Here is a 121,896-nt window from a genome sequence, read left to right on the forward strand (position 1 = left end):
GACCTCTCTGTCTCAATCTCTGGTGATAGACTGTCCACCAATATCCATTACAAACCCACCGACACCCACAGCTATCTCGACTACAGCTCCTCACACCCCACTTCCTGTAAGGACTCCATCCCATTCTCTCAGTTCCTTCGCCTCCGTCGCATCTGTTCCGATGATGCTACATTCAAAAACAGTTCCTCTGACATGTCCTCCTTCTTCCTTAACCGAGGTTTTCCACCCACGGTCGTTGACAGGGCCCTCAACCGTGTCCGGCCCATCTCCCGCGCATCCGCCCTCACTCCTTCTCCTCCCTCCCAGAAACATGATAGGGTCCCCCTTGTCCTCACTTATCACCCCACCAGCCTCCGCATTCAAAGGATCATCCTCCGCCATTTCCGCCAACTCCAGCATGATGCCACTACCAAACACATCTTCCCTTCACCCCCCTTATCGGCATTCCGTAGGGATCGCTCCCTCCGGGACACCCTGGTCCACTCCTCCATCACCCCCTACTCCTCAACCCCCTCCTATGGCACAACCCCTTGCCCACGCAAAAGATGCAACACCTGCCCCTTCACTTCCTCTCTCCTCACCGTCCAAGGACCCAAACACTCCTTTCAAGTGAAGCAGCATTTCACTTGCATTTCCCCCAACTTAGTCTACTGCATTCGTTGCTCCCAATGTGGTCTCCTCTACATTGGAGAGACCAAACGTAAACTGGGCGACCGCTTTGCAGAACACCTGCGGTCTGTCCGCAAGAATGACCCAAACCTCCCTGTCGCTTGCCATTTTAACACTCCACCCTGCTCTCTTGCCCACATGTCTGTCCTTGGCTTGCTGCATTGTTCCAGTGAAGCCCAACGCAAACTGGAGGAACAACACCTCATCTTCCGACTAGGGACTTTACAGCCTTCCGGACTGAATATTGAATTCAACAACTTTAGGTCGTGAGTCCCCTCCCCCATCCCCACCCCCTTTCTGTTTCCCCCTTCTCTTTTTTTTTTTCCCAATAAATTATAAAGATTTTCCTTTTCCCACCTATTTCCATTATATAAAATAAAAAAAAAAACCCACTAGAGCTATACCTTGAGTGCCCTACCATCCATTCTTAATTAGCACATTCGTTTAGATAATATCACCAACTTTAACTTTAACACCTATGTGTTCTATTGTACTATTGTTGTTGACATCTTTTGATGATCTGCTTCTATCACTGCTTGTTTGTCGCTACAACCACACCAACCCCCTCCACCTCTCTGTCTCTCTATCTCTCCGCCCCCCACACACACACCTTAAACCAGCTTATATTTCAGCTCTTTCCTGGACTCGAACTCAAGTTCTGTCGAAGGGTCATGAGGACTCGAAACGTCAACTCTTTTCTTCTCCGCCGATGCTGCCAGACCTGCTGAGTTTTTCCAGGTAATTCTGTTTTTGTTTTGGATTTCCAGCATCCGCAGTTTTTTTGTTTTTATCATTTTTTAGGCTAAAACTTGAGGTCGGTTTAGCAGCTGTGATGGCTTCTGCTGTCAACCAGTCAGTGCTTGCCTTTTTCAGGTTGACTCAGCAAGTCAGCAGGCTTTTGAGAGAGAGAGAGAGAGAGGTTTCCTATTCCTCACTAATTCTGCGGTTACAGCACTTGTAGATTGCCTGGACTCTTTTGGCGGCAGAACTGCAGTTGATTTATTAATACCTTCCTCTTTGTCTTCCCTTGGCCATGAATCCCCGCTGAAGTTGTTTTTCAACATTGTTCCTGGAGTTCTGCACACAAAATGGCTGTTCTCAGCCTGTCTTTATCACTACCATTACAAAATGGCTGCTTTGTTAATTCCAATGAATCATTGTTCCACTGAAGACAGTAATTATGTTGTGGTCCTTTGAGGTCTCTTCCTGTCTTCTGTTCCTTCAGAAGTAAAAGAGTTTCCCACATGTTTTAAAATTCAATGGATATCCCTGGAGGGGCCTCTGCATTTTGCATGACTATTCATAGCCAGCTCTAGGGATATGAGCCTGACAAGATTTGAATAAACACTGAGGGTGCCCTGTGGTCTGTCCATACTTACATTTTGAAAAAGGCTTTTAAACTGAAAGTAAAGGTTTGAAAACAGAAATGTACCTTTAAAACAGTTGTTCTTAAAATCTGTCATATCACAATTCATGCGCATGACACGAGTGTTGGAGACTTCAGCAAAGGGGGGAGTGTGGGGGTAGCATAACTGTTTGAGTAGCAACTGCTAAAAATACTCCCAGCAGCATATTAAGAAATTTTAATCTACCAATGCTACAAACCCAATTAGGAATATTCTTAGAATTCTATGAAAAGCTTACCATCACCTATCGGTCTTTTCTTACTTTACCTTGACTCTTTAGTCTCTTCAACCTTGCCGATGTCCTGCTTTTTAGACCTTGACCTTTCATCTTACCACTTCAGTACAAAAGAAGTCGGACGTGTGTCAAAGCACTGCAAATACTGGAAAGCCACAACATTCTGGCTCAGAAGAATAATTCAGTTAGCTGTGATCCAAATGGAGAATAAATTTTAATTAGTATAGTTCTTTCTTTCCCAACACAATAATTTAATTAAGATAAAAGCAATTTCCAGGGGATGCTGGAAATCTGAAATAAAAACAGAAAAAGCTGGAAAAACTCAGCAGGTCTGACAGCATCTGTGGAGAGATAAACTGTGTTAACGTTTTGAGTCCGTATGACCCTTCATCAGGGCTCTGAAGCTGGTTGGCAAGGATCTGGACCTTTCCTGTGCTAACAGTGAGGTCAGCAGTGCTCTACCAAGGAAGGATCCAGTGGTACATCCATCAGACAACCATGCCATGCGTGATATGTCCTGTTTCACAGGCACTGCCATGCACTAATTATCTCCCCTTGCTTTCTCAGGCACATCCGCCAAACAGCCAACAGAGTCCATGACCCAGGGCCTCCAATCAAGCCCCAAAGAAACCTCTGAAGAGGAATCTGAAGGCACCCTCCCTGAAGTCCTGTCACAGCGCTCACCCACACCCTCCACCAGCACAGAGACACACATCCCGGTGGGACCTAGCTTTAGAGTAGTCTCGGGATCACTGGTGAGCACATTGCACCGTCCGATCCACAGCAGGCGGAGGCAGGGACTTCCCTCATATCCGGCACTCGGAGGATTGCTGGAGGCCAGAATGTTGCTGAGTCTGAGTCAGTTGACGAGCCTCTGGACTCAGTCATGTCACAGTTGCTGCAGCTGCAAAGGCAAGCTCGGGAACATCAGGAAGGGATGTCTGCTGCACTCCTCAGATTGCAAGGCAAGATGGAGGAGTCCGTCTGCCTTCAGTCCGAGGTGATACTGCCGGCATGCCAACGTATCTGTTCTGCTGAAGGGTCATGAGAACTCGAAACATCAACCCTTTTCTTCTCCGCCGATGCTGCTAGACCTGCTGAGTTTTTCCAGGTAATTCTGTTTTTGATTAGGGACATCTAGGTCTCAGCCCTCCAGAGGATGTCAGTCAAGGCCATCACAGACAGGACATAGCAGTCAGCGGGCTGCCTCTACCTCCGCTGTGGATATCCGGGGAGCATCAAGGTGTAGCGGCAGAGTTAGGAAGGTTAAGAAGATGTAATTGCACAGCATGGGAACTGGTGCTAATCATTTGTACATAATGTTCACTATTGTCAATAAACTCCCAGGGATGTCTCCTTGCGTATGGCTCCTTGTTCTGATGAGCAGTGCTCATGTCACTCAGATGTGAAACCTTTCTGCACAAATGCAGATGTCTCAGTCCAGAACCTCTTCCCTGTACTCTGTGCAGCCTTCAGACCAAAGTGATAGTCCGGCCTCACACTCCCTGGACACATTAGTGACTCTGCAACTTGATGATGCTTGTCATTACTGCCAAAATGTCGTGGGCAGGCATCACAGAGTTCCAACATTCTCTCTGTGTGCTCTCAGCACCTTTAAGGCTCAATATGGCAAGACGGCCAAAAAATGTTTTCACATTGTCGTGAAACCAGTTTGCAATCATCCGCTCCAACCATTAATGGTAGGCTGCATTTCCCACCACTGCATGTCAGGAACCGAATTTCACTACTTTAGCATCTCATTATAAGCCCTGCTTGAATCATCCCCCATCTGCACTTTGCTCGGGGCTTTTAGGTTTGTTTGCCTACCTTTTTTCTGGCAGCACTTGTGGTCATCAGCGCCAAGCTTTACAGACAGCACCACATCATTTTTAGAGGGGGGCTCACGGGCAGGTCTCTACCTGCCAGACCAACTGTAAGGCGCAAGGTCTTGCTTGGGGAAGGAGGAGAAGTGGCCTCAGGCAAGGGAAGAGGTTGTAGGGCGAGGGCTGTAGTGGGGAAGTGGGGTATCCCAGCACGTGTGTGGGGGCACATGTTGATCTGTGCTAGTGGCCTCAAGATGTGAGGGCTGAGGAGGCAGTCTCCAGAGGAGGTATGGCCAGATGGAGATGTGAGGGTGAGTGTAAGTGAATAAGTGGTGATGGCCCTTGAGCTGGCAGTGAATGAGATGCCAGTGAATGTATGGTAGCCTTGTGAGTGTGTTTATTTAGAGTGATAAGATAGTTGTCTTACCCTAACGGCATGGATGAGATCATTCATCATTTTCTGCACTGGATGGCTGACCTCTTGTGTGCAGCGGTGGCACTGGCCACCATTGCCACTGCCTCCCAAGCTGGAGCGGTGAGACTGATGGGCCTCCTGTGACCAGAGCGAGGGTAGAGGGCATCATGGCGGGCCTCCATGGTGTCCAAAAGGCATTCCAGGGATGGATCACTGATTCGGGGCACTGCACTTTTCTTGGTCTCCTCAACCCTCACCAACTTAAGGTTACTAATGTATGTCAAAAAGTGCAGTGGTACACCACTGTCTGACTACATGTTATCACCCACATGACACGTGACACAGCCACTTACCAAGCATTGCAAGAGTAAGCACCATCAACTGTTTTCGAGTCTTCTTGTGGATTTGGATCACACTCTGCCTCAGCACACACATTCTTAGTTCCACACACTCCTTCAGGAGTATGATGGCATCTCACAGGTTACAATGGCAAGGCCAGACCCTTTAAGGCTGATATCAGCATGGGACTTGTCCAGCCTCCGCATTGCAAAGTTCACCTTCCCCAGTATATCAGAGATAAACTTGTTGATTTGCAGTAAAAATTTGATGACTTGAAGGCATTGGGATCTTTGCCTGGCCTGAATATGTGGTTTTCACTGTGGAGTACCTTAAACCATCATTTCTTTTGAAGAAGGCAAATGAGGGTTATCGACTTACCACACCATTCACTGATGTTGGGCACTGCAATAAGCCACAACCTTTCACAAGATTGCCCAGTGGAAGCATACCATTGCAACAGGTGTGACCAATGTCTTTACTCAGATTCCAACAGCATGATTACTGTGGAGTGGTCACATCCTGCAAAGGTGTTCGTGCTTACATTCACTAAGGGCATTCCTGGATCTGAAACTGCCCTTGAGGAATTGACATGCTGTGTCCTAGGTGATCTTCTAGAGGAGGGCATAACTTTCAAGGTGATAGGTAACAGTCCCGATGAAATTCTTCATCACTGGCAACATATAATACATGCTCTGTCACAAAGTGATCTGTGCCAATCTGCCCCTAACATTGTCATCTGCCATAAGACTACAACTATTCTGGGGTGGATTTGGTTTTAGGGCACTTTACAAGCTGGCCCACACCACGTGGTCACCTCCTCTACTTGTACTCCACCGGAGAATGTTTTTGGCGTGAGGTCTTTCATTGGAGCCCACAGGATGCTTTTTGGGGGTCATTCCTCAGTGTGCCTGATAAACACTCCCTCTTGGATGTTGTTACCAAGTGAACAGATGAACTCCATATAAGTTTTCAAATGGCATCATCTGCTCTTCCATCTGCAAAAACCATTACCCTTCCCCATCCAGATGATCAACATTAGGTTGTCAATGATGCTGTGCTGTTAAGAAGCATGGCACTACATCCACTCTGTGTATAACCCTTGGCAACAGATTTGCCAGTTTTTTCAGTGTCAAACTCACAAATCACCTGGTTGCCTTGTGAAATTAAAACTCTGTTCTTCGCTACTTCTATCAAGCACTTCATCTCATGTATTGTTCAGTCCAAACACCGTCCTTGTGTAGTCACAGACAGCAAGCTGCTGGCCTCTGAGAAACTGTGCAGGGGAAAGTTTTCTGTTATCCAGGAGGCATGGAACACAGCTAGTGGTACATGTAGACGGCTGGGTACAGGTGCTAAAAGCTGATGCTATAGGATCAGGGGCCTGGGCTGGGCACTGCTAGACTGGGTCAGATGGCTGCATCAGATCAGGGGCCTGAGCTGGGAACCACAACACAGGACTAGGCAATAAAGACCATGGACCTTGGCATCTCTGCATCAGGGGCAGTGCAGAGATCTGTCCTGAAGTCAGTGATTGGGACAAGACCAGGGATCCCATCGTAGGCTGTGAAGTTTGCATATTTGATCCCACAGTTGACAGCACTGGAGCATACTCAGTTGGTGTGTAAGGGTTTGCAGAAATGGGCTGGGTAGGTGGGGAGTGTTCACTACCTTCCATTCCATGGTCAGTCTCTAGACTGCCTCTGTCAGACACCTAGCTGGATCGGTGAATATCCCATCGGATTTAATAAGCTGCAATGTGCCTGATTGTGTGGACCATGTGCTAAATCTGTCCCTTCATACACCAGGCCTCACATTCAGCTGTTTATTGAGTATCCATTAATGACATTGTGTCAGGTTCAACAAAACTCCCTTTCAGTAGGCAGCATAGCTGGCTATCCAGTCTGAATGTCCTCTGTTGCAAGGCACCTACCCTTCAAAGTAGCTTACCAACATTTGTAATGTCAAACGCTACCTCTGGGTTGCTGCCATTGCATGGAATAGTCTACTCCTCATTTGGTGCAATGAGCCCCTTGCCCCCTCCAGAGAATGCATTATTGTTCCACATAATATCCTGGAAAGCCTTATCACTGCTGTCTGCCTAAGTCTTTTTCATCCATCATCATCATCAACTCAAATCGGTCAGCCATTTCTATGTGCTTAACAGGGATAACTCCATTGAATGGGTGACAGCTAGCTGCCATACTTGCGCAGCCCACCAAACCATCCTGCACAATGTCGCCCCCCCAGTCTTCGGGTGTCCCTCCAAAGTCATCTCATTTGCTGCTGACTTAATCAAGTGTCAGTGACAACTCATTTTGGTTGTACGAGACTATGTCACTTCCTACACAGTTGCTTCTATCATTGCCAATGGATGCCATGACACCTTAAGGCTTGCTGTCCTCCAGTTATACATTGGGCTTCACCCATTAGATAGTTCCCAAGTTATCATACAGATTGGGTTTTCTATCCTGTTAAGGGACAAGCTGCTTCAGGATGACCACATTGCTATTGAGCTCGGTAGATCAAAGAGCCTCAACAAGAACCAAGCAGCAGAGAAGGCAATAGGGAAACTTGAGAGTGAATTTCTACATCAAAAACCACATGGAAGCCTGATCACACCTTTGGCCCTGTCTATTGCCACTGTGCGACTCAACACCCGCCTTCATTCTAAAAACCTTTCCGTGATAGAATTATGGACAGAGCGAGAACAGTTTACCAACATGCATATCCTCTGTCCAACCAACGACAGGGTTATTGAGACTCAACATTGGATTCACCAGATCAATCACTCGTATGGTCAGGAAACCAAGGCCCCCTAGAAATGCAATCAACACTCACCTCAGTTGATCTTGATGATCTAGTCTACCTTCATCCTGATCACAAGTCACAGCCCTGCCAACATTACTTGGCTACCTCAGGCGGTGACAGTTGGTGCAATATTTGCAAGGTCATCAGTGCCCAGCTGCATAGCACAAACTATTGAGTCAAGAGAGCAGAATGTTGCAAGACCCCTTCCTTCTATGCCGGCTCTGCGATTTGTTGGATTCCTGGCTGTAGTTTTACCAGTCATTGTGAATACTGTCCATCCAGCCTGTTTCTGCAAATCCTTCAGGATTGTCTCAGGTTTGCACTGTGTGGTAGTGGGAGGGAAAAAGTACATTTTACCCTCTGGCCTCAATGGCGGATTTTCATGCCATATCGTTCCAATCCCGCCTCATTAATCATGCATTCCTGGAAAACATGCCATTTCAATGGCGGGCGGGCTCTCATTTGCTCGCCATCACCTCGCCGCTTCATCACACTAGGCGCCATATTTATAGTGCAGCTATGCGCACATCTCTCAGTGCTTTCAGCCCAGGACTGCTGCACAGAAGACATGGCCCCGACAGGCAAAAAGACTGCAGCTACTCTGTTTGATGATGTGACCCTCGAGTGCCTTTTGGATGCTGTGGAGGCCGGCTGTGATGTCCTCTACCCCTGCTCTGGCCGCAAGAGGGGCAGCAACATTACCACTCTGCCTTGGTAGGTGACGATCAGTGCCAATGCTGCACAGAAGCAATTGGCTATCCAATGCAGATAGAGAATAAATGATCTTATCCAGGCAGCCATCTCATCACTCTAAACTCACACACTCAAGCCCACCGCACATTCACTAGCATCTTACTCACTGCCAGCTCAAGAGACATCACCACCCATTCTCATACACACTCTCACATCTCCATCTGGCCTCATCTCCTCTGGAGACTGCCTCCTCGACCCTCCCCATCTTGAGGCCACTTGCACAGACCAACCTGTGCCCCCACACACACCCTGAAACAGCCCCCTTTCCCAGTATAGCCCCCGCCCTGCAGCCTCTTCCCTTGTCTGAGGGCACTTCTCATCCTTCCCCAAGCAAGCCCAGCCATTGAAAAGCCACGCCTTATGGCTGGCCTGGGTGAGACCTGCCCTTGAGCCCCCCTAAAAGTGATGTGGCCCTGCCTACGAAGCCTGGCGCAGATGGCTGTGAGTGCTGCTTGAAGCAAGGTGGGCAAACAAACCTTGAAGCCCCGAGCGAAGTGCAGCCTGCCAGGTGCATGTCACTTATGTTCAGTTGTGATCCACGTCGACATGCCTGGATAATTCAGCTTTGGGGGGTGATTCCAGCGAGCTGGGCTTATAATGATATGTAGATATATTACAATAAAGTTCCTGACATCCAACGGCGGGAAATACGGCCATTGACGGGCAGAGCGGACGATTGCAAACTGGTTTCATGACATCCTAAAACCGATTTTTGGTCTGCTCGTCATATTGTCCGTTCACGCTGAAAACACACCCGCCACCAATGGGCATGGAAAATTCTGCCTTTACGTACCAGCTGAGCTGTTTACACCTTCCACAGTTCCAGTGCTGTCAACAATCGGGTCAAATCAAAATCTTTACAGCCTATGATGGGATCCCTGGTGCAGTCCCAATCACTGACTTCAGGACAGACTCCTGAGCTGCCCCTGATGCAGAGATGCTGATGCCTGATATAGACCCATGGTCTTTATTGCCTGTCCCGTTTTGTGGTTCCCACTGCAGGCCCCTGATCTGATGCAGCCATCTGATCCAGTCTATCAGCACCCAGCCCAGGCCCCTGATCCTACTGCATCAGCTTTTAGCACCTGTACCCAGCCATCTACATGCACCACTAGCAATGTTCCCTCAGTGCCTACTTGGAAACATTAAATTCAGCAGATTTTATACTTCAGGATTAATGCTAATATTTGGGGGCAGAATAAATGTCAGGAGATGGAGGGTTGTTTTTATAATGTGTATGTTCTGTTCAACTATGTGAATTTCTAAGCACTTGCAGTTTTCCCTTTGAGATGCTGCATTACACAGATTAATACTCTGTGAAATTTGTTTCTCTGCTCAAAAGTTATGCCTAGTATGCATACCATTTGTTGTGATTCCTATGCATATATATAGATTGCCTTTTGTGAAGACATTTTTATTTCTTACATTTCTGATGTTACATTCTTTGAACACCTCTGTTCGCTTGAGATTTCATTTTCATGTGAAGAAGCTGTTTGCATATTCTCAGCTTGGTTAGTTTTTATGCTATTTTGCCATTGTTAATTAATGCAAAAATTAAATTTGATGTTAAGAGGAAGAGAAAAAGAAAGAGGTCATGCCCCCTCCTGGTTAGGAGCCCATTCTCATGTGGACATGGCCATTTTGTAATGCTTATAGCTCAATTTAGTGTTTGCATTAAAATGCAATGCTTCCACTTAATCGCTTTTGATATTGTGATTCTGTTTATGTGTCAACTTAAAGGCAAACATAGCCGATAGGCACAATATTCTTCTATCCATTCTGAAAACCTACAGTTTACCATTACTTCCTTCTTTCTGTCCCTTTGCTAATTTTTGTTGCTGCTATTGCCTTAACATTGCTAATAAGTTCTACTATATGATACTTTGTATTATGACCACAGCCGATGTTAATTGCTGCACAAACCAAATCCTGGGAAAAAACTTGTCTTACGGGCCATACCCCTTTGAAGGGGAGATGTTACACTCTCCGATCCTGCAACGACCACAGAGACTCAGGCTTCCTTTAGCCGGTTTTATTCAAGCATATGCAAGGGAGCCACAATCATTCCTAAGAATGAAGACCCAGCTCCCAGATTGATTACATTTCACTACTTTTGTACTTTTTCTTATCATAACACATTTGAGTACATTTGAATACATCCAATCTGTAACCAACAGACCAGTTCCATGCTAACTCTATCCTATTGAGTACATAAACATGTGATTTTGCTAACTAATTATTCTCAAGGATATATTCATAATTATATTATCCAATCAAAATTAAAACACGTAGACAAAGACCTTGGTCCATCCAACTCAAGACTGTTTGTGTTTCATCAAAGCCCTCTCTTTTTCCATTGTTCATCTTCCCATATCTAAGCTAAAACCATCTGCCCCTTCCCTATCTGAGAGAGGAGTACACTTAATCTAATTTACGTCATACTTTTGTCCCCAGTCTGACTCTCAAGGCTGTGCAATGTTCATCTGGTAATCTTCAACTCTTTTAGTATGTTTAGCCACGATGATTGCCTGGAGATTTTGAGGGTTTTTCAGTAAATTCTAACTGTATTCCCTTTTAGCATTTTTACTTTCCCCCTAACAGTCCCCCCTTTTGGCCCTTGGCAAACCTCAAGCTAACCACACCTTAAATTGAGAATTCCTCTTCTGGACCTTCCGGGTGGCCAGTCGTCCAGACCGCCAGAGGAATCCTAAACTACCTGGTTGTATAACCTAACCTTCCCTTCTCCTGTCTTCTCTCTTGGAGTATGCATAGGTCGAGGAACTGATGCACACCTTTTGGTTTGTTGCTGTCTGTGCCTGAAGAGTCCCTTTCCAGGTTTTAAGTTGGTAGCAGCAGAGTCCGATAGCCCATAAGAGCATGATTCCTGTGACAATCGTCATACTCATTCTAACAATCTCCCACCCATTCATCAATCTTCCGGCCATAGCATAGGAAGTAGCTGATTGGTGTAACCTCTAGGCCGATTGGGTGGCTAAATCCACATGCACACGCCCCCTCACAATTTGCTCTCTAGAAGCTTCTATGTATAACTGAGCCATCCTTGTTGCCTCTTGCATGGCTGGGCATGCTATATTGCCAGGAGTTTGGTTGGTGAACAATGTGTCATCCCACCAAGGGCTAAATAAGTAGCCTGTGGTTCTGCCTGGCAAATGGAAGTCCCCTATGATTAAAGAATCGGTCACCTGTAGGCAGAAACTTGAGTTGGTAGCACAAATTAAATCCCCATAAAGGAAATCAACTTCACTGGTCATGAAGCACCATTGAGTTAAAGACACCTGAATTGCTTTAAATGCTTCCTGAATTGGTAATGTGGTGAACGTGACTCTACTAGTATTTGTAAATATCTCCAGCATTTGACATGAGCACACAAATGTAATTTCTTGCTTCTGTACAACAATCTCTAGTACTCATCAGTACCATGTCTTTTACATGGGATATATATCCATGTAGCCCCACGCGGAATACCATCCCCCCTTTATCTACTCCTAGGGACTCAAACTTATAGCTGTTCAGGAAAGCCCCGTTTGGATGATGTCCTTGGGGAATGACCATGATGAATTTTATGACTCCATCTTCTCCTCCACCTTGAGGTTGTGTAATCACCAATTCCTGCCTATCCTTGCATAAATTTAATTGGTATACTGACTTGAACATGTGTTCGGGAATTGTTCCGAACCTGATATCTTCAATGTCGGATTTTACCCCATCAATTTGATTTTGTGCTAGCATATCGCATACCCTCCCTGTGGCTTGTGATTCGGCTTTGTCTATAATCCTGTCCGCAGTCTGCCTAAGAATCCATAGCAGACTTTCTCCTTGTAGCTCCACGGCTGTCAGGGCATATCCTGTCCCATGCGCATTGAAATGCAAGCCTCGGGCAGTCTCGGAGGCCACCCAGGAGGCATAATCATTTTAGTCATAGATCTGACCTAAATTAAGAATGGAATTGGCACTCCCAAATAACCCTCTGACATCACCTAGTATACTTTTTAAACTATCCTGTGCTTATGCTCTAATTCCCAGAACAATTCGAAACTTATCATCTTTGACTATCCTCTTCCGTTGGCTTCTAGCCCATTTTATAGAATTCTGGTGGCTGTGACAAGTTGTATGCAATACTGACAGTAGTCCTGAGATATTATATGTCACTTCCAGGGAGACCATAGTTACATCATATAGTAACGGTTTCGACTTTCCTATTCTGACTATCCGATCTTGTGGGGGGGGACTTACTACATCTGGACATTGAGTAGTCAAAGTAAAACATTGTGTATCATAACAACCCTGCCTATTACATATTTACATGTTTCTTGACAATGTTGTCCCTCAAGTCCCGGTTCCCAAACAAAGGGAGGTAAGTCTGTCCATCCAGCGGTCACATTAATCTCTTGATATGCCCAAATGTCTGTTGGCGAAAAGCTGGTAAGGGGCGCATGCATTTCACATCCCCCATACCACCAACCCAGTCCAGTCATATTGTTATAAATCCGTTATTGTTACTCCGCCATTCGTGTCTTTGCTTATGCTTAGCGAGATATTATTGGGCGAGGGTATGAGTGTATCCCATTGGGCCATGTTCCCAAGAGTGCATCTGCTCTTTTATCCTTGTCCTTGCCCCTGGGTAGGTACCACCACCCCGTGAAGTTCCCTTTCCCGCACTTAAGTGGTGTTAGTCGAATTGGCTGTCCTGGCGCTGTTAAATGTAAAGTACCCTTACAACCCTTTGTGTGATCACATGTGGGATCCTGCTTCCAATTGCTCGTTTAATGTGTACATATAGTGACTTGATCCCTAATCCAGATATTGGGCTTCCTTATCCATTCCCCAATTCCTCCTCAGGGGAGTAGTACGTATTGTCCAGGGTGAAGGCAAGTGTCGTTGTTGATTTTGACCATGGGTGCTGCTAATGCCGGTGCTGATGCTCTCATAGTCAGGATCACAAACCTGCGAAAACATTAACATTGGTTCCCGTTACCCGGGTTACCATTACTTCCTTCATATGTTTTAATTGAGAATAATGTTTCCATTTGCTTCCCATTTTTGTATCCATAAGTGTGCACGTATCACCTGTCATAATTACTTCATATGGTCTGTGCCATCTGGGTGCGAACTCAGTTCGTTCTGGGTTCATCTTGACCATCACCCTGGTCCCCACCTGAGGGGTTCGCTGCTGCTCTTCATACTTATCTGCCTCTATGTCCCTAATCATCTGTCTGTCTCTAACTTCCTCTCTCAACTCATGTAATTGCTTACTTAATTCCCTTACATAGTCCCGTATTCTTCCTTTCAGTAGCCCTACACTTCCTCCTCCTTCTATAATGCCTTCAGATAATTGCATGGCCCTGCCTGTCATCAATTCAACTGGGGTGAACACGGTGATCCTATTCGGTGTAGCCCTAAGTCGCATCAGAATGCTGGGCAGCACTGTAGCCCAGCTGTTCCCTGTCTTCTGAATTGCTTTGGCTATAGATGTTTTTAAAGTTCGGTTCATCCTTTCCACCATCCCTGAACTCTGGGGTGCTAAGGAATATGAAATTTCTATTTAATCTCCATAAGTTTACACATTTCTTTAATAACCCTCCCTGTGAAATTAGTTCCCTGATCTGAATCCATCTGGGTAGGCACCCCCACTCCTTTCAGTTAACTATCTCCTGCTGCTGTCTCATGTTGGACCTCAATTCCTTAAATTGTCCACACAGCTCTACAATGCACCTTCTTATCCTTCAATGGCTCACTATCTTCACTTCCATTGGCAGTTCTCTCTGGGAGCCGCTTAACTCTGCCTGTCATCAGGGTGTTAATCCTGTGGTTTTACCTTTTGTAGCTTGCAGCACACTAATATAATCAGTATTATATTTATTTAGCCTTTTTCCAGCTTTCCCTTTACCTGTATCCATTTGTAGTAATTTGTTGTTGAGTATTATTTCTCCTTACCCTTCAATTGATTCTGAATAGTTTTACCTCTTAGGTTTTTTTTCTCTTGACCATGATCATCCTAAGATTCTCTTGAGGCCAGTTTCTCTATTGTCTTGATTGTTTAAAATGTTTCCTTACTCTTTAGGCCATATTAACTATTCCATGTCAACGGGGATCTCTGTCTCTAGATCTTTGCTTATCTCCCCCTGTGTGGTTCCAATGTGTCAGTTGATGGCCAGATTACCAAAAACAAAAACAGAAACAGAAATACCTGGAAAAACTCAGCAGGTCTGACAGCATCATCAGAGAAGATTACAGTTGACGTTTCGAGTCCTTATGACCCTACAACAGAACTAAGTAAAATTAGGAAAGGGGTGAAATATAAGCTGGTTTAAGGGGGGCTGGGGGGAGGTGGTTTTGTTGGGACAAGCAGCCAGTGATAGGTGGAGATAACCAAAAGCTGTCACAGACAAAAGAACAAAGAGGTGTTGAAGGTGGTGATATTATCTAAAGGAATGTGCTAATTAAGAGTATAAGACAGGACAGATAAGATTCACGTAGCTCTAGTGAGGGTGGGGGAATACTAAAAGGTAGAAATAAACAATGGTGGAAATACATTTAAAAATAATGGAAATAGGTAGGAAAAGAAAAAACCCTTTTGAGAACTTTATCAAGAACCAAACCTTAATTTTTTAAACTTTGTAAGGACTGTAATTTATGCTATCAAAATTATAACAACCCCTTTTTCATGTGTAATGATTTGTATCCAGATTAGAAGTCCCATATGTTTATCGACACATTCTTTATCTTTAAATAGCATCCTCGTTATTCAAAAGTAACCTGTTAAATTACACTGCACTTTACATCTCAAGATTGTCCCAAATTCAAATTACAGTGCTGTTGGGATGCAGATTCCTTTAATATTTAATTCACCTCTTCAAAAGAAACCCCTTTTTATCCATTGGAACTATCTAGACCGTGTGTTTATGCCTTTTGGTTTCCCTAGAATCCTTCTGAATTTCAGGTAATTTTTTTTTTCCCTCAGAATTATAAAATACCAACTCATATGTATCAATCCCAATCAGCTTGGAAGCTGGTGATAAGGGTTATTCCCTACTAGTCTGCAAGGGGGTGGTACAAAGGTTGGTTCATCTCAAACAAAGGCAAGCCCTGTTTTATCTTTACAATACCTTTGAATTTGATTTTTGCCAGAAATCTCAACTCAAACCTTATACTCAAAACTTTGGAGTGTTTGAGTATACTTTTCCTTTAATCTAATATGAAGCTTTCGACTCTAAAGTGCTGAATTACAGAAACAAATGACAATTTAGGGAAGAAAACATATTAAAGCTCACACACAAATGCTTCCTTGCGCACAAACAAACACATATATAAAGGTATGTATTTATATTCCTATAATCTTGAACTTAACTCGAAACAAAACTTCAAGTAGCGGTGGGGGAGGGGGGATGGTGGGGGAATAAACGGGCCTTGGAAGCTCCACCTATAGGGACAATCAAACTGGCTGAAGTTCACATTTCCTCTGCTCCTGCCTGTCACTGCTCACTAACTTCCCTAGGGGTACCCCCTTTCTCTCTCTCTCTTTAGCACAAGCAGTTTTTGAAACTTAGATCAATTAATTTCTTTTAAGTTACAAAAGTTCAGTAGGGGACTTTTCAGGTCCCCATTATCCTTCCACATATTCCCAATATCTGTTGGTAGGCTGAGGGAGAAATCAATCTGCCGCTGAGACGGGCGCAACTTGACCGAAATATTTCTGTATTAGTTTAGTTTGTTGCAGGTACAGACTCAAAATGAGCACTTCAGCTTTGTCAGTTTCGTCGTTAATCTGAGCTTTCTACCATTCCTTTGAGTGCAATGGCGGATTGCCCAGCTGCCAACCTTGTTGTTTCGTTCAGCTTTTTATGCTTCCTGGCGAGGTGAAGGGACATGGTTCCTTCACCTCCCCATTCTGCAATGAACTCAAATTCGATTTTCTCAGTCATACTCACATTCACACATTAAACAGGGACCACAGTTCCCCCGAGATGTGAGTATCCTGAGGCTCAATTGCCCCAACTGTCCACCTGAGTCTCCCTGGCCGAAACATTCGGATTCGCCCTATTAGACCTCCGTTCTAATCTGATGCAAACAACTGGAGAGTATCTTTCAAATGAAAATACTCACCAGATCATTGTTCCACCTTCTCAGAGGTCCGGGCGAATCCTGCTGACTACACCACTGAAGAGACTGGAGATGTTACACTCTCCAATCCCACAACAATCACAGATACTCAGGCGTCCTTTTAACTGGTTTTATTCAAGCATATGCAAGGGAGCCTCAATCATTCCTAAAAAGGAAGACCCAGCTCCCTGACTGATTATATTTCACTACTTTTATACTTTTTCTTATTATAACACATTTGAGTACATTTGAATACATCTAATCGGTAACCGACACACCGGTTCCATACTAACTCTATCCTATTGAGGACATGAACATATGATTTTTCTAACCAATTATTCTAAAAAATGTATACATAATTATATTACCCAATCAAAATTAAAACAAGTACATAAAGACCTAACTTCTTACAACTCAAGACTGTTTGTATTTCATCAAAGCCCCCTCTTTGTCCATTGTTCATTTTCCCATATCTAAGTTAAAACCATCTGCCCCTTCCCTATCTGAGAGAGGAGTACACTTAATCTAATTTACTTTTGTCTCCAGTCTGACTCTCAAGGCTGTGCAATGTTCATCTGGTAATCTTCAACTCTTAATATGTTTAGCAGCCATGTTCGCCTGGAGATTTTAGGGGTTTTTCAGTAAATTCTAACTGTATTCTCTTTTAGCATTTTTAATTTCCCCCGAACACCTTTTTATTATATTCTGAAAATGAGAAGGAGTCCCACTGATTTCAACTGCAAGAAGTCCAGTAACACTTCTGTGATTTTAAAAATTCAAAGTAAAGATTTTATTAACAAGAATAAAAGAAAACTTAAGCACACAAGATTACAGTTGCACAGTTAAACAAAGGGTGGAATGGTCCCAGATTTGCACTGGAAAAATGACCTTATACCCTCCAGCCACAATGGCGGCTTTTCCCCCATATCACCCCAAACCTACTGCATTACTGATGCATTACTGGGAGACACACTGTTTCGATGCCGGGTGGGCTCTGATTCGCCTGCCATGCCATCACCTGGCTGCTTCATCACGCCAGACATTACATTTACAGCCACGCTCAGTGCTTCCAGCCCAGGAAAGAAGACACAGCCCCGAAAGGCAAGAAGACTGCAGCCCTCAAGTGCCTTTTGGACACTGTGGAGGCCTGCTGTGTTGTCCTCTACCCCCCCGCTCTGGCCGCAGGAGGGGCAGCAACATTACCACTCCAGCTTGGGAGGCGGTGGCAGTGGTGATCAGTGCCAACCAAGAGGTTGGCCAGCCAATACAGACAAAGAATGAATGATCTCATCCGTGCAGCCAGGGTATGGCAACCATCTCACCACTCTAAGCTCACACACCCAAGCGCATCACACATTCACTGGCATCTCACCCACTGTCAGCTCAAGGGGCATCATCACCTATTCTCACACACATATCCTCACATCCCTAACTGTCCTCATCTCCTCTGGAGACTGCCTCCTCAGCCTTCACCATCTTGAGGCCACTTGCATAAATCAACTCACACAAACCCTGGGTTGCTCCCCTTCCCGAGTAGAATCCTCACCCTCCAGCTTCTTCCCTTGCCTAAGGCCATTTCTCCCACTTCCCCAACAAGCACTAGCCCTGCAGCTGTTGAAAATGCACCACTGCCTTATGGCTTGTCTGGTAGGTAGAGACCTGCCCATGAGCCTCCCTAAAAGTGATTTGGTGCTGTCTGTGAAGCCTGGCACTGATGACTGTGAGTTAAATTTGATGTAAAGAGGAAGAGAAAAAGAAAGAGGTCATAACCAAAGCAAGGTAGGCAAACAAACCTTGAAGTCCCAAGAGAAGTGAAGCCCACCAATGCAAGCATCATATATGCTGCTAGTGAAACACGTTGGCATGTTTTTCCGCCAACATGAGTGGAAGATCCAGTGGCTGGGGGTGGGGATGAAGCTGGCAGGCTGGCCTTATAATGGAATGCTGAGGTATTACAACCAGGTTCCCGACATCCAATGGCGGGGAATGTGGCCCACCACTGACAGGCCGAGCAGATGATTGCAAACTGTTTTCATGATGTCATGAAACCGATTTTTGGCCTTCTCTCCATATTGTCCACTCATGCCACCAAACACATTCAATGCCAGATGGCACGGAAAATCCCGGCCTTAGCCTCACAACACATTCCTCCAAAAAGACTCTCTATTTGGTCAGACCCACAGGTAAACACCTTCCAGGCAACACTCCATTATAGATGTTTAACTATAAAAATCCAGTAATGTTACCCAAGGCACACTGCTGTAGCTTTAATAAAGGCTTACCACATGACTTGTAACTCTCTTCCCCTCTGCTGTGGAAAGCACAAGACTTTTCTGCCTTGACTGGATGACTGATTCAAACCTGCATCTTCTTCCAGCCCAGAGGTACAGTTCCCAATTCAGCTCCAGCTCACCCACTATAGCTCACAACTATAGTAACTCTAAAATACCTTTTTTTTACCCTTTCATTTCAGACTCTATTGTTCTCACACCTCTTTGAAACTCAAATCCTTCCAAATATAAAATCTTTCATGTCACTATTTTGTCTTTGCTTTTGGAACGCCTGCAAATCAAACACGTTTCTTATTTATGGGGTATGTGGAACATTCCTTGTTGCAGTCCTACTCCGGCCCCCTTCCACAACTCTTTCTCCGGTACATCGATGATTATTTCGGTGCCGCTTCATGCTCTCGTCAGGACTTGGAAAAATTTATTAATTTTGCTTCCAATCTCCACCCCTCCATCATTTTCACGTGGTCCATCTCTGACACTTCCCTTCCCTTCCTTGACCTCTCTGTCTCAATCTCTGGTGATAGACTGTCCACCAATACCCATTACAAACCCACCGACTCCCACAGCTATCTCGACTACAGCTCCTCACACCCCACTTCCTGTAAGGACTCCATCCCATTCTCTCAGTTCCTTCGCCTCCGTCACATCTGTTCCGATGATGCTACATTCAAAAACAGTTCCTCTGACATGTCCTCCTTCTTCCTTAACCGAGGTTTTCCACCCACGGTCGTTGACAGGGCCCTCAACCGTGTCCGGCCCATCTCCCGCGCATCCGCCCTCACTCCTTCTCCTCCCTCCCAGAAACATGATAGGGTCCCCCTTGTCCTCACTTATCACCCCACCAGCCTCCGCATTCAAAGGATCATCCTCCGCCATTTCCGCCAACTCCAGCATGATGCCACCACCAAACACATCTTCCCTTCACCCCCCTTATCGGCATTCCGTAGGGATCGCTCCCTCCGGGACACCCTGGTCCACTCCTCCATCACCCCCTACTCCTCAACCCCCTCCTATGGCACAACCCCATGCCCACGCAAAAGATGCAACACCTGCCCCTTCACTTCCTCTCTCCTCACCGTCCAAGGACCCAAACACTCCTTTCAAGTGAAGCAGCATTTCACTTGCATTTCCCCCAACTTAGTCTACTGCATTCGTTGCTCCCAATGTGGTCTCCTCTACATTGGAGAGACCAAACGTAAGCTGGGCGACCGCTTTGCAGAACACCTGCGGTCTGTCCGCAAGAATGACCCAAACCTCCCTGTCGCTTGCCATTTTAACACTCCACCCTGCTCTCTTGCCCATATGTCTGTCCTTGGCTTGCTGCATTGTTCCAGTGAAGCCCAACGCAAACTGGAGGAACAACACCTCATCTTCCGACTAGGGACTTTACAGCCTTCCGGACTGAATATTGAATTCAACAACTTTAGGTCGTGAGCTCCCTCCCCCATCCCCACCCCCTTTCTGTTTCCCCCTTCTTTTTTTTTCCAATAAATTATCAAGATTTTCCTTTTCCCACCTATTTCCATTATTAAAAAAAAAACCCACTAGAGCTATACCTTGAGTGCCCTACCATCCATTCTTAATTAGCACATTCGTTTAGATAATATCACCAACTTTAACTTTAACACCTATGTGTTCTATTGTACTATTGTCGTTGACATCTTTTGATGATCTGCTTCTATCACTGCTTGTTTGTCGCTACAACCACACCAACCCCCTCCACCTCTCTGTCTCTCTATCTCTCCGCCCCCCACACACACACCTTAAACCAGCTTATATTTCAGCTCTTTCCTGGACTCGAACTCAAGTTCTGTCGAAGGGTCATGAGGACTCGAAACGTCAACTCTTTTCTTCTCCGCCGATGCTGCCAGACCTGCTGAGTTTTTCCAGGTAATTCTGTTTTTGTTTTACGTTTCTTATTACCCCTGGCTTCCCTTTGATGTTCAAACAAACTCTCCACTTATCTAAAAATGCAAATAATAGATCTAACCTGCTCACTTTTACCTAAAACCTAACACCTCTATCCTTTTCATGTTTTAAAGTCCCCAGACAACCTGCCTCCTATTAATCTCTGCCAAGCTCAATTAAATTATACACATACACACATACACACACACACACACACACACAGAGACACACACAGCCTTCTTCACAGAATAACACAATATTCCCCAAAAATATTTTTTTAAAACACCCATTTCTCACACTTTGTCAATTGTTTCACTTACAGTGAAGGGTTCTCAAAATTCCCACATTTTTCATATCATCAGCAAGGATATGACTTTGGACTTTTATGGCAGAGGACCCAACTGCTGGGTTAAGTGTAGAAACCTGCAGACAGGAGGCTAGGCCCATGAAGGACTGGGAATAGACATGCCTGGGCTTGTTGAGTGCAGTGTGGATTGTTGCCTGAAACCAGACAATGAGAGGAAACAGAATACGCATTCTTCCCTTTAAAATAATCAACCCAGAGAAAGACTTCATCTTACACGAAACTAAAGCCCATCAAAATTTTGCATAAATAATCGCTACTAACTACTAAGGCAGGAAGGCAGCAATCAATGCAATTATGTGAACCTATCAATACTCCACATATACAATGGTTTTCAGTTCAAGACTAGTTATGGGGGCAGGAAGACAACGATAAACATCATGCGAGCCCATTAAAAACAACAAGACAACGATCACATGAAGAAGCCCAAATCAGACAAAGAGCTAACCTTGATTTGGATTCGGATAAGAAATTCGAAAAACAGTATAACTGGGCTACCAGTTACGAAGGGTAGGAGGGTGAGCAGTTTTGGAGCAGTTGAAATAGAGTTTAAGCAGGGAGAGGTAGCTGAGCTAAGCAGAGGGAGGAGATCTGGAGGTTTGCAGGCCTGCAGGCAACATCACGGCAAGGGGCACGGGGTGGCAGGCTCAGCTGAAGACAACAAGGCCGCAACCACAGCCCTCAACAAAGATCGACCACCCACAACCATGCCCTCCACCCACTTGAAGAACCTTCACTGATTCCACAGACCAGGACCACGTGGGGACGGCAGGCCCCAGAGGACACAAAGAGTGTATCCCAAAACTGCAACCGGCTTACCTAGCTGGATTTCGAACTGTCAAGGAACATGGTGAGCATGATCCCTGACCTCTCCTAGATCAATTTAGTTAGGTTTTGGGGGTGGGACAAGGGTAAGGGGATTAGTAGTGTGATTTTCCTTCGTTATGCCGTGTGTTCCCATTCTTAACTAAATGCACTTTGTAGGTCTGTATAATCTCAGTGTAATCTTAATGTTATAAGTTCATTTGTGACTTCAGTAAACCCAGTTTTTTTTTCTTGCACCAAAACCAGTTGTCTGCTGCACATTGTCACAACCCCCAATAAATCCAAGGTCTAGAACCTAGGGATGGGAGCGTTTAAGACTGCTCAGAAGTCAGAGGTGAAGCTGACACACACCACCTACACAGTGGATTGTCTTTAAGTCACTACATAAATGCAAGTTGGTTTCACATGTTCTGCAGGTAATGACGCAAGGTGTACATCAGTACGTTATTATCCATTTTCAAATATTGTGCAGGCCATGTGGTTAAGTGATAATAAGCTATTTTAGTTCCTAATATTTAATTTAAACAATTACATTGAACACATCAAGTAGCTTGCCTGGCAGCACAATTAGATATACATTATTCATAGGACAAATTTCCCTGGAGACATTAAACTCAAGCAAATTTGTATCAGATTGGCATAAATAGCTTGCCATGAGTCTTTTCTTTCCTTGTATGAAGAACACATTAAGAGGAGCATCTCCACTAGAAAGGGCTTGCCGTAACTTAGTAGCTGTGTGTGCAATTATGAAATGTACAGACGGTATTAGTATCACAAAAACATCAAAACATGACTTGGTTGTGACAATGTGATAGAAACAACTTCCACACTTTAAATAGATGATGATGATGCTTTCTAAATTTCTCTCTGAATCAATTACTTGATTTGTAGCTGGAGAATGAATTGATTTTCAATCTTAGAAAACCACATGTGCTACACAGGCACATCACAAGGAATGCCTTTTTACTTAGTATTTCCTTATTAGTGTTATCAGTATATGCTCATTATGTGAGTCAAATAGTAGATTAATGGTTCCATCAACTCCAAGACTAGTTGATTGAATCAGAAAAAATTAAAAGTGGAGGTTTGCCATTAAAGCATTCATCAATCAGGAACAAAATGTTAAAATATCAGATAAGGAATCTTGAATAATATTTCTTCACAATCTTATTGTTCGAGGATCATAATATGACATTGTTACCAATCAGAAGCAATAACATCTTGGCTCCCAAATACATCAGTTGTGACCTTCAAATCCGTGTGGCTAGCATAAACTGTGGGATTTTGGCTGTGCGTTTATAGATTTGGAATATTGCTTGTATGACCTGGTCCACCACCAGGATCATCCAGTCTTGCGGAAAATCAATGGACTTATGGCTGAGCCGCCAAATCTCCCGGACGGGGCCGGGAAACACCAGCCCGTGAGTTTAGGAAATTAGTTTATAGTATGGTTACAATTTGTCATAAAAACATTAATCATCGTATTTCCATGTGCTAAACATTTCATGGAATACAGCATATTTTCAGTGAAAATTCCAAAATCTCCAACAACCAGCCAAAAATTCAAAATCATTGCCCACCCTTTTTCACTAGTTCTAATAAGAGGTCATTGAACTGAAATATTAGGCTGCATTTTAACCTTCAGACCAGCTCAAAGTAGGCATAAGGCTGGCAGTGCATTGGGAACCTGAAAGTTGTAGCAATGTGCTTGTCTGTAGCATTGTAACCCAGCCACTGTCCTTACTATAGAGTCGTAGAGTCATAGAATTATACAGAACAGAAACAGGCCCTTTGGCCCATCGTATCCATGCGAGCCATCAAGCACCTATCTATTCTAATCCTATTTTCCAGCACTTGGCCCATAGCCCTGTATGCTAAGGCATTTCAAGTGCTCATCTAAATCCTTCTTAAATGTTGTGAGGGTTCCTGCTACCATCCCCTCAGGCAGTTCCAGATTCCAACCACCCGCTGGGTGAAAACATTTTTCCTCAAATCCCCTCTAAACTTCCTACCTTTTACATTAAATCTATTCCCCCCTCGTTATTGACACCTCCCTAAGGGGAAAAGTTTCTTCCTATCAACCCTATTTATGACCCTATAACATTGTATACCTCTATCAGGTCTCCCCTCCGCCTCCTCTGCTCTAAGAAAAATAATGCTAGCCTATCCAGTCTCTCTTCATAGCTGAAAAGCTCCAGTCCAGGCAACATCCTGGTGAATCTCCTCAGCACCTTCTCCAGTGTAATCACATCCTTCCTGTAGTATGGCAACCAGAACTGCACACAGTACTCTAGCTGTGGCCTAACTAACATTTTATACAACTCCAACATAACCTCCCTGCTCTTATATTCAATGCCTAGCCTAATAAAGACTAATATTCCATATGCCTTCTTAACCACCACCTGTGCTGCTGCCTTCAGGGATCTATGGACATGTACACCAAGGTCCTTCTGATCTTCTGTACTTCCTAGGGTCCTACTATTCATTGTGTATTCCCTTGCCATGTCAGTCCTCCCAAAATACATCACCTCACACTTCTCAGGATGAAATTCCATTTGTCACTGCTCTGCCCATCTTACCAGCCCATCTATATTGTCCCGTAATCACAGAACCACAGAATTGTTATGGTGTTGAAAGGTCCGAGGAATCCTCTGGTACAAATTTTAAACACTCGGAGTCCAGACGCAATATTCAAGTGGTCCCTTTATTATGCATGTGGGGAGCAAACGCTGGGCAATCCAGGCGCTTCTCCACCGAGGTTCAAATGAGCAGAGTTTATATATCATTTACTATCAGTTGCAACTTAATGGTATTAGTTAGACAAAGGCCACAGCACAATGAGCCCCCCCACCCCACGGTGGGCTGATAATTGTGTTCCTGGACAGTAATTGCAGTGCAGAGACTGGGCATTGTCTTTCCTCCCTTTCTATTAATTGGTTGGTGGTTTTGGCATGGGTCTCTATAATGTGTATGCTTTCCAGTAGAGGTGCCACACTCTTGCCCCCTAGGGCTGTTGCCGTTTCTCCACCCCTCGCTGCTGTAATGAGATCCTTTAAGATTCGTAACCTCGGAGTTGATTCCTTGAATGTTGACAGAGTTTACCAGGGAAGTCCCTGTGTTCACCCCTGTCAGTGCATTGTTAACTAACTCCCTCTTCTGGCGGTGGAAAGCAGCAAGTTCCCTGAATCTAGTGATGCCCCTGGCGTCGGCCGCCTGATTAATGTCAGTAATTTGTATAGTTTTCGTAGGGGCGCTTGGTTACTGCAATACTCAGGCAGTTGTATACCTGCCAGGTTCACAATTAGAGGTACAATTTCATGTTTAACGTTATCATACAATAGTTCCCCATTCGTATACAGTACCAGTCCATTCTGTGGCCCAGGGGTCATGTCTTGGGAAGATAGTCTCTATGGTGTCGTTATGTCCTGTGATAGCGGGGTGGTGTCAGTCCAGGGGTCTGCCGTTGTAGTCAACTCTGCATGTTTGGTCCTCAAGATCCAATACCAGGTATCTGCCATTCCCAAGTCCTCCTCCCCGGGCCAGTGACCCCCGTTGTTGTTGTTTTCCCGGGGTGTGAAGATAAATTGCAAAAAATCTCTCAAACATTGTATCTGGACCTGTGCCCCCTTCGCATGTGTCCAGGGTCCGTCCGAACCATCGCTGATCTGGAAGCATGCTGGGCCCTCATTTTTCCATCAGAGTTCCATTCTCATATGCGAGCTCTGCCCTAGGCACTCTCCATTGTTCATTCCAAAAGATAGTTGCATAAGTCAGGTGCCACACTTGAACAGCATCGACCTTTCTGTTGTGACATTCACACCTCCTTTCAGGCAATATCCATTGCTGACATTCTTGTAGTGTAAGCCCATACCGGCCGCTGCTTCACGGTTTACATTCTGTATGCCAGTGGCTGTGATAGCCAAGGCCCTGGTAATGATTATCGACACCCAACTTTCTTCCATCTTGGCGTGGATGTTACCTGATTATTGTTATTTTTGTAATGAAGCATACTGCTGGTGATCAGCAAGGGTTAGGTCATATATAAGAGGCAGCTTTCTCTTTTTCACCCCTCCTTGTGCACAGCCCATGGTGACCCTCCCCATAGTTGAGGATTCCCCCTTTGTCTTTCAGATGGCTAGTCCTCCAGATTGGGAATGAAGCCTAAACCATTTGGCTAACAAAATATGGACTGCTCGTTTTCCCCCCACTGCCCGGTAATTCAGTCTTTCTTACTTACGTCATACCTTTTCAGTTGTGACCAGTGTTTCCACCTACCTTTTCCCTTCATATTGACGCAGGCACATGAATCGCTGGTCAAAATAATTTCGTATGGTCCAGTCCATTTAGGGGCAAAATCTGGCTGGCTAGGGGTGATTTGAACAAACACCATGTCTCCAACCTCAGCCAGTGGTGATGGGGGCCCCCCTTTTTGTCCTCTCTGCTAAATCCCTGATAGCCTGTTGGTCCTTCATTTCCTGTTGTAATTTCTTTAGCTGTCCATCCAATTGCTTAATATAGTTTTTAATTTTATCTCTGATGGGTCCCATATCCTTGACTCTGGTGGCTATGCCCTCTTGGTCATTAACTAATAAAAGGGTTAACCCAGTTGTCCTGTTGGGGGTGGCCCTCAGTCGCATCAATATGCAGGGGAGCACATCCACCCATCCCCTACCAGTTGCTGTGATTGCCTTTCCAATAGCGTTTTATAATGTGTGGTTCATACATTCTACCATTCCTGAGCTTTGTGGATGGTAAGGTACGTGAAATTTCTGCTTTACCCCAAGCAGCTCACACGTCCTTTTCATAACACTGCCGTAAAATGTGTTCCTTGATCTGAATTCATCTGTAAAGGGATTCCTCACCTTGGTACTATTTCAAAAGTGAGGATCTTTGCAATCGTGGTGGCGCTGCAGTCCCTGGTGGGGAAAGCCTCCACCCAACTAGTGAACTGGTCAATTATGACCAGGCAGTATTTCTTTCCCCTGCTAACGGAAGGGGTCCTGTAAAATCTATCTGTAGGTTTTCCCATGAGCCCTTGGGGCGCAGCTGGTGTGATAGCCTTACCTTGATCGGTGCAAATGATGCATCTCTGACAATACTTGGCTATATCCCTGCCAATGCCAGTCCACCACCAGTTCTGAAGCAGTCTACTGAGCATACTGCCCCTTCTGCAGTGGTCTGATTCGCGACACAGTTTCAACACCGTGTATTGTATACAATTCGGGGCCATTTTCCTGTCCTGTAGAAGTTTGTTTCCCTGACTGATCTCGTGTCCTAAGTACCTAACCAGTGTTTGCCCTACTTGCGCCTTTTTGGAGCTTATCATAAATCCAGCATTTTTTAGTGTCCTTAAGACTACCAAGAGAGCTCTGATGTGGCCCCTTTCTGATTCTGATGCTATTAGGATATCACCTACGTATTATAAAATTGTACTGTTGTAAGACTCTATGTTGTACTGACTCAGCTTCTCACTTGTGACTGGATAGAAGATGTTCGGTATGTTGTGGGTGCCTCTCCCAGGTATACTGTCTCCCTCCCACTGTGAAAGCAAACTTATCTTGGGTTTCCTGGTCCAGTGGTATTGGCCAAGATCCATTGGCTACATCTAAAACAGTAAATATTTTATGTTCGGGTTTTTACAATTAAAGCACACCTCGGGTTTAGGGACGGCTGTCGCGGTGGCCACCGTTTCAGTGGGGTCTGTAACCTCCACTGCCAACACCCGTAACTTAGTTTTCCCTATGTGGTTATCTACCCTGGTGGCCCATCTTCCTAGCTCATCATATGTGTTCTTGTCTACTAGCCTGGTGTTTAGGATTGCCTGGTAGGCCAGGCTAAGGCAATTGTTCAATTGCATAAATTGTACATCATCTTGGTTCGGCGCAGCACCTACATTCCCATAGTTATAATTTGCCTCAAACTTCCAATTGCCATATTCATGGGCTCCCTTGCCCTTTTTTTGTTTTCTCCAGTCACTATATTCCAATTAACTGGGGCTTGCTCTAAGACTTGTGCTACTTCTGCTCTAAAGGCTCGGAAATCGGCTTGCTGCTGTGCCTGGTCTGCCTGGTTGTCTGGGCACCAGGGGCATATACTCTAACTTAATTGGGGCCACGGTTATGGGGGTGCTGATTCCCAACCCACTTCACGTTGTTCCTCATATCCTGCTGTCTGCTCCGCCAGCCCATTCCAATCTACATAAGCTGGCAAACCTGACATGAGATTTTTTGCGTGTACTAATTCTTCATTTTGGGATTTGTTGGCCAACATTCTGTTTACTTTCTTACTTAATTCTACATGTTGTCTTAACATTAGGATTCATGCTTTATCATCTTTGTCTTCTTTTTAGATTATCCCACCATTTTCTCTGATCAGTGGATGAGTCAAATGAGTTCCGATTGTTCTTTATCATTTTGCCTAACAATTTCTTATTTTGTCAGCTGAATGCTGTGTCAGGGATCCCTCTGGTCCCTGCTCGAGTTTGTCACTACTGGCCATATCTGGGTAAGATGGTCAGGGTATAGTTGCCGCCATCAGTACGGTTCTTACCTGGGTCCTTTCTGACCGAACTCGTTACTTGTGACTAATACCGGAGGTAATTATAACAATCTATAATACAAGCATTTCTACCCCATCCTTACCACCCCTTGAACTATTGCCTGGAGCCTGGGTTTCGGATACATGGGGCGCCTGACACTTCCTGGGTTGGGTGGAGTCAGATTTAGTATGAATAAAAATGTACTCAAGCTGTGACTCGTCCCGGTTCCCATTTGGTGTACTGCGTCCTTTGTACCCTGCTCACAGCGCCAATTGAAAGGTCCGAGGAATACTCTGGTACAAAATTTCAGCACTCAGAGTTCAATGCAATATTCAAGTGGTTCCTTTATTACGCTTGCGGGGAGCAAACTCTGGGCAATCCAGGCGCTTCTCCACTGAGGTGAGCGGACTATATATCTTTTACTATCAGTTGCAACTTAATGGTATAAGTTAGACAAGGCCACAGCACAATGATGCCTCCCCACCCCCCCTCCGCCCGCCCTCCCCACCAGGGGGGCTGATAATTGTGTTCCTGGACAGTAATTGCAGTGCAGAGACTGGGCATTGTCTTTTTTGAAGATAGCTATCAGACGGTGTGAAATGGCCTTCCCCATTTCTTGATCGAGTTATCCCATGCCCCCGCCCGTGTGTCTCCCATTTCCTTATTGCAAATTTAAGCTAAGCCCTTTGTACAAGTTTTTAGCTTTCATGTAAAGCTGTGATTCTCTGTGTATGCTTTGGTGCCTTAGCTGCTGGTCCTGGCTGGCACTTTAAAAAAAATCCAAATTTTCTGCATCTTCAGTGTAGAAGGAGGCCATTCGGCCCATCGTGTCAGCACCAGCTCTCTGGGCATTTTAACTTAGCGTCAATCCCCTGCCTTTTCCCTGAAACCCTGCACATTGTTTCTATTTAGATAATCATCCAATGCCCTCTTGAATACTTCAGTTGAACCGGACTCCACCACACTTCCAGGCTCTGCATTCCAAACCCTAACTACTCGGTGTGTGAAAAAGATTTTTCTCACCTTGCATTTGCTTCTTTTGCAAAACACTTTAAAACTGTGCCCTCCAGTTCTCAATCCATTTACGAGCGGAAACAATTTCTCCCTATCCACTCTGTCCAGACCCCTCATGGTTTTGAAAACTTCTAATAATTCTCCTCTCTGTCTTCTCCTCTCCAAGGAAAACAGCCCAAACCTCTCCAATCTTTCCTCATAACTGAAGTGTCTCATCCCTCATAAACCTCTTCTAGTATTCTCTCTAATGCATTCACATCCTTCCTATAGTGCGGCACCCAGAACTGTGCATAATACACCAGCTGAGGTCTAACCAGGATCTTATAAAACTTCATCATAACTTCCCTGCTCTTGTACTCTATGCTCCTATTAATGAAGCCTAGAATATGTACGCTTTAGAAATAGGTCTCTCTACCTGTCCTGCCACCTTTAATGACTTATGTACATATATACCCAGGTCTCTCTGCTTCTGCACACCCTTTAGAATAGTATCCTTTATTTTATACTGTCTCTCTATGTTCTTTATACCAAAGTGTATCACCTCACACTTCTCCGCATTGAACTTCATCTGCCACCTATCTGTCCACTCCACCAATGTGTCAATGTCGTTTTGAAATTTTACACTGTCCTCCTCACAGTTTACAATTCTCCCAAGTTTTGTGTCATCCGCAAATTTTGAAATTGACCCCTTCACTCAAGATCTAGATCAATTAGATATATCAGGAGGAGCAAGGGTCCCAATACCTACCCCTGAGGAGCTCCGCTACAAACCTTCTTCCAGCCTAGAAAATCTAAGGCTTTCCTTCTCACCATTTACAACATCATCAATTTTCATGTCATCTTTGCATTTATGTCATTTTCATGACATCCCACTGACTAAGTTGTTTTCCCTGATTGGGGAGCCTAGAACCAGGGGACACAATTTCAAAATAAGGGGGAAGCCACTTAAGAACGAAATGAGGAGAATTTTTTTTACTCCGAGTGTTGTTAATTTTTGGAATTCTCTACCCCAGAGGGCTGCCGAAGCTCAGTCAGTGAGTATGTTTAAAGCAGAGATTGACAGATTTCTAAATGCCAATGACGTAAAGGGCTATGGGCACAGTGTGGGAAAGAGGCATTGAAGTGAATGATCAGCCATGATCATATTGAATGATTGAGCAGGCTGAATGGGCTGAATGGCCTACTCCTGCTCCTGTGTTCCTTCGTTCCAGGTTTCCCAACCACCCAGAGTGGGCTGGTGTGATGACTCCCCATCTCGGCCTATTACAGCCCCAATGCTTAAATGGACCCCACAAGGGTCAGAATTGTTGTAGAAGCATCATGACAGAGCCAGGAACTTCACAGATAGAGGTGCACCATGGAAAGGTAGCACCAGACTGTTCTGATGTGTTCTTGAACATCATACTGCAAGCTAAGTATTGGCAGGGCAGGAGGAAGAAGGCAGCCCCAGAACAAGCAGGGTTGGCTGTAGAAGGTTTTGGGGGTGGTGCCTTGCTGCTGGATACAGGTTCAATGACTTGATCAAGGCAGGGAAGATGAATGGTGTGGGACATTCAAGTGCAAACCACCTCACTCTGCCTTTCATCACTCCTCAGACCAGCAAACCTGCAGGTGCACTCATTCCTCTCTCTAAAGGCACCTCTTAATCCCCACATGCCCAGCTACCACTGATACTCAGTCTCATTTTATTGCAATGTCACACCCTTTCCCCACAATCTCCCACCACAAAAGCTGTCCTTCTGTCCTCTTAAAACATTCAACAGTTCACTCTTATAGGTCTCTTCCTTCTCTCCCTGCAGGAGAAGAGAGCACAGATCACAATGGAGAACCTGATGATGGAATTGAATAAAATGTAGCCACATGGCCCTCATAAATGTAGACTTGATGTCTGCAGACACTGAAAGATGAGCTGCTCAATGATGACTTAGAAACCTCTCCCCCTGTCAGTTCCAATTCATGTCTTTCATCTCTCATAGGTCCCACAAGTGTCCTTCAGATGGTGGTGCTGGAGGAGGAGGAATGTTCCTCAAGGGAGGTCACTCACTATGAGGAAAAACAATCACATGACCCATGCGCAGCCCCCACATACTTCTCGGTGTGGCCACCAAGGCAGTTAGATTTGTCGTCAAATAGTGAAGCAGGTATGACATGTGAGCAGGAGAATTATGGTGGAGACAGGGCCATCAGTGCAGAATCCCCATCAGAAGGTGCAAGACACTTCAAACTCTGCTCAGCTTGACATAGATGCCTGGAGTCATTAATGAAGAGGACTATTCCAGAGCAGCGGCAGAAAATGTATGTGATCCTGTCATAGGAATATAAGAATTGGGCAGGAGCAGCCATTCATCCTTTCATGCCTGCTCCACCATTCAAATAGACCATGGCTGGTCTTCTACCTTAATATCATTTTCCTGCACTATCCTCATATCCCTTGATATGTAAAATATCTAGAAGTCTATCAATCTGCTTTGAACATATTCAATGGCTGAACCTCCATAGCCCTCTGGGGTAGAGAATGCCGAAAATTCACACCTTCTGAGTGAAGATATTCCTCTTCATTTCAGTCCTAAATGGCCTTCCCCTTATTCTGAGACTGCCCCCCCCCACTAACCCCCACCAGTTCTAGAACCCTCAGCCAGCGGAAACATCCTTTCTCCATCTACCCTGTAGAGCTCTGTAAGAATTTTGTATGCTTCAATGAGATCACCTCACATTCTTCTAAACTCTAGAGAATATAGGCCTAGTATCTTCAGTCTCTCCTCATAAGACAATCTTACTATTCTAGTGATCAGTCCGGCGAACATCCGTTGCACTCCCTCTATGGCAAGTATATCCTTCCTTAGGTAAAGAAACCAAAACTGTACACAATATTCCAGCTGCAGTCTCACCAAGGCTCCATACAATTACAGCAGATTTCTTTACACCTGTACTCAACTCCCCTTGCAATAAAGACCAGCACACCATTAGCCTTCCTAACTGCTTGCTGCACCTGCATGTTAGCTTTAAGTGACTTATGAACCAGGACACCCGGTCCCTTTGGACTTCAACACTTCCAAACTCTCACCATTTAAGAAATACTCTGTGTTTCTGTTTTTCCTACGGAAGTGGATAACCTCACATTTTTTCACATTATATTCCACCTGCCAATATTCTTGCCAATCCTTGAAGCCTCTTTGCATCCTCCTCACAACTCACATTCTCACCTAGTTTTATGTCATCGGCAATCTTGGCAGTATTACATTTCATCCCCACATCCAAATTATTTACATAAATTGTGAATAGCTAGGGTCTAAGCATTGATCCTTGTGGTACCCACTAGTCAGTCTGCCAACCTGAGAATGGCTTCTGCAGACCTATTTAAGTATCTGAAGCACATCTTCAGCATTCCAAAGGCTTGCTCTTTGACATACCAAGAGGTCATGTGGCTTCCACTGTAGCACTCCTGCGCCCTATTTGTGGGGTTCCTCAGAGGTATCATGAGTGAACTTTGAAGTGTGAAGGGAATATCCCCCATTTCCTTCAAGCCTGTCTTTAATGCTGTTTCCTCGTAGAAAGAGGTTTGGAATGTTGTAATGCTGTTGGAATGCTATAATATAGCATCATGACCGCCTCCAGGAATCTGCCATACACTTCCATAAACCTCTTTTTCTGGTTGCACACGAGCTGTGTATTGATGAAATAATATCCATTGTGATTTATCAATCTTCCTGGTTAATTTGAAAATACTCAGATTGCCCTACGTATGTAATTAATGGCACCCTGTATCTGTAGGAATCCAGCAAGAGTGGTGAATGTGAAATCCCTTTCTTTCTTGCTATTGCCATCATGAGCTTAAGTTTATATAATTCCTAGGATTGACAAACAATCCATCCATCAACTGCCTTATTCATTTATGTGCAGCAGAGAACAAGACCCTTGATATATTTTTCGTAATATCTTGGAAGGAACATGAGCAAGGAAATTGATGGCAGTGATGATCTTCACAACCACTGATAATGCCTGACTTCCAAGTCCTTCAAGGGACAGGTCTTCTTCTAAGAGGCTGCAGATGTGCGTGGTCACCTGATATGACAATCTCAGTCTGCAGAACCACTGCTCTTCAGATCGGTCAAGGGTGCTGAGCCTCTGTCAGTAAAGCCTGTGATGTGTACCTCCTGTGACCTCTACCCCTCTGTTGGTGTCTTCTCTCCTGGGCATCTCTCCGCCTCTCACTCTTGACAATGTCCATTCCCCCAGCATAGTAAAAAGTACCTATAGGCACCAGTGCAAAATAAACAAAAACAGACCATCTTTCCCAAACATCTGCCTTGGTGTTTCTTGTCACATGAGCCAATAAATGTAATCCCATTTTCCTCTTTTCTCCTCAAACCTTTTAAGACTTCATGTCTTGATCAGTGCTCTTACCTGTTGGACACCACTTGGAAGAAGCACTGAGGGTAGCAAGGGCACAGAACGTACTCTGGCTTCAATACTCATCACCAAGCGAGGCTTGGTAGAGTCAAGATTAACCAAGCAGGTGGAGTCCTGCAATTATGATTATTCTTTCATGGGTTGTGGGCTTCATTAGTTAGGCCAGCATTTGTTGCCCATCTCTAATTGCCCTTGAGAAGGTAGTGGTGAGCTGCCTCTTTCAACTGCTGCATGTGGTGTAGATATACCCACAGTGTTGTTAGAGAGGGAAAATCATGGATGGGCAACAAATGTTAATCTAGCCAGCAAGGCTCACATCCCATGAAAGAATTAATAAAAAAATTATCATTTGAGTGCCACCTCTCCTGAAAGTTTAGATACCCTTGTGCTCAAAACTTTTTTCAATAATTGCTACCATGCTTTTATGAGCGATATGTCTGCCCACCTTGACTTCACATGTCTCGACACTCATGATTTTAGTTGCTTGAAACGGTCTAGTTGATTACAATTTGGAAACAATTACAGAACATATTGCACAGCACTGATGACTCACACCAGGTTTCCCAAGATACATCTACAAATCAGTAGTATAGGCTGGTAATAGCTATTTTAAGGGAATTGATGTTAAGATTGGGCCAAATTAACTGTCATGCCCGAAGAAAAACCTGCAAACAGTGTTGAAAGTATAAATTCTTCTAGTTTTTAAAAAAAATAAACCTACTATATGGTAAGCCAACAAAACCAGGCCTTGTTATCAGAAAGTAGCAAAGACACCATTGTTTAATGAGATACTTGCAGTTGAAGTTGGCCTTGCAGGTTCTGTAAAGTAAGATAACATGGGATTTAATGGTCTGTTGATTGCTTCTAATGAATAGCCTTACCTGGAAGTTTGCCAACTCAACAGTTAAAACTTGCATATGTAATCCAATCAATTCACAAACACAATCTTAACTTTTACCGTGATCTTCACAAGATGGAATTTTATTGAAAGGGGCCTGAGGAGGATCAGCAGTGTTGCAGTGAGCTTTGATTCTTTGCTTGAGACAACCAACTCAGTATGTTACTGGACATTATGTCTTAAGGGAAATGTAGATTAGAAAGTGGGTTCCTGTTATCTCAATAACCCAGGCCCACCTCTAAAGAGGGATATAACAGATTAGAAACATAGAGACCAGTGCTGCAGTTGTGAAGAAGGGAGCCTGACAAATTGTCGGGAGGATATCTAAAATCAACAGAAGCTGGCCACTTCAGGGTGATTGTCTGACCAAATCAAGGCATTCTAATGTTGTTTTGAGCCTTGTATTTTTCTTGCACCATACATCAAACATTTTGTTAGTGCTAAGTAGTTCATAGTATAATAGAAGTTGCTGAATAGCATGCTTGATATCTGGGTCAACTTAATAAAATGTAAGTCTAACTCAGTACTTTTGAGTGTTCTTGATTAGTTTTGTAAATCTCATGTCCAAGCCAGAATAAGAGGACAAAATGTCTTATAGTAGATACGTCAACTTGTAAGTTTCCAAGCTATGTCTAGTGATTCTCACAAAATCAATTAATTCCTCCTCAAGTGGACTGAGATCAATATCTACTTCAAAAGAAAAGACCTTCATCATTCCTGATTCCAGAGTGCATATATTACTTGAAAATCTTTAACAACCTTGTCCATATGCAATTCATGCACTGAACTGAGTTCAAATTACAGGCTAATTACAAAAGCCAAATTTCCATTTTGAATTAATTTGTCACAGCACTTGCAATTCTCATTTGTTTTGTTGGAGAGTATGTTTGATTACACAAATCAATATTGCCTAATCATAGGTCATAGGGTGGACATGTCAACAGGTCAGCGGGTGAACATGTTGCTGTGAGTAACTCCACTTCCAACTCCCCAAAGCCTGTCCACCATCTTCAATGCACCCAATAACACCCAGGGTAACGCATCCCACTTGATTGGCTTCCTATTCTCCACCTTAAATATTCACTCCCTCCACCACTGGAACATAGTGGCAGAATGTACCATCTACAAAGTCCACTCCAGGAACTCAACAAACCTCCTTCAAATGCTCCTTCCAAACCTGGGACCTCTACCATCTAGAAGGCAAGGCCATCAGATACATGGGGACACCATCACCTGCATGTTCCCATTCAAGTCACACACCAAACTGACTTGGAAATATACTGTTGTTCCTTCACTGTCACTGGCTCAAAAACAGGGAACTCCCTTCCTAACAATGGCAGTATACCTATACCAAGTGAACCTTAGCAGTTCAAGAAGGCAGCTTATCACCCACCTACTCAAGGACAACTAGGTAACAAATACCTGCCTTGCCCATGACCCTCACATCTCATGAATGAATATAAAATAAAAGTTGACCTCCCTGGCCACCTCTTCTCTTTGCTTGTGATCCTTCAGTGCCTCTTAGCTCTCTCAGCAAACGTGACATCTCCCCCTATGTTCACCTTCCTGATTAAGGCCTCCAGTACCTCAACTACAAACCATGGTGATACATCTCTGCCCTGGTGATACATTTCCTTTCTTTCCAGTTGCATTAATTGCAGCCTTCTTTTAAGAGGGATGGACTGCCTTTAAGAGCTGGAGGCTAGCTGAAACATGGGCCAATCTTGCCTGCTGTTAGGTCCCCAGATGAGTCTGTTAAAGTTTATATAAGGTGACTAGAAAATGTTGATTCCCTCTGAGTAGGGAGTCTCAAATGAATGGTCATCAAATTAAAATAGTCACTGAGAATGAATAAAGAGATGAAATGAAATTTCTTTGTGCAGAGTTGTTAGAGCATGCACTGTTATGATACAGCATAGATAAGAATGAATTTTATCTTTTATAGATAAATGAGATAGACACATGAGGCAGAGTGTGACACAGGACAATAAGAAAAGTGCAAGGTCATGGGATTAGCTGGAACAGGAATGATGGAGTGAATAGGCTCCTTCTATTGTGCTGTAAAACTCTATGCTTCTATGAATTGAAATGCTGGTTGCATGTTATGACCAAACGGCTGGTATTACAAGCAGGAAATTATTGACTTACAGCAAGGATTTCAGAGTTTCAATGAATTATTAATTTATTTATTAGACTACTAATTTATTAGAATTAATTGGATATTTGTGTTATTGTAACTTTGTTTTTATATATTTTGTTTAGATATATAAAATAAAAAAATTGAAATCCAGCCAAACATTGCATTGACTACTCTGTAGGGTCTTTTAAGCCATACATAACTTCATATAAAATTTGTAAATTGTAAGGAATTTTCACGTCAACTTACAAGGATATCAAAGATTAGCTGAAAATATTTGGTTCAAGCCAACCTTGACTCAGTCAGCATGGCTTAGTGCTTTTGGCATCAGCACTGCTTATTGTCTTTTCAGTTGCTCCAGGGCGATATTATATTTGTTTTGTACTTGTTTTAAGTTTGGGACAAATCATATGCATCAGGATAATCTGACTCAGCATTCCTTCCAATATTTCAGATTCTGACATCTAAATATTAGATTTTCATAGCTTTGGGATGATGTATCAAACTGCTTCCACAAGGGTTTTCAGGAATGATGAAAGAAATGAGTTAATGATGAGTTTTCAGATGAAGGAAATGATGACCTTTAGTCAGAAAGCCCTCCCGAGGGAGGCGTTGGGTGTGATTTTGATTGCATCATTGAAATGTTTTCTTGGATCTGTAATACTGAATTGTGGAAATGTCTGCTTTTGATGCCAGTGCTTTTCAGGATGAGAGAGCACTTAGGATGAGAATTTCACTTGAAAGACAGAAATCAGAAATTTTAAAAGGAGTGGCCAAACACCTAGAGGTGGAAATTGAGGACACTGAAATTGATTAATTAACGGCAAAGAAATTAAGATTGGAACAGTGGAAGTTAGAAGTAGAATTTCAGGAAAGGGAAAAACAGGCAGGAAAGAGAACAGAGAGAAGAGAGACAATTCCAGGAAAGGGACAGGGAGTTTAAACTTAAACAGCTCATACTGGGAAGAGGAATCCCTTGAAGACAACATTAGCTCAGGCATAAGGCCTGAGGCAATCAAGTTTTCCCATTTAATCTCTAAGTTTAATGAAGCAGAGCTGGACACCTTCTTTATCTTCATCAAATGGTTAACACAGCAGTTAAAGTGACCAGTCCAACTCTGGTCACATTTGTTGCAGAGTAAGCTGATAGGAAAAGCTCACAAGGTTTACTCCCTGTTGCTTGAGGAAAGTGCCACAAGCTATGAGGCAACAAAAAAGGCTATTTTAAGTGCATTCCAGTTAATGCTGGAAGGCATACCATCAGAAATTTTGTGTCCTCAGGAAATGGCTTGACCAGGTGTGCCTGGAATTTGAAAGCCTTAAGCAGCTTGCTTTTGACCAGTGGGCATGGGCACTTAAAATGGAAGCCGCTTACGAAAACATTTGTGAAATAATTCCCCATGAGGAGTTTAAAAACTCAATACCCTTCCCAATAAGAACACACATAGAGGAACAGAGTGTAAAAGTGGCCAGACAGGAGCAACACTGGCTAATGATTATGAGCTGATTCGCAAACGCTCATCCCAAAGGAAACCCTTCCCTAGTCGCCCTCAACCAACTGAAAAGGATAGGAAGTGGAAGAGTGATAGGAAACTGAGCGCCCATGGGAGAGAAGAGCCCTCCTCAGGCCAGAAAGGATGGTGCTGAGAAGCAATAAGAGGCCAGGAAGCCTGTGTAGGACACTTTGTGCTGACTGTTGAATGTCATGGGAAAAACCCATGGGATTTATTGAGGCACATAAACCCCATGCAGAGAATGGGAGTCAGTCAGAGAACATAGCAGACCAGGCCTTGGCTCTGATTGAGGCACTAAATCTCCATAGATGCACTACTGAGAATGCAGATGAGTTTAAACAAATCCCCGAGAGTTACAAGAATTTTGTACCAGAAGAAAGAGTGGCCACATTTCTCCAGGGTGAGGTGAGTAAACCTATAAGTGATACTGAGGGATTCAGGGACCAACCAAACACTACTGCTGGGAAAAGGGATGACCTTTCCACCAGAGAGTGCAGTAAATGTCAAGATGTTGGTAACGGGGATTGAAGTATGGTACATGGCCATCCCTTCATACCAGGTGCACCTGGAGTGCAACCTTGCATTAGGACCGGTGACCATGTGAGTCGTCACCAATTTGCCCGTGGATGGGATCGACCTGCTCCTCGGCAATGACCTGGTGGGATCAAAAGTGATAGCATCCCCAGTATTCCCAGAAAAGCCAACCAAGGCCAGGGAGACAGAGCAGCTGCAGGAGAAAGTGCCTGGCATTTTCCCTGACTGTGTGGTAACGCAGCTTATGGCCAGACAAACTCTGTCAGAGGAGGCTGAAGTGGTACTGCAGACAGACAACCCTACTGTCTCGTTACTTGAGACCTTTTTCAGGAGTTTAGAGGACCTTAAGGAGATAATAAATAGATTTTCCTCGGTTGCAGCTCAGCAAATTAGCTCAGACTGTCCTAACTGAAGCTGAGGCAGCGGCAATCCTTGAATGATCCACCAGGTGCCACCGAAGTATTATGGGGAAATATTACAGCTAGCACACAAAATCTGATGGCTGGGCATGTCGGTATATGAGAAACCCAAGTGCACATCAACCAGCATTTTTATAGACCATACCACCATGGGGATGTAATAAGGTTTTGCAGAAACTGCCACACCTGCCAGATTTCAGGGAAACCTCCACCCTCAGTAAAACTTGCATTTATGATTCCTGTGCCAACTTTTAGGGACCCATTCAGCAAGGTGCTAGTGGACTGTGTGGGACCCCTGCCCAAAATAAAAAGGGGCTACCAATATATGCGTACTATCATGAGCGTGGCCACCTGCTTCCCAGAGGCTGTTCCCCTGAAAACCATAACTGCCAAAATAGTGGCGAGGGAACTAACCCAATTCTTTACCAGATATCAACTGTCCACTGAGTTCCAGTTAGATCACGGTTCAAATTTTGTGTCCAAAATATTTCAGGAGGTCATGGTTAACCTGTGTGTGACGCACAACAAAAGGGAGAGATCACAGACCTGTGGAGGAATACCCGATATCAAGGTCCTCATGGACTTTGAAAATAGAATCATCCAGTTGGCCAGCAAGGGTCTGGACTGGTCCTGTGCTGATGGTGAGGTCAGCGCTGCTGTACCAAGTCCAGCAGTGCAAAACCCATCAGACGACCATGCTGCGAGTGATGTGTCCTGTTTCACAGGCCACTGCCATGCACTAATTATCTCTCCTTGCTTTCACAGGCACATCTGGGAAACAGGTGAGGGTGTCCGCAGCCCAGGTCCTCGACAAGCCCCGAAGACACCTCAGAAGAGGAATTTGCTGAAACCGTCATTGAAGTCCCATCACAGTGCTCACCCACACCTCTACCACTGCAGAAACACACACCTTGGTGAGATCCAGCTTTAGAGTAGCCTTGGGGTCACATTCTAATGAGCACATTGCACTGCTTGATCTACAGCTGGTGGCTGCACTGACTTCCCCGTTTTCTGGCACTGGAGACCAGAAATCTGCTGAGTCTGAGTCAGATGACGAGCCTCTGGACTCAGTTGCTGGAACCGTAAATGTAAGCTCGAGATCATCAGGAAGGGATATCCACTGCACTCCTCAGATTGCAAAGCGCATTGGAGGAGTCCATTCGCCTTCAGTCTGAGGTGACAACATTGCATGCCAATGCACTGAGGTCAACACTGGTAGGATGGTGGCCACTATGGAGACTTTGGTCCAGGACATCAGTCCTGCACTGCTGAGCGGGCTCAACCCCATCGTTGATGCCATGGATTGCCTCCAACAGTGTAAACGTGAGAAGGGTGCAGGGCAGTTAGATCTCACTCCAGCTTCCCCTTCTCCTCAAGCAGTCAGCCAGGGGCCCTTGGACACCCATAGGGAGGAGGATCAGCAGATGCACACCCTGGGGCCACCCATCCATGTGGCTCCGGGAATGTCCGTCCCATCCGAATCCCATTTTCCTGTGACCCCAGCATTTCCAGCTCCACAGGCTAAGGAGGGTGCCACTGCCACACAGCAGGACCCCAAATGCAGGGCGGAACTCTCCAGGTCTCAGACCCCCAGGGGACGCCTGTTGAGGTCATCACAGACAGAGCGTAACAGTCAGCAGGCTGCCTTCGCCTCCGCTGTGAATGTTGGGGGAGCTCCAAGACATAGCGGCAGGGTTAAGAAGGCTAAAAAGAAGTGGTTGTACAGCCTATGCATGGGTGTTAATTCCTTGTATGTAATTTGCACTTTGTTAATAATCTCTCAAGAATGTCCCCTTGCCTATGGCTCCTTGTTCTGAAAAGCAATGTTCGTGTCACTCAGATGTGAAATCTTGATCTCTGCACAAGCTAATGGCAGGTGTCTCAGTCCAGGTCCTCTCCCCTGTGCTTTGTGCAATCTTCCCAGCATACTGATGGTGTGCCTTCACTGTGGCTGGTCACATAAGTCATGCCTGCACCTCAATGGGGCTTATCATTGCTGCCAGAATGTCCTGGGCGGGCAGCACAGAGTTCCATCATTCTCTCTGTGTGCTCTCAGCACCACTGAGGTGGGGCTGTCCCCCCTCCATCTCATCAGCATCTGTATCCAGTGACAGTGTGGTCCTAAAGGGTTCAGCTCATGAAGGATACCATAGTGTTAGGGGAAAATTAAAAATGCTAAAAGAGAACACTGTAAGAATTTACTAAAGAACACTTCAAATCTCCAAGCAGCCATGGATGTTAAACATATTGACAGCTGAGGGTAAGCGGATGGACATTGCGCACAAAGGAGTTTTGAGTTTGTGTGATTTACACATTTTCAAGAGATGAGCTAATGTCCAGTCAAAGGCAGAACCATTCAAGTGGTGCAACGATGCATTGAAGCCTTGAGAGCTGGATTGGAGATAAAACATAACATAATGTTAGTTTAGATACACTCCTCTCTCAGATAGGGACAGGGCAAGTGGTTTAGCTTAGATATGGAAGGACATACAGAGACAAAAGAGGTCTTTGATGAAGCACAAGCAGTCTTGAGTTGAGAACCAAGGTCTTTGCATATGTGTTTTAATTTTGATTGGATAATATAATTATGTATACACCCTTTAGAGTAAGTGGTTAGCAAAATCACATGATTATGTACTCAATAGGATAGTTTTAACATGGTACCTATGTGTTGGTTACTGACTGGATATATTCAAATGAACTCAAATGTATTATAATAAGAAAAAGTACATAAGTAATGAAATGTAAACAATCTGGGAGCTGGGCCTTCATTCTTAGGAATGATTATAGCTCCCTTGCATATGCTTGAATAAAACTGGTAAAGGAAGCCTGAGACTCTGTGGTCACTATGTGGTCGGAGATTGTAGTTTCTCCTCTTCAACAGGCCTATGTGGTAGTTGCAGGATGGGAGGGAATAGCCTCTTCAAATAGCGTAGTCGGCAGGATCCGCCTGGACCTCTGTGAAGACAGAACAATGATCTGGTGAATATTTTCCTTTTGAAAGATACTCTCCAGTTGTTCACGTCAGACTAGAACGGAGATCTATTAGGGTGGATCTGAATGTTTAGGCCAGAGAGACTCAGGTGGACAGTTGGGCACGCGGGGGGACTGTGGGTCCCTGTTGTTGGAGACGGTGTGTCTCGGGGGAACTGTGGATCCCTGTTGTTGGAGATGGTGTGTCTTGGGGGAACTGTGGGTCCCTATTTTGGAGGCGGTGTGTCTCGGGGGAACTGTGGGTCCCTGTTTTTGGAGACAGTGTGTCTCGGAGGAACTGTGGGTCCCTGTTGTTAGAGACGGTGTGTCTCGGGGGAACTGTGGGTCCCTGGTGTTGGATACGGTGTGTCTGGGGAGAACTGTGGGTTCCTGTTTTTTGTGTGAATGTGAGTATGACTGAGAAGGGTGAACTCAAGTTCATTGCAGAATGGGGAGGTGAAGGAACCATGCGACAACTGGGGAGATGCCAGCTGTGGAGTTGGCAGCTCCCTCCCAGGTGGGTCCATCACAGGCTCGATGGGCCAGAGGACGTCCACCAAGGTCATCGAGGCCAACAGGACATCAGAGAGAGCAGGCTGTCTCAGATGCCACTGTCAGTGACAGGGCACCACAAAGATGTAGCACCCACAAACGGAAGATGAAGGCAGCTTACGCCCACCCCGGGTTCATCACTGGTGGTTTTTTGTTGCCCCCTCGCCAAGAGTTATTTGGAACTTTGTGTGAAGTCCAGCACAATTTTATTTCTGTTAAGTGAAGAGATTTGGGATACAATATTAAATTTATGTCGTCTCAAATGGCTGTGGGTGCCTCTTTATTTGGAATGGTGCATGGATTCCTGAGATTTGATGACTGATTTGTGTGTGTTTTAGATTTATTCACTGCGCCCATCACCAATCCTCCTATCCAGATGAGGTCTCCAGGATGGAGAATACATGCCAGGCTTGTGTTGCAGGTCTATATGTGCTGTGCTAGCTAAAGGTTCCTTGGATTAGAGCGTCCTGGGTGTCCCTGCCTCCCTGTGGAGCATGCCTGGGTCAGCCTGTGCCCCCTCATCATTTCCCTGTGTGTGCTTATCCTCGGACTCACTGCTGGACTCATTGTGCTCAGCCACAGCCATTCAGTCACATCTTCTTCCTCCACAGCATCCCCCCTTTGCAGAGCTAGATTGCGCAGAGCGCAGCATGTAACCACTATAAGCAACACTCGATCTAGGGGGTACTGGAGTGCGCCCCTGGAATGGTTCAGGCATCTGAAGTGCATTTTGAGAAGACCGATGGTTCTCTCCACCACAGCCCTTGTGGAGGCGTGGCTCCTATTGTACTGCTGCTCAGCTTCTGCTCTTGGATGGCGGAGAGGCGTCATGAGCCAACTTCTGAGGCAATAGCCCTTGTCACCCAGCAGCCATCCATCCAGCCGAGCTGGAGCACTGAGGAGCCCTGGCACCTGGGAGTGTCTGAGGACGTAGGCATCGTGGGAGCTGCCTGGGTACCCTGCACAGACTTGTAAAATCAGCATCCTGTGATCACACATTATCTGCACGTTCATGGAGTGGAAGCCCTTCCTGTTGATGAAGGCACTGGGCTCACCTGCTGGCGCCTTGATGGCCACATGCGTGCAGTCTATTGCACCCTGGACGCGGGGGAAGCCAGCAATGGCCGTGAAGCTTCTGGCTCACTCTGTCTGGCTGGCCTTGTCCCAGCGGTAATAGATGAAGGTCAATGCACACCTGCTTGACACAAGTATGTTCAGCTGATTGGGAGACACCACAAAGATCACCCACAGATCCCTGGAAAGAGCCAGAGGCATAGAAGTTGAGGGCAGCTGTGACCTTTAGAGAGACAGGCATGGGGTGTCCACCCACATAGTTAGCTGATATCTCTGGACCAATCACCTAACAGATAGTGTTGACTGTCTCCCTTGGCGGATGGAGCCTCCATCAGCACTGCACCTCAGACATATTGAGGTAGCTGCTTCATGCTCTGTATATCCTGGCAGCAGGATAGTGGCGTCTTCTGCGGCTCCTTCCACCTTGGACTACCCCTTGGCCCTGTGCCCCTTGTGCCTGCACCTGTCCTCCCAAAGGTGGCTCCCCTGGAGGCTGAATGTGCATTCTGGGCCTCCTTCCCCTTCTAGCTCTCCCTTCCTCCTCGGATGAGGTGCCTCCAGTGGAGAGATCACCTCCCAGGGACGTTTGCTGAAACCGACAGGCCCCAAAACAAATCCTCACTGAAAAGCGTTGACCTGAAGGTTATGAGTGCAGTCCAAGCAGCTGCTATGTGTTTGAGACTTCCCCACCTCACATACGCAACTTTCAAGCCGTGAGCCTGAACGCCTTAAAATCCACAATAATTGGAGTCTTAACTACCTTAATTGGTCAGGTAATGACTAGTGGCCACGCAACAGATATCGTCGCGTGCCTGCTCAGCGAAATATCGCGATGGTGCACAGTGACGTCAGGACGCGTGCCCGACATCACCACGCATCACTTTACGCATCAGCATGCGGGTCCTGACCCCCGCATGCCGACGGAAAAATTCTGCCCCATGTCTGGCAGTGTGAGGCTGAGTGGAGTGGAAAACTAGAAAATGGCAGCACTGGTGTCAAATCAGCAATTTTTTTGCAAAAATGTACTTTATTCATAAAATATTTAAAAGAACATTACAAAACATTTCAAAATGGCTATCAAAGAAAGCGCAATGATATTCAAATTTTCCACATAGATCAGGTTGCACTCTCAGGTGCTTCAATACAATTGCGATACATGTAATATTTACCGTATACATTCAATGTGAGTCACACCGCCCAAAGGGTTCTACACCATTTCTCGCTGAAAGGGCTTACACATCGACCTTTCCCCATTGTGCTTCTGTGGCGGCTGCCCCAAGCTTCAGTGCGTCCCTCAGCACGTAGTCCTGGACCTTGGAATGTGCCAGTCTGCAACACTCAATCGAGGATAACTCTTTGCACTGGAAGACTAACAAGTTTTGGGCAGACCAAAGTGCGTCTTTCACCGAGCTGATGATCCTCCAACTGCAGTTGATGTTTGTCTCGGTGTGTGTCCCTGGGAACAACCTAAGGAGCACAGAGTCCTGCATCACAGCACTGCTAGGAATGAACCTCGAAAAAATCCACTGCATCTCTCTCCACGCCTTTTTTACAAAGGCACATTTCACAAAGAGTTGGACAACGGTCTCTTCCCCACCATAGCCACCTCAAGGGCAATGAGTGGAAGAGGTAAGACTCTTGGCATGTAGGAAGGATCTGAAGGGGAGGACTTTTCTCACCACCAGCCAAGATACATCTTGGTGTTTGTTTGAAAGTTCTGGCAGTGAGGCACTCTGCCAACTGACTTTGACAGTTTGCTCAGGGAACCAATCGACAGGATCCACCATCTCCTTTTCCCACAGGGCCTCTAGGAATTTATGTGCCGACCACTACCTGATGGACTTGTGGTCGCAGGTATTTCTCTGCATCAATGTTTCCACGAGGGACAGGTGATATGGCATGATTCAACTACTTGGAGTGTTCTATGACAGTGTGGCCAGACCCATCCTTCATAACACTGGGGACAGGTAGGACATCAGCACAAAGTGATGCTTGGTGCTTGCATACTGAGGGTGTAAGCATAGTTTGATGCAGCCACACACAAAGGTGCCCGTCAGGATGAGGGCAATGATGGGCATGTTTTCTCCCCCTTTATCTAGAGGCTTGTACGTGGTGTTCACACGAACACAGTCCATCTTTGACCTCAGATAAAGCGGAAGATGACTTGACTGATCGCCACAGCACAGGAGTGAGGAATATGTCAGACCTTGTACAGCAACGGCAAGAGTGCCTCATACTTAATGACCAGGTTCCCACCGCCAATAGTGAGGGAGAGTTGCCCCCACATGCCCAGTTTTTCTTTTCTCCATAGCTACTCACTCCTCCCGGTTTCTAATGCATGCCCTGGTCCCTCCAAACCATATCCCCAGCACCTTCAGGCAGTCTGACTGGACAGCGAAAGGGACAAATAATTAGTTATCACAGTTCCCAAAAAACGTGGCCTCACTCTTGCCACAATTTACCTGGGCTCTCAAGGCCAGTTCAAATGGTCGCAGATGTTGATTGGTCTACACACTGACAGTGGATCCACTCAGAAGACAGTGGCATCATCCATTTACTTTGGCTTTGACCTGAATGCCTCCACTGCCTGGGATTATCACTCATCCTATGCCTGAATCCTTCCCGATGGACTCAGCAAAGGGTTCTATGCAACACATGGACAGGGCAGGGGAGAGAGGGTAACCCTCCTGACTCCAGATTTAATTAGAAATCTTTCTGATTCCCACCCATTGATTGAAACTGTCTTACTGATGCTTGTGTAGAGCAGTTGGATCTGGTTGTGGATTCCACCCCCCAAGCTCCATTTTGGAGAGTAGATCCAGGCTGATGAGGCAGGTGTCCACACCCCTGTACCATACATAAGCAATCGTACCCCTGAGTAGCGCAAGGCTATCAGAGATCTTCCTGTCGGCTACAGCACAGGTGTCAAATCAACATAATACACTGGTTGACATGACAGCATAATCTGCCTGCTCTGCATGTTGCCACAGTCTTTCAGTGCATGCACACAAGCCCCTCTACCAAGATGGCATTTGGTGCATTTCCAATCGAAAGTGTGCATGCACATCTCAGGCCCCATTTTTGAGCATTAGGTGGCCGTAGAGCCAAAAAAAAGGCACAGGATGGGGTGAAGGTGGGGGGAATCCAATCAGAGTTTAATTAGCCACAACCATGTTTAAAGCAGATGACCAAGGTATCTGTAGAAGAAATGAAAGCATTGAAGACAGATGCTTTCATTTATCTATGGTCTGTTCAATTAAGGATTCCACTGCCAAAGTTCAATGGCAGACTCACTGCTGAGAACCATTCACCCACGACTGCACAGATCCATACTATTTATCACAACTCACTATATTTTGCACAAACTCAAGTGACTTGTAGGTGTTGCTACTTTGGAAGCAGACCCATTGAGTTCTGAAACCCCAGGAACTTCAGCAGGGACAGAAATTGTGAAACAAAAACAAAAATTGCTGGAAAAACTCAGCAGGTCTGACAGCATCTTTGGAAAGACAGAGTTAACGTTTCGAGTCGGCATGACTTCTTCAGAGCAATTTTTGTTTTTGTTTTAGGTTTCCAGCATCCACAGTATTTTGCTTTTATCTTGGGGCAGGAATTGCTTTGGGCTTGCAGTCGGCAGGTAACACAACGTGCTCCTTCTCCTGAACTGTGTGCTGTGACTCACCCTGTGTTATTGCTTAAGCTTGCTACCCACAACCAGCAGATTGCCTGTAGCTGTTGGGCTGCATAGCAGCAACTCTGACGGCAATGCAGGATGTGGTGAACTTCATCTTAGGGCAATCTGCTCTACCAGTCCTAAGTGGAAAAAAGTCAACACACTTCCTCAAAAAAGGCAAAACAAAACACATTTCTGATCGAATGATGCCGTCAATGCAACAGCGCCTGTGCAACAAGTTAAGTCAACACAAACTGACAGTAACAATTAGCCACCACAGAACAACGTACCTCTGGTTCAACTTACTGCTTGCACTCATTCAACGCTTCCCTAACCTACACCTCTCAAGGTGGTCAACTCAAAGAATCTTAGTGAGAAATTAACTATCCTGGGTAGCTGCCACAACAGCACTCAGTATAGTTGCAGTAGATAATCTAATTAACACCAGGCGCTTCAGACGATTTTCAAACCATCTTTGCGCGAGGCACGCTGCAGTAAATCCTGCTTCGGGGCTGGACTAGGAGTGATGTCAATGGAAATGTAGGCGTTTTATACCACGGGAACTTGCCCAGCAGAGTTCCAAGGTTAGTGGTACGGAGATTTAACAGTTGGCGGCAAGAGCGCCTGAGACAAGGTATTAGCGAAGTGCAAAGTCCTTTGCCAGTCTGTGAGCGGGTGGTGCAGCGGCACAGAGTGTAAGCGATGCCTGGAGATCTCTTTATCAACTGCTGCGCTGTGTTTAACATAACTGCTACTGGCTCCCCTGCCGCTCCCTGTCAGGGATCTTGATTAATGTAAGCTTGCTAACCCTCCAGGATTGTCTGGGAGTCTCTAGCGAACTGATGTGAGCAAGTCAGGAGACAATCAAAGGAGCATTCAAAATTACTTGTTTTTTTAAAAAAAAAAATCTTTGAGTACTTTGGGCGATTCGATATAGATGTTTTGGAGACGGGAAAGTGGTATTTGACCGGGCCAGTCAGGAAACGGAAGGTCATCTGATAAAAGTTCTAGGGATACATCCAACTAGAATTGGCAACCGTATGTCTTCGTTACAATGTGCCTTGTCTTTTGGGTGAACGGGAAACAGCCCGAAACCGGAATCTTTTACAAAGTTCTGCTGCTACCCCGAACTAAAAAAGACTTTGCGACTTATGTCTTCTAACATCTTTCCCCTTAGGGAAACGCTTCATCCTTAGTTCGTGGCTATAAAACAAACGGCGCTGGAGACTGAAAAAGGGACAAAATAACACGCGGTGCCGAGACTGCTGCAGCCGCTCACACTATCTCAGTTGATAGCACTCAGCCCCACTTCACCCAAAGTTCAGGCTGATACTTCAGTGCAGTGCTGAGCCTGAGGTGCCATGGCAAATAGGTCCTTCAGGGCTCGGTCAGTAGAGGTGCTACCGAGCCAATCTTGGTGATGGACATTGAAGTCCCATAACCAGAGTACATTATGTGCCTTTGCTACCATCAGTACTTCTTCCAAGTGGTGCCCAATGTGGAAGAGTGTTGATTCAAAAGCTGAGGGAAAGCAGTAGGTGGGAGTAAGCAGCAAGTTTCTTTGCCCACGTTTGACCTGATGCCATGAGATTTCATGGGGCCTGGAGTCAATGTTGGGGATTCCCAGGACTACTTCCTCCGGACTGTATATCATTGTGCCTCCACCTCTGCTGAGTCTGTCCTACCAATGGGACACGACATACTGAGAGAAGGAGATGGTGGTGTCTGGGATATTGTGTGTAAGGTCTGGTTCTGTGAGTATGACTATGTCAGGTTATTGCTTATCTGGTCCATGGGACAGCTCTCCCAATTTTGGCAAAGGCCCCAGTTGTTAGGAGGAATTTACATGGTTTGCTGAGCTGGTTTGCCGTTGTCGTTTCCGGTGCCTAGGCTGATGGCAGGTAGTCTGTCTTGTTTCATTCCTTTATAAATTTTCTGTAGTAGTTTGATACAATTGTGTGGCTTGCTCAGCCATTTCAGAGGGCATTTAAGAGTCAACCACATCACTGTGGTTCTGGAGTCACTTTGCAGGCTAGACCAGGTAAGGATGGCTGACTTTCTTATCTGAAGATCATTAGTGAACAAGAAGGGGTTTTGCAACAATCTGATAGTTTCATGGTCACCATTACTGAGACTTTTTTTTTCATTCCAGATTTATTAATTAATTGAATTTCCAAACTCCATTCATATCCCTCAAGCATTCACCTGGATTACTAGTCCAGTACTGTTCTCACAATGCCTCTGGAGTCTTGCCCAATATTTATCCCTCAAAGAACATTGCTAAAAATATGGATGACCTGGTTGATTGCTGTTTGTGGGATGTGGCTGTGTGTAATTTGGCTGCCGCATTTCTTAAATTACAACAGTGACTATTACATAAGACTTTATTGGCTGTAAAGTCATTTGGATAATGAAGGATGCTATAAAAATGCAAGTTGTTCTCTCACATTCTCTCTCTAAAGTGCGCTTAGACTTCATTAAGATGGATCCCTGAGGTAGTATCAGGCAGGAGTATCTTGCTTGCAGTCATCTACTGCTCAGCTGTGTTTTGTCCGACCCTCCTCCTCAACCCCACCATGAAAGTAAAGTGAAAATATTTCCAACAGTTCCAATGCAGCATCTGTCTCAGAAGGAATGGGTTGTGGCACTTTTTTAATTCCACATTTTGTTTTAATATTTTTCCTAACAGCTCCCTGTGTCAGATTGTCATACAGAATGTTATTTATCTCACCTCTACAATTCTGAGATACAAGCATCACCCTACAAGATGGATTTCTGGGCATCACTTCACCCAATTTTATTTCTACTCTTACTACTGTCTACTCCGCTGGTGTCCCCAAGAGATGCGAAAGTAAATGAAATAATGAAATCTGCACCATTAATCGATGGGTATGTTTTCCATTATCACCTTATTTCCTTGTTCAGCATTCACTATTTAGAAGACTGTTAATTTACAGGACCGTAAAGCATTCAAAATGAAAAGCAAATTGAAATCAGACAACAGAAAATGTTGAACTAATTAAACAAAGCAGTGGAGACAAGAGAAGAGAACACAGGCTCAAACCAGTAAACTGAGGCAGAATTAGGTTCTCTTGCTGATGGAGCGTATTTAGGGTCGGAAGCTCAGCTCAGAGTCAAATAGGGCATCAAGACTGTGAATGGCCTGGTTCAGCCTCAGACAGTGACCAATGAAAGGGAAGAAATCAGTGGATAGGGATTGGAGTTCATGGTGAGCATCAAAGACAATGACCTTGGTCTTCCCAATATTTAGTTGTAGGAAATTTTTGCTCATCCACACAGTGCCAGATAAGAGTGTGATGGATCAGAGGAAGTGGAGGGGTTGACAGAAAGGGTGATGACGTCGAGCAGAGTAAATGTGGAAACTGACATTGTTGCAATATGTAGATGAGAAATAGGAGGGAGACAAGGATAGATCCTTGGGGGACATCAGAGGTCATGGCACGGGCGTGGGAAGAGACCCCATTGCAAGTGATTTTCTGACTACAAGTGGAATCGAACTAGGTAAGAACGACAAGGAATGATCAACACATGAAGTACACTTGTGGGTAGAATAGTGAAGACAAAACAACATTTAAGGAACAATTGGATTCAATAATGGGAGACTGTAAATTGGAGGGACATTAATTGGTCAAATGGTGTCAACCAGAATTAAAACAATTTAACTTACACAGGGAGCATTTAGAATAAACTGATAATCATTTGTTATTGTTCCCAGCCACAATGATTTAGCACTACAGCTGAGAAGATACTTTAACAACAACCTGACTGCAGTTGACTTGAAAACTTTGAACAAGACATATACAAATATTAACAAACTAAAAGAAGGAAATGTGGGAGCCCAGGTATATTTTCTCAATTTTTTTTCATTCTCCTTTTATTGCTCTTTATTCTTCTCTCTTGCCACCTCATGTCATCCTGGTACATTCTGCATGGCACAAATTATTGAGAAGATGAAGTGGCTGGTAGATACATTGAACTTTCATAATAAACAGTAATTTTATCATTTAAAATTAAAGGGTGCTTTAGTTGGATGTTGTAGCTTGGGGCCATGACTTGGTCAAAGCCATCACACACTTGGTCTGGTGTATTAACATGCAATCATTTCATTCCATGCTGGGATATTTTTATTATAATTCATCTATAGGATATGGGTGTCACTGTCTAATTGTCCATGAGAAGGTCTTGGTGAATTGCCTTCTGGAATACAACTGAGTGGCTTGCTAGGCCATTTCTGAGGGCAGTTAAGGAATTGCAAGGTGAGTATCTTAAACTGTAGGCTGCTGAGCGGCTGGTAACTACAACCTTTGAAAACACATATCAACCCAAAAACATGGACAATCACAGCCAATTTCACCATGATTAAAAGAACATTCATGCCAGGTAACTAGAAATGGAAAATCTCCAAACCATTTCTTCATGTGTTCATTATATTCATCATATCTGTTCACTTTACTTCAAAAAATAAATAAATATGGGCCTTAATGCTATATCAGTCTGACATTTTCCCCAGTCTAGCCAAGCATGTGACCTTTCTGAGTGAGACTCTCCACTTTACTTCTAAATCATTGGCAATGGATTTGTACATACTTGGACGTGATTAGCCAGTGTTGTACATTTTAGACAAATTTTGCAGACAAGCCAAAAAGGCGACAGAAAGATATTTTAGTTCAGCAGTTCACAAAAATGTATTAAACATTAACATATAGCAAAACTTAACAAACCATGCAGTGGCTTACAGATTGCTCCAGGCTTTACTTTCTGTTCTATCTGTGGACAGTGGAGCATGCCAGGACTTATCACGTGGTCTGCTCATGCTGGAGTTTCACACCACTGAGAGACTGGCCTTTGCAATGGTCTCCTTCTCTGCTGTGACGAGGGTTTTTGGCTCACTCCGTTTCTAAAGGTTCTAGTGCCTGGGTCTCCTTGGTGTGACATGATTTGTACTTGATGTGATTAAGTTAGTCCTGGCTCCTTCCAGAGTGATGTAATTTATCCATACTATTAGTGAAGGATCACTTCTAACCAGTTGAATTGGTCTTTGCAGTTATATGAATCATTCTTTTAAGCCAATGTGAGCTATTTCAGGTAAGTACACAGGTTACAGCCAAAAAAATTATTCAGAACTTAAAATCAACATTTAAAATCAAATATTTACATGATTTTCCCACAGAACTAAGGTACCGTGGAAATCACCCCATATTATTTCCCTATGTGGTCACTTGATTAATTAAAATTATTCTCCTGGGTCAGTAGTCCTGGGTATCCTAAGATCCCACTTCAAACAAAGTCCACGTAGCTTCTTGAGCACACAGTATTTACTCTCAGTATTTACAAAATGGAACATTAACATGACTATAATTAAGTAAACACTGACTATAATTAAACACAATCCCTTTAAATGTTAACATAATTAGTACAATTAAAGGCCAAGCATAATTCCCTTACATTGCGTAAAGTCACTTTAATTAGGACTTTATGCTTAGCAGAAAGAGAAAGAAGATTTAGCTGATATGCTGTGATTGCAGCATGTGGCAGCTTCTAGAAGCCACTGTGGCCCAAGGCAAATACATGTGCAGTGGAGTGTCTGCGACTGCAGGAATTTCAGCTCAGAGTTTATGAGCTGGAGGCCGAGCTGCGAACACTGCTTGACATCAAGGATAGGGAAAGTTACCTGGATGCTTTGTACCAGGGAGTTGTCACACCCCTTAGGGCAGGGCCTTCTGATTTGGTTAGTGGTCAGGGTCAAGGAGAGGGTGACCATGAGTAAGGAAGTTACGGGGACCCAGAGGTCAGGAGTATGGGAGCCTCAGCCGCTGCAATTGTCCAACAGGTTTGAGGTTCTTTTTGCTTGTTTGGTTGAGGGTGAGGGCTGCAGGGTGGATGAGCTAACTGATCATGGTACCGTGGTAGAGGAAGCCATTCAAGTGGGGGGAGCTAAAAGGACTGTAGTGGTGGTAGGGGATAGTATAGTAAGGGAGATAGACACTGTCCTGTGCAGCCAAGAGCGTGAGTCCAGAAGATTATGTTGCCTGCCGGGTGCGAGGGTTCAGGATATCTGCTCAGGGTTGGACAGGAACTTGGAGTAAGAGAGGGTGGATCCAGTTGTAATGGTCCATGTAAGTACCAATAACATAGGTAGGACTAGGAAAGAGGTTCTGCTTAGACAATTTAAAGAGCTAGGCACCAAATTGAAGAGCAGAACCTCGAGGGTAATAATGTCTGGATTATTACCTGAGCCACATGCTAATTGGCAGAGGGGACATAAGGTTTGTGAAATGAACGTGTGGCCCAATGACTGGTGCGGGGGAATTGGTTCCAGTTCGTGGGGCACTGGCACCAGCACTGGGGAAAGTGGGGGCTAACCCGTTGGGACGGTTTACCCTTGAACTGTGCTAGGACCAGTGATCTAGAAAACTGCATAACTAGGGTAGTAGAGCAGGCTTTGAACTAAGCACGGGGTGGGGGAGTGGGGGGGTGGGGTGGGTGGGGTGGGGTGGTGGGAGGAATCAAGCTTTGGAAGAAGTAGCAAATCAACGGATAGGGTCAAGGCAGGAGATCAAAATAATAACATGGGAAATTAGGTCAAAGATGGCAGGAAGGGACAGAGAGAAAAAAAACCTAGGAATACACCAACAGTCAAGGCTAGATGTTACAATGATAACAAAAAGACAAACTAAAGGCTCTGTATCTGAATGCACATAGAATTCATAATGAAGCAAATTAATTGATAACGCACATTGAAGTAGATAAATATGATCTGATAGCCATTATGGAGACATAGCTGCAGGATGACAAGGATTGGTTTCGGAATATTGAAGGGTAAATGACATTCAAGAAGAATAGGAAGCTAGGTAAAGGTGGAGGGGTAGCACTGTTGATAAAGGATGGCCTTTGTGCAATGTTAGAGATGACCTTGGTTTAGGAGATCAGGACATAGAATTGGTTTGGGTGGAGATGAGGAAAAGTAGGGCAAAGAAGGTGCTTTGGGAATGGTCAACAGACCTCCTAACAGTAACCATAAGGTAGGATGAAATATATTATAAGAAATATTGGGTGCTTGTGATAAATGGACGGCAATAATCATGGGTGATTTTAATCCACATAGAAACTGGGAAAATCATTGGCAATAGTAGCCTGGATGAAGAGTTCATAGAATGCTTCCGAGATAGTTTCTTAGAGCAGCACCTTCTGGAACCAACCAGATTTTAGGGGGAGAATTTTCTCCCATTGGGGGTGTGCTGATTGGGAGCGGGCACGGGCGGATGCACAGCTGATTGCCACCATTTTACGTGGGCAGGCCTTAATTGGCCTGCTCAGCATGATGCGCACCCAGAAGGGTTGAGTGGGGGGGAAGAGGCTGAGTCGGGACCTGCATGTGCGAGAAAGAGCGCAAAAATCTCCCTGAGGTATGGAGCTGCATGGAAGCAAGGAGCTGCCTCAGGGAGTTTAAATTCATTATGATAAATTTAAATAAAGAAAAAAATATTTTTCAGGCATGTCTCCTCATATGTCGGTGTCACATGAGCTGGGACATGCCAATGAATTTTAATTAAAAACTTTATTTGATTTATAAGTCCTTCATGAAACCTCATCCCGACCATGGATGAGGTTTCATGATAAATGCAAAGGCCGTCTGGTCTCTTCTCCTGCCCCCCAATGTTAAAGTTGGAAGGGCAGCTCTGTTAGTTTGTAAATGGCCTTAATAGGCCTTTGATTCTGGTGTGTGCCCACCAAACTGAAGATTGGAATGATGTGCGGTGACGTCGAGACACACACCTGACGTCACCTTGCATCGTTTTATGCATCAGTGAGCGGGGCATACACCCACTCGCCAACCCGAAGATTCAGGCGTAGGTTATATTAGGCTTGATATTGTGTAATGTGACAGGATTAATTAATGACCTCAGGGTAAAGGCTAGGAATCAGTGACCACAATATGATTGAATTTTGCATCCAGTTTGAAAGGGAGAAGAGTGAGTCTAAGACTAGTATTTTAAACGTAAATAAGGGCAACTAAGTGGGCATGAACTAGCTGAAACGAACTGGGATACTATGCTAGGGGATAGTTCAATAGAGAAGCAGTGATAATCACTCAGAATACTCAGAATAAATATATTACTACTATAAGAAAAATGATAAAAGGAGGACCCATTCCCTGTGGTTAACTAAATGAGTTCAGGAAAACATCAAACTAAAGGAAAAAACATACAACTGTGCGAAGATCAGTGACAGGTCAGATGACTGGTCAGAATACAAAGAACAACGGAGAATGACATAAAGATTAATCAGGAGAAAGAAATTAGAGTATGAGAGGAAGCTAGCTAGAAATGTAAAAACAGATAGCAAGAGGTTCTACAGGTATTGTTATGATCCCAGCTGATGTTATTACTGGACAAGTCAGATCCCAGGGTGGAACCTGGTTTGATAGATACTAACTTTTATTTTTTGCTTAGAAACATGGAAGGCGGCTACTGAACAGAGTCACAGAAGTCAGACGATGAACTTTTAACAAAAGAATAAAAGATTTATTGAACAGGAAAATATGAACTATATTGCAACACTCCTTTACCCACAACTATACCTTTACAGATATATACAGATTCGTAAGGATAACTCAAGTTACAAAAGCTATCTTATACTCCATTGTTCACAATAAGTACACAGTCCATGTAAACCAATAGGCGACCTGTGGTCAGACACACCACACTCTGAAACCAGTGACAGATGCCATCCCAAACAGATACAATGAATTTCTCAGCAACCCCACCCCCCCAGATACTTGCCACACTGTGAGCCAACCGTCTCACTGAGCTCTGCCTTTCACACGAGGGTTTCCAATCTCCATTCTCGAAGAACTTGCTTTGGAATCTTCTCCCAAGTCGATGGTTTCTCTCAGACACCTTCCACAAGGGTGCGCCTCCAAGGTTTTGAACCCTCTTTCCGATGTTCCTCCCCACAGGATCGCATTCAAGCTTTCTTCCACACACATTCTCTCAGGCTCAACTGTGCCAACAGAACACCACTGCTTCACATGCCAATAATAAACAGTTACAGACCTTCAGCTGTTTCTTGGATCTTCTGGTTTCTCACAAGCCTATTTTGCTTTAAGTTTGCATCCTGCAGCTTTCTCCCTTTAAACTTGGAGTCTTCCTCTCGGCTCCTTGCTTTCACTTCCACTGAACAGAATCTTTCCAAGATTCCTGTTCTTCCTTTGACTAGAAGGTCTTCTTGGGATCTATCTCTTTTCCTTTTAGGACCTGCTCCCTGCAGTTCCTCTCCAAGTAGACTGCTGACAACTTGGTATCTCCCTTAAGATCCAGAACTCACCTGACATTTACTGTTACTTTAACTTTAGAGCAACTCAGTTAAGATTTTAGACTTATTTCCCTCAGCAATCTGCTAGTATGGCAGCTAGAGAGGGACTTAAACTGCTGTCTCCACCTTAGAGCATAATCACCAACTGAACTCAAACTGCTTTTGGTTTCTCTGTGTCTGTAAGAAGCCTTTCTCTCTGGACCCCTGTTGGTAGGCAACAGCGCGGTTTTTTCTACCTTATTTGTTTGTTTTAACTCTCCTCCAAGAGTTGTAAACCTCATTAAAGTGCACGCATCTTTTAAAGTGAAGCTAAAACTCAAGTTCTCCCTTTCTTAACACACAGGTACAGAAATACAAATCAAACTTAAACATTAAAACTAAAACTCATCCCAAACACCCACAAATACAAACACAACTTACTTAAACTATCTCTAGTTCCTAACAGTATATAAAAGGAAAAGAGTAAGTAAAGTGAGTGGAAGTCCTGTCGGAGAGAAGAGCATTACTTCTTCAAGGTAGGCATTCCTGGAAGAGAAGTGGCAGTGAATTAAACACTAAGATAAAGGCAAAATACTACAGATGCTGGAAATCTGAAACAAAAACAAAAAATGCTGGACAAACTCAGCAGGTCTGACAGTATCTGTGGAGAGAAAGACAGAGTTAACGTTTCACCTTATGTTTATGATATCTTTCGCAATTTCTCCTTTGCCTCCACCTATCGCTGGCCTTCTATCCAGCATCACTTATTCCACCCCCTTAAACAGTATATATTTCACCACATTTCTACTTCCTTTCAGCTCTGAAGAAGAGTCATATGGACTCAAAATGTTAACTCTGTCTTTCTCTCCACAGATGCTGTAAGACCTGCTGAGTTTTTCCAGCATTTTTTATTTTTGTTTCAGGTTTCCAGCATCCGCAGTATTTTGCCTTTATCAAAGTAAAGTGAGTGTTGGTCCTCTAGAGAGTGAGAATGGGGAGTTAATAGTAGATAATAAGGAAATGGTGGATGAAATGAACAAATATTTTGCTTCTGTCTTTACTATATAAGATATAGAAAACATTCCAGTAATAGCTGTAAATCAGGAGGTGGAAGGGAAAGAGGAACTTGGTGAAATTACAATCACTAGGGAAGCAGTACCAAGCAAACTGCTGGAGCTGTGGGCTGATAAGTCTCCGGGTCCAGATGGATTTCATCGTAGGGTCTTAAAAGAGATAGCTAATGAGGTAGTAAATGCATTGGTGTTAATTTTCCAAAATTCACTAGATTCTGGAAAAGTTCCATCAGACTGGAAATTAGGAAAAATAACCCCTCTATTCAAGAAGGGAGGGAGGCAAAAAATGGGAAACTATAGGCCAGTTAGCTTGACATCTGTCAGGGAAGGTGTTAGAGTCAATCATTAAGGAGGTTATAGTTGGGGACTTAGAGAAACTCAAGGTAATCAGGAAGCATCAGCATGGTTTTGTGAAATGGAATTCATGTTTAACCAATTTACTGGAGTTCTCTAAAGGAGCGACATGTACTGTGGATAAACGGGCGGCTGTACTTGGATTTCCTGAAGGCTTTTGACAAGGTGCCAAATGAAACGTTATTGCACAAAGTAGGAGCTCATGGTGAAGGAGGTAACATTCGCATGGATAGAAGATTGGCTGGCTGACAGAAAAAAAAGACAATATGCATAAATGCGTCTTTTCCTGAGTGGCAGGATGTGACAAGTGGAGTCCCACAGGACCCTGTGCTGGGGCCTCAGCCTTTTACAATTTATATCAATGACTTAAATAAGGGTAGCAAAAGCATGGTAGCTAAATCTGCAGATGACACAAAGATGGGTAGGAAAGTTTGTTGTGAAGAGGACATAAATAGGTTGCAAATGGATATAGATAGGTTGAGTGAGTGAGCAAAAATTTGGATGTAGTAGAATGCAAGAAAATGTCAAGTTGTTCACTTTGGCAGGAAGAATAAGAATGCATAATATTTATTAAATGGAGAACGGCTGCAGAATTCTGAAATACAGAATGTCAAGTGCATGAGTCACAAAAAGTTAGTATAAAAGTACAGCATGTAATCATTAAGGCTAATGGAATTCTATCCTTTATTATGAGAGGAATTAAACATTAAAGTAAGGATGTTATGCTTCAGTTGTACAGGACATTGGCGAGACTGCATCTCGAATACTCTGTATAGTTTTGGTCTCCTTATTTAAGGAAGGATGTAAATGTGCAGGAGGCAGTTCAGATTAGGTTTACTAGATTGATACCTGGATTGAACAGGTTGTCTTACAAGGAAAGGTTGGACAGACTGGGCTCGTTTCCACCGGAGTTTAGAAGAGTGAGGGATGACTTGATTGAAGTATACAAGATCCTGAATGGTCTTGACAAGGTGGACATGGAAAGGATGTTTCCTCTTCTGTGTGAGTCCAGAACTAGGGGTCACTGTTTTAAAATTAGGAGTCGCCCTTTTAGGACAGAGATGAGGAGAATTTTTTTTCTCTCAGAGGGTTGTGCAGCTTTGGAATTCTCTGCCTCAGGAGGTGGTGGAGGTGGGGTCATTGAATATTTTTATGGAGGAGGTAGATAGATTCTTGTTAGGCAAGGGAATCAAAGGTTATTGGGGTAGATGGGAAATGTGGAATTCAAAACACAAACAGAGCAGCAATGATATTATTAAATGGCGGAGCAGGCTCGGTGACCTGAATGGCCTACTTCTGCTCCTAATTCGTTCGTTCATATGCCTGTATCCAGGCTCTTCCATCTAGCCTGAATTCAAACTGTAGCCTCAGAAATGAAAGGATAGCATGCAGACCGACTGCATCATCCTTGTCCCCCTAAATTGAAATTCCCAGAACGATATATTTTATTATGCCGTAAGCCCAAATTACAGAATCCTATGCAACATCTTTTAATTTTAATGTCTGTTGAAATACCATAAATTAAAAGTAATAAAGAACATTTTACATTCTCAAATGAATTTCCGTTACAATTATACAGGAAAGTACCTCACTGTGAAATGATTCTAAGTAAATGCAGTGTTGGGGTAATCAGGTTTTTCATGTAACACACATTTAATTTTTGACCAATTTGAAAAGAAATATTGGCCTGGATCTTCCGGGCAGTGGCAACGATCATCAGATTGTCACTGCGATCGAAAATTCCCCCGATTCGACACTGCTGTACATTTCGCCTGGTGGCTTCCAAGTCCGGCTTCCACAGAAATGCGGAACGCAGCGTCAATTGGAGAACTCCGTCATACCAGAGTAGAGTCGGGGAAAGACAGCGCCCCATCTCCCCCACACCTTTTTACAGCATTAGCTGCCATATGGTAAGTTCAAAAGTCCAATTTGAATGTTAGTGAATGGATAGGTGAGTGGATCAGTGGATGAATGTGTCATTGAGTGAATGGGTAGTTAGGTGAGGTGGGTAAGTGGGTGGAGGGTAGGTGATTGAGGTGGGTAATGGTAGGGGGTAGATGGGTGATCAATGAGGTGGGCAGGTGGGTGAGGTGGGTAGCTGGGTGTATGAGTAGGCCTGGGCAGTAGGTTTTAGTTTGACCATTTTTAGGAAATGTTCACATTATATTCACTGTTCTAAGCTAACGCCATTTTGTACTGAGCCAAAGAAGCCATTTTACATTCTGTACTTAATGATCTTCCACATGCAGCCAGAATCAGAAGACTGAATAAGTAGTGTACCTCAATTATGTTATGATTGAAGAATAAGCAATTAATCAAGTAGTCATTAAGGCTGGGAATATACTAATGTCTGCAAGTTTAAAAGTATTAATTTGCTGCTATAAGCTTTGTCTGTGGGAAACAGAGCAATCGGGTACCACTCAGCATGATCTACATTCTGACCTTGGCTGTGTGGAGCAGATGCCAGGTAATAAATAGATTGTACAAATTTGGATAAGGGAAATATCATCAACAGTCTCATTGTTCCATTTCTTGGGACAATGTGCGCAAATGACTAAATCCAATAAAATTAACCCAGTAACAACAATTGACCAACTGGCTAATTACACCAGGCTCAATTTGAAATGAGGTAATGCTAATTCAAAGATTAAAAATTGAGGTTTTGAGAACCAACTTTGCCAATTAGTCATGAAAGTTTTATGTCATGGGTAAATAAGTTCGTTGGCCAACTGAACTCTGACTGCATGCCCTCCTATGTTCTCATCAATGGCTGCTTGCAATTAATAATGGGGAGAGACTGATGTAAGAATAATTGAGACATAGGGCAGAGCACCAGATCATACTGGTTCAATCAGAAACCTCCAGAACTTGATTTACATTTCCTAGCTGCCCATGCTGTACAGTGATTCATCAGTGCTGTCACATGATCAGTATACTTGCATTCTCTTAAAGGGTCAGGGTACCTCACTTTACCACAGAAAGAGAGAGAGAGCCTATAATTGTAAGAGGTACTGATTGCTCCCTGGGGCAAGATTTCAGTGAAATCACTAACAATGAGGGAACCTGATGTCGATTTACATTTCTACCTGGATTGATCACCCAATTGAAGTTGTAAAATATTTGATAAGTATACATATTTTTCTTATAAAAATAAACTTCTTTTAAAATTTCTATCCATTCTGCTTTTAGCTTAATTGGTTAAAATATTGTCAGAACCAAAGTGAATCTACTAAGTTACAGAGGATAAGGTCAGATAACATAAATCTTTTGTAAAAGTTTACAGTGAGGTGAGTAGGTGGGTGAGGTGGGTAAGTGGGTGATGTGGGTAAATAGGTAGGGGCCAGGTTGGTGAGGTGGGTAAAGTGGCTAGGCGGGTGAGTGGGTGAAGTGGGTGAGTGGGTAGTTAGGTCGGGGGATAGTCAGATGGCTGGGTGGTAATTGGGTCTGGGTGGATGGTAGTTAAGTGGTCGGGGGTTGGTCGGGTCTGGTTGGACGGGTAGTCAAGCCAGGGGTGTAGTTGGGGTTGGGGGGTAGTCAGGGGTGACGGTCAGGAGGTAGATTGTGGGGAGGCGGAGGTCAGCTACCCAGGTATTAGGCTAGGTTTTAATCTGTCTAACATTTCCTGGGTAATTATACAGTGGCAGTGTCCAAAGTCTCTGATTCCAACTCAGTCAGAGGCATTCATGTAGGGCCCCAGACAGAGGGGGAATTGTTTGTCTGAAGTATAAACTTCCCAGATAATTCCCATGGAGTTCCACACAACAGGGCTTCCACAGGATCCGGATGCACATCTTCAGTTGAATGATGATTCAGAGGCCAGACGATTTGGCCCACTGAGTTTGGACTGGATGGCGATTTATGGTAAAGGACTGAACAAGAATTTAATGTTGATATTTTCTGAATGAATCTAGATTTTTGAGTAAAGGAGAGAATGGGAATTATAACAGGGCCCAAATGTTACTTCAGTTAAAAATGTCCTTCTTATCAATCCTCATTAGGAGGATAAAGAGTAGAAGGAATAGGCCATTCAGCTCTTTGACCCTGTTCCCCATTTAATAAGATCATGACTGATCTTCTACCTCAGCTCCACATTTCCGCACTATCCTCATACCCCCTTAATATCCTTAGAATCAAAAAATCTATTGATCTCTGTTTTGAACATACTCAAAGACTGAGCATCCACAGCTCTCTGGGATGCAGAATTCCAAAGCTTCGCAACTCTTTGAATGAAGAAAATGCTTCCCATCATATTCTGAAATGGCTCGCCCCTTGTTCTGAGATTGTGACCCCTAAGCCTAGAATCCCCATCTAAGGGAACATTCTCCCCAGCACTTACTCTGTCAAGCCTCTTAAGAATTTCATAAGCTTCATTGAGATCACTTCTCATTTTCTTAAACGATTATTAATAATGATTAGCGATCCTTCACTAAAAGTATATTGGAATTCACCAGTCTGGCTTTTCTCAGGCAATAATATGTAGTAACAGAAATATAAAAATAAGATAAATAATCAAGATGTTTCATTTGAAAGCCGTTCTTCATTTTTGCTAATTCTTGAAAAATAACTGACTGAACCTTTGCTTCTATGTCGTCCCATTTTTCCATAACGTCAGCCATTGCTCAGTAAGTTTATTCAATTAGTAGCTATGCTATACAGACCAGGAAGTCCCAGGTTTGAGCTAAATTAGCTACGGCAGTAGGTGTGCTCCAATCTGCCTCAGTACCTCTGGGTTTGACAGGAGAAAATTAACCAAGGTCCTGACTCCTGCTTGCTACCTTGAACCTGTGCTGAAATCCATTTATGTAGTTATTGGAACAGAAAAGGATTGGGCTCAACTGCAGTGCTTACCCTGGAAACCCAGTCTGCCACCTGCAATTATCTGGACTCATGCAAGAAGAATGGGTACTTGGGTAAAACAGAGGGGGTAGGCCATAGTCTGTGGAACTACACTACAACAAAGAATCAACACCTTCAGGATAAGGGGTGCTGGGTGGTTATTAAAGGGAGAAAATGGCAGGAGAGGAAAGGAAAAAAAAACATTTGTTATAACTTTTAAATAAGAAAACATGGAATGAGAAATGGCAGCTCAGTCCATCAAGCTACCCAGACGTGCAAAGTCTCACATTTAATCTTCTGAGGGAAAGTTCAATTTATAAATTTCCCGATTCCCAAAAATAATCAAAGCACCTACATGTTTATCTGACTCACATCTCCACAGTTTAATCTCGACATCCCTCTTCGGTCTGACAACACAAACATTTATTGTTCCACATGGAATATTTGATCATCTCAGCTACGTTTATCATCAGCGATCCACTGAGATATTTATCCAAAATAAATAACAGAAAGGAAAACGATGGCTAGAAAAGTATGATATACCATTGCATAATAAATACAGGATACCTGTAATAAACTCTCACCCATGGCACCATCTGCGATTCTGCTTGTAGGAGAGGGTTCACAAGGTGCAGACAAACAACTAGAGGTTGGGAATGGTTGGCAAGGGTTGTGTCGGCTCAGGTCACAGACTTCCCGTGTTAAAGATTGGGTGGGGTTGGCGAAGTTTATGTCGACTCACATCAGAGACTTCCCACAATAAAGGTTGGGTATAGTCAGTGAGGTTGGTGTCAGCTTGGGTCACAGACTTCCTGCACTAAAGGTCAGGTATGGTCAGCAAGGTTTGCATCAGCTCAGGTAGTGTCGGCTCAGGTCACAGGCTTCCCGCACCAAAGGTTAGGTGCGGTCAGTGAGGTTTGCATTGGCTCGGATCGTGTTGGCTCGGAGCACAGACTTCTCTTACTGAAGACTGGCTGCGGTCAGCGAGACTTGTGTCAACTTGGGTGGTGTCGGCTCGGGTCACAGGCTTCCCACACTAAAGATTGGCTGCGGTCAGCGAGGTTTGTGTTGGTTCGGGTAATGTCGATTTGGGTATGAGACTTCCGCACTAAAGGTTGGGTGTGCAGTCAGTGTTGGCTTGGGCTGTGTTGGTTCAGATCATGTTGGCTTGGGTCACAGACTTTCCGTGCTAAAGGTCAATGAGGTACAAAAAAGTGCAATTTTTGAATGTGCTTTTGGATTTACGGATAAAGGGTATTCAAACCTCCACTTAGCTATGCGCTTGAAATGCTGTAGTTAGAGGGCTACAGACCACGAGCTGGAAAATGGGATTTGGCCTTATAGATCTTTTTGGTTGGCATAAATATGATGGGCTAAATGGCCTTCCATGCCATTAATCTGTAGAGGTGACCAAAGACAATGGCTTTGGATTTTCCAATATTTAATACAGCAACTTTTTCAGTGTGTCTGCTCTGCACATGCATCGCTCTAGGGCAATGTTCCTTCTTACCTTTCACTGAGGCTTATTATTTTTAAAATGCACAATGCATGCAATAAATACAACTTAGTTTTATTACTCATTACAGTTGTGGTCTGCTTATGTACTGTGCTCAGCCCAATACAAAGATGCTGTTCGCCTGACCCTGGAACAAATCGATGTTATCAAACGGATGTGTAGGAAGTATCCAGAATTTAAGTTGGTTACATCTTCAAAAGGTACCAGTTGTGAATATCTCAATAAAGCTCATCTGCGAATTGAACATTTCTGAATTTATGCATATGATAAAGAATATTAATGTCAATTTGTTGATTTCTTTAAATCTAGACATTGAAAATACTGAAAAAATATCTTGTCTAATCAGCATTGAAGGAGGACACTCAATCGATAGCAGTTTGGCAGCCTTAAGGATGTTTTATGAACTTGGAGTACGCTCTATGTCTTTGACGCACAATTGTCACACACCATGGTAATAAGCTTTGTTAAATATCCTTTGTGCTGAGAAAGAGGAATAATTCTTTTGTGCTCAGATTGGAGAGTTTCATCTGTATGATTTGGAGGTTTTCAATCTTGGAACCCTCTGTCAGTATTGAGTACTCCCTGGTCACGTGGGATGTAAGAGAGATTCAGATTATGTTCCTTCTATAGAGGTAACAACATAGCTTAACTTCAAACTCATAAAATCACCTAGACTGAATTTATTTCCATTTTTCTAACTTTGAAGGCAAATTTTCCCAAATCAAGGGCACATTTATGCTTTGGGCTTGCACAGATTATTTTCCACAGGATTCTTACAGTTCTCAGATAGGAGATATTTTTATTCAAATAGCAGTACAGAATTTGAGTATTGCTGAAAAAAGAGATTTTTCCTTGAAGCTTTTTGTCTTGCACTCATGAGGATAATTTGCAAGAAAATACCAATGTCATGGGAAACAACATATTTGTATAAAAAGAGTGCTGATTGGTTGGCAAGTGGAGTCTGACTGGTAGAAGCATCACCATGGTGAATGCACCAGTTGAAGGTGATTGGCATTTAACTGTCAAGCATTGTTTGAAATTTAAACCGGCAGCTTGACTCTGATTGGTCAAGACATTGCTTTGGGGAATGTACTGTATACATGTACAATGAGTTTTCACATTCTGGAAGCTACATATGTTAGTACACAGGGCCCAGTTCTTTGCAGACAGAAAGAACATGTACGTACATTGCGTCTGTTTCAGCTAAACAGAATAAATGAAAGACATTCGCTGGTTCATTCCTTCCTGACCAATCCCAATGGATTTTATTACAGGTGATGCACATAATGATACAAAGGCTGCAGGAGGCCCATATTACAGTTGCTGAGTTCAGTCACAGCCTGATTAGCCCTTCAGATCTTCACTAGCTTCCTGGCAATGTTCCCACTTTTTAAGATCATCTTAAAGACCATGGCAATATGGCCTTCCTGATCTTCATTCTTGGGTTTACACTAACTTCCATCAATTAGCATTCTAGAAAATGTGTCATTTTACAAAAGTTGCTATTTCAAGTGCAGAAAATGTCAACATATTATTACCAACAGATAAGTATGTCTATTAGAAGTTTAAAGCTACCCAAGGCTATGTTGCATGACAAATTCAGCAGTCTTGGAGCAGGGACAGGCATGGGCACATTTTCAATGGCAAGCCCAGTCATGGTTGCCATCTGTCTGCTTTTGAGAACTGTATTTCAGAGCCATTTCCCACCTCCTGGCCGTGCTTCACACCATTAGTTGGGTGCCAAGCTTGCCTCTGGCCTGAGTAAGGGTTCTGCATTTAAAAATAGCATTGCATTAGTGATGCAGACACAGGGCAGGGTTGGGACCTGCAAATTATATGGGTATTGGGTTCCTGACCCTGGATTCACAGACCCAGAGTTAGGCTGGATAACTTAAATTTTAATGACAAATCCTTTTTAAAGACCCAAACGAAGGATTATCTAGTGTATGAACCTTTATATTTGTTCATAAAATATTATTTTTTATGTTTAATAACATACAATGTCACAGTTTGTTTCAAGTTAGCAGTTTGTGGGACAAACAGAGATGATCTCCCATTACTATATTGTTCATCCTTCAAAGTGAAGATGACCACCTTCATCATCTGGCGCGTTTAGTAGGGTTCTGGTGGGTACGTAGGTGACTGATAAGGCCAATCTGAAACTATTGCAAAGAGGACAGCATATTGCAGACAACTGAAATTTGAATGAATTGCTGGCTCAGGATTTCCTCTCCTTGCATTTTCTCTCTGCCTCTAATATGTGCTTGCTTTCGACGGAGGCTGCACCAGCTGTTTTTTATTTGATTGTGCCAGGTGCAGCTCACCAGGACGAGCTTCCTCCAGGACTTGAAGTCAATATCAAAACTCCTAAGTAAAGCCTGCAGAGTATTCTTGTGGCGCTTCCTTTGACTGCCATGAGAGCGTACCCCAGACTCAAGCTCTCCATTAAAAATTTGCTTTGGCAAGTGCGTGGCAGGCATTCTGGTTGCGGAACCAGCCCAACTTAGTTGTGACTGTCTCAATATGATATGGATACTTGGCATGCATTACTATAGAAAATATAAAGAACTTGCATCATGTAGCACAGTTCTCAGAAATCTTTTAAGGCACTTCACATAATTAATTACCTAGAATTATAGTTACTGGTGCTTTGTAGTTAAGTGTGCTCAGTAAAGTTCCACAAGCTGCTGTGGCATGCTTATCTGTTTCAGTTATTAATGGTTGGCAATGGAATGTTGGGCAGGTCACCACTTTCTTCTGTGTGATTGTGTTGTCCAATGGCACAAGAGAAGCCAATAGCATTCTCAGTAAAAAGATGTGTCCACTTCTGTTCTCAAATTTTACAACAATTACACCGAGAAAAAAAAAGAATGAAATTTAAGGTATAAATTCAGAAAAGAAAAATATCCTGAAATATAAAATTAAGAAAGTCACAATTGTTAAATCATGTTTTTGTATGACAATTTTCACCACAGAAAAAATTTGTTTTATTTCTGGTCTAAAAAGTATTCATTTAATTTCTAGTGCAGTACCAGAAGGGATGAGTTCATTGAAATGTTAATATCAATGTGTTTTTTTTTTAAAACTGGAGAAATTACATCACTGATAGCTCAAGCATACATAGGGTGGAATTTGTGTAAAATGGAGTCCTACCCACCAACGAAAATGGCGGGTTTTCATGCCGTATCATCCTGAGCCAGCCTCGTTATTTATTCACTCCTGTGAAACGTGTCGTTTCCATGGCGGGTGGGCTCTCATTCGTCCGTCCGCAATCAACCTGCTGTTGCATCATGCCAGCCACCATCTTTAAAAGGCAGCCACCAGCAAAGCGCTGATTGCCACCAGCTCACCACCGCTGCCTGGGAGACGTAGCAGCAAAAGAAAAATGACCCCAGCCCCCCCCCCTCCGTTTCAATGGTGGGTCCCCTGAGCGACTGCTGGATGTAGTGGAGGCCCACCGGGATGTGTTCTACCCCCGCTCTGGCAGCAGGATGGGCAGCAAAGTCATCATCACAGCTTGGGAGGTGGTGGCAGCAGTGGTCAGTGTAAGTGCCCTGCAGAGACGGACAGCCACCCAGTGCCACAAAAGGATGAATGATCTCCTCCGTTCTGCCAGGGTAAATTACTCTTTTCATTATTCCCAGCTCACACACTCACAAACCCATCACACAGGACCCTCACACTGCCAGTGCAAGGGGCATCACCATTCACTCTTTCACACACACAATCATTGTCCTCATCCCGTCCATGGGACCACTCACCACCCACACTGGCCTGCCATACTTATCAAGTGGCCCAGCAGGCATCCTGATACACTCTCCCCATCTTTATCCATGCAGGACAAACTGGCTGACAACAGGAGGGAAAGGTCACAGGCAGGTGGAGGGATGCCGGAGATTAAAGTTCTGACAGAATTCAAAAACAGAGCCATCCAGCTGGCCAGCGATGACTGGGACCGGTCCTGTGCTGACAGTGAGGTCGGTGCTGCTTTACCAAGTGAGGATCCAGCAGTAAAACATCCGTCAGGCAACCATGCTGTGAGTGATGTGTCCTGTTTCACAGGCACTGCCATGCACTAATTATCTCTCCTTGCTTTCTCAGGCATATCTGCCAAACAGCTGACAGAGTCCATGACCCAGAGCCTCCAATCAAACCCTGAAGAAACCTCTGAAGAGGAACCTGAAGGCACCTTCCCTCAAGTCCCGAAACAGTGCTCACCCACACCCTCCACCAGCACAGAGACATAAACCTCAGATGGACCTAGCTTTAGAATAGCCTTGGGATCACAATATGGTGAGCACATAGCACTTTCTGATCCACAGCAGGCGGAGGCAGCGACTTCCCAGGTCCCCGGCACCCAGACGACTGCTGGAAGCCAGAAATTTGCTGAGTCCGAATCAGGTGATGAGCCTCTGGACTGTGTCATGTTGCTGGAGCCTCAAAGGCAAGCTAGGGGATGATCAGGAAGGGATGTCTGCTGCACTCCTCAGATTGCAAGGCATGATGGAGGTGTCTGTCTGTCTTCAGGCTGAGGTGATAGCGCCGGCATTGCAATGCACCAAGGTCAACACTGGCAGGATGGCGGCCACCATGGAGACCTTGGTCTGGCATGTGACTCCACTGCTGAGCAGACTGAACTCCATCGCTGATGTCATAGTTGGCCTCCAACGGTGTGTATGCGAGAAGGATGCCGGGCACCTCGATCTCACTCCACCTACCCCTTCCGCTCACGGAGTCAGCCAGGGGTCCTTGGGCACCCTTAGGGAGGAGGATCAGCAGGTGCACACTGCGGGGCCATTTGAGAGTGACCGGCCCATCCGAATCCCCTCTTCCTGTGACCTCTGCAGCTCCAACGTCACAGGCCCAGGAGGGTGCCACTGCAACACAACAGGACATTGAAAACAGGCCTGGGCCCTCCAAGTCTCAGCCCCCCAGAGGATGCCCATCAAAGTCATCACAGACAGGGCATCACAGTCAGCAGGCTGCCTCCACCTCTTCTGTGGATGTCTGGGGAGCACCAAAACACAGCAGCAGGGTTAGGAAAGTTAGGTAAAAGTAGTTGCACAGCCTGTTCACTATTGTCAATAAACTCCTGAGAATGTCTCCCTGCCTGTGGCTTGTTCTGATGAGCAGTGTTCTTGTCACTCAGATGTGAAACCTTTCGGCACAAGATAAAAGGCAGGTGTCTCAGTCCAGGGCCTCTTCCCTGTGCTCTGTGCAGCCTTCAGACCACAGCGATGGTCCAGCCTCACACTCCCTGGAAACATTACTGATGCCTGCACCTCGGCAGTGCTTGTGATAGTTGCCAGAATGTAGCGGGCAGGGCCATAGAGATCTCTCATACCCTCTGTGAGCTCTCAGACATTTAAGGGGGGCTGGCCCCCATTACACCAGCATCTGAGACCAGTGATGCTGTGCACCAGCTTCTGAAGGGCTGAGGTGCTGAAGGTGGACACAGCATCAGATGCGTTTAAATTTTCATGGCTGCGTCTCTGAGATGGCCCTGATCATGGAAATCAAGCGAGCAGCTCTTGGCCAGACAGGAGTCAGACATTCACAGAGGCTATGTGAAGATCTATGGAGTTGACATCATCCTCCTGCAATTGAGCGACTGTTAAGGCCTCCACTGCATCTCCATGACAGGAGCATTCTCATAGATAGTATTGGAGCTGCCATAAGCCAAACTTGAGTCAAACTGTGATGTGACGATCTATGGGGACATCTCACTACATGTCATCATCATCCTCCACAAATCTGGCAGCTATGAGGGCCTCCTGAGCATGCCTGCCTTGTCTAGCCTGTGCAAGAGCCTCATTCCAATCATCGTCACCACCGAGGACCCCCTCACCCTCATACCCGTCGGCATCCTCCTCATCCAAGGAGAACTCCAGCTCCTGCATCTCCTCCTCAGTAAACTTCTCTCCCCATTGCAGTGCCAGGTTGTAAAGGGTGCTGCAGATGATGCGTGACGCCCTCTGCGGACAGTATTGCAGGGCTCCACCAGACCAGTCCAGGCATCGGATCCGCATTTTCAGCATCCCGATGGTCTGCTCCACCAAGTTACGAGTTGTAACATGAGCCTCGTTATACCCTCACTCTGCTGCAGTCTGAGGCCGCCACATGGGTGTCATCAGCCATGGCCTCTGTGGGTAGTCCTTGTCCCCAAGGAGCCAACCCTGGAGCCTCTATGGACCCTGGAAGACTGCAGGGATCTGTGAGCGACTCAGGATGTAGGCATCTTGCACACTCCCTGGAAACTATGCGCATACTTGCAGGATGCATTTCTGGTGGTCACATACCAGCTGCACGTTCAGTGAGTGGAAGCCCTTGCAGTAGTCCACCGAGTGTAGCGATGGAGACCTGAGAGCCACGTGGGTGCAATCAATCGCACCCTGCACCTGTGGGAATCCCGAGATCAGGGCAAATCCAATGGCCCTTGCATCCTGACTGTCCCGGTCCTGGGCTAAATGCACAAAGCTGTGTGCCATGGAGAAGATGGCATCCATGACCTCATTGATGCATTTGTGGGTGGCAGATTGTGAAATCCCACAGAGGTCACCTGTGGAGCCCTGAAAGGAGCCACTGGCATAGAAATTGAGCGCCGTGATCACTTTCACAGCCACTGGCAGTGAGTGCCCTCCATGACCCCTTGCACCAAGTCCTGCAGTAAATGGCAGATGTGAGCCACCAAGTCCCTAGACATGCGCAGTTGTCGGTGTCACTGGTTCTCAGTCATCTACAGGAATGGCAGGCAGCATCTATAGATCCTGGGTGTCACTAGAGGCTGACCAGCCCTGGTTCGCTGTCGCTCCTGGGTAGTGTGTGTGGGAGCAAAAACAAAAATACCTGGAAAAACTCAGCAGGTCTGACAGCATCTGCGGAGAGGAACACAGTTAATGTTTCGGGTCCACATGACTCTTCAACAGAACAAAGGAACAATAGAAAAGAGGTGAAATATAAGATGGTTTAAGGGGGGATGGGACAAGTAGAGCTGGATAGAGGGCCAGTGATAGGTGAAGATAACCAAAAGATGTCACAGACAAAAGGACAAAGAGGTGTTGAAGGTGGTGATATTATCTAAGGAATGTGATAATAAAGGGTAGAAAGCAGGATGAGCAAGGTACAGATAACCCTAGTGGGGAGTGGGGTGGGGGGGTCGGATGAGACGAAGAATAAAATGAAACTGGGGGCACGGGCAGCATAGAAACAGGGTGCGGCGGTGCTGCTGGAGGGAAAGGTCAAGTGTATTCATATGGTGTGTTTATATCCCTCTATCCAGCTCTACCTGTCCCACCCCCCCTTGAACCAGTTTATACTTCACCTCTTTTCTATTTTTCCTTAGTTCTGTTGAAGAGTCAAACGGATTCGAAACATTAACTGTGTTCCTCTCCGCAGATGCTGTTAGACCTGCTGAGTTTTTCCAGGTATTTTTGTTTTTGTTTTGGATTTCCAGCATCCGCAATATTTTGCTTTTATCTTAGTGTGTGCGGGAGCCACTGCTGCCCCTTCTTCATGAGGTTGCTGCTCCTGCCTTTGCGCATCCAGGAGCCTCAGTCACTCTATCCTCCGTCTTCGACAGTCTCTGTAGGCCATCAGACATATAGCTAGGTCACCAGGATCCATGATCCTGACATGGTCCTCCTGCAGCATGAAAGAGAGAGAGACGTGGTTATCATGGTTGTACTTAGCACCTTTCCTGGCCCTATGTGACAGCCCCTTAACGCTTCCTGGAGAGTGATGATCACGCCTCGGATGGCCAGAGATGAGTGCGCTGCATGGCTGCCCTGTCAACCTGTGACATGGGGGACACTGGTCCAAACCAGGATGCTGAGATTGCAAGGGGCTGTGAGCCCTTCCAGCAGTGACTGCTACATGGCCAACATTGGCGAGGAGATTGTACAACGTGTGCAGCCCAACTGCTCTGTGTCCAATAAAGTGATGGTGGACTCGAAGTCTGTGACGGGGGGTAGTGGGGGTGCAAGGATTAGGTATGGAGCCCCTGATGACCCTTTGATGCCTCCGCGGTGCTTGCATGGGCGGGCAGGCTTGGAGCCTGACACCAAACAAATCACTGTGGCTGTGTCTGATCTGTCTCAGTTGCAGAGGCATGGTCAGTTTATACAGGTGTCACTTCCCTTGCTTACCCTGACCCATACCTCGATTGCCTGTGCGCGGGATGCAGCACCAGGGCAGCACTTGACCGCCCCACTCACACCCCACCGACAATGGTTCCCTCCGAGGCTGGCCAGCATTTCCCCCCACCCCCGGCACCCCTGGGGCCTGTCAGTGCCTGCTCTTCATGACCGCTCCCGGGCCTACCCGTCGTGCGGACCGACAAGGGCAAAATTCTGCCCCTAGGTGTTGCATTCTGGTAAAACCTAGTTATACTTTATTTCTGTTTCTACATAATATTTGTATTGTTTGATGTCTACATATCCATTAATATTTTTATATACAAAGCAAAAACAGAATTACCTGGAAAAACTCAGCAGGTCTGGCAGCATTGGAGGTGAAGAAAAGAGTTGACGTTTCGAGTCCTCATGACCCTTCAAGGGAACTGAGTGAATCTTAGGAAAAGGGTGAAATATAAGCTGGTTTAAGGTGGGGTTGGGGGGGAGGGAGGGGACGGGAGAGAAGTGGGGGGGGGGTGGCGTTGGTGTGGTTGTAGGGACAAGCAAGCAGTGATAGGAGCAGATAATCAAAAGATGTCACAGACAAAAGAACACATAGGTGTTGAAGGTGGTGTTATTATCTAAATGAATGTGCTAATTAAGAATGGATGGTAGAGCACTCAAGGTACAGCTCTAGTGGGGGTGGGGTGGAAAGACTAGCAGGGCATAAAAGATTTGAAAATAATGGAAATAGGTGGGAAAAGAAAAATCTATATAAATTATTGGAAAAAACAAAAGGAAGGGGGAAGAAACAGAAAGGGGGTGGGGATGGAGGAGGGAGTTCAAGATCTAAAGTTGTTGAATTCAATATTCAGTCCGGAAGGCTGTAAAGTGCCTAGTCGGAAGATGAGGTGCTGTTCCTCCATTTTGCGTTGGGCTTCACTGGAACAATGCAGCAAGCCAAGGACAGACATGTGGGCAAGAGAGCAGGGTGGAGTGTTAAAATGACAAGCGACAAGGAGGTTTGGGTCACTCTTGCAGACAGACCGTAGGTGTTCTGCAAAGCGGTCACCCAGTTTACTTTTCGTCTCTCCAATGTAGAGGAGACCGCATTGGGAGCAACGAATGCAGTAGACTAAGTTGGGGGAAATGCAAGTGAAAGGCTGCTTCACTTGAAAGGAGTGTTTGGGCCCTTGGATGGTGAGGAGAGAGGAAGTGAAGGGGCAGGTGTTGCATCTTTTGCGTGGGCATGGGGAGGTGCCATAGGTGGGGGTTGAGGAGTAGGGGGTGATGGAGGAGTGGACCAGGGTGTCCCGGAGGGAACGATCCCTACGGAATGCCACCGGGGTGGGGGGTGAAGGGAAGATGTGTTTGGTGGTGGCATCATCATGCTGGAGTTAGCGGAAATGGCGGAGGATGATCCTTTGAATGCGAAGGCTGGTGGGATGATAAGTGAGGACAAGGGGGACCCTATCATGTTTCTGGGAGGGAGGAGAAAACGTGAGGGCGGATGCGTGGGAGATGGGCTGGACACGCTTGAGGGCCCTGTCAACGACTGTGGGTGGAAAACCTCGGTTAAGGAAGAAGGAGGACATGTCAGAGGAACTGTTTTTGAAGGTAGCATCATCAGAACAGATGCGACGGAGGCGAAGGAGCTGAGAGAATGGAATGGAGTCCTTACAGGAAGTGGGGTGTGAGGAGCTGTAGTTGAGGTAGCTGTGGGAGTCGGTAGGCTTGTAATGGATATTGGTGGACAGTCTATCACCAGAGATTGAGACAGAGAGATCAAGGAAGGGAAGGGAAGTGTCAGAGATGGACCATGTGAAAATGATGGAGGGGTGCAGATTGGAAGCAAAATTAATAAATTTTTCCAAGTCCCGATGAGAGCATGAAGCAGCACCAAAGTAATCATCGATGTACCGGAGAAAAGTTGTGGAAGGGGACCTGAGTAGGACTAGAACAAGGAATGTTCCACATACCCCATAAAGAGACAGGCATAGCTGGGGCCCATGCAGGTACCCATAGCCACACCTTTTATTTGGAGGAAATGAGACGAGTTGAAGGAGAAATTGTTCAGTGTGAGAACAAGTTCAGCCAGACGGAGGAGAGTAGTGATGGATGGGGATTGTTTGGGCAATTTGAGTGTTTTGTTTTTTCCAATAATTTATACAGATTTTTCTTTTCCCACCTATTTCCATTATTTTTAAATATTTTATGCCCTGCTAGCCTTTCCACCCTACCCCCACTAGAGCTGTACCTTGAGTGCCCTACCATCCATTCTTAATTAGCGCGGTCACTTAGATAATATCATCACCATCAATGCCTCTGTGTTCTTTTGTCTGTGACATCTTTTGATTATCTGCTCCTATCACTGCTTGCTTGTCCCTACAACCACACCAACGCACCCCCCCAACTTCTCTCCCCCCCACCCCCCCACCCCACCTTAAACCAGCCTATATTTCACCCCTTTCCTAAGATTCACTCAGTTCTGTTGAAGGGTCATGAGGACTCGAAACGTCAACTCTTTTCTTCTCCGCCGATGCTGCCAGACCTGCTGAGTTTTTCCAGGTAATTCTGTTTTTGTTTTGGATTTCCAGCATCCGCAGTTTTTTGTTTTTATCTGTAATATTTTTACATATTCTGCCATCACAATGTTACACCAGTGTCTATGTTCTGACATACAGTTAAGGGGTAAGTCACAGTCTAGATGTTAACGTTACTTTGGGCTGATTAATGTCAGTTCACACATAAATGTCAATGTTTTATCCCAGCAAATCATTTCATTAGTTATGGGGCTAGTGTAGCTGAGTGAAATAGCATTGAAAATTCTGCATCTTGAACTCATGAGCAATACTAAAAGATATGTTACTTTCCAAAATAGTACAAGCCCCTCGTACTAGAGTTAGTGCTTAAAAGGTGATTTCCATATATGTTTGCAGCCACTGCGCTGATGTTGCTAAATTGAAATCATAGAATCTGAGAATGGTTACAGCAGAAAAGGAGGCCATTCAGCCAGTCAGATCCATGCTGGCTCTCTGCAAGAGTAATTTATCCAGTCCCAGTCCCTGATAGAAAACATTGAACTGCTTTTCATGAAGCCTGTTGTTTGTGGTGTGTGTTTTTGGACTCCCACGGCCTGAATTTTTCCCACGTCGGGCGTGCTCGGTGGGAGCGAGCTGACCGCCACCCACGATCAGCTCGGCACCGTGATTTCACGCGGGCAGGCCAATTAAGGCCCGCCCAGCATGGATCGCAAGCGGTGCTACCTGTGCGGGCAGGAGGAGGAGGGAGAGTCGGGTCCAGTGCTCTTTTGTGCATGTGCGCAGAAGAGTGTTTCAATCTCCCTGAGGCACAGAGATGCCTAAGGGAGACTGAAGTGCTTTTTGAAGAAATAATTAAAAATTTAATGATACATGTCCCCTCATGTGACTGTGTCACATGAGATGTGACATGTTTTTATTTTTCAAAAAAAGTTTTTAATCAATTTGTAAAAGCTTTAGGAAACCTCATCCTGCTCGTGGATGAGGTTTCCTAAAAAATGTAAAGGCCTTTTCGCCTGCCCATCAACCGTTAGGTTGGACCGGGAGTGTAAATTTCAAGTTAATGGGGTTGCTAAAGGCCTTAACAGGCCTTTCAATTATCAGCGGGTGCACAGCCAACTCTGGTGCATGCCGGCCAAACAAAACATCGTCAGACTGTGCGATGATGTCGGGATGCACGCCCAACGTCATCGCGTGTCATTTTACATTCCGGGGTGTCAGACCTGCCTCCGTACACCGCATATAAAATCCTGGCTGAGGTGATCATTACAATGCAAATAAGAAAACTCAATGGATGAAAAATATACAGGCCAGGATTTTCCATGCCAGCTAGCATGTTCGGTGGTGTGATTGGACAATATGGTGCAATCAGCTGCACAACGGCATGAAACCAATTCGTGATCGTCTGCTTAGCCCATCGATGGCGGGCCACGTTCTCTGCCATCAGATGTCGCGAGCCTCACTGTAATACATCAGCATATCATTATTAGGCCTGCCTGCTGAAATCGCTCCCCCTACACAGCTGCATCATCCACCCACGTTGGTGGGAAAACATGACGGTGTAGAACACATCTAGACAGCTGTGCTGTGCAGAAGTTGGGACTTACCACCAGGGCCTTGCTCACATCGCGGACATCCGACGAGCAGAAGATGCTGGAGCCTGACATCAGCGGCACACTGGAGGAACGTCCATGCCATGCTAGGTGGATTCTCATGGCTCTGCTGCGAAGCATTGCACAAAAGTTGCATAGTCACCTTTGATGTTCACAACATGTGATGGCGGAGGGGGTGGGAGATGAAGGGCTGGGATTGGCTGGGAGAGGAAGAGGTGTCAGGGTTTTTCCTTCAAAGATCTGCCAGAACAAGAACTACTTTAGAAAAAAACAAGAACAAATTAAAGCTACCAATCAGACGTACGCATCCCTAGATACTTGTGCCTAATTGTGTGGCTTTGTCCCTTTGTTTGGGGAGAAAATTAAGCTATCCCACCAGAATGAAAAGAGTGAAAAGAATCTAACTAATGGCCATTAGTCTTCTAAGCGTGTCCATGGACAGTCTATACATGGCCCATCCAGAACTGGACACGTTTTTACGCCTTGTTGTTGAATTCGGCAAGATCTGCAACAGTGCAGGGTTCCTCTAGCGATAGACATTGCAGGAGATGTTGCATAGTCTGTGGCTCAGTTCCACATTCATAAGTTGTCGGGCAGGTTGTGTATCCCCATTTGCTTAGTGACACCTTTGAACGACCTACACCAGTCCTAAGTCTGTTAAGGCACTTCCAGGCTGCCCAGTTGCAATTAGTTCCTGGGAGAAGGCTTTCATCTGGTAGAATTTCCATCGCTGGGGGTTGTTCGAGACTGGCGAGCCGGTCTTTCCACAAGGCGATGCAGGCTTCAGGCGGGGTTGATTGTAATGGTACAACACTGTTCATGAAGCTCTTCCTTGACTCTAGGCGGCTGGGTGTAGGTGTATGACCATGTAGAGGGTGCCTCTCATCTGATGTTTGACGGAGTCGCTCTTTCTTGCTGGCTACCGTTCTTCTTATATCGGGGGAGCGATACCCACCAGGGTATATAGGCTGTTGGTGTTTGTTGGCCATTAGTAACCATACCTTATAAACGATGGTACAGGCACAGAGTTCCATATCTCTACTAATGGTTTGCATTTATGTGGTGCCTTTCATGTAGAAAAATGTCCCAAGCTGCTTCACAGCATCACAAGGCAAAAAGCCTGTCAAGCCAAAGAAAATACTGGAAGGAGTGATCAAAATGTAGTTTAATTCCAGAACATGGGGTCTTGATGATTGAAAGCACAGCTGGTAAATGGTGAGCAAATGGAGGACAGAGACGGAGGGGGGCAGGAAGGTGTAATACTGGAGAAGAATACAAAGATAGAATGGGATGAAGCCGTGTAGGGATTTACACACAAGGATAAGAATTTTTAGCTTAACACATTGTAGAACAAGGAGTCAATTTGGATAACTGAGAACAAGGGGAATGGGTGAGTGTACTATGAACACGTACATAAGAATATAAGAAATAGGAACAAGATTAGACTATTCGGCCCCTTGAGCCTGCTCCACCATTCAGTAAGATCATGGCTTGTGTTTCGATTTCCACATTCCCATCTAACCCTGATAACCTTAGATTCCCTTGCCTGACAAGACTCTATCTATCTCTGTCTTAATAATATTCAATGACCCTGCCTCCACCACCTTCTGAGACAGAGAACACCAAAGTCGCACAATCCTCTGAGAGAAAAAAATTCTCCTAATCTCTGTCCTAAAAGGGCAACTCCTAATTTTAAAACAGCCCCCCCTAATTCTGGACTCACCCATAAGAAGAAACATCCTTTCGACCTCCGCCTTATCAAGGCCGTTCAGGATCTTGTATATTTCAGTCAAGCCACCCCTCACTCTTCTAAACTCCAGTGGAAACAAGCCCAGTCTGTCCAACCTTTTCTCATAAGACAACCCACTCATTCCAGGTGTCAATCTAATAAACCTCCTTTGAACCGCCTCCAAAATGTATGTTTCCTTATCATTTACATTAGAATTTCATCTGCCTATATTTATAGTAGTAATAAAAAAATTTTCTTCAAGGGAACTTTAACTATAACCCTGTATTTACCCACAAACGTATGAATTAGGAGCAGGAGTAGGCCATTTGGCCCCTCGAGTCTGCTCTACTATTTGATAAGATCATGTCTGATCTGACTGTGGCCACATCTCCACTTCCCTGTCTAGCCCCCGTACCCTTTGACTCCCTTGTCAACCAAGAATCTATCTAACTCAGCCTTAAAAATATTCAGTGGCCCTGCCTCCAATGCTCTCTGGGGAAGAGAATTATAGTGAAACAAGTAAAGAGAATAAAATAATGTCCCACGGACTTTGTTTTTACCACACAATGCACCTAATCCCCGTGAACTATCAGGGGATTAACCTGAAGCAAAATTGAAAGCCTCGCCACATAATCGTTTTCTGGTGGCTTTTAATCTGTTGCTTAATGTCTATATGGGTCCTGCATATTATAATTGATGATCAGACAGATTACTGTTCCAACCTGAAGTGCATTTAGAAATGTGTAAACTTCTTGCAATATGTTGGTAATCTTGTAGATTTGAGCTCTGGTTAAAATCGGAAAATACAATAATTGGTATTTACTTTTCCAGGGCAAGGAGTGCAATACCGCATGCTAGCAGTGTGCCTCCCAAAACCAGTTTAACTGATTTTGGTCAGGTAAGATTCATGTTTTAAATGTATCTTTATGTTTTACCTTTCCTGGACAGCGATGATGGTGCTATCACTGACTATCGCACATCCCCATTGATTAACCTGTGTAAAACCATCTGAAAACCAGCAGTGTCCAAAAACCAGACATTTTTTAAAGCGGGCCATGCAAGAATTTTATATGAGTGAAAAAACTTACTGACTTGTTCGGGGAGTGGCGTGCCAAGTAATTATCCGCTTTGCCCGCCTGACGTTTTGAGTGGCTCTGCGATCCTTGACCCCACCCGACCCAGCTCGGAAAAGTTCAGTGAGTTGCTGCATTTGCACGGCTTCACGCGCCTGTCATTTCCCATGCTCCAAGTGGTTGAAGATGTGGCAGAAACGGTTGAACTCACCCAGGAAGAACCAAATACCCTTGCAGAATCCTATGTATTGTACTTGGGATCAGGACCTATGCCTATTCTTGCTACAGTACTGAGTTCTGTTGCCATTAAGACCACCCAAATAGAAGCCCACAGGCTTAAATTCAAACATTGTACTTGATTCCCAAAAGCCTTTAATTTCCACGGGCACTGGTTACATTCTTGCAGCTGGCCCAAGCCAGTTCAAACCCAGTTATTAAAGAGTACTGTGCAGTCTTGCCTGATTAAAAAAATAACAGTTTTCAGTTACAACTGTTTTTAACGCCATTTCAGTTTGATTGAACTTTTCTCATTTTATTCAGGTTGAGCTGATGTAAGGAAGTGGGGGAGACATGAACGTGTTATTAAATCCAATATTTGGGAAGTGAATTAATATCAGCAGAAACATGGCGATTAACCTATGGTGCTTTGCAATCGTACTTGGTGTTCGTGTGTCCCCTAATCACTGAAGTAAGGGGTTCCAATTTTTTTTTTTGGAAAACCAGCACAGACTTAGCCACAAAGTTGCTGGTTTTGAGACACTCTGCCCATACATTCATTTTGTACTTGTACCATAATATTTCTTGCAATGTACACCAACAGTAAGGAACGCTCACCAGAGGGATACAACATGAGTCTAAAGTACTGATGCAGAAGTCCCACCCCCATTTCCAACAGATCCCATTTTTGCCAGCATGGGGTAGGGGCACGGCATGATTGACACAAGAGGGAAACCCAAACTCAGCAGGACCATTTAGGATTAGTGCCAAGTTCAAACAGATGCCACTTTCACTGTTTCAAGGGCCTTAACCCAAAGCATGGTAGTCACAAATGTATGGAGGAAGCAGGAATGCTTGTAAAGTACAAATAGGGATTTTTAGTGTTATGGTCCGAAGTGAATTAAATCTCCAGCCCTTTAAAAAAAAAACAGGCTGTAGATGTCAGTTAGACTAAAACACAAACAGCTGCTGCTGAAGTGCATTGATTGACAGGCCGTCAGGTAAGAAAGAAAACAGTTTTCCCTGTTGAGGTGGCCTTATGTTATGCCTAACAATTCCATAAGAATTCTATACTTATTTTGGAAAGTGTCTTGTATTTAAGTGTCATGTATCAATGTACTTCAGCAGCAGCCATCTGTGTTTTAGTCTAACTGACATCTGCAGCCTGTTTTTGTTTATTTTTAAAGGGCTGGAGATTTAATTCACTTCAGACCAAAACACTAAAAAAAACCTTATCTGCCCCTCACAAGCATTTCTTACACCACCCTCTTCTGGGTGAACAAACTCCCCCTTGAATCCCCTCAAAACCTTCCAATTTTTTTTTTGGAAAACCAGCACAGACTTAGCCACAAAGTTGCAGGTTTTGAGACACTCTGCCCGTACATTCATTTTGTACTTGTACCATAATATTTCTTGCAATGTACACCAACAGTAAGGAACGCTCACCAGAGGGATACTCTTACCCCAAATCTATACCTCCAGGGATGAGACCTCTCAATCAAGAGGAATAGGGCCTTCCTATCCATTCTATCTAGACCCCTCAAACCTTTATACACTTCTATTAGGTCTCCCCTCCACCTCCTCTGTTAAGGCAACTTCCTTGTACATCTTCCCTGTACTCTCTCTAGTGCAATCACATCTTTCCTATAGTGCTTTGGCTAGAACTGTCCGTATTATTCCATCTCTGGCCTCACTAGTGTTTCATATAGTTCCATCATAAGCTCCATGCTCTTATATTCTTGTACTCCTTTGTCTTCTTGACCACCTTATTACCTGTCTGGCCACCTTCAGGGATATGTGGACATGTATCAAGATTCCCTCGTTCCTCTATACTTCTCAGTATCCTACCTTTTATTGCGTATTCCCTTGCCTTGCTAGCCTTCCCCAAATGCATTACTTCTCCAGATTAAACTCTATTTGCCACCATTTGACCTCCCGACTAGTCCATTGATAATTTCCTGCAGTCTACAGGTTTCTTCTTTCTTATCAACCACACAGTCAATTTTTGTACCATCTGCAACTTCGTAATTGTGCCCTCGTCCAGAGCACCCTGAGAAGCCCATAGAGACTGCAAACAGCTTGTCTGTTAGTGTGAGTGCGTTTGCACCTCCCTGCTCATCATTAATGGACGGGGACCTAGTAGGGAGATTAGGCGCCTCATCCATCTCTCACACTGTCAGTGACCTCTTGAGGGTTTGCAGGTCCAGTGAAACCCCAGGAACCCCTGAGTCTGCTCCTGAAGCTGCCTCTCCATGAGAGTCGCCACTCTCTCAATGGAGGAGACTGTGCGCTTGGTGCTCAGGGTCAACGCAGAACTCATGCTCCGCATGGACTCCTCCATGATGGAGACCATGGCACACAGACCCTCTTGGATCTCTGCTGGTTCTCCCTGCACATCCCACTGGACATCCAGCATCTGCCACCTGATGGGCGACTCCAGAGGCTCGTCATTGGCCTTCGACATAGCATGGTCCTGGTCTCCAGCTGTGCTTCCGCCATCGGCTCCCTGGGACCTCCCTGCTTCTGCCAGCTCCTCATGCGAGTGTGATGCGCCCTCACCACTGTGCATTACCCGCAGTGCCAAATACCTAATGTCTACCGACGTGTGAGTATCTGCACTGGTGCTTGGTTCAGAGGGAGAATGTGACGCTGGTACAGGTGTGATGCCTTCCTCGGAGCTCAATGGGGGGTCCTCAGGGTCATCGGTGACTTCTGCAGATGATGCATCTGCGGGAGGAAGGCAAAGGATCATTCAATCATCATAGCCACTATACATGCTAGGCGGGCTGAGGAGACAGTGGAGACCTGCTGCATGGTGCCATCTGTACTGGAGCTTCAATGGGCTCTCTGGCTATAACAGTTCAGTTTCTGATGAGAGGACAGCTCCCTCAGCCTCCCAGGCAACTCTGGGCAGCCTTCAGGGAGCTGCCTCTTCCATTTTTTGAACACCCCGCTGGGTCCCCTTTGGACCCAGTGCCTGACACTTTCCTACCCCTGTACATGGAAAACACATCAGGCAGTCCTGTTTCACGCTGGGTGGGCTTTAATTGGCCACCCAGTCTAAGAGTGCATTCACAGCATGAACTCAGCCGGGAGCAGGTTTTACATCTTTGGGCACATCCTGGGGGTAAAATTCAGGCCTATGTCCTGGAAGAGATAGTAAATATGTTTTCTCTTATTTATTATGCTCACCATTAGTCAATAAGTGCCATTCTGTCTCATTTGGAGAAAGAAACAGTTTTTTTATTCAGCCAGTCTGTTATTATATAGAAATATAAAAAATAAAATAAAAATAAAATAAAAACAGGAAGTGCTGGAGAAATCATCATGACAGGCAGAACTGGGCTATCCTTGATTTAACTGGGCTCCTGGGTGCAATCTAGCTGGAGAGGAGTGAGTTTGTTCAAGTGCACGTTAACTTCTTAAAAGAATGCCACATATAAGAAAAGTATTTGGTTAAATAAACTTGAATTGGAAAGGAGGGGGAGGAGGCAGGAGGTCCAGGTGTAATTTTTGTCATGGTGATATTCCACCCGTGACTGAATGATGTGTTTCAGTGACATTTAACTAATTGTCAAAGAACAAAGAACAAAGAAAAGTACAGCGCAGGAACAGGCCTTTCTGCCCTCCAAGCCTGTGCCGATCATATTGCCCGTCAACTAAAACATTTTGCACTTCCGGGATCCGTATCCTTCTATTCCCATCCTATTCATGTATTTGTCAAGCTGCCTCTTAAACTCCACTATCGTACCTGCTTCCACCACCTCCTCTGGCAGCGAATTTCAGACACTCACGACCCTCTGCGTAAAAAACTTGCCCCACACATCTCCTCTATAGTTTTCTCCTCTCAGCTTAAATCTATATCCCCTTGTAATTGACTCTTCCACCCTGGGAAAAAGCTTCTGACTATCTACTCTGTCCATGCCACTCATAGTTTTGTAAACTTCTATCAAGTCGCCCCTCAATCTCCATTGCTGTAGTGAGAACAATCCGAGTTTCTCCAACCTCTCCTCATAGCTAATAACCTCCAGACCAGGCAGCATCCTGGCAAACCTCCTCTGCACCTTCTCCAACGCCTCCATATCCTTCTGGTAATGTGGTGACCAGAATTGCATGCAATATTCCAAGTGTGGCCTAACCAAGGTTCTATACAGCTGCAGCATGACATCCCAGCTTTTATTCTCAATACCCCTGCCAATGAAGGCAAGCATGCCATATGCCTTCCTGACTACCTTATCCACCTGTGTTGCCACTTTCAGTGACCTGTGAACCTGTACACCCAGATCCCGCTGCCCGTCGATGCATTTAAGGGTTCTGCCATTTACTGTATAATTCCTGCCTGTATTAGACCTTCCAAAATGCATTACCTCACATTTGTCCGGATTAAACTCCATCTGCCATTTCTCTGCCCAAGTCTCCAACCGATCTATATCCCGTTGTATCCTTTGACAATCCTCTTCACTATCTGCAACTCCTCCAACCTTAGTGTCGTCTGCAAACTTACTAATTAGCCCAGTTACATTTTCCTCCAAATCATTTATGTATACTACAAACAGTAAAGGTCCCAGCACTGATCCCTGTGGAACTCCACTAGTCACAGCTCTCCATTCAGAAAAGTACCCTTCCACTGCTACGCTCTGTCTTCTGTGACCAAGCCAATTCTGTATCCATCTTGCCAGCTCACCTCTGATCCCGTTCGACTTTACCTTCTGCACCAGTCTGCCATGAGGGACCTTGTCAAAGGCCTTACTGAAATGCATGTATATACCATCCACAGCCCTTCATCAATGATCATCTTTGTCACTTCCTCGAAAAACTCGATCAAGTTAGTGAGACACGACCTCCCCTTCACAAAACCATGCTGCCTCTCACTAATATGCCCATTTGCTTCCAAATGGTAGTAAATCCTGTCACAAAGAATCTTCTCCAATAATTTCTCTACCACTGACGTAAGGCTCACCGGCCTGTAATTTCCTGAATTATCCTTGCTACCTTTCTTAAACAATGGAACAACATTGGCCATTCTCCAGTCCTCTGGGACCTCACCCATAGCCAGTGAGGGTACAAAGATTTCTGCCAAGGCCCTAGCAATCTCTTCCCTTGCCTCCCTCAGTACTCTGGGGTAGATCCCATCTGGCCCTGGGGACTTATCCACCTTAATATTCTTCAAGACGCCTAACACCTCCTCTTTTTTGATCTCAACATGATCCAGGCTATCTACACACTCTTCCCTAGACAAATCGACTGCTAAGTCCTTCTCTTTGGTGAATACTGATGAGAAGTATTTATTTAGTATCTCTCCCATTTCTTCTGGCTCCACACACAGATTCCCACCTCTGTCCCTGAGTGGGCCTACCCTTTCCCTGGCTACCCTTTTGCTTTTTACATATGTATAAAAGGTCTTGGGATTTTCCTTAATCCTGGTTGCCAGTGACTTTTCATGACCCCTTTTAGCCCTTCTGACTCCTTGTTTAAGTTTCCTCCTTCTTTCTTTATTTTCTCCAAGGGCTTCATCTGTTCCCAGCCTTCTAGCCCTTACGAATGCTTCCCTTTTCTTTTTGACTAATCTCACAATATCCTTCATTATCCAAGGTTCCTGAAACTTGCCATGCTTATCCTTTATCCTAGCAGGAACCTGCCGGCCCTGAATTCTTATCAACTGACATTTGAAAGCCCCCCCCATATGTCAGTTGTTGATTTGCCCTTAAACATCCACCTCCAGTCTAGATTCCTCAGTTCCTGCTTAATATTGTTATAATTAGCCTTTCCCCAATTAAGCACCTTAACCCGAGGACTCCTGTTATCCTTATCCACCAGTACCTTGAAACTTACTTAATTATGGTCACTTTTCCCGAAATGCTCCCCTACTGAAACTTCGACCACCCGGTCCATCAGGGAATCATTGGAAATGGTGAATTAATAGAGCAAAGATGCCGAGAAAATGAAGGAATTGGACAGGGTAAACTGTAATGTTGTGCGCTGGGACTTGCTCCTTCTGTGATCTTCAATAAGTTATTATTTAACTTCAATAAGTTATTGAAAATTTACTGCTCATCCCATTCACAGTTATGAGCTGACGTGGCAGAAGAACTTCAAATAAGAATGCAGATCACTCTGGTATATCAATACCATTTACAGACCTTGATACTGTTTAAGGGATGATCAGAGTTTTGTTCATACTTAAATAACTAAAAGGTAACTGAAATAGTAGCATCGCAGTCACTGATCCTGTGTAATGTTAGGTAAATAGAACACCACTGTAATAGGTCAGGATGTGGTAAACATATTTTCATAGTCTTGAGTAATATTGTCACTGTTCATTTCTGTCTTTCTTACAAAAGTAGCAGTATAAGTCTACCTTGGCTGCTTCAGGAAATACCTTAAGAGGAGAAAATAAATTGTAAATGGAAGAGGAAAGAGAGGAAATGCTGTGACACAAGTTATCGGAAATCTATTCCGACAATAAAATTATTATAACAGGAGCAATAACACTACAGACTACAAAACACTACAAAACAGCAACAGTCATGAACTGCAACCTCACTGCTTTATCGGAACCTAAGTAAGCAGTGTCATTGAACGTTGCACTCACAGCAATACCACTAAATGGCCAAGTCATGTTTCTACATTACAAAATTTCCACACTTCATTTTTAGCTTTCACTCAGTATCTACCAATAGCAATCCACACATTGTGCAAACTTCCTGTCCATTTAGTAGTTTTGTTGTAAAGGGAATGTTTAGTAGCTTAGTTGTGTCCCATAGGTTGCTTCTTGCTTTACTGCTGAGCTGAAACTTTGTATGTGTAATATTCAGCACCCAAATTAAGGCAAAGAAGAGCTAGATATGTTTTCAGCAATGTGTACCTCAAGCTCAAAGGAATAATACAGGAAAATTGAGTGGCAATCCCTTGGGGGAAAAAGAGAGGCGGTATGAATTTATTCAAGTAAACAGTTCTAGTCTTTGTAACTGATACTTATAAAAAGCCTACAATTTCCGGTGAGCAAATGCTGGATTACGATAAAAGGGTTTTAACATTTTCCACATCTAAACACCACCATGCTGAATCAAATTAATAGTGCAGCTTTAATTTTTGGATAAAAAAACGTTCTATCAGAAAAGAGTCATCTCAGAGTACTTTTGTTTGAGGGTACAACCTACCCCATGTCCAAGTCAATTTTCCCCTTTTATCTCAAACTTACTATGATTGGGAGGATGGATGTGCTCTGCAAAACAAAATGCAAGGACTTGCATACTAGTGATTACTCATGTGTTGGATAGCTAGGGAATTGCCTGGTTTCCTCCCAGTTCTAATCAGGAATTTAGTGATTAGAGAATGCCACATTTTAGATGCTAGATTTTTTTTCCGGCATTCATGATCACCACTAAAGGTGGGCCACATGACCTCTACAACTGGAGTGCATATCCAGGTAAAGGAAAGTGATTTAATGCAATGGCTCTGGCCAGGTAAACAGTTAACTGCTTGGACACACTATTGTGCTTTCTTTGAAAACTATAGTGAAAGTCTCTTCAGCTAACCCGTGGTTTCTCTGTTGAGAAATACACTGTGGGGTTTTAATCCTTTGTCCACTGACTCTGTCTTAAAATCAAAATCAGAAATCTAACTTTTGTTACGATGTGGCAGATGATGTGTGCCAGGTGGACCAAATCCACAAGAGAAACTTGGTCACGCTTTCACAATGATTTTGCAATTTGTATTTATTATGGGAAGATGTCTGTACAGAATTCAGATGTAATAAGTCCACTAAGACCTTTAGACATTTTAAAAATCAAATTAAAATATTTATTAACAAAATAAAATATTTCAAGCACATACATAAGACTACAATTATTTAATACTATAACAACTTCTAAAATTCCTAATTAACCTGACTCCCTGTTAGATACCGTCTTTAAGGCAATAGTCCAAAATAAATTTTAGATTAAGAAAAAAAGCAAGTTAACACTGTACCCACTTGACAGTAGAATTCCAAATGGCTTTCTCCAACTTCTGCACAAATGGCTGGAGGCTTCTTCAAGGCTGTTACACACACTTGCATTAAATTTTACATGATCTCCAACATTGCCTTTCATTCTCCTTTATATATGTTTCTCCTTCTTTAATATGTAAATTATATTGTTCCATTTACCTTTGGAACTGTACCTTTCCCATAATATAAAAACTTTCATATTTCCAATATTGTCAGTAACCTTTGGGAAAAATAAACACACTCCTTAGCCTTGCTTATCTGGCTAATTATAACCAAGTTAACATCCCTTTGAAATCCAAACAATCCCTTCACTTATCTAAAAATGCAAATTCCCTTCACACCTTACATGCTAAAACAGCATCCATGTTTACTTATTTGCATTTCAAGTACATTTCTACACCCAGCTTCCTTGATAATTTCCAACTTGCTGTCTACCTGACTCCAAATGTAATTAACTCACACAGACAGAACCATCTACATACACACCCATAAACCTACTTTACAACACCTGAAAAATATAATGAAGATTATTATACTTATGTAACACTTTACACAAAGTACATTTTGTAACAGGCACAAAGCCATATCCCATTAACTCGCAGGACTGCTTATTGCTGCTCTCAACAACAAATTTCCTCACAGCAATTACGGTTCCAGACCCTTGGTGGGACATGACATCTCTCCTGCTTGTTATTTGTATCCCTGACCCTAACATGCTTTTGTGGCCCAGAATCTTAATGTGTTTCATAATTGTGTCTTCTTTGGGAGTTCTCTAAGTCAGAACGTTGTGGCCTCACGTCCCACTCCAGGACGTGTGCACAAAAATCTGGGCTGAGACTCTAGTGCATTACTGAGGGGATTCTATACTGTTGGAGGTGTCATCTTTCTGGTGTGATGTTACACGAGACCTCTTATTACATCTCAGGTGGGTGCAAAATACACTATGGCACAATTTTAACAAGCAGGGAGTTATCCCCAGTGTCTTGGCAAATATTATTCTCTCAATTTTATTGTTGGAACTTGCTGTGTGCAAATTGGCAAATTTTCTACATTACAACAGTAATGACATTTCAAAAAATCATTGAATGTGAAATGCTTTGGGATGTTCTGAGGTTGTGAACAGTGCCATATAAATGTAAGGCTTTTTCAGACAAGCATCCTTGCTATTTTCAGTGTAACTGGGGCATCAGGTCAGAAGATGGAAGCTCAATGTGGAGCTGTATTGCAGCAGAGGTGGTTGGGTGTATTAAACAAGGAGGATGCAGGAATGGAACGGTGGAATAGGGAGTTAAGAAAGAGAGGAAAGGAGGACTAGGAAGAGGAAATTGGGGAGAAGAGGAAAGGAAGAAGGGAAGAAGGGTGGAGAAGAGTCGACGAAGGGAAGGAAGATTTAAAAATTCAAGTTTGTCATCTTTATAATTTTGTTACAATCAGAAAATGTAAGATGAAATCATGATCTCAGCTTCAATTTCCTCAGCTCTCACAATGCCAACCCTCCCACTGAACCCCATATAGTTCAGATGTGATCCATTTCCTATCTCTGTCATTTAATGCTGTGAACTGATATGGGGAGATGTCAGCAGCTTAACAACAGTCTAGTTATATTTGCTTCAAAAGAAAACTCTCACCATCAACTTAATGCTTCATGCCAGTAAAACAACTGTAGGCGCAAAACCATGGAGCATAATGATTTTGCTGCCCCATAAATCAAGTGGTTAAGTTAATGGTGCTGTTAATGGCCTATTGACCGTCATATTTGTTCAAATTACCATGACCCTGGGGTCAGGGATTCAGGAATTAAGACATGAAAGTTTCGCTGCACTGAAGATCTGTCATCGCTGCTGCACTGGGGGAAAAAAAATCACTCTTCTTTGATGTATTAAATTTGGAAAAAAGAACTGAGGAACTGGGTGACGCAATGCATTTGGAAAGAAAGACTTGCAAATATGGCACCATTCACAACTTCTGGACATACCTGAAGTGCAGCCACTGTTGTAATGCAGGAAACGCAGTGGATAATTTGTGCAAGCTTCTACAAACAACATAATGAGTGATAATGGCCAGTTTATCAGTTATTTAGTTTTGGCTGAGGGATAAATATTGGTCAGGGCACTAGGAAAAACATTCTTGCTCTTCTTCAAAAACGTGCCATATAATCTTTTACACTCACCTGAGAGGATTAGACACTTGCACCTCCAAGAAGTTCAGACTGATAGATGTATTCTATGCTTTGTGACTAAAAATTCTATGTGAACTATGTTTGAGTAGTCTTAGTCCAGTTCCTACTGGGAATGAGTCAATAGCACTAACTGGCAACTTTGCCCAAATGGGCTTAAGGATCATTGGCGAGACAACTATAAAACTGTCATATTGTTACAGTAAAGAATGGCCATCTGAGTTTGGGGCAGAGCTGAATGCTATATCTGGCTGGGGTTTACCTGGTCTGGGAGCGCTTGATGCCTGAAATGGATAGTCGTTCCTTCTCTGGCACTGGCAGACACATATGGTGAGCATGAGAGAAAAAGTTAAAAGGTGAAAATGTTGAAAACAATGCATTTTTCTTTAATCTAATTTCAGTTAAGCACTTTAGTTCTCGCAACAGTTTTACATGTGAGCTTTCAATCAAGGTTCAGCAATAAACTTTGAAACTACAATGTTGAATTTTTAGGAGGTTGTGTGGGAGATGAACCGACTGGGAATGATAATAGATTTGTCGCACACTGCCATCGACACAGCGAAAGCTGTCCTTCAAATCTCCAAGGCACCGGTTATATTCAGTCATTCGTCTGCTTATGCCATCTGCCAGAATCCCAGGAATGTTCCAGATGAACTTCTTAAGATGATTGTGAGCAATTTAAACTCAACTCTAATATGTGTGTAATTGTTTATAGAACGCATTAAATTACTGATCTATCTATATCATAGCCTTCCAGGAGCAGTGATGTATATTTACATAGGAGAATCTATTATTGGGTGGCACTGGTAGGGGTCAGCGTAAAATATTATGTAACACATAGGATGGGAATTTCCTCAGAGCATTTCCTGCTCTGCTGCAGTAACTTTGGCACAAGTGCAGCAAAACCTCTGATTACACCACTAAACATGGGGTTTTATGGCAACTCACTTGTGTTGGGCTAGCTACTAGAACCAAGCCACTTATTGCTCTGCTTTTCTAAAATATGGCATGAGGGTGTTGGGTGACACATGGTTAGAGTCATAGGGCTGGACTTTATGTGCCCCGCTGGATGTGCTTTCGGCAGGGGACCACGTTAAATAGGGCAGGTTCCCACCCCACCACTTCCCCTTCCACCCCTGAGCTCACCCCCCCTAACACGGTGAGTAACCAGGCACAGCCTGCCTGCTATATTTTAATAAATAATCAAGGATCCATTGAGTTTGTTAACAAGCCAATTGATCCCAATAATACACAGCCCATGCCATAAACAGCTGGCATGGGCACACAGGCAGATATAGACAGGCCATTTTTAAAAATGTCTTTGAAAGGGTGGGAAGAACAGGGATGGGGGTACTATTTTCAGGGGGTACCCTTTGTGCATCGGGGGCAGCCTCCCTAAGATAGTACCCCCCCATTCCTATCCGCCTGCTCTCTAAATACTCCTCCCCAAACTCTACCCTCCCCCATACTCTGGACTTAACTTGCTCTGGGGTCCATTACATTGCCTTCTTTGGCCTGCTTGCAATCCCAGCAACACCCACTAATGCATTCTTGGTGCTGCCAGGACTGCTGATTGGCCAGCAGCTCCCGAGGGTGGGACTTCCTCCCCAGTGAGGGTTGGATGTCCCACTGGCAGGCAATCTAGCCCACCTGTAAGGCATTAAGGCTGCAGGATGGGCTAGAATTGCGTGCGTTGACTCCACACCGACTTTGCTTCCTGGGATGAGGAGGCGGGGGAGGGGGGTGGGGGGTGGGGGGGGGTGGCGAGCTATCCGCACCCCGCTGCCCCCTATAACGCACAGCCCATGAAGTCATAACAGCGCAGAAGGAAGCCATTCTGCCTATTGAGTCCATACCAGCTCTCTGTAGAGCAATCTAATCAATCCCATTCCCCTGTTGTATTCCCATAGCCCTATAGGATTATGTTGCTCAAGCGCCTATCTAATTTGCTTTTGAAATCATTCATCATCTCTGCTCCCACCAGCCACATAGGCAGAGTTCCTGTACCACTCACTATATAAAAAGGTTTTCATCACAATCTCTCCTTATCTCTTGCCCAGAACCTTTAAATCTGTGTCTGCTAGTCATTGTACCGTCAGCTAGTGGGCACAGTTTTTCTTTGAATAACTTATCTAAACCTGTCATCAGACCTTCCAACTTATCTAAACCTTTATCAGATTTCCCCTCAACCCCATTTGCTCCAAGGAGAACAACCTCAGATTCTCCAATCTAACCTTGTAGCTAAAATCCCTTATCCCTGCAGCCATCTTGGTAAATCTCCTCTGCACCCTCTTAAAGACCCTCTTCACATCCCTCACAAAGCACAATGAAATTTCAGTGAACTATTGCTCCAACATGCTATGCTACAGAGGGGAAGAATATGCTTCTGCACTGGCTACTTCCCCATGCAGAGTACCTGATCTCAGCTGTGTTATCAGAAGGAAGATGTCAAATGGAACTCAATAGATGCTTTGCAAGGAGTGAAGAAACGCCCAAAGAATTGTCCCAGACTTCACACGTGCCTCGTTTAATGACAAGTTAAAATAAAATATTGGCAGAAGCCTGGGAGTGGGTTATATGTCCAACCCTGAACCAGAGTCTGTAGAGGAAGATTTGAAGATTAGGTAGAAATAACTGAAACATTAAAAATAAGGATTAAAAAAGAAATTAAGTGTTCAGATCAGCTATGATTTTCTTTTCCACATGTTTCACAGAAACAGGGTGATAGCCTCGTGATGGTGAACTTCCACTCTGGTTTTGTGGCTTGTCAGAAGCTTTCCAATATTTCTAGAGTTGCAGGTAAATGATTTGAACAGTTTTATTGGGATAAAGAAATGGTGTTAAGTTGATCTGCCCCTTTGCCCTTTAAAAAGGGATAAAATCTTTGATATTCCAATATTTTCAGCCAAATTAAAAATCTTGCCTTTTGATGAAATGTTTCAGGGTGGAAGTACTCATAAGATGTTGAAGTGATGTGGAGAAAAGCTACACTTTGATTTTAGATAAAAACAACTTTAGATTAAAATCAAAGGCCACACCCTTTAAAGAGCAGAACAGAGTCTCTTTTATTTATTCAGTGTTAAGTTGTATTCTTTTATAAAATGAATATGAATGTAAATCCCTGATCAGATAGAAGATCATATTTGAGGGATAGGTACAGGATCAAGTGAACTGCTCAGGAGTATATCAATTTTCATGGAATAGATAGAAACATAGAAAGGTTTAGGATACAGAAGAAAGCCATTTGACCCATCGTGTCTCTGCCAGCCCTAAAAGAACTATCCAGTCTAAACTCACCTTCCAGTAGATATATAGATGTGCCTAGCACATGAGGCTTCTGCAGGTAAGATGTTGTGAAAGATAAATGATAGACTGTAATGAATGATTGAGAACATCTCTCTCTACTACATTGCTGTGATAAGTATAGAGTAGAGCTTTAAGCAGCATCTCACACCATAACTGACACTTGCAGAGCTTCCATCCCTCACAGAGCTGTAAATACACTAGGACTTTTTCACAAAATCGACCACAAGAGCACATCACAACATCTGGTGTCATAGTCTCTGCTTCAGTAAAGAGAACTGGATGAGTATTTGGAAAGAAAAAATATGAAAGTATTGGGAGGTCATTAGGGATTTAGTTGGACTTGAAGAGTCAGCAATGGCTTAGGTGCAATGGGCTGAATGGCTTCCTACTGTGCTGTATATTCTTTAAGTTCTGAGTCTGTTAATTATGTGGAACAGCTTAAATCAACACAAGCAAATTAAAAATGTGAATTTCATGCGCTCAATAACTGACACCAAACAGCAGGCACTTCGTTAAAAACAATTTTAATTATTATTGATTTCTTTGCATGAACAACTTGAATTTTGCACCTCACTGAGGATAAAATTCGGAGAATTTGAAGCTTTGTGTTAGAGTCAGTGTTACAATTTGCACCTGCTGTTACAGATCATTTCGACCACATCAAGAAAATTGCTGGTTATGAGTCGGTTGGAATCGGCGGAGATTATGATGGGGCCATTGGGTTTGTATGCAGTGTCAGTGTTATTCCAACAGTTACTTCTTTTGATATGTTGCCTAATATCTCCTGACATTTGTGGTGGATTATAGGTTTCCCCAGGGTCTAGAAGATGTGTCAAAATACCCTGCACTAATTGAGGAACTGCTGAGGCGCAACTGGATGGAAGAAGAATTAAAAGCTGTACTACGAGATAACTTTCTCCGGGTTTTCCGTAAAGTTGAAACGGTAAGAAGATTAAATATGAAAAGTTTGTGGGTGTGTGTGTTACCTCATTGTCACCGTGTTTGTAATGAGACTTATGCCAGTAGCCAAAGTTCCTGTGGAGAAAGTGTTGGGAGTAAGCCTCAACAATGAAAACATTGCTACGCCCCCACCCCTCTGCGCCTCAAATATATCACTGCGATTAAGGTGGCAATGTGCATTGGTATATGAAATTTGCCCTGAGTGATGGGACATGACCTGCAGTCTCAGCCATATCAGGGAATGAAGGAAAATTCAAAGGGAGAGTCAGTGTCATTTCCTCCAAGTGCTTAGCGCCAGGTGGTATTTTCAGCAGTTTAGTGGCAGCCTCTTGTTTGGCAGTGTTATGACTGATGCAGTTGGTAAAGTGAGTTATTTAAAAAATCCCGTAGGGAAACTTTAAACAACAGTCATAATCAATAATTTTAAGTGTTATGTTTGAGATACGATTCTAAACTCAGGAATCAGACGCCAAGTTCTCGAGGCTTTACATTAAACTAAATAAAACATTTTATTAGTTACACAGGTTAAAACATAAGCACATGGCTTCATATTACTACTATCATAACTTTTAACAAATTCCCAAACTTGCAGCTTGCAGCTCAACGCAAACTGGAGGAACAGCACCTCATCTTCCGACTAAGCACTTTACAGTCTTCCAGACTGAATATTGAGTTCAACAATTTTTGATCATGAACTCTCTCCTTCATCCCCACCCCCTTTCCGATCTCCCCTTTTTTCCCAATAATTTACATAGATTTTTCTTTTCCCACCTATTTCCATTATTTTTAAATGTATTTCCGTCCATTGTTTTATCTCTACCTTTTAGCCTTTTTCTATTCCTTCACCCCACCACACCCCCACTAGGGCTATCTGTACCTTGCTTGTCCTGCTTTCTACCCTTAATTAGCACATTCCTTAGATAATATCAACACCTTCAACACCTCTTTATCCTTTTGTCTATGACATTTTTGGCTATCTCCACCTATCACTGGCCCTCTATCCAGCTCTACTTGTCCCACTACCCCCCCCCCACCCCACCCCCACCCAACCAGATTATATTTCAGAGATAAAAACAAAAAAACTGCGGATGCTGGAAATCCAAAACAAAAACAGAATTACCTGGAAAAACTCAGCAGGTCTGGCAGCATCGGCGGAGAAGAAAAGAGTTGACGTTTCGAGTCCTCATGACCCTTCGACAGAACTTGAGTTCGAGTCCAGGAAAGAGCTGAAATATAAGCTGGTTTAAGGTGTGTGTGTGGGGGGCGGAGAGATAGAGAGACAGAGAGGTGGAGGGGGTTGGTGTGGTTGTAGGGACAAACAAGCAGTGATAGAAGCAGATCATCAAAAGATGTCAACGACAATAGTACAATAGAACACATAGGTGTTAAAGTTAAAGTTGGTGATATTATCTAAACGAATGTGCTAATTAAGAATGGATGGTAGGGCACTCAAGGTATAGCTCTAGTGGGTTTTTTTTTATATATAATGGAAATAGGTGGGAAAAGGAAAATCTTTATAATTTATTGGAAAAAAAAAGAAAGAAGGGGGAAACAGAAAGGGGGTGGGGATGGGGGAGGGAGCTCACGACCTAAAGTTGTTGAATTCAATATTCAGTCCGGAAGGCTGTAAAGTCCCTAGTCGGAAGATGAGGTGTTGTTCCTCCTGTACCTCATCTTCCGACTAGGGACTTTACAGCCTTCCGGACTGAATATTGAATTCAACAACTTTAGGTCGTGAGCTCCCTCCCCCATCCCCACCCCCTTTCTGTTTCCCCCTTCTTTTTTTTTCCAATAAATTATAAAGATTTTCCTTTTCCCACCTATTTCCATTATATATTAAAAAAAAACCCACTAGAGCTATACCTTGAGTGCCCTACCATCCATTCTTAATTAGCACATTCGTTTAGATAATATCACCAACTTTAACTTTAACACCTATGTGTTCTATTGTACTATTGTCGTTGACATCTTTTGATGATCTGCTTCTATCACTGCTTGTTTGTCCCTACAACCACACCAACTCCCTCCACCTCTCTGTCTCTCTATCTCTCCGCCCCCCACACACACACCTTAAACCAGCTTATATTTCAGCTCTTTCCTGGACTCGAACTCAAGTTCTGTCGAAGGGTCATGAGGACTCGAAACGTCAACTCTTTTCTTCTCCGCCGATGCTGCCAGACCTGCTGAGTTTTTCCAGGTAATTCTGTTTTTGCTTCAGATTATATTTCACCTCTCTTCTATTTTTACTTAGTTCTGTTGAAGAGTCATACGGACTTGAAATGTTAACTGCGTTCCTCTCTGCAGATGCTGCCAGACCTGCTGAGTTTTTCCAGGTATTTTTATTTTTGTTTTGCAGCTTGCAGCTGCCTTTTGATCTTACAGAACCTCTTCTGCACACTGATGTCATATCTACCAGCCCCGTTGAATATTAATTCTCATTGTATCAACAGCCTCTTTGAACTTCACCTTTTAACAATGAAACCCCTTTCTTTGTACCAATTTTATTAGTAATATAAACATATTACATATTGCTTGATCTGTTAGACAGGTGTCAATTTTCACCCCCCTTCTTGAATGCTCTATTACATCAAAGCCCCAGACTAGCTGGCTTTAATCCATTTAAAACATACTCACAGGCCAAACCTCTGTTTTAAAAAAATATTTTCCAAAATATTTTATACATTAATAGCTTCATGATGGGCAGTGAGAAATAACAGCTAGCTTCTTATGAAAGAAAATAACTAAAATAATGAGATAGAAGTACAACATCACACTCAATCCGCACAGGAAGTACTTTTGATGTTGCTCCCATCTATCAAGCTGTGAACAAAAGCCACATTCTTCAATAAAACCAAGCCAAAATTCACACTTGGTTATTTAAGATCAAGAAGCAGGAGGATGTCAGAGGTAAAAAGTTACCCACAAGCGTCATTTTAAAATGAGAGGCCACATTTCCCTGGGAATCTATCTCCAGGCCCATTGGAAATATCTTAACTGTTGCTTAATACAAAAGAGGGTGGATAACATTTGAAGGACTATTTTAGATTTCTAAATTTGCTGTCTGTAGCCCTAACTAGAATTATTTTACGCTCAATAAGAATGAGTGAAGTGCCCCCTTTGTTATAGGGCAGTTTAAGAAAAAAAGCAAATTAATGCAATCCCTTTTTGTTCGTTCATAGTCACCTGTTTGTTGCTACTGGGAGAAATAAATTTTAAAACTGAAGAGAAATAATTAATTTCCAAGTGATAACTAGGGAATAGTTTTCAATAAAATTGAGGAAAACCCCCTTTCCTTTTATTCAAGGCCCATGTTCATTGTAAATTCCAAAATACTGGGAAAAGCACCAAATAAAGTCAAAAATGAAACTTCTTCCAGGCAAGGTGGGAAATAATCCCAGATATCTCCCCCCAGAAAATGAATATTGAGTCTTCAAACACATGAAGATTTTGGGATTCTTTTTCCCTAATATGAGTGAAGGAATGCTATATAAAGCTTGATGAATTTACACCACAGAAAAAGGCCATTTGTTCCAACTTGTATATGTTTCACATGAACCTCTTCACACCCCTCTTTATCCAACCCTGTCAGCATAACCTTCAGTTTCTTCCTCTCTTATGTTTTTATTCAGCTTCCCCTTAAAATTGTCTGTGCCATTCAGCTTAACTATGCCTTATGGTAGTGAGTTCCACATTCTTACCACTTTCTGGGTAAAGAGCTTCTCCAGAATTCTCTACTTGATTTATTGGCAGGTAAACATACATTTTAATTACATGCCCACTTTTCACTTCACCCGCAATACTGTTCTGCAACAGGCTCACATTCAGCATCATTTCTGAGTGCTTAGCTTTTTTTGACACTGTTAATGATCTTTTGCTAATTTCCTAGGCTGTACTGTATGCTGACGGAATCCATTCTGATCACTTTTAGTCTTTAGACAGTCTTCCCTCCCTTCCTATACTGTTAATGATTATTATCATTATAAGAAAATTTTGCCCAGTTGGCAGGTTCTATAAACTTTGATAGAAATCTTTACTTGAAAGCTGCCTGAAAAAGTTAAGAGGCTGTACTCTGTTCTCCTGATACTGTTCAAAATATTATTCCTAACAGCATACATGTCAGTGATTATTATTTAGTCACACGTGATGATTCATCAGGGAAGCTGAAGCAATGAAAATTTCCTTTACTGGGGTAAGAAATCAGAACATGTATTAGTCAAAGTATATCAATATTACAAACCATCCCCCAGGCACAAGGGAGAACTTGACAATATTATTCAAAGAAATAAAAAAGATTCACAGAATAGAAGGCATCACAGAAGCTAATGCAAGAGGAATGTTACAAATGCTGTGGTCCACTAAACAGCCACTTGGATTTCATTAAAAATACACCTCCCCTCAAGTTCCTCTAATGATTTAATTGGTTAAGGCAGTTGGAAGTTGACCATAAGGATTAAACAAGGACCATGTCTGATTACAATCACCAGGGAAAATGTACTGAGAAAATTATTAGAACTAAAAGCTGACAAGTCCTAAGGTCCTGATGGACTTCATCCTAGGGACTTAAAGGAAGTAGCTGCTGAGTTAGTAGACACCTTGGTTTTAATTTTACAAAATTCTCTAGATTCTGGAAAGGTCCCATCAGATTAGAAAATAGCAGATGTAACACTTTTAGTCGAGAAAGAAGAGAGACAGAAAGCAGGAAACTACAGTTAGCTTAACATCTGTTTTGGGTAAAATTTGGAATCTATTAGTAGGGAGGTTGTAGCAGGGCACATCAGGCAGAGTCAACATGGTTTTGAGGAAATAGCTAGCAACATGGATAAAGGGGAACCTGTGGTTGTAATGTACTCACATTTCCAGAAGGCATTTGATAAGGTGCTACAGCAAAGATTATGACAAAAAATAAGAGCTCATGTTGTAGGGGGTAACATATTAGCATGAATAGAGGATTGGCTAGCTAACAGGAAACAGAATAGTAGGCATAAATAGGCAATTTTTGGGTGATCAAGACGTTAAGGACCGGAGTGCCATAGGGATCAGTGTCTGGCCCTCAAGTGTTTACAACCTATATCAATAACGTGGATGAAGGGACCGAATGTATGGTTGCTAAATTTGCTGATGACACAATGATAGATAGGAAAGTAATTTGTGAAGAAGACGTAAGGGTCAAAGGGACATAGGTTAAATGAATGGGTGAAAATTTGGCATGTGGAGTATAATGTGAAAATGTGAGCTTGTCCTCCTTGGCAGGAAGAATAGAAAGGCAGCATGTTATTTAAATGGAGAGAGATTACAGAACTCTGAGGTAGAGCAGGATCTGGTGTCCTGGTACATGAATCACAAAAAGTTAGTATACAGGTACGGCAAGTGATTAGGAAGGCAAATGGAATGTTGTTGATAATTGCAAGGAGAATGGAATATAAAAGTAGAGATGTTTTGCTACAGTTGTACAGGGCATTGGTGAGACCAGACCTAGAGTACTGTATACAATTTTGGTCTCCTTAGGGCATAATTGCATTGGAAGCATTTCAGAGAATGTTCACTTGATTGATTCCTGGGATGAGGGGGTTATGTTATGAGGAAAGGTTGGAAAGGTCGGGCCTGCAACCATTGGAGTTTAGAAGAATGAGTGTGATCCTATTGAAACATGTAAGATCCACAGGGGGCATGAGAGAATTGATGCTGAAAGGATATTTCTCCTTGTGGGAGAAAACAGAATTTGGGACACAGCTTAAAAATAAGGGGCATCCCACTTAAGATGGAGATGAGGAGAATTTTTTTCTCACAGAGGGTCTTGAGTCTTTGGAACTCTCTTCCCCAGAGAGTGATAGAGGCAGGGCCATTGAATATTTTTAAGGCAGAGGTAGATAGATTCTTGGCTAACAAGGGAATCAAAGGGTATCGGCGGGGTAGGCTGAATAGTGGTATTCAAACCACAGTCAGATCAGCCAGGATTGTATTGAATGGCAGAGCAGGCTTGAGGGGCCGATTGGCCTACTGCTGCTTCTAATTTGTATATTTGTATGATCCCAGGTATGTCATTTGCTGTTCTCAGTGGTCGATGTAACAGTAGACTTTGGCAGCCCTGAGTCATAGAGGGAAAAGTTAGCCAGATCTCTTGCTTGTGATCATTATTCAGCAATCCCTAATGGCAAGGCCATATCTGCGACTATCACGTGAGGGAAGGGTTAGCTCAGATTGATATTGCCATAGCTGAATACTCGATTAACACTCATTGTCAAGGTTAACACATGAAAAATAGGCACACGGGTGAGTTACTTAGGCACAGATCTCTGGCAAGAAGTCAGCATTTTCAGTGGTGGTGTGGGGTAGGGGGAAGAGACCAACCACCTCCCCCCCCCCGCTCCACAACTACACTTCTACACTTGGTTAGGAACAGAGCAGATGAGCAGATAAACTGACATCACTGCTGAATGCTGTGCAAATAGTTTCTTTTAATGACAAATATGTTTCCTATCACTTCAAATTGCAGCAGTACTGTAAATTTTTTGGGATGTTATTTGTTGGGCCGTTCCTCTCCCCATTCACTTTCCTAAACACCAATCATCTGCCTGTCTCTACTGCCTGACTGGAAGACATTACCAGCCAGTGTTACAGTGAGCAGGCCAATGACATTTTAAATGTGCTTTGTTCAAAGTTGGAATCCAGTTGAACTTTAAGTGGCTTGAGCATTGCTGTAAAACCAGCGGCCAACTTCCTCATGGGGTTCTGACTGGTAATTGATAGCTAATAACTTTCCGCACATTTGATGGTTGGGGGAAAATGCTGAGCATCAGGACTGAATCCTGATTCTCAGCCAGTCTTGCAAGGATGATACCAAAATGTATTTGTGGGTTTAAGCCAAATGCTCACACTTATCCACATTGGAAATAAAGAGGAAATGGTTTACGGCAAACAATATTCTTCTGAACCATTCCAATATAAATGTCTAGCAAATGGTATTGAAGAAATTAACATAAAAACATAGTAAACAGCTAGATAGTTACTAATAAATCCAATAGAAAAATTAGGAGAAATTTCTTTACTCAGAGAGTGGTTAGAATGTGAAATAATTACCACAGAAGATCGTCAAGGCAAATAGCTTTAATGCTTTCAAACAGAAGCTAGAGAAGTACATGAGAGAAAAGGGAATAGAAAGATATGATGAAAGAGTGAGTTGGGGTAGATGGAACTGGAAGGAAATTTGTGCAGTGTATAAACACCAATACAGACTAGTTGGGCCAATGGCATCTTTCTGGGATGTATGTTCTATGTAATTCTATCTAAACAATTACTGTTCAAAATGCTTACCATTAAGATTCTTATGACTAAGACAGAATACTAAAATTACATAGATTAGTACCTACTGAAAGAATTAGCAATACTGAAGGAATGTTGTACTGTCATGGGTGCTAGATGGGATGGGGTTTAGGTCTGGCTTAAAACATGAAGGAATGAAGCCCAGATTTTCACCACGACAGAGAAAACAGTGGAACTGCCCGAGTCCCACACCAAAACATGGCATTTCCCATTTATGCGAGGATGGGAATGGAGGTGGGGGTGTATTTCACACATGCGCATTTTATGGAGGAAGATGGCCATTTGAGTAATCAGCTGCCTCGACTCTAGTCAGATTTTGATAGCCAAAGAGTGTGGAAACTAAGGTGTGCAAAGTCGACCTATAATAACAGATCTGAACTTGGTGTGTTTCTTTGGATAGCCAGAGGGTCCCTTTGAAGAAGTAGGGTAACCCTGTTGAATTTACTTAAATATTTTATTCACAGTTCCAGAAGTGGCATAAAATAAATTCCAACTACCTTCCCTTAACCTATGGGTGTAGGAGGTGGGGTTCCTGGTCTTGCAGAGCAATTATTTTTGCCCATACTGACTCGTGCACCCAGATTCCAGGAAGAACTTTGTGCTGGAGGAGGGTGCATAGCACTTTGTGTGAAGGAACATAGAAGCCGGGCATGGCACCCTCAAACAGAGACCATAGAAGCCAGTCACCGTGAGGCCAGAGAGAGGGCAGAAGATCAGGAGGAAGAGACCGCTGCACACACACAAAGAAGGAGGAGGAGAAGAGGCAGGGTAAGCAGGTACTAGCCTGTGGGAAGGGTTTATAGACCTGGGACATCCTACTCAATATGATCCATTGATCCCCATTCCCTGCCAATGGTTGTGAAGGTAACCGTCACTCTCAACTTCTATGTCTCAGGATCTTTCCAGGGATCATCAGGAGATCCGTCTGTCATATCTCAGTCAACAGTCCACAGCTGCTTTAAGCAGTAACTGATGTCCTGTTTGCTCATGTGGGGATCACACTAATTTCCCAATAGGTTTGACATCTCAGGCACAGAAAGCCATGGTCTTTGCCCAATTAGCAGGTTTTCCTCAGTTGCAGGGTGTATTAATTGCCCCCATGTTGCCATAAATGCCCAAACCCAACATGCGGACACTTCTTTCAGCCACAAGGTCTTCCTTCATGTGTGTGTGTGCAGCAAAATTCCCTGGTAGCTGCCGTGACTCCTTCATTTTAAAGGAAATCCCAATTCCTCAGCTATTTCAGGTACCAATGCCAATCTGTGACTGACTTCTAGGGAACAAGGGCTACCCCTTAAGAACTTGGATATTGACCCCTTTAAGATCCCACAAATGGAGGCACAGCGCAACTACGACAGCAGACACATCATCACCAGGAGTACCATCAAGGAGACAATTGACATTTTAAAGAAGCACTTCAGGTGCCTCAAACGTTCAGATGGAGCTCTGAAATATGCCCCAAGCAAGGGTATCAAGAATAGTAGTGGAGTGCTGCATGCTGCGCAACATTGTGCAGCAGAGGGGCATATAAAGTGATGACAATAACGCCATGGGCAGAGCTCCGACCTCTGAGGAGGAGGAGGATGAGGAGGAAGCCCCTGTCCGTTTGGAAGATTCCATAACGAATGAGGATGAGGAGGCCCCGATGGCAGAGCAGCTGGGAGGCATGTCCCTGTAGCCAGGACTGATTCTGTGCAGGAAGAGATCATCACCAAACAGGCTCTTGTCCAAAATAGATTCTCATAAGGTCCTCTAATATCACAATTGCCATCAGCTAGCCGCTGGTGACATACTTCTACCTAAAGAACCTTGTACATGACTCCACAATTACTCAAGGGACTGCCCAACCCCACAAGGGAGACAATAAACATCAATGGGTTGGACTCAGTCACATTCACATGGCTGAAACCCTCACTGTCATAACTTTAGGCCTCATCGTATTACAAACAAACATGATAATAAGTCATTCACATGGTCCCCTCAAATGAACACCAATGACTGTAAATGAGATGCCCATGCCACCAAATTGTCCAGAATTAAACCATGCCCACAATGCTGAGAGTGACACAACATCAGGCATACAAACATACGAATTAGGAGCAGGAGTAGGCACGGGCCCCTCAAACCTGCTCCACCATTCAATGTTATCATGGCTGATCTGAATGTAACTTCAACCCCACATCCCTGTCTACCCCCGATAATCTTTCACCCCTTTGTTAATCAAGAATCTATCTAGCTTTGTTTTAAAAATATTCAAAGACTTTGCTTCCAACGCTGTCTGAGGAAGTGAGTTACAAAGACTCACAACCCTCTGAGAGAAAAAATTTCTCCTCATCCCTGTCTTAACTGAGCAACCCTTATTTTCAAACAGTGACCCCTAGTTCGAGGTTCTCCCAGAAGAGGAAACATCCTCTCCACATCCACCCTGTCAAGACCCCTCAGAATCTTAAAGGTTTCAATCAAGCCGTCTCTTACTCTTTTAAACTCCAGTGGATATAAGCCTAACCTGCCCAGCCTTTCCTCATAAGACAACCCGCCCATTCTTGGTATCAGTCTAATAAATCTTTTCTGAACTGCGTCTCATGCATTTACATCTTTCTTTAAATAAGGAGAGCAGTACTGTACACAGTACTTCAGATGTGGTCTCACCAATGCCCTGTACAACGGAAGCATAAATTCCCTACTTTTGTAATCAATTCTCCTCACAATAAATGATAACATCCTATAACTTTCCTAATTACCTGCTGTATCTGCATTCTAACTTTTTGTGATTCATGCACTAGGATACCCAAATTCCTCTGTATCTCAGAGCTCCTCAAACTCTCATCATCTTTTTTATTCTTCCTGCCAAAATGAGCGATTTCTCATTTGCCCACATTATACTCCATTTGCCAGATCTTTGGACACTCACTTAACCTATCTATATCACTTTGTAGCCACCTTATGTCCTCTTCACAATTTACTTTCCTACCTCTCTTTGTGTCATCAGCAAATTCAGCAATCATTCCTTCAGTCCCGTCATCCAAGTCATTTATATAGATTATAAAAATTTGAGGCCCCAGCGCTGATCCATGTGGCACACCACTCGTCACATCCTGACAACCAGAAAAAGGCACATTTATACCAACTCTCTGCTTCCTAGTAGCTAGCCAATCTTCTATCCATGCCATTATGTTACCCCCTATACCATGCACTTTTATTTTCTGCAATACGCTTTGATGTAGCACTTTATCAAATGCCTTGTGGAAATTTAAGTACAGTACATCCACTGGTTCCCCTTTATCCACAGCACATGTGATTACTTCAAAAACTCCAATATATTGGTTAAACATGATTTCCGTTTTAAAAAACCATGTCGACTCTGCCTGATTGCCTTGAATTTTTCTAAGTGCCCTGTTATAACATTTTTAATAATAGCTTAATCGGACTTCAAACCCAGACATGCTGATAGGATTGTATGTTGTAAAGACATGTAGGTAAAACATCTTGCACATGAGGAGTCCATAACTGTGCAACAACAGCTCTTTGAAAGAACTTGCACACCATCTATTCCAGCCAATGGCCCAGTTTTTGATGTGGGCGCCACATGCAACATTCCTGGCTTCCACATATCCCTGCTTACTGCACAAAGCACACCCTGTGAGACCTGGAATGCAAATGCAGCCAAAGTAGTGGGCACAGCAGACAACCAATATTACCTGGACAATACATGGCTCTTGAGCAGTTATGCCTACACCCAAGCCAATGTGTAACACTGCAGTGCAGATGAAGAGCTTGCACACAGCACTCATGCTTGAGACACACCTGCTGCCTAGCATTTGCTCATGGAATCTGATCATTGAGCCTCCCTTAAAGCTAAGCTTGGATGAACAATGAAAGGTACAAGCAACATCTCAATGCTTGAGCCTTTGAACTCTGGAATCTTATGTGATGCGGCAGGGAAGGAAGAAGCAGTCTAAAACATCACAAATCTGTCGGCAATGTTAATGACAGCACATTGAGATGGACCTCAGAGCGCAGCCCTTATTATTACTGGTAAAAACTGCCTTCATAATGTTGCCACTCATCTTGAGCTCTCTCTTGTACAAACACACAGACCAAGTCATGTACAAGTGTAAATATATTCAAGAAGTGCTCAAATGTGCAATATATATTGTGAAACGTGTAACCACGGTGAACCCACCAGTGCTCTAAGTGAGACAGCAGCCTTCACTCTCGCACATTCCGACCAAGTGCCCCTCATGTTGCCTCGGGGGAGGTGGAGGCATGCTGCTCACTTCTCTGTCTAAATAGCAGTGAGGAACGCGGTGGCCTGCCTCATTGTGCAGTTACCTGTTGGAGACTCCTTCAGGCTGCAGCCTCTGCATTTCTGCATGGGCAGCCATGGTCACTGGCACATGTGCAGCAGACAAGGTCTCTGGCAGAAGGGCTGCTGAAGTGGAAGAAGATGAGGCTGCTGAGGATCTCTAGATACTTTCACCCTCTTCATAACTTCCACAACCCTGGGTCAGCCTTCAGGTGGGGCTGGCTACTGGTGTGCAGCAGTCGTCCATTCCAGCAATCACTGTGCCAACAGTGTGACTGTCCTGTTAAGGGTATGGATATCAGCACTCATACTCTGAGTGGACTGATCCCAGCTACAGAGGGAGGCTTGCACCCTTTTCTGGCTGAGACACTGCACTTGCATCCACTCCGAGTGTTGCTGCATGTGTCCCTCCATGAGATTGGCCAATCCCTCATGGTCAGAGCTCATACAGTGTAGAGCCCATGACGGTGATGAACTCCTCCATTCACAGTCCAAGAGCTCCCACTCCCTCAAGGAACTCTGCCAGATATCCACACATCTGCTGCGGATTATCCAAATACTGTGTTCCAAAAATGAATCCTAAGGCTGCATGTTCCTGCACACTGGACCATCATTGTGTCTTTCTTCCCTCCCCTGAGTGAGACAGAAAAGGAGTTATTTAGGTATGGCCCTTCTCATTGTGAAAACAAGCCCTGATGCATGCCATTGCATTAACCACACTTGCGCAGTCTTTCTGACACAACCCCATCCTTGCGCTCCCTCTCATACCAACCTCCCATTGTGCTCAGTGAACTGACATCATGATCCCCACCATTGTCTCTATGTGCTAAGGTAATTTCAACACCTTCACCAACAGGCAGCTCTTCAGGCATCCTGGCACTCTCCATAGTCATCTGTTCCCTGGGATGGATGTGTCTCAGCCAGGCTGACCCATCCCCAAGCTGGTCCATCCCCATGACATTTTACTCCCTTTTGGTCTGCAACAACAACATTAATTGATATTCGCCAGATATATAGTGCATAGAGGGATATTGCTCTTCACTGGTCTGTGCACCACAGTGCTCATTCACATGTGATCTGTGTGCACCTGCATGAGTTGTGCACACAGACAAGCCTCAATGCTGGAGCAGAGGTTTGTGCCTTTTCTCACATCTTAGCTGCAGAATGCAGATATGACCCTTCCCTTGGAGCTCCGTGTGGATGAGCCAAGCTACTCACCTTGCTGGAACACAACAGGTCAGTGAACCTTTTCCTGCACTGAATCCAAGTGCACTGATGGGCTCCTGCTGCTACAGCCGCTATTTGAAGCCAAGCCTTCTTGGTTGTTTCAGGGGCCCTGGTGGCCAGCAGGCTAGAGAACTGGTCTCCTGATCTCTTCCATCAAAACTTGAAGACACTGGTCAGTAAAGAATGGGGCAGCTGGACCCATCCCTTTCCCCCACCTCTCCTCTGTGTGACATTCTATTAATGTGGAGTCAAGGACGATGCCAATCAGCACCGACTGCTTGCTGAGGTTGGTATCGATTTTTAAACGCACCCTAGAAATCTTCTTCACAGTGGAAAGTGCTGCAAGAGACTCACTGGCTTTGCAACACATGGATAATGGCGCCAAACTTTATGTTGGATGGGAACTTGCCACCGAGTGTAGCATAAAAACCAGAGCTGCAGAATTAAAGTGCGATTCAATGGCCACTGTGAGAAACATCAAGAAGCTCAACAGAAACACTTCATCATCAGTTTAAAGACAAATTGATATAGATGTGGAGGTGACCACGGAGCAGATACCAGTAAATTCAAAGAGGCAGAGTGCCATTACTGTCATAAGAAGGATCATGTGGTTAGGCAATGCCGGACGAAGTGAAAGCAGTCTGCGAAACAGCAAACAAACAAACAAAAGAAGTAACAGGTACAGCAAAGGCCGAAGCCACTGCTACAGACACTTACTCCTTATATGATGTGACTGCTGTGAAGACTGAGCCTATTACAGTGACAGTACAAGTGAATGAGAAGCCACTGACAATGGAAGTGGATACTGGTCCCTCAACTACCATGGTAGGAGAGCACACTTTCAGGTACCTTAATGAAGGAAGACAGCCAATAAACCTGGAGAGGACAACCATTAAATTAAGAACATACATGGGCAAAGGGCATTGCCACTGTCCCAGTCTCTTACAAGTGATAGACAGCACAACTGCCTGTAATACTAGTGAAAGGAGTAGTACTCAGTCTTTCAGGTCGGGATTGGCCACAGAAGATCAAACTCATCTGGTCCAAGATATTTCACCTAAAATCAGATCGAATCCCAGAACTTCTAAGAAATACAACATGGGTTCTCGGGGCGAGTTAGGAAAATGGAAGGACTGTCACATGCTACAAGGATTGCTCAGGTCTAAGTCTGTTCCTCTGGAAAATTATGAAGAGAAGCAAGATGAATTTAATACCGCTCTGAACAAACTGAAGAAACAGTTGGCAGAGAAGATGCAGCAATGTTCATTAGTCCAGCAGGAGGTTAAGAGATACAAGGAAGAGCTGAAGAACCAGCTGAATGAAAGAAAAGAAGCCTTGAAAGGAAAATCCATGGAATTTTCCAAGATGCGAGTGGATAGTGAAGCCATGAGTAGCACAATTACAGAACTGAAGCAAGCTAAGAATTTATAGGGAGAGGCCTAACCAACTGTGAAACCAAAGTGAAGGACAAGGACGAGCTCTGCTGCAGACAGAGAAAGAAAAGACAGAAATAAGATTGGGAAATGCCAAACCAACAAAGTCCCCCAAGTCAATTGAAAGTACCGTTCCTCCAAGCGTGACATAAGGTATTCCGGAAGAATTGTCTGGGCACTGGGAACCATTGTTTCAGAGGCCTGTCCATTATCTTTCCAAGTGCAAGTGGGAGATAGAATCATTTGTAAGCATGTGGATCACATCTGTGCCAGGCATTCCAACAATTAACTGCTCCACCTGTGATTAACATTGAACTGTCGACTTCTGAGGTGTATGATCGATCTAGAACAGACATTCCAGATGTTTCAGAAAAGTTGCCAATTCCTGAACTGCCTAGTTCTGATGATGTCTCAGTGCAACTCCAGATCCTGTTGATCCTGTTCAGAAGCCTCCAGTGATAGAGCAATACCACTTTAGCTGCATAAGAAGAGCACCTCAGAGGCTTGATTTATAGTCCTCTAAAATTGTATACATGTTTGCTGGATTGGTTAAATGTTTTTCTGTAAAGAGTAACTGTAAAAAAAACTAAAGGGGAAGGAAATATGGTAACTGGATGTATTGTCACTCCCTCCTACCAATCACAGGTCATGTGACATACCGCAGAGTCTCTGACCAGTGAGCTGTGAGTATGGCAATCCACAAGGCGGGGCTTTTTGGATGAGAGAGCTGGTCGAGCGTGCAAGAACTGAAAATGCCTCTGTAATAAAGTTTAAATGTTTCTTGACGAAACCAGTCTGCTCCACAGAGTTATCACATATTATAAATATCAGATACAAAATTGGCTGAAAAATAGGAAGCAGAGAGTAATGGTCAATGGATGTTTTTCGGGCTGGAGGAAGGTTTGTAGTGGAGTTCCCCAGGGGTCGATATTGGGACCCTTGCTTTTCCTGATATGTATTAATGATCTAGATCTTGGTGTGCAGGGGACAGTTTCAAAGTTTGCGAATGATACAAAGCTTGGGAGTGTTGTGAACTGTGAGGAGGACAATGTGGAACTTCAAGAGGACATAGACAAGTTGGTGGAGTGGGCAGATAGGTGGCAGATGAAGTTCAATGTGGAGAAGTATGAGGTGATGCATTTTGATAGAAAGAAAATGCACAGGCAATATAAAATAAGTGGTGGAATTTTGAAGGGGGTGCAGGAACAGAAAGACCTGGGTGTATATGTGCATGGATCATTGAAGGTGGCATGACAGGTGGACAGAGCAGTTAATAAGGCATTTAGTATCCTGAGCTTTATTACTAGGGGTATGGAGTACAGGAGCAGGGAGGTTATGCTGAATTAAATAAGACCCTTGTTAGACCTCAGCTGGAACATTGTGTACAGTTTTGAGCACCATATTATACAGAGGATGTGAACACATTGGAGAGAGAGCAGCAGAGGTTTACAAGAATGGTCCCAGGGAAGAAAAACTTCAGCTATGAGGATAGATTGGAGAAGTTGGGACTGTTTTCCTTGGAGAGGAGAAGGCTGAGAGGAGACTTGATAGAAGTTTTCAAAATCATGAGGGGGCTGGATGGAGTAGATAGGGAGAAGCTGTTCCCACTTGTAAAATGATCAAGAATGAAAGGGCACAGATTTTAAGTGATTTGCAAAAGAAGCAAATGTGACGTGAAAAAAAGCTTTTTCACTCAATGAGTGGTTTGGGTCTGGCAAGCGCTGCCTGGGAGTGTGGTGGAGGTATTCAAGAGGGCAGTTATATGATTATTTGAATAGAAAGAAAGTGCAGGGGTATGGGGAAAAGGCAGGGCAATGGCACTAGGTCATAATGCTCATTTGGAGAGCTGACCTAGACATGATAGGCCGAATGGCCTCCTTCTGTGCAGTTAAGATTCTGTGATTCTGTGATAAATGCTATTCTTAGTCATATACAGTGGGATGTTTTAGTGAAGAAAGCTGGTCAGTCAAATTCATGGAAAAGCAAAGTACTGCAGATGCTGGAAACCTGAAGTGAAAACAGAATTTACTGGAAATATTCAGCAGATCTGGCAGCATCTGTGGAGAGAAAAATAAAAATAATGTTAACATTTCAGGTCAATGGCCTTTCATTAGAACTGAGTTTGATATAAGATCATCGACCTAAGGTCATAAGACATAGGACCAGGAGTAGGCCATTTGGCTCCTGGAGCATTCTCCACCATTTAATGAGATCATGGCTGATATGATTGTGGTCTTAATTCCACTTTCCTGCATGTTCCCCATAACCCTTGACTCCCGTGTTGATGAAAAATCCCCACTGTTCTCTGGGGAAGAGAATTTCAAAGACTCACAACCCTCAGAGGAGAAATTTCTCCTAATCTCAATCTTACATTTGAGATCCTTTATTTTTAAACTGCAGCCCCCTAGTTTTGGATTTTCGCACGAGTGGAAAGATCCTCTCAGCATCTACCCTTTCAAGCTCCCTCAGAATCTCCTATATTTCATTAAGGTCATGTCTCATGCTTCTAAACTTCAATGAGTATACGCCCAACCTGCTCAAGCTTTCCTCATTCAACAACCACTTCATCTGTGGAATCAACCTAGTGAACCTTCTCTGAACTGCTTCGAATGCAAGTAAACCCCTCCTTAAGTAAGGAGACCAAAACTGTACGCAGTACTCGAGGCATGATCTCACCAATGCCCTGTACAGCTGTAGCAAGAATTCCCTACTTTTATACTCCGTCCCCTCTGCAGTAGGAGCCAACATTCCTAATTATCTGTTGTACCTGCATGCTAATCTTTTGTGATTCATGTACAAGAACACAAGGATCCCATTGTACAGCAGCCTCTCTCCATTTAAATAATCTGCTTGTATATACTTCTGCCAAAGTAGACAACTTCACATTTTCCCACATTATATTCCATCTGCCAAATTTTTGCCCACTCACTTGGCCTATCTTTGTTGCTTTGCAGACTCTGTATTCTCCTCACAACTTACTTTCCCAATTTATCCTTGTATCATCGGCAAATTTGGCTATAGTAGTCAGTCCATCATCTAAGTCATTAATATAGATTGTAAATAACAGAGGCCCCAGCACTGATCCATGCGGCACTCCACTATTTACAGTCTTCCAAGTTGAAAATGACCCGTTTATCCCTATTCTCTCCTTCTTGTTAGTTAGCCAATTCCTTATCCACACTAATTATCTCACCCCTAACACCATGAGATTTATCTTTTGTAGTAACCTTTTACATGGCACTTTATCCACCTTGTTTGTTACATGCTTAAGAATTCTCATAAATTTGTCTAACATAATTCCCCTTTCCGAAAAGCATGTTTACTCTGCCTCATTTTATTATGATATTCTAAATGTCCTGCTACACTTCCTTACTAATAAATTCTAGCATTTTCCCAATGACAGGTATTAGGCTAACTGGTCCATAGTTTCCTGCTTTCTGTCTTCCTCCTTTCTTCAATAGAGGTGTTACACTTACCATTTTTCAGTTTGCTGCAACCTTTCTAAAAATCTGGGAGATTTTGGAAGATTATAACCAATGCATCCATTATTTTTACAAACACTTCTTTTAAGATCCTAGGAAGCAGGCCTTAGTCTAATTAGTTTGTCTAGTACAAGTTCCTCCCTTCCTTTTGCCTCTTGATTTTCTACTACTCTTGGGATGCATTTACTGTCTTCTACTGTGAAGACAAATACAAAATACTTGTTTAAAGTCTCTGCCATTTCCTTGTTATCAATTCACCAGTCTAATCTTCTAACAGACCAACTCCTACTTTAGTTATTCATTTCCTTCTTATATACTTGAAGAAGCTTTTACTCTCAGTTTTTATCTTTCTTGCTAGTTTTCTCATGTACTTTAATTTTTCCCTTTGTATTCTGAACCTGAAACATGAAATTTGTTTCTCTTTCTCTTCAGATGCTGACATATCTCCTCAGTATTTCCAGCATTTCCTATTTTTATTTGGTTTATAGGTAGCAGCTGTGAAGTGGTTGGTTGTCTAAATGCAGAAATTAGACAAGCATGTAGCAAAAGTAGAGTGGTTTTAATGGGGGATTTTAACTTTCATATAGATTGGGATAAATAGTCTAGCACAAGTCAGAAAACTAGTGAATTCCTCGAGTGCTGAGGATATCTGTCCTCAACAATCGGGGGAGCAATAACATCATGAAATTTTATTGGACCAGTAATCCAGGGGCCCAGACTAATGCTTTGGAAACACAACTTCAAATCTTACCATGGCAGTTGGGGGAATTTACAGTCAATTAATTAAAAAATCCTTAATTCCACATTTATTCATGATCATGAAACTACCAGATTGTCGTGAAAATACATCTGGTTCACTAAAATCCTTCAGGGGAGGAAATTTGTCAAATTAGGCAATCAAGTAAAAAACATAGAATAATGACTCTGAGGGAATTCAATTACCTTGATATTAATTGGACAGAAGAGGTAGGTAAAGGGGATAATGGAATGGTGTTACTATAACATGTAGAGGACTCCTTTCTAAACCAAGATGTAAAAAGCCCATCATGGGAAAATTCACTATTGGATCTAGTAATAGGAATGAACCAGAACAGATAAGAGAAGTAAAAGTAGTGGAACACCTAGGAAATAGTGACGATAATATAAAGCACTTGAAGATGTTAATAGAAAAGGACATAAGTATGACGAAAACCAGGGTAATTGAGAAAAGTTGATCTTGTTGGGATGAGTATAAAATTTGGGAAAATAAAATGGGCAATTATATTGGCAAAAACTAATAGAGCAAGAATGGGGAACATTTAAAAATGTATTTAGAATGTTCCACTGAAAGGAAAGAAGGAACTAAAGGCTAGTGAGACTCTATGGATGAATAAAGATAGAAGAAAACAATTCAGGGTAAGGAAAGAGACAAACATTAAGTACATAGGCAGGAGAGGAGTGCATAATAAAAGAGAATACAGAGACATTAGGAGAGAAGTAAAAAAAATTAGAAAGGCAAAGGTGAATTATGGAATCAAATTATCAAGGAACAAAAAACAAAATAGTAAAATATTTAGCAGGCAGTAAAAGGAGGGAGACCGGGATGGAAATGGGACCATTAAAAGATAGACAGGAAAATATCACAGGTAATGATAGAGATGAAAATGATATTAAATAATAATTTTTCTTCAGTATTTACCAGGGAGACAGAACAGATGAACATGGTATCGAATGATGAGATACATAATGATGTAAGTGCATTAAAAATAAAAATGGGAATGTATTGAATACACTAAAACCAAATTCAAAAAAGATAAAATCTCTGGTTAGGATGGATTGCATCCATGCATTTTAAAAGAATCTACGGAAGAGATAGCAGAGGCATTACCACATATATTTGATAATTAGTTAAACAAAATGGTGTAGCGCCAGAGGGCTGGCAGATAGGCAACGTAATACTTACATCAAAGAAGGGAGGTAGGGCATATCTGATCTGAGAGTGTTGTTTTGAGTCAGGGAATTAGGATAACATCTGGCTGCTTCAGGGTTTGCACTGGGACCTGGTGGTGGACACTGGCCGGGGCCTGAGCAGCCTCTCTGATTACCTGCACTGTGCTGGACTGACTGCCTCGCAGTTGCGCCTCACCATCACTACCCACGTCCATTTTGACCACATGGGCGGCCTGCACCACTTCAAGAGCATAGGCCTGCATGGCACCAAGGCTGTGTCCCTGTCCTGGAGATAACTTTGAGGTGGTGACCTGGCTGAGCAAGCTGGAAGCCTGGCAGATACATAGACTTGTGGTCCAGCTACTTACTGAAGGTTGGGAAATCATCAATCTGGGGGACTGGTAGCTTATCCTGCATTGTGCAGTATTTTACAGAGATTCAGGTAGTTGTGAAAGCTAAAGACGTTGATACTGAAACTAAATTTTTGCATGCTTCTTAATACGTGCGCAGCAATAACTTATATACCATGCTAAATCGAAAATCGAGGATGTGGCTGGCTATAGGATGTCACATATTTAAATTTGTTGATGGCACAAAGATAGGCAGCATTGCTTACAATGCAGATGGAAGCATAAAATTATTGATTGAGTGAATGGGAAAACCTATCACAACTTGATTTCCCTGTACACAAATGTGACAAACGTTGGACTTAAAAAGGATAGAACAGGGTACTTCCTAAATTGTGAAAAGCTAGAAACATTGGAACTCCAAAGAGACTTGGAAGTCCAGCTACATAGATAATTAAAATGTCATGAACAGGTACAGAAAATGATCAAAAAGGCTAATGGAACGCTGACCTTTATAGTTAGAACGCAAGGGGATAAGAAGCCTTGCTTCAGCAGTGCAAGGCTGTGGTTACCACACTTCCAGAATTGTGAGCAGCTCTGGGCTCCACATGTTAGGAAGGATATATTGATCTTGGAGGACGTACAGCATAGATTTACCAGCTACCTGGTCTCCGAAGGTTAAATTACGAAGAGAGATTATACAAACCAGGGCTGTATTCCTTGCAATTTAGAAGGCTAAGTGTTGATGTTGTCAAGATATTAAGGGGAACAGATAGCTAGAGAGAAACTATTCTATTTCTGTTGGTTGGGGAGTCTATGACCAGGGGGCACAGTCCAAATATTAGAGTCAGACCTTTCAGAAGTGAGATTAGGAAACACTTCTACATACAAAGGATGACTCTCTTTCACAAATGTCAATGAATGCTAGATCAAATGGATTCATTTTTTTTAACTATTGTAGCACCAGTACTTGTAATGCAAATAGTTTAAAAAAAAGTCACACATAGAAGGGTGGACTAGACTGCCGATTGAACCAACAGTTCTCTATCACTATTAGTAGCAGTAAACCATTAATCATTTAAAAATAAACTGCATATGATTTTTAGAATAGTTATCTCAGTAGTTTGTTTTTAATTCCAGTATAACAGTAATATAATCTATAAACATTATGTTTTGATAAGTAATGGTCAAAATATGAAGGGAAGGCACATTAGGAAGTGTTGCTTTAAACCAGACAGTGGGTGTTAGGTACTAGTTAGCATTTCCTGCAGTTAGAGAACTAACACATTTTAAAAGATACTATTTCTAAAAGATGCTAATCAGAGGAAGTGTAACTATTGTGGTATACTTTTCTTGTTCCGTTTTGCATTAAGCATAAATAAACAGCTGGAACTTTTCTACCTACTGTTCTGCCCTCAGCTCTTGACACTTTTAAATCAGGACTTTCATACCAATATATCTGTACAATTATGTGCAGAACTGCTGGGAAATGTAACTGCTCATGATGCAGAATTATATAAAATATACAGCACAGAAATTTAGCAGCCAATGTTGATGCACAATGTAAGCCTTCTTCCATCCCTCATTGTCTAAACCTATTAGCATAAGTTTTTTTTTCTCCCTCATGCATTTATCTAACTTCCTTGTAAATGCATCACTGCTATTCACCTATTCATCACAGAATACCACATATTCATTTGCTCCCTAGCATCAGGTTTCCTTGTGCCTTCAAATTGAGGCTTGATTATTCAGAATTACATCACATTGTGTTCTCCATGAGAGATAGTAAAAGAATGAGAGTGACACTGTGCTTATGAATATCCTAGTAACATACAGGCCAGAATTCCACCCCCCACCCCCACCCTCCAACTGCAATAGGTTTTGTGGCAGGAGTGGGAACCTGGAGTGCTCACCACCGATGAGCGCTGGGCCATCATGTGCAATTGTGCACCCCCTGCTTCATTAAGTATGTATGCGCATCTTATGGTCAGGTGGACAGGAAGTTGTGCACCCTGCCGTCCTTTCTGGACACCATATTTAAAACGCAATTCTGCCAAAGATTTCTGGTCTCTCCTTTTTTGTTGTATCTGACAGCCTCAGTTAATCTTTGGAATTTGTATTGAAAATATACAATATTCAAATGCCCGTAAATACATTAAGAAAACTTTGTTGTTGTTCAACTTTAAATATCAATGGTTTATCAGAACTAGACCTGGTAATTAGGTGATAGGAATCTGATTATTAAATGGCTTTATGCCTAGAATCCATTTTGTTAATATTGTGTTTATTTCCTTTCTTTAAAAATCAATTTAAATTCATTTAGAACTTGCAGCTAAGGTAACGGGTTTCATAGTGGGTAAGGTTTCAACTCAGAGAGCCATGTTCACATCCAGTTTCGATGAATAGAATAAAATACTCACCATTTGCCTGGACATAGATCCGGTTTCTATCAGCAGGTATCATAAAAGAAATTTGCCCAAGCTTCTGCTGAATGTCAGGTTTGTGAGAAAGTAGAAGTGTCATATAGTACTGTCGGGCAGCTCTTCTGAAACTGGGGTAGGATGCATTTTTGGGGAAGAATAGACAAGTATTGTACTCAGCACCTGCATCAAAAGGGTACCTAATCTGATGAAAGGTCACAGGCCTGAAACATTAACTGTTTTTCTCTCCACAGATGGTGCCTGACCATGTTTGTTTTTACTGTATATACTCGTGTAAAAGTAAAATTCTGTAGGCTAAATTTTTAGGCAAAAAGTAGGGGGTCGGCCTATACACGAATAATATTTCAGAGAGGTTGAAATCCATGCATGTTGAAGGGATAACTGGTATCTTAAAACATGAAAAACATTTACCAATTATCAGTAAGCCACACCATCTGTCGGCTTAGCATCGGTAGCCATTGCCCAGATTTCTTCTTGGATACAACAAGGGAAAAACCACCATGTTCCACTGTAAATAAAGATTTATCTCGCACTTTAACTTACATTAATTGTAGTGTCATCGTCTCCCATTGTCTCGCTAACTAACTGTTTAGGGTGGTTCATCAGCTGATCGCTGGGTTTCTAGCTCAGACTATTTCTGCCAACTCCACCCTCAAAACTAGCCAAAAAAGTAGCCAAATTGAAAAAAATTATTTCTCCTTTCAGAGAGTTTAATAAGATGCACTGTGAATTGGGGTAGCAGAGGATGATGTGAAAAAAGAATTTTTATTATTGAATTTTTATTTATGAAATAATAACCTCCGTGGAGACAGACATTAATGTGCACACTAAATTTGTTGAAATAAAATCATATACAAATTTTATTCAGATTTTATCACCGTGCAGAAAAGGATACTACTTAGCACTGTACAGGTATTTTCATTCTAAAAATCACCCTCCTTGTCTTCAGAACCAAATAACTTGTCCCAGTCCTCTTCTTGAATGGCATCCTCGTGTTGATCATCAACATCAATTTAATCATCAGCAGTCATGTCATCATCAGCCATATCATTCCACAAATAATCATCTTCTGTCCCAGCAAGTGCATCGGATATCCCACATTTCTTGAATGATTTGATGATAATCTCCATTCTGATTTCATCCCAGGCCTCTATAACCCATTCACATATGGTTGCTAACATCAGAGCCCATCTGCTGCCTCCTTTGGTGAATGTTTTCCCCCCTCCAATCACCCAGTTATTCCACTTTTTTTCTCATGAAGGGCTTGTTTAGAGTGACATCCAATGGTTGAACAAGGCTGGTAGACTACCAAGAATCATTACAATATTAGTGTTTTGCGATCTAACTTCAGCAAAAACATCATTGACAAGATGCGATCTGAATATTCCCAGATGAGAAGACTTTTTCTTTACATAATCCTGGCAACATATTGGTTGCTCTGTTGCATTTTGCTGTTGAATGAAATTATAATTGCAGTATTTCTCATCATAAGACATGGTATGAAAGGATATTGTGATTAAACTGTAGGTGGTCTAATAGTGTTGATACCACAACTATAACATAAGAAAATTATAATTACTGGTAGTAACTTGTGTTTACACTATTTTGGTAGAGCGTTATACACCAAAAAACAATGTTTTACTATCCCTCAAAACCAGGGTCAACTTATACGCAGGATGTATGAAAAACTAAGGATTTTTTGGCCAGAAGTCAGGGGTTGACTTTTACACAAGGTTAACTGTTACTCAAGTACATCTGGAATTTCAGTTTTCCAGCATCTGCAGTATTTTGCTTAATCTGTCTATTCGGCCTAAAAATGGATGAGCTTCACTGTTCTGCATCAATATTTCCCATCTACACAACTGCAAAAAAAATTAAAATGCAATGAGAATTTACAATATTTTTAAGTTCTGTTACGGATAAATGTTTAATGGACAAGTCAGCAGCTTGAAACCGCTAAAGAAAACTGAATGCACTTGTATAGAATATTTCACACCCTTAAGATTTCCCTAAGTGCTTCACAATTAATGACTTACTTTTGAAGTGTAGTCACTGTTGAAATGTGGGCAAATGTAGCAGTTATAATTTGCACACAGCAAGGTCCTACAAACAGCTATGATATAAATGACCAGATCATTTGTTTTGCCTGGATTGTACTTATTGAGAACAAAAGTTGGGCAGGGCATCTTCCCTGCTTTTTTTGGAACAGTGACATAGAATGTTTTATTCCACCAGACAACATCCTGTCTTAAAGAGAGACACACATCTCATAATGGCGCAGACTCCCAATATTGTACATTTTGGATTAGGACTTAAACACATGCCTTTCAGACTCAGAAGTAAAAGTGCTTAATACTTCAGCTGTGCCCCAGTGTTGCCAGAATTGGTCATTAACATTAAAAAAGAAAATCATGATCATCATGTATGTTCCACTGAAATGGATGATCAACATTTAAGCATTCCAAATAGCTTCAAGGATACCGATCGTAAGTTGCTAACAAAATTATTTATTTTAAACAGGTAAAGGAAGAACTGAAGGATGATACAGCCAGTGAAGTGGAGATTCCCTTTAAGGACATTATTAACACTTCCTGTCGCTTGAATCTCAAGGATCCATTTCCACCTTCCAACTTAGGACACTCACTAAGCAAAACAATGCCTCATGCTTTTACCATTATATGTACAGTTATACGCTACATCATTTCTATCATTTTAACTGGATAGTGAATCCAGTCCAAGGTCATTCAGCTGCAAAGCCATCTCCAAGCAAATATGTGGCTGGGACAAAAAATCTTGTAACGATCTTGTTTGTCAGCAGAGTGATGATAGATGGAGATAAATTAACTCCCACCGATATAAAGTGTGTGACTTGAATTTATTTTTCTCTGATTTCCAGAATGAAATGTGAAGATTTAAAATACTAAGCACAACTGTTTCTACTAGCTTGTTTATCGGTTGCATTGCTGACTAAACCAGATATTCTTATAAGTATCTGAATAAATAGAGGAGGTGTTTGAGTTACTTCACAAGTCACTAAGGACTCAATATTAGAAGTAAAATCCCTTGACAAAAACTAGTTTTAAGGTTAAAGGGTTATGTTTTTCATTATCTTTCTACCTCATTTTCCACTTTAGGCCTTTAAGATATTCCTTAAATACCATCACTTTAACCAAACTTTTGGTCATATTAACTAATCTCTTCATATGTGGCTCAGTGTCATATTTTGTTTTACAATGCTCCTATGAAGCGCCTTGCGATACTTTATTACTTTAAAGGTATTATATAAGTTGTTGTTGATACCAAGAATGTGGTATTGTCATGAGAATCTTGCTTCCGTGTTTATGGGCAGAATTTTTTGCTCAGTGGGTGGACTCATGCCCGACCCGCTCTAGCGTGGAATGCTGCACGTTGACATCGGCCGTGCATGCCGACGTCAACGCGCGCAATCGCGATATTTTGCAAGGCAGGGGCACGAGGGAGACGGAGGCGCGCCCGCCATTAATTAAGAGGTCAGTTAAGGCCCTTGACACATCGATTGTCTCCAAGTTCACGTAGCCTGTGTGAATTTTCGGCTGTCGCACGAGCAGGCGGGCAGGCCCCAATTTGCAAAAGCTCATGCAAGGGCAGGATAAGAAGGGTCAGTAGTATTGTCAATCTAAGTAGTGAGGAGTTTTGGAGATCATGTGCTGCTGGTTGATTTTGTGAACTGGACAGCTTCATCTCACGTCGGAGCTGCATTCTGAGCCTTTCCAGGCTTCATTTCAGGACACATTGGTGTCTTCCAAGCCCCTGGAGTTTCCAGGTCCTATGTGGCCGTTTCAGGTATCAAACAGCCTTCCGTTACCCTGGTAATAGGAATTATGGTCTCCGTTGGAGGCACCTCCTCCTCTGAGGAGGAGAGGGGCAGAAGGGAGAGGAGGCCAGGTGTCCCATTGCAGCTTCCAGGAGAGCGACCTGTGGGAGGAGAGGTGCATGCACAAGGGGTGCAGGGCCAGCAGGAAGTCCAAGGCGGAAGGGGCCAAGGTTTACAGGCGGTGATGCAGCTACCTTAATACATCTGAGGTGCAATGCCGAAGGAGGCTCCACCTCTCAAGGGAGGCAATGACCTCCATTTGTCAGAGGATCAGGCCTGAGATCAGCTCTGACTGTGTGGCTGGACACCCCATCCCAGTGACTCTGAAGGTCACAGTGGCCCTCAACTTCTATGCCTCTGGCTCTTTCCAGGGGTCAGTGGGGGATCTTTGTGGAGTCTCACAATCAGCTGTCCACAGCTGGGTCAAACTGGTGACAGATGCATTGACTTTCATTCATTACTGACAGGTCAGTTCAGCCAGGCCGAGTGAGCCAGAGGCTTTGCAGTGATTGCTGGCTTCCCCCTCACCCAGGGTGCAATCTGCTACACACAAGGCCATCAAAGTGCCAGTTGGTGAGCTGGGAGGCTTTGTCAATAGGAAGGGCTTCCACTCCATGGACGTGCAGATAGTGTGTGATCACAAAGTGCAGATTCAGCAAGTCTGTGCGAGGTACCCAGGTAGCTCCCATGACGCTTACATCCTGAGACACTCCCAAGTGCCGAGACTCTTCAGTGCTCCAGCCCGACTGGATGGATGGCTGCTGGGTGACAAGTGCTATCCCCTGAAAAGGTTGATCATGACGCCTCTCTGCCATCCAAGAACAGAGGCTGAGCAGCGGTACAATAGGAGCCACATCTCCACAAGGGCTGTGGTAGAGAGAACCATAGGTCTTCTCAAGATGTGTTTCCGATGCCTGGACCATTCAGGGGTGCACTACAATACCCTCCAGATTGTGTGTCACTGCGCTCTCCACAATCTGGTATTGGCAAGGGGGGCCCAATGGAGGAAAAGGATGTTGATGCAGCTGCACAGGCAACAGATGATGGTCAGTAGCGA

General features: G+C 43.7%; 1 protein-coding gene across 10 annotated transcripts; it reads left to right on the forward strand.

Moving 5' to 3' along the window:
* Positions 1-26,123: 26,123 nt before the first annotated feature.
* Positions 26,124-119,840, forward strand: dpep2 (dipeptidase 2). 10 transcript variants are annotated; one of them, XR_005943453.1, is made up of 12 exons: positions 26,124-26,171; positions 50,383-50,582; positions 51,430-51,556; positions 64,858-64,987; positions 65,097-65,238; positions 79,612-79,678; positions 90,728-90,904; positions 92,950-93,034; positions 94,187-94,266; positions 94,349-94,484; positions 98,610-98,690; positions 119,507-119,624. XR_005943453.1 is itself a non-coding variant. In XM_041190812.1 (11 exons), the coding sequence occupies exons 2-11, from the start codon at positions 50,461-50,463 to the stop codon at positions 119,708-119,710; spliced, it is 1,266 nt and encodes a 421-aa protein (XP_041046746.1). In that variant the 5' UTR covers positions 26,151-26,171; positions 50,383-50,460; the 3' UTR covers positions 119,711-119,840. The 10 variants fall into 10 exon arrangements, 6 of the variants coding, with proteins under 6 accessions (XP_041046746.1, XP_041046750.1, XP_041046748.1 ...); XR_005943450.1 differs by having other exon boundaries at positions 94,187-94,262; XR_005943451.1 differs by lacking the exon at positions 98,610-98,690 and having other exon boundaries at positions 119,507-119,636.
* Positions 119,841-121,896: the final 2,056 nt, after the last annotated feature.

Source organism: Carcharodon carcharias, chromosome 7 (genome assembly GCF_017639515.1).
Source record: "Carcharodon carcharias isolate sCarCar2 chromosome 7, sCarCar2.pri, whole genome shotgun sequence".
Lineage (NCBI taxonomy): Eukaryota > Metazoa > Chordata > Chondrichthyes > Lamniformes > Lamnidae > Carcharodon > Carcharodon carcharias.

Coding starts and splice junctions, on each gene's coding strand:
- dpep2 (XM_041190812.1), top strand. CDS start 50,461: ATGGATTTCTGGGCATCACTTCACCCAATTTTATTTCTACTCTTACTA. Junction 64,988..65,096: donor GTTGGTTACATCTTCAAAAG/GTACCAGTTGTG, acceptor CTTTAAATCTAG/ACATTGAAAATACTGAAAAA. Junction 79,679..90,727: donor GTTTAACTGATTTTGGTCAG/GTAAGATTCATG, acceptor TTGAATTTTTAG/GAGGTTGTGTGGGAGATGAA.